The 144,179-nt window shown below is 35.5% G+C and overlaps 9 protein-coding genes across 17 annotated transcripts in view; 8 read left to right on the top strand and 1 right to left on the bottom strand.

The window, feature by feature from the left end:
- Nucleotides 1-7,754, top strand: part of LOC138695060 (zinc finger protein 888-like) — an 8,714-nt gene extending 960 nt beyond the window's left edge. For 2 of the 3 annotated variants that reach the window (XM_069819410.1, XM_069819409.1), the window contains exon 2: nucleotides 4,021-7,754. In XM_069819410.1, the coding sequence (XP_069675511.1) occupies nucleotides 4,173-6,071 (1,899 nt within the window). In that variant the 5' untranslated portion in view covers nucleotides 4,021-4,172 and the 3' untranslated portion in view covers nucleotides 6,072-7,754. The remainder of the gene's footprint in view (nucleotides 1-4,020) is intronic. The other variant, XM_069819411.1, reaches the window with a different exon arrangement.
- A 9,743-nt stretch (nucleotides 7,755-17,497) lies between these two features.
- On the top strand, nucleotides 17,498-28,388 carry LOC138695061 (gastrula zinc finger protein XlCGF57.1-like). Of its 3 annotated transcripts, none has more exons than XM_069819415.1 (4): nucleotides 17,498-17,636; nucleotides 20,601-20,753; nucleotides 21,836-21,960; nucleotides 24,723-28,388. In XM_069819415.1, the coding sequence occupies exons 2-4, from the start codon at nucleotides 20,601-20,603 to the stop codon at nucleotides 25,822-25,824; spliced, it is 1,380 nt and encodes a 459-aa protein (XP_069675516.1). In that variant the 5' UTR covers nucleotides 17,498-17,636; the 3' UTR covers nucleotides 25,825-28,388. The 3 variants fall into 3 exon arrangements, with proteins under 3 accessions (XP_069675516.1, XP_069675515.1, XP_069675513.1); XM_069819414.1 differs by having other exon boundaries at nucleotides 17,593-17,734; XM_069819412.1 differs by having other exon boundaries at nucleotides 17,596-17,872.
- Nucleotides 28,389-28,448: 60 nt separating this feature from the next.
- On the top strand, nucleotides 28,449-38,979 carry LOC138695059 (hemolymph lipopolysaccharide-binding protein-like). 2 transcript variants are annotated; one of them, XM_069819408.1, is made up of 5 exons: nucleotides 28,449-28,808; nucleotides 28,845-32,452; nucleotides 33,844-33,961; nucleotides 35,208-35,477; nucleotides 38,676-38,979. In XM_069819408.1, exons 2-5 carry the CDS (start codon nucleotides 32,312-32,314, stop codon nucleotides 38,828-38,830), a joined length of 684 nt encoding a protein of 227 aa, XP_069675509.1. In that variant the 5' UTR covers nucleotides 28,449-28,808; nucleotides 28,845-32,311; the 3' UTR covers nucleotides 38,831-38,979. The 2 variants fall into 2 exon arrangements, with proteins under 2 accessions (XP_069675509.1, XP_069675508.1); XM_069819407.1 differs by having other exon boundaries at nucleotides 28,449-32,452.
- A 142-nt stretch (nucleotides 38,980-39,121) lies between these two features.
- Nucleotides 39,122-53,011, top strand: LOC138695054 (hemolymph lipopolysaccharide-binding protein-like). The gene is made up of 5 exons (XM_069819398.1): nucleotides 39,122-39,264; nucleotides 40,097-40,259; nucleotides 45,488-45,605; nucleotides 49,168-49,437; nucleotides 50,433-53,011. The coding sequence occupies exons 2-5, from the start codon at nucleotides 40,119-40,121 to the stop codon at nucleotides 50,588-50,590; spliced, it is 687 nt and encodes a 228-aa protein (XP_069675499.1). The 5' UTR covers nucleotides 39,122-39,264; nucleotides 40,097-40,118; the 3' UTR covers nucleotides 50,591-53,011.
- Nucleotides 53,012-56,478: 3,467 nt separating this feature from the next.
- Nucleotides 56,479-68,368, top strand: LOC138695058 (hemolymph lipopolysaccharide-binding protein-like). 3 transcript variants are annotated; one of them, XM_069819406.1, is made up of 4 exons: nucleotides 56,479-56,960; nucleotides 59,589-59,705; nucleotides 61,560-61,829; nucleotides 66,217-68,368. In XM_069819406.1, the coding sequence occupies exons 2-4, from the start codon at nucleotides 59,630-59,632 to the stop codon at nucleotides 66,372-66,374; spliced, it is 504 nt and encodes a 167-aa protein (XP_069675507.1). In that variant the 5' UTR covers nucleotides 56,479-56,960; nucleotides 59,589-59,629; the 3' UTR covers nucleotides 66,375-68,368. The 3 variants fall into 3 exon arrangements, with proteins under 3 accessions (XP_069675507.1, XP_069675506.1, XP_069675504.1); XM_069819405.1 differs by lacking the exon at nucleotides 56,479-56,960 and adding an exon at nucleotides 58,119-59,185; XM_069819403.1 differs by lacking the exon at nucleotides 56,479-56,960 and adding an exon at nucleotides 58,120-59,054.
- A 556-nt stretch (nucleotides 68,369-68,924) lies between these two features.
- Nucleotides 68,925-78,057, top strand: LOC138695055 (hemolymph lipopolysaccharide-binding protein-like). Its single transcript, XM_069819399.1, has 4 exons — nucleotides 68,925-70,487; nucleotides 73,037-73,154; nucleotides 74,389-74,658; nucleotides 76,302-78,057. Exons 1-4 carry the CDS (start codon nucleotides 70,347-70,349, stop codon nucleotides 76,454-76,456), a joined length of 684 nt encoding a protein of 227 aa, XP_069675500.1. The 5' UTR covers nucleotides 68,925-70,346; the 3' UTR covers nucleotides 76,457-78,057.
- Nucleotides 78,058-78,287: 230 nt separating this feature from the next.
- Nucleotides 78,288-90,102, top strand: LOC138695056 (hemolymph lipopolysaccharide-binding protein-like). Its single transcript, XM_069819400.1, has 5 exons — nucleotides 78,288-78,337; nucleotides 82,395-82,565; nucleotides 84,311-84,428; nucleotides 86,356-86,625; nucleotides 89,281-90,102. The coding sequence occupies exons 2-5, from the start codon at nucleotides 82,425-82,427 to the stop codon at nucleotides 89,433-89,435; spliced, it is 684 nt and encodes a 227-aa protein (XP_069675501.1). The 5' UTR covers nucleotides 78,288-78,337; nucleotides 82,395-82,424; the 3' UTR covers nucleotides 89,436-90,102.
- Nucleotides 89,355-97,932, top strand: LOC138695057 (hemolymph lipopolysaccharide-binding protein-like). Of its 2 annotated transcripts, none has more exons than XM_069819402.1 (5): nucleotides 89,355-89,491; nucleotides 91,989-92,145; nucleotides 94,611-94,728; nucleotides 95,137-95,406; nucleotides 96,713-97,932. In XM_069819402.1, exons 2-5 carry the CDS (start codon nucleotides 92,005-92,007, stop codon nucleotides 96,865-96,867), a joined length of 684 nt encoding a protein of 227 aa, XP_069675503.1. In that variant the 5' UTR covers nucleotides 89,355-89,491; nucleotides 91,989-92,004; the 3' UTR covers nucleotides 96,868-97,932. The 2 variants fall into 2 exon arrangements, with proteins under 2 accessions (XP_069675503.1, XP_069675502.1); XM_069819401.1 differs by lacking the exon at nucleotides 89,355-89,491 and adding an exon at nucleotides 90,217-90,374.
- On the bottom strand, nucleotides 97,932-138,726 carry LOC138695053 (juvenile hormone esterase-like). Its single transcript, XM_069819397.1, has 11 exons — nucleotides 138,543-138,726; nucleotides 131,820-132,048; nucleotides 127,639-127,773; nucleotides 124,298-124,448; nucleotides 122,694-122,879; nucleotides 117,506-117,699; nucleotides 112,347-112,485; nucleotides 109,881-110,071; nucleotides 108,141-108,279; nucleotides 107,262-107,403; nucleotides 97,932-102,030 (listed from the first exon to the last, which is right to left on the bottom strand). Exons 2-11 carry the CDS (start codon nucleotides 132,039-132,041, stop codon nucleotides 101,727-101,729), a joined length of 1,803 nt encoding a protein of 600 aa, XP_069675498.1. The 5' UTR covers nucleotides 132,042-132,048; nucleotides 138,543-138,726; the 3' UTR covers nucleotides 97,932-101,726.
- Nucleotides 138,727-144,179: the final 5,453 nt, after the last annotated feature.

Genomic DNA, 144,179 nt, shown 5'->3' with positions numbered 1-144,179 from the left:
TACAGTTCTTTATTTAGCCTAACTACGCACTTCTTTCAATTAGAGATTGTTTTCAAGCAATGAAGCAATGTGGCGATAGGCCTAATGGAGCAGTGGTAAAATGAGAATGTCAGGAGGAACTGAAATACTAGGACGAATTATCTTCTATAGTTCGACCACATCTCATAGGATTTACAGAGGCATAAACCCAGAATTACAGCTCTATATATTTTGGTGAATTGTAAATACTGTGAAATGGGTAAACTTCAGCATTATCTCATTTATGTGGTATAAAAAAAATAAATTGGTTACTACTTACAAATTCATGTTAATGGTTGTTAATTTTGTTGTCTATTGCAGAGACATACTGTGTTACTATTGACATCAACAGAATATTTGCATGCCACATTGCAATCTTGTTTTAAACTGTTTATTCTGAAAGTAGCAAGAAACGACACACTAGCCACAAATGGTACCTGCACTTTATCAATTTGTACAACAGACTGTAATAATCATACATCAATTTATTTACCGGTAGTTCATAAGGAATTAGAAATGAGACGACTTTATCTCGTATCAAAATACATTGTACAAACAAATAGAATAGAGTCTGAAATAAAGTTGATTACCGTAAACTGGGGTTACTTTGAACACAGAGGAAACTTTGAACATTTTTTCAGAAAATCATAATTAGGTTTCTACATGCTTCACTTGTTATAGATGGAGGTAAATTTGGTATGAGAATGATTTTTATGATATTCTACCTCCGTCTATAACAAGTGCAGCATGTAGAAACCTAAATATGATTGTCTGAAAAAATGTTTAAAGTTTCCTCTGTGTTCAAAGTAACCCCAGTTTACGGTACTTGTTGCAAGTAGTGTGGGTGTATTGACATCTTAATATTTCACACTTGCAACATTTTATTACAGTTACTGTACCTCACACTTGTACTGCAGTTTTACAGATAGTTTCAAAAATAACTTTTCATGTAAATGCAAGCTATAAGCCTATAATACGGTTGACCTACTGAATTATTAGTAATACTGAATTAAGAAAATGTTGTAAAATATCTTAATTTTGTTGTCAGAAAAATTGTGGCTTCTGTATTAACTGTTAGGTATGAATTTTGTAAAAAGAAATAATTAAAATAGCCTAAAATTAAAATTGTTAGCCGAGTGGACAGCCCTAGATAGTACTGAGACCAGAAAACTGTAAAAAATTGTTTTATAAGTTAGACCCACATTCACACGTTATACAGGGTGATTCACGAGGATATACCTTCCCTTAAAGAGCTTATTTCCGAAGACATTCTGAGCAAAAAAAGTCATATAAACATTTGTCCTAATCTCAATATTTTCAAAGTTACACTAATTTGAAGTTGTTTGTAAAATACCATTATTCTTGAGTTTTAAGGGTGTGTGAATCGCCCTGAGTGGCGCAGTTGGTATAGCGGTGGCCTTCTGTGCCCGAGGTTGCGGGTTCGATTCCAGCTCAGGTCGGTGGCATTTAAGTGTGCTTAAATGTGACAGGCTCATGTCACTAGCTTTACTGGCATGTAAAAGAACTCCTGCAGGACAAAATTCCGGCACACCAGTGATGCTGATATAACCTTGGCAATTGCGAGCGTCGTTAAATAAACCATAATTAAATATGGCAGTGTGTGAAAGTTCGGTACTTGCTCTCTCAGAGTAAAAATTACACAGTTCTTCAATTTCCGAAAAATAATATTAACTATTAAAATGTTCAATGTTCCATTTTTGCACATACCTTGCTTATAAGAGTTGTTGGAAATGACTTCCCTCCACTGTTAAACATGCATTTACACATAAATGTTTTGTTCCAGGATCCACCCAATTTCTCTTGTGGTACTGTCATTCATTCCTGAATTGTGTGCGAATTATTTTTATAAACTTTATTTTTTAAGTTACGTACCCTATAAATAAAAGTCGCCAGCAAAAAATGGGGAGATCTTGGAGGCCACAACTCTTTACTTATATTCCTATTTTCTAATATTTCCTCTATATAATCCAGTGTCTCATCTGTGGTATGTAGAGTAGCCGAATCCTGTTAGAAATATGTGTATTGACACTTGATGTCATTCAATTGTTCAACAAATGGCTTTAGTACTTATATGTCTGACTTGTATTTCCGGGCATTGTGTCATCAAACAGTATAGGTTCTACTTATTCTTTAAGCACTTGCAACACACCACGTTTCATGTTTGTTCTTTTATTTAATCCCGAACCTGTTTCCCTGAACTTTTTATGAGGTTTAATACAGTAGCGGCTCGCCGTCAAAAAAATAGGTGAAGTGCTGTTCACATAAACAAATGCATGAACAGTTTTACCAATATAATGAGTAGGCCTACTATTCGTAAACTACGTACAATTTTACTAGTTCTAGAACACATGCAAACAGGAAAACTAATTTATTTGAGGACTCACTCAATTTCTTGCAGACCAAGCCAATCCTCCTATTTTTTAAAGCAGCGAACTTCGAGTGAAATTTTCAATATTTTCAAACAGAAAAGCTTCTTTCATCGAAAGAATTTTTAAAGTTATTTTTTACAACTTCTTTATTTTCCTAGCACTTTTGAAAAAAAAAAAACAAACAAATGGAACTGTAAATCATCAAGAATTTAAAACATTTTTTATCCTCATATTTAAGTCTACAAAACGACATTTCTGATAAATTACAACTGTGTCATTTTCGGGATACATGTTTCGCAATCATTTATCAACATTTTCTATGTATTGGTCCTACTCGTATTTGTATAATAGCACTATAATAATTAAACATGTAATATACACTTAGATGTAGGATGAGTACACTATATACACTTATCACTAGTACACTCTAAATACATTAAATAATAAGTTAATATATACGTACACACTATTAAACTACATGTATACATTTACACGCACGTTAAACTTTCAAATACAAGAGCTCGAACAAAACTGGTGAGCTCATGAGAAAAAACAATACACGCCGCGGAAAACAACTTTTAAACTTTGCTAATGTATGTGTGGTGTATTCCTGATAAAATAATATAGAGCCAGCTAATTTACCACTGCAGGGGTGGCTGCTAAGACACAGGGAATGAGAATACTATTCTCGAGTCAGGTAGTACATACTGTAAAATTTCACAGCCCTTAAACAATAGCCCCCAGCCTTGGAGGCCAGTTTCAACCCTTTTCTATTATTAGTACCGTTAGATCTGCAAACTGGTTACTCCACCTACAAGTCTGACAGTTCTCCGTAACTGAAAGACTCAGAAACGCACTTCACTCATACAATCTTTCCTTAGTGCGTGACGTCACGTTACCATGGAAACCAAGTGCTGTATGAGAATGGGAACCCAAATAATTTCACTTCTACAGTATTGTAAGTTCTAATAGACACCGCTCGGCGCTCGTAACAGTTGACATTATTCTATTCAGCGGATGATTACAGGTACTATTTATACAACTAAACACTGTTCATAACGACTGAAAAGAATTTTTTTTATTTTAGAAATATGGTACCGGTAATAACTAGAATTAATTATTAATACGAGATAAAATTGTGTTTTACACATAAATATGTAAAGGAGCACTTCACCTACTTCACCTGAATAACCGCCCCTGGTTTAATATTGCGATTCTATGCAGAACAAGAACACCTGGGGATTTCCTACTAAATTGCCTTCTTTCTTTCCCACAATCACTTTTCGTCACAAAAGTCTCCACCATAAAAATTCTTTGCAGCGTCTTTTTAACTATCTTCTAGTTGGTTCATAGTTAATTGTAAATTGTTAATTGATGTCTGTTGGCAGTAACGTATCATTTTGTTTTCGTGACTAATTAGCCAACTTTAAACTTTTTTTTACAAAAAACTGTTAACTGTTTATTTTTGATCAGTTAACCTCCTTCAGGTTAAATTAATTTAAAAATATGGTTAACCGATAACCTGTTATTTTTTAATAACCTCCCATCCCTATCTGGTATTACACTTAGCCCACTTTGGGTTTAAGAGTTTTCAAACTATTTCTGTTTTCAGATCTCGAGACAGAAGCACAGCAATTCTAACTCTGCCCATATAGCAAAATGAAAGACATTTTCTACAGACTTGAAGAGAATTTTTCTTTTCTTACATAACAAACCAGGTAATGAGATTTTTTTTAATTGGTGAAAGGAAGGTTATACGTAAAAATGGAAGAGACAGGTTTGATGACTCACAATGCTAGCAATATGTATCATAAAAGCTTAGAAATTCCACCACATATTCAGAACAGTTTCTTAAATGAAAGTAATCAGAGAAGTGTTGCCACTAGTACAGACTACATACGCGATATGCAATATGGGGAAGTCGGTGAGTCACTCGGAATGGTACTGGGGTTCGATGATATATCATCATATAAATTACATAAGCTAAAGAACGCGAAGAAAAGTTCCCCAAAATTACCCATAGATTGTACAATATGTAAAGAATCATTTACTAAAAAACTTGAGTTGGACATACATTTAATGTCACATAACGAGGAACTGTATAAATGTCCTATTTGTCAGAAATCATTTCCAGACGTTCATTTAATGCAAAGACATGTGGCGTTCCATACAGGAAGTGAGTTACATCAGTGTCCGGTGTGTATGAAGTGTTTTACTCGGAAAGGTCTCTTGAATCGCCATATGACAATACATACTGTGGAGAGGCCCCATCACTGCATGGTTTGCAAGAAATCCTTCAAGAAGAAGGGCGACTTACACATCCACATCAAGAACTGTCACTCTTCTACAATACGACACGAGTGCTCGGTTTGCCATAAGACTTTCTCTCGACGCGACACCATGCTTCTTCATATGCGTCTTCACTCTAATGATAAACTCTTCCAGTGTCCTGTGTGTTTGAAGTGTTTCCCCCAGAAGTTCCATCTCAATAGACACGTCACTGTGCATTCGCAAGAGAGACCTTATCCGTGCTACGTCTGCAGTAAATCGTTTAAGAGTATATCAGAGCTGAACATCCATACTGAAATCCATTACAGCGACAAGAGACATAAGTGTCCTGTGTGCGATAAATTATTCTCCAGGCAGGATAGCATGCGCCTGCACATGAAATTGCACACTGGGGACAATTTATATAAATGCCCCATCTGTTTTAAATGTTTCACGCAGAAGTTTCATCTGAACAGACATAGTCTCGTGCATTCTGATGAGAAGCCACATCAGTGTTCCGTTTGCAGTAAAATGTTCAAATGCCAACGAAACCTCGAAATACATTCAAAGACTCATGTTAAAGAGAAACAACACGAATGTGTCATGTGCAACAAAACATTTGCTCGAAGAGATACGATGCTTGTGCACATGAGACTTCATACTAGAGATAAGCTGCATAAGTGCTCCATCTGTTTCAAGCACTTCCCTCTAAGAAGTCATTTAGTGAGACATTCAAAGATACATACAGGCATTCAGCGTCATCACTGTCCGATATGTAACAAAGGTTTCAGGAGTAAATATTACCTATCACAACATGCCAGATTACACACGGACAGTCAACCGTTTGAATGTTCTGTTTGTAAGAAAACTTTCAGCATAAAGCAACATCTCCAAGGCCATGAGAAGAGTCATCTCAGAGAAAAGGCATCTACAACGCCTTCGGAAAAGCCCATGGTTACGCATCTCGACAATTTATCAATCCCTCTAATACAGAATTCTCTTATAGATAAATCAGTTGCACCATATATACAGTTACATAAACCACCATTAACTTACATACCAAAATCAGACATATCTTATGCAGACAAGTTGCATGTGCCATATTCTGAGAAACCTATTTCGTACAGTGACAAACTTGATATTCCATATATGGAAAAGGCAGCAGTCCCTCTATTAGAGAAATCTGGCTTGTCTCTCATGCAGAAATCTTCAGAGCAGCTCTCAGAGAAATCAGCAATACCTTTGACAGAGAAATCTGTCATACCTATGATAGAGAATTCTGTTGTAACTTTTATAGGTAAACCAGATATCCCTCTTGTAGAGAACTCTTCTGTATCTATGTTACAGAAGGCTACTGTGCAACATATTACAGATCTCCAACCTCCTGCCATTTGAATGATCTCAGCTTTTTAGAACTAGTGTTCCAAGTGCAATATGCTTCAGTGGCGAGGCTGATGGTTTGGTACTGAGTAAACTGATAAGTCTTGAAGGTTAGTTGGTAACGTTTCGCCTGTCAGATACTATTCATTCATCTTCTTGCATCCTAGTATAAATCTCGCAACTGTTTTTGCGAAGAACTACGTCCTTTTTCGAGTGTGGGTAAGAGAGTACTTAATGAGTTTCAGATGTCCCAAAAATGCAAAATTTGAAACACTCGCTGCACGCAAACTACAAGAGCTATGTTAATTATTTATTTACAGTTAGATAGAGGACAGACGTCACTTCTTCACAATATATAAACCAGTTGGACTAGATGGATGAGGGGCATGGCGAAATGACCATCTTTAGCAACCTCAGTGGGGTAGCGCTGTATGAGTCAGGGCTGATTGCGGCAGTGTGACTTAAGATACGGAAGCGAGCAGTATCTCATTCTGTAGCTTAAATACAACGCTATCAGTGGATGTCAATACAATTTATCTGCGAATTAAATTACGAGACCCAGTTTGTGAGAGCAGTGATAAAGATCTCTAAACATGCCCAAGAAACTCGGAGCAGAATACCATCACGACTTGCACTAAAAGGGTTTGCCGAGGGTACAATGATTCAGAGAGAGCTCTGTGTGTAATCTGCCATGTTGTGTGCTGTTATTAACACTTTTATCTCATATGTTGTACCAAAGAAGTAACAGTAATTTCGGATTTATATTAAGCACGGGACAGGAAGAACTGCATGAGTTATCAGGTGATATATTTATTTCTGCTCATGCGATACTCAGCTACTACTTTTAGCTTTAAGATTTTATTAGGTAATTTTTACTTGTTTCCGAGCATGTTTATGTTAGTCCTCTTTCACACAACATCATAAATTATTATTAAGCTCAATCCAAAGGTCGACCTAGTTGGCGAGTTGGTATAGCGCTGGCCTTCTATGCCCAAGGTTGCGGGTTCGATCCCGGGCCAGGTCGATGGCATTTAAGCATGCTTAAATGCGACAGCTCATGTCAGTAGATTTACTGGCATGTAAAAGAACTCCTGTGGGACAAAATTCCGGCACATCCGGCGACACTGATATAACCTCTGCAGTTGTGAGCGTCGTTAAATAAAACATAACATCAATCCAAAGCCACTCCTGTACACTTTTAACACACAGAGGTCTCTGGTTTCAGTCAGCAATAAACACAGCATGAATAAACTTAGGTACTGGTCCGAAATTTTAATGAAGTGATCCCATTCGTCTCTCTGATTAACTCGATAGAGGTCGCTATACACAGTGTCGTTCGGGTGCTCGCATACTCAGTATTTTGCTGAAGTTAGTGTCACATTGGATTTTATTTGTAAGAATGTTCAGAGCCTGGATGAGATACCGAGTTGAAGTGAAAAACGTGTTTTCTTAAGACTTGGAACTTTCTTTTGTTGTATCATGATATAGCCTATAGTTTCTTTGAAAAGAATATAAATATCAGATTTAACAATTCCCAGTCCTATTTATGTTCAACTGGCTTTTGTATTGTAAAGTACATGTTTTTATTTTATTTTAGAAAGGAATAAATTGTCTGACGAAATACGAGACGCGTCCATAAAGTAACTTTCCCACTCCTCCCACAGCTAGCAAACCATATGTTACGCGAAGCGACTGCTTGTACGTGATAGAGTAATGTCTTGGCATGGCACATGCACTAGCAGAACTTACCGAGTGCTCTCAGTAGCTTCGTTGCATTGGTTGAAGATGACGCTCCTATTCCAGCTCCTGCCACGTGTGAAATGTGATCAGTGATAAAGTTTTTGAATGCACATCACATAGCGCCAATTGAAATTTATCGTCATCTGTGCCAAGTCTATGGGCCTAACGTCATGAGCAAGCAGATGGTGCGTTGCTCAACAAGGTCGTCTGTGATGATGGCTGGCCTCCCACTGTGCTCCTCGTCATGCACATTTTGGTGTCCTACTGAAAATTGTCTACACCAGCAACGAACCATCTGCTTGCTCATGACGTTAGGCCCATAGACCTGGCACAGCTGACGATAAATTTCAATCGACACTATGCTCTGTGCATTCAAAAACTTTATCACTGATCGTACTTCACACGTGGCAGGAACTGGAATAGGAGCGTCCATCTTCAACCAATGCAACGAAGCTACTGAGAGCACTCGGGAAGTTCCGCTAGTGCATGCGCCATGCGAGGACATTACTCTATCATGTATACGCAGTCGCTTCGCTCAACATATAGTTTGTTTTTATTTTATTTTAGTAGGTTATTTTACGACGCTTTATCAACAGCTCAGGTTATTTAGCGTCTGAATGAGATGAAGGTGATAATGCCGGTGAAATGAGTCGGGGGTCAAACACCGAAAGTTACTCAGCATTTGCTCATATTGGGTTGAGGGAAAGCCCCGGAAAAAACCTCAACCAGGTAACTTGCCCTGACCGGGAATCGAACCCGGGCCACCTGGTTTCACGGCTAGACGCGCTAACCGTTACTCCACAGGTGTGGACAACATATGGTTTGTTAGCTGTGGGAGGAATGGGAAAGTTACTTTATGGATGTGCCTCGTACCTATATTCAAGGGAAAGTTTAGTAACTTTTAAAGGGAAATAATAAACCTGTTTTAAGATTAGAAATTTATTGGCTTTACAAAGACATGACAGGAATTATTCCATCATAACTGAGCTACTCTTCTGACAAATATTTTCTGTGCAGAATACTGTGTACTGTTCGAAGAAAATTCTTCTAGCAGATAATAGACAACACTTACAAAGTCGCTAGAGAAGGACAAACTTATATCCTTTCCATTTTGATGTGATTGTCATTTGAATTTGATACTGAGCAAAATGCTCATATAATGACCAATGTTGGGTTAAATACGAGTATTAACACTGAAATGAGACAGTTTGTGAATAAGAAAGGCTTGGATATTAAAATGTGTGGAAAATGAATGATACAAGAAATTGTTACATTTAAATTTGAAATGTATCATTAGGCTATTATTACTGTTTTTTTGGTAGATAGACTTAAACCTGAGTACCTTTCAAGATGCTTCGCCACTGTATGCAGTATTAATGATATTATGTATTTCAATGTTACTACATTCAGTATTTAGATGTTGTTAAGATAATGGATAGAAAAGAAGTCATTCAGAATATTTTAAATCAAAAGTGTTTCCAAATGGTATGAAATTGTTGAGATATTTATGACATTATTTTTGTTGTTATTTAAGATGAATTATTTTGTGAAGCTGAGGTGTGCCATGAAAACACTAGTCAAGATAGCGAATTTAGGGAATCAAATCCTCTATGAGTGATGTTAAAGTAAAAAGAAAAAAAAAAGTACCGATAGCAGTTTTGTCTTTTTCTTTTTTCGTTCTTTTTTTTTTTAAGATACAATTAACGAAGTGGCTCGAAGTCAAAGACTTAGTTTGAGATTATGATCATACTAAGCTTGTATCACTCCTTGTACGATTCTAAAACTTATATAATATGTATATTTTATATTATATCTTATTTCTATATATTATAAAGACAAAATGTAGATAACATATGAAACATATGTGAAATTTCACTTTAATTATTTTATCATTTTTTAGATACTGGTACCTGTACTAATACAATTGTTAAACGAGGTTAAATTTTTAAGAGAAAGAGTAATTACAACTTGTGATAAAATTATGTTTGCGTATTTTGAAAATAACAGAAAGATCACAACCTAAAATTGAAGATAAAAATTCAGCGTGTCTCTAAATTCGAGAAATTGACTCAAGAAATTAACTAATCTTTCAACAAGTAGAAACACGGTACACAATTATTCAAGATAGCCATACCCGTGCGCTCCACTGCACCCCGTTAGAAATAAATATAAAGTAATTATATAATTAAAATAGGACATTTGATTCAGGGAACATTCGTGTTTGATAGAAGGATAAATCGTTTATTATGTTACTTGAATTGTATTAAAAAAAAAATTAAAATGCGATCATTTTGATCCAGAGACGACTCATTTGGTCATAAAAATTATTTTAGGATATACAGGAAACGAATGCCTATCAAATTTTCTGGGCATAAGAAGCTATTTTAATCTTACCTGTCCTCGATTCACTCAGAAGTTACTGTAATAACATTATAACATTATGTCCATCTAGAGAAACTACACTTTCAAATAGTGAAATAATAATTAATTATACAAATCGGTTAATTTAGCTTCCGATATTACTTCATACAAACACAGAAACATTCTCTGTAGGCTATGTTTCATAGCTTTCGATTGTTGTTGTCCAAAGCCCCTTATAGACGAAATCATTTGTTTTTTTATTTCATTACACCGCCTTAGATGGCATTGTTATTGTAATTTTGAAACTCATTTATCTCATTAAATATCAGTCCTATCAAAATTTTGCATGGAATAAAACTTATCGGAAATTATTGTTAAAGAAACTTTTGTTATGTAATATTTTTCATGAAAATTAATAATAAGGGAGATATTTCAATTTATTTAATTCAAGCCCCCTTATAATCTCCCTTTTAAATAAAATACCGGGTATATCCTAAATTCTAAGTTACAACGAACTTAATTTATATTCCAATTTTCATATAAATCGGTTCAGCCATTATCACGTAAAAAGGTAACAAACATCCAGACAGACAGACAGACAGACAGACATACAAACAAAAATTTCAAAAAAGCGATTTGCGGTTTCAGGGCGGTTAAGTATATATGTTAGGACCAATTATTTTTGGAAAATCGAAAATTACCAGAAAAATTTCGGCTACAGATTTATTATTAGTATAGATGTGATGCAGGGCACGATTATTTGGCAGAAACATTTAACACAGTTTGAATGTATTTACCTCACTGCTGGAGCAAAATAAGCATTAGTTCGAGTGGTAAATATAAAATAATCTTAATAACCGTTGCTTTTGCTACCAATAACTCGACAGCCTTTCAGCATTGTATAATTTGAATCCATCTGAATCTGTATCGTCAAAATTGGTAACCGTAAAACCTTATTCTCACCTTGTAAAATAAATAACATGTATTACCCATAGTGAGATGAACAATTGTTTGTATGCATCTGAAGTCTGACTAGTGTAATATGTAGCTAGTGGGCGATTTATGCAATGGAGGGAGAAAAGAACTGGCCACCCTACCCCATTATCTCCTGGTGTAGTTACCTCATAAGTGGTGCCTTCTTGGTATCACTTGTGAGGTTCAAATCTGTCTTCGGACAGTTGTCTAAACAATAATAACAACAACCCATAGTGAAATTAATATTCATAGTATCCATATTTCTAACTATATACAGGACATATCAAAAGTCCGGTAACACTTTCAATATTTTATTACACAAAAAACTACTAATGATAGCACTTTCAAACACACGTCAGTTTAAACTCAAACTCTCAAAGTTCGTTTTACACCTTACAGAGATTCAATGTGTGAACCACGAGTGACTCGGCAGATGTCCAAACGATAATCAAACTCTTCCCATATCCTTTTCAACATATCCTCTGTGACTGTGGTGGCAGCTTCTCGAATTCTGGTTTTTAGTTCCTCTAAATCACGTGGCAAAGGCGGTACAAACACACGGTCCTTTAGGTACCCCCATAGAAAAAAGTCACATGCAGTCATATCGGGTGACCTTGGTGGCCATGTCATGAAACATCTGTCCCTTACTCCAGCACGTCCTATCCAACGATCAGACATCTCCGTATTCACGTAAGCACGAACTGCATTGTGGAAATGTGGAGCCCCATCTTGCTGAAAGATGAAATCGTCATCGAGATCTTGTCTAAGTTGAGGCACCAACCATTGCTCCAACATGTCCAGATATGAATGTCCAGTCACAGTAGCCTCAATGAAGAAGAAAGGTCCGTACAGTTTTCGTTGTGACAATGCGCAGAAAACGTTCACCTTTGGTGAATCACGCTCATGTTCAATGATTCTGTGAGGTTTCTGTGTACCCCAAACACGACAGTTGTGCTTGTTAATTTTCCCACTTGTATGGAATGTCGCTTCGTCACTGAAAATTAAGCAGCTGAATAAGTCATCGTCATCTGCTGCCTGTTGTTGTAGCTGATGATTTCATCTTTCAGCAAGATGGGGCTCCACATTTCCACAATGCAGTTCGTGCTTACGTGAATACGGAGATGTCTGATCGTTGGATAGGACGTGCTGGAGTAAGGGACAGATGTTTCATGACTTGGCCACCAAGGTCACCCGATATGACTGCATGTGACTTTTTTCTATGGCGGTACCTAAAGGACCGTGTGTTTGTACCACCTTTGCCACGTGATTTAGAGGAACTAAAAACCAGAATTCGAGAAGCTGCCGCCACGGTCACAGAGGATATGTTGAAAAGGATATGGGAAGAGTTTGATTATCGTTTGGACATCTGCCGAGTCACTCGTGGTTCACACATTGAATCTCTGTAAGGTGTAAAACGAACTTTGAGAGTTTGACTTTAAACTGACGTGTGTTTGAAAGTGCTATCATTAGTAGTTTTTGTGTAATAAAATATTGAAAGTGTTACCGGACTTTTGATATGCCCTGTATCATGGTATTAATATCAGTTCCATTTTCATTTAAAAATTAAACTTGCATGTTATTACCTAGAACCTTCAAGAAATTTTCTATATAACAGTAGTCATAAAACATGTATGTAAGCAACAGTTTTGATGTTGCAGCAATACATTTAAAATATTCTTTATGACGTCATAGTATTTGAAAGCTAATATTAGCTGATAATAGTACAGTTATTATAAACGTCTGTCCACCTGTCCGAGAGAGTGAGCATTTGAGTAGTATTGTGTTCTGAATGTCGAAAGGTGTAACAATATTATATAAATTATTTGTACAAATTGTAACTAGTTGAATAATAAAATGTGCAGTTATAGTGTTGAGATCTTATTTATGATTTTAGATATGCTCGAAGTTCAAGATGGTGCGAAATTTTCGTGTTCTCTCTCAATATGAGAACTACATGTACAGAATGTCTCAAGAGGAAAGTAAAATACTTCGGGATAATGTAGTTTGGGTTAATCTACATCTACAGTATTTAACCTGATACCGGTATACCTCTGTCCAAAATGTAACGGTTGGGAAATTATTGATGGACGAACTTTTAAATGGAGGTAGGCATTATAGACGTATTTATACGTTTTAGAACATTGTGATATGGTACATTATGGAAATGCTGCATCTTGTGTTGTCCCAATAAGTTTATTCCATAATTGTGTACAAACTTAGCAAGGAAATAAAATAATTACACAAAACAAATTACTAAGGTTGCCCTTCTTATTGATTCCACGAATTGTAAATTCATATCAGGTACTGGTACTGGTTCTCTTTCCAATCTCAATTAAATACTTGGTACCAGTAACTTACTAGTTTCAGATAACATCTGGTAAACTCGGGAAAACATACAGCTAGATGGAACTCTTCGATTGGGAAAACATCGTCTGTATTTCTCAGCAGCTAATGCATTTCCATCACAAAATCCATAAGGAAAAAGCATATCTGCATATTCATTATGCGAATACACGAATTAAATGTCAAGTGAATGTGTATTCTGTTGTGTGTGTTGCACTGGTGTTGTGGAACTCAGATGCTACCATATACAGAAGATCTGGAATAACACATGAAGTTTAGTACATGGAGCCACAAGATGTGCCAGTATTTCTTCTCTTAATTTCTCCCCAACCGTTAGACTTCGGACATAGGTATAGGTTAAATCGATGTAGGTTAACTCAAATTAACCGTATACAGAAGATCTGAAATAACACATGAAGTTTAGTACATGGAGTCATAAGATGTGCCAGTATTTCTCCTCTTAATTTCTCCCCAACCGTTAGACTTCAGACATAGGTAAAGGTTAAATCGATGTAGGTTAACTTAAATTAACCGTATACAGAAGATCTGGAATAACACATGAAGTTTAGTACATGGACTCATAAGATGTGCCAGTATTTCTCCTCTTAATTTCTCCCCAACCGTTAGACTTCGGACATAGGTATAGGTTAAATCGATGTAGGTTAACTCAAATTAACCGTATACAGAAGATCTGGAATAACACATGAAGTTTAATACATGGAGTCATAAGATTTGCCAGTATTACTCCTCTTAATTTCTCCCCAACCGTTAGACTTCGGACATAGGTATAGGTTAAATCGATGTAGGTTAACTTAAATTATATCATCCCGAAGTATTTTACATTCTTCCTCAGACACCCAGTATAAGCACCATCATCATGGAATACAAGGAAGGGATGTGTTAACAAGAGTCGACATTTTTGTTCTTCTCTTAGTTATATACGTGTCCATCTTGAATCTTGCGTACACTACTTTTAACACAATTACAAATGATTGATGAATTGGCAACTTACTTGTGTTAATTATATAAGCACGATTATATATAATTAACACAATTAAGTTGCCAATTCATCAATCATTTATATATGTGTACCTATTTAATTATGGGTATATCTAGTAGTAGAATATGTAACTATATAAAAGCTAGATTCTATGCATTACGTCTTTGCATTTTCCTAAACTTTCTCTTTAATGTAATTATTACCGGTATAAAAATAAAAGTGAATATCACATCTGAGAAGAGTCACCATAGAGATAATTTGCCTAGTTCACTCTTTGATACCATACAATTGCTGTTGAAAAACATTTTCAGTATGTGAATTCGATTCCTGCTTGTTTATTAAAGATGTGATGTAGAATCATGGGTTTACATTCACAATATACAATGAGACAAAGTGGGCGTACCTCCATATATTATTTCACTTACTTTGTGAATGTTGGTACCCCCATGTTTACGTTGGTACCATGCTACCAGGGTAACCGTGCCGTTATAAACAAACATGGCTGACCAGAATCCATTTACGATTCATCTTTTCCAACCGGTGGATTGAAAGAGGATCTGCAGATGATCAAGCTCCTTTTGCCTGGCCTTCAGAAAGTCCCGACCTCACAACAGCTGATAATGTTCTCTGGGACTTCATCAAGGACAAGTCCACACCTGTGGAGTAACGGTTAGCGCGTCTGGCCGCGAAACCAGGTGGCCCGGGTTCGATTCCCAGTCAGGGCAAGTTACCTGGTTGAGGTTTTTTCCGGGGTTTTCCCTCAACCCAATTCGAGCAAATGCTGGGTAACTTTCGGTGTTGGATCCCGGACTCATTTCACCGGCATTATCACCTTCATCTCATTCAGACGCTAAATAACCAGAGATGTTGATAAAGCGTCGTAAAATAACCTACTAAAATAAAAAATAAATCAAGGACAAAGTGCGAAGTCACCGCTATAACACAACGGAATAATTACGAGCAACTGTGGAAGATGTCTTCAATGAAGCGACCCTTGATTGTCTCATCAAAACCTCTGCCAGGACATGGCGCAGAATTCAGTTGTGCTATGAAAATGAAGCTCTTCTTACTGATGTCTTGGATCATTAAACTATCAGATACATGTCCATATCAATCAATCAACCATATCCATCGTAATACATGGGGGGTACGCCCACTTTGTGGCCACATTGTAGAAAATTCGGGAAATCTGTTTTATGACCCTGTAAAGTTTCAGCTTTGCTAGCCAGAATTCTATCAACAGGAGTAAGAGAGAGGTCATCATGGAAACTCCTCACATTCACAGGCTAGGAGATAGCAAGATTTTATAGGAGAAACCCCATAAAGTAATGCGGTACCAGTAACAAACAGCAATAGACTAGATATTTTGTAATTTAATTAGTTAGTACCGGTAAGTAAAAATCGTTGGAAATGCAATAGCGGTCATTAACCAAAATCCTCAATGAGGCCTGATGTTAACTAATTTAAGTACAGTACCTGTTTAATACTTGTTTATTATTCATGGTATTAATAATTATCATTGTTATATTATTCGTATCATTATTACTTTATTATTATTATTATTATTATTATTATTATTATTATTATTATTATTAATGAAAAATAATGTTACTGACGAAATCAATTGCTATGCTGTTTGTTACAGTGACTGTTTGAATGTGGAAGCATTGCATATTATGCTCTACTGAAGAAGCATGTGTTGAAATTCCCCTGGAAATATTTGTCAGATCGTGTGAGTTCCCAGTGAAGCACGGCCAACAGGAAAAATAATTATTTTGCACCACATAACCATTTATGTTGCCAATATCAGGATGCACTGGAAGCTCGCATTTTAAGAGTATCATTCTGAAAAGTTGTCAGTGATGGAATAGGTATCCCTTTATTTAAAATTTCTCTTCTTTCAATATTATTTCTTCCCGACAAAGGATTCTCTAACAATGAATTATATAATCATTATTTCTCGCATCTAGTCCTCTTTCTATTTTCTCAAAACATATAACAACAATACTGGACCACACTGGAGGGGGGGGGGAGGGTTTGTGTGTGTGCGTGTGTGTGTTTTTTTTTTTACAGTATATATTTCAACATGCCCCATTACATAGGTTGTAATATTACATAGCTTAGAACAGCGATGTCAGACAGGGAATAAACGGAGCGGAGCGCTCCACTAGACTGATTGCGGGCTCCGGTGTTTCCACAGACATAAGCAAGTTCAAGCTCTGATCTAGCCCCACAACCGGTATTGGAGCTTACAACTCTGACACTACTGGCTTAGAATCATCAGTCAACCTGGTTGGCGAGTTGGTATAGCGCTGGCCTTCTATGCCCAAGGTTGCGGGTTTGATCCCGGGCTAGGTCGATGGCATTTAAGTGTGCTTAAATGCGAAAGGCTCATGTCAGTAGATTTACTGGCATGTAAAAGAACTCCTGCAGGACAAAATTCCGGCACATCCGGCGACGCTGATATAACCTCTGCAGTTGTGAGCGTCGTTAAATGAAACATAACATTTAGAATCATGAATATGACATTTTTAGAGTGTAAGAATTCAATGCATGTCAATAGGTCATCATATTTTATGTTTTTTTTTTTTTTATGTGCTCCATCCTCAACCCTTGAAAGCAGTTCAATTCTTTCATAGGTTTTCCCCATTTGTTTAGTTATTCTATGCATAATATCGCACATTATTCAGTATTCATATTAATTCTAGCTGAAATGCGAAATGCCGGACATTTCAAATTTGTTTTTTAAATGCCTGCCGGACAGGATAAAATGATTAAAAAAGAGGACATATCCTCCTTTTGTCGGACGGATGGTAACCCTATCCAGAATTGCATTGAGGTCCCATCGTTTTCCAGAGTGGGATTAAAGTGTCCTTCCCGGTGGGAGGAGGAGGGGGATACTGTACACTCTGTCTCCTAATGCCGAGGTTATGAAAGCCTGGAGCTCTACCTCCGTGCTCCAGATGTGCATTCATGACATTTAAAGGGAATATTTTTAAATATATTTAAAACTCAATATCTAGAATATCATCTCTTACAATCACGGCCTGATGAATGTGTATAAATGCAATTGTATGACTTTGCTCTTCATTTAGTGCATTTAAGGACAGTCACTTTACTACGTCTGTTGGGCGCAACATTTTTATGGAGATTTCTTACAGGTTGTGTCTGGTACTTTCAAAACTTGTTTGTTAATAAGCAGAAGATTTTGCACGTTTTGTTTCATGATTATAGTGTTATATGTGAATGTGTTTAAAGAGTGAGTGTCGCTACAATGTCATTGAATTTTGATCTGATTTGTCGACTTTGTATGACGACAGAAAAACCACTGTTACCTCTTTTTGATAAACATAAAACTTTGCCGTCGAAAATAAAATCATTTTCTCCTGATCTTAAGGTTTGTTAATGCTTAATTTATCCCGATGGCATGAAAATAAATGCATTGATTAGAAATAAAGGTGTAAGTTGGGGATTGATTCTATTACTTCGTTTTATACATGTTTATGTAACCAAGATTTGAAACCTTTATCGAAAATTTAACAACTAGGTATTTTCATAGGATGTCAGGTTTCAAAGTATTGGACATTTTAAAAGTTTCATGTTAATAATGAGTTTCCTATTTTAATTTAGTGTAGGCTATATCACAAGTCTAACAGTATTCTTCATATATTTAATTTAGTATTCTTAAATTTAGTTTAGCCTATAGGCCAATTATTCATTCTAAAATGACATATAGTGAGATTAGTAATGTTAAGATTATCTTTAAAATACCGTAACTCAAACTTTAAGTATTAGTTGGTGTAGGCCTACTCAGGGCCCTTTCGGCCCTAGGCAAAAAAAAAAAAAAAAAAAAGAGAAGTTGTCGTTCCCCTCCAAATTCATAAAAGTTACACAAGATTATTTTAATTTTTACTTTTCGCACTTGCCCAAAAATAATTCAGTTGTTTCCTCACAACTAAAATTATAGAGCCTAAACATAAATGAGGTCAGAACGACAGTAGACTAAGTTACTTGAATATTTATACGAGGACTACGTTTCATTCACCCAAGTTTTTGTACGAGCTTCCAGAAATTTGCCGCCGCCCCCCCCCCCCCAAATATGGCCCATGGTATACACCTACCCTTCTTCCGCTAACCACAATTTCCGACTAAAATATAAAGTAATCTACGTTGCATTATGTTTGAATAGATTAGCCTAGAATACGTAAATGTTTATATAGTGCTTAAATACTGGCAAACAGTTGGGATGTTAAGCCTAAAAAATGTTCAGCAGCTTGATTTCCACATAATATTTAGTTGAAGTCTACTCTATAAAAAGAAATCTCGGTAATTATGTAGTAGACATCAGCCAAGCCTCTATCATTCAGCAATAGAGGGCCATACTTTCCCGTTAGAGTATAAAGAGGCTGACAATATGTCATTCATAACCAAATATTGAACAAAAGTAAAATATAGGTCTAACTTATGTATATATTTGGTAATATACAGTTTGTGCCCTGGACCTCTATTACGGGAAAATGGCCTCGCCAATGCTTGAAAACTTGTGAAAATTTCACCTGCCTGTCATGAGTTTCTTTTCCAGGAGACTCCTTCAGTCCTTAAGATACCGATATGTAGTCAGTTTTAAAGAACGTCTTTATCCTGAAAATTTTCTTTTGATTGTGTAAAATTTTCTTTTCTTTTATTATTATACAGTGTATACCTTATCTCTCAGCGGCAATTTTAACTGCTTGCAGTAGCATTTACCAGGTTGTACTAGTTTTGCTGCTTTCTTGAGACTCAAACGAATGCTATTAAATCGGCGGACAGTGTATCTGCTTGCTATGTATTGTATATTTTTTAAGAGTCACCAGTGTAGCTCAGTCAGCAGACTCGCTTACCTGCTGATCCAGAGCTGTACTCAAGCATGGGTTAGATTCCCACTTGGGCTGATTACATGGTTGGATCTTTTTTCGAGATTTCCTTAACCATAAAACAAATGGCAGGTAATCTGTGGCGAATCCTCGGCCTCTCTTCAACTCACCAAAAAATTATATACCGGTAACTCTTAACTTTATTTTGTTTCACATCTTAAACTTTCAATGATAATATAAGATCTATAGCAAACAATAGATGAAATGAAAATGGGAAAAAAAAAAAAAAAAATGTGATCAGTGTAGTTTCATTGAATACAACAATTTAACATTTTTTTTTCTATTTTTCGTTAGTTTGACGTATTTCTGTCCTCTTTGCTTTTTCATTCAAACTGTTAAGCCTGTTGTATTCTCTCTCTTTTGTAAAGTTTCGTTGTTATCCTTTTCTAGATCTTCGCAGTGATCTTTGATTTTTAGGTTGACGTGTATAGCTGTAAAATTCGATATCTGCATGCAAAGTATTTAAAAATATGGCAATGGAGCTTTTGTTCCAAGAGTTTTACATAAATACAGGGTGAGCTGAAAGTCGCTTTCCCCAAACACTTACTTACATTTTAATTACACTCAATTTACATTAGACTACACATTCCTTTACAGATTTTGTTCAAAATGGAGGCCTGTTTCTCGATATACAATTCACAACATAGAACATAATTCACGATTTTCACCGATTTGCACGATCATCTGTCGCAACTAATGCAGATCCTGCGGTTTCTGAGCAAAAACATCAATTTTCAGGATACCCCACAGTGAAAAATCACATGGTGTCAGGTTGCATGATCTGAGCCATTCTGTTGTGACACGATGGCCAATCCATTCATGGAATTGTGATTCATTGCAAGAAACTAGCAGTTATTACATGGAGATGCAACCCAACACAATAAGACATGACATCGGAAAAACAGTTGACGCACGAACATGGTTGCCAACCCACCAGCTATTCGTTTATTCAAGTTATAACATCTGTATATGTGTACAAATATGAAACCTAAGAACGAATATTGGGGAAAGCGACTTTTGACCCACCTTGTACATCTTCCTTTAAAGAGGGTTTATATTACTCCTGTAATGTGTTTAGAACTTCATTTACTGATGAAACTTGGTAGAGTTTTTCATGACACGTATTTTATAAATATTTTTATCATAGTCAGTGATCGCCCTTTGCAAAGTTATAACATTAGTATACTCAAGTTATAAATGGCTTATTTCTAGATGTGTGTTGGTGATAACCTGCCGACTCAGATCTGCGTGCATTGTGCTCAGAAAGTGGAAAGCTTCTACGACTTTAAGCTTCAGTGTGAGAAATCTGATGCCACACTCCGACAGTACCTCAAGGATCAGCAGTCTCAAGTTCAAACTTTGAAGGTGATGTCATACTTTCTCTATTCCTTACCCCTCCATTGGCTGACTGGTCACATCTTCAGCCTGTCATGCAGGTGGTCCGGGTTCGATTCCCAGTTAGGTCTGGGATTTTTCATTGAAAGTTCTATAGTAGCAATCAAACTCTCTGTGTCCCTGTACCCATATCAACTGAATTTTGTTGTCTAATGCCAGTTCGTTCAGAGTTTGAAAATATTCCCAAACAATTCTGAAGTTTATGCAATCCTGTTTTAATGCTGATACTGCTGCATAACTATTCAGAAAATGGTCGAGTGTTTACTGCAGTCCGAAATTCGTGGGTTCAAGTTCAGCCAAGGGTAAAGGATTTTTAAGGATGGATAAAAATGCTTAATCTTGGGAAGGGAAGTAAAATCAGAAGTCCCATTTTGTAGATTTATAACATGCAAAAAAATCTTGGCCATGGAAAAATTAAAGGTGAGTTATTTCTTATCTCAGTCCCATGCCATAACTGCGTGGTTTTAGGCTACGACTACACCGAATGAGGTGATTTGTTTATCATTTGATGGTTGGGTGGTCACCTGGATAAGTAATCCAAGTAAACAAACAGGAACAATTGGGACGTGCCTCATCATGATCTGCAACTTTGTGTGTCGCCTGAGAACTATTTGAGCGAACACGATTTAAGACAGCGCTTATTCCATCGGATCCCGGCCAAGTAGTCGCTCATAACGAGTGCACCTCAGCACATGTGTGGACTTCAGTCCTACGTTCATAGACATCTATGACGTAGTGCAGAGGGTGGCCACTAGAGGGAACCCAAGAGTTGGAACTTAAACTGAGATGATTCTGTCCAGCACCGGGATGGGTATCCGGTGTGGCTTAGTGGATAAAGCATCAGCACGTAGAGCTGAAAACCCGGGTTCAAATCCCGGTGCCGGAGAGAATTTTTTTCCGTTCTATTACTCTTTCATCGTTGGAGAGTTTGTACGCACTTTGAAAAAAAAGACTACTTATTTTTCTTCATTAATTAGTTAGTTATTTGAACATGAAGTCAGGGACAATGTATTTGAGCGTCCTGTATTTATTAAATTGAATTATTTATGCAGGAGGATGAGAAGCCTATCAATAAACCTGATGCAGATATATCAGCAAGCAGCAATGATGATCAGAGCTTATCAGCAGATGTGCAGGACAAGGAGCACACACCCAATGCAAATACTGACAAACAGAGGTCAGTATTTACATCTTGTTCATATCCGAGTAATGTTCTTCTTACATTTAATTAAGTGACAGAAAATAAAAATGAAACGGTGAGACTGAGCGTTGTTGTATACAACATTATATTAAATCACAATTCTTTTCAAATGGATTTTGTGGTAATGAAGCCCGAAATATCGAATCAATAATCAATACTGTCTGACCAAATGGTTATGTTGCATTTCAATTTCTTCCATCCGTTTCTGCTCGCCTCTATAAAGGCTAGTGGCTGGGGTGTTAGGCTCTTTCCTGAAAATATTTTCCATTCGGAATTGGAAGTCTGTGTAATATTATACAACTGTTTAAAATAATTTAAAGAAAAGGACCCTGTAAAGTAAGTGTCATGTGACTTCCCCTGTTACGCCAATCACGCTAACCACTCGATCGGACAGTAGTACCAGCATATTGGATAGTGCATCTGAAATGATAGTAATGCGGCATTATGTGGCGGCATTATTTTTTATACCTCTTTATGGTCTTGCTTTGTTCTCACGACTTGTGTGGGTCCTGTTTCCAAGTTTTTTTTTTTTTTTTTTGTTCGTTTATACTGTTTCTGCATCATTATAATGGCGACTAAATGGAAGAAATTAACTATGAGACAGAAAATGAAAATAATAAGGGATATCGAGGCTAATCCTCAAGTAACACTATTTCATATGGCAAGAAAGCATGGTTTGCCAACTACTTCATTATGAAAAATAATGAAGAAGAACAAATTTCCATTGCCTAGTTTCAGTGTGGTTTGGGTTCAACCAAATGGAAAAACATTCATGCCTTGCCATTTGAAAATATTATAATGAAATGTATTGTAAATAATAATTTTAGATTTAATTAAATTATTATAATGTTTGGTATGTAACATACATGTTAGTACTAGACTAGACGGCATTTTGGAAGGCGGTTAGCTTCTATATGCGCCATAGTATTTCTCATTTCTAGTATGTGACGTCACAAGCTTGTACAGCAGAACCAATCAGAATCAGTCTATAACAAGCACTTCCCGAGTTCGTTTGTTCACATGTGAGTGTTTCAATACATTGAATAAGTAAAACTAACATTTACTGTGTGTATGTAAGGTAAATAAATGGAAGAAGAGACTGTAAAAAGACAAGTATTACACAAGCAGGCGCGGAAAATAGTGTTTAAGGTGTATAATTATTTTAAAAACGTTAACGAGCAGAACGCTGCCGGCCATCTTGATGCTGGCAGCAACATTGCCAACATTCAAGAAACAACTGCAGAAGCATGTGGTGTGGGATTGAGAACTGTGCAAAGAATATTGTTAGTGAAGGAAAGAGGGTTTGTTTAGTGTCATGCTTACAGTAATCAACGGCTAAGGTCATTATTGTCTTTTGATATTTTACATTCTCTCCTGCGCTATTTGTATTGCATGTGCTCGTGATGTACGATGTGGCAATGTTGTACGCTGCCTTGCTCTCTCTATCTGTCTCTCTTGATGCAAACGCTAGCAGACAACAGCCTTCCGAATTGGCGTCGACTCTAGTTATTTTAGACTTTTCTTCCCATTTTAGGTATATTTCCTTTTAAGGAAAACTCCTATTTTAGCAAAAGAAAAATAATCCCTCAGAGATTCGTTAAAAAGGGATTCTGCTGTATATCTTATTTTATAGGCAAAATGTAATTCAGTGATAGGCCTAATTGAGTGTACATAAACTTCATGCTGGGTAGCCATCTCGAACTTCCTTAATTTCAACCACCTCTCAAAAGAAAGGAAAATACAGGGGAATTTTTGTCACCTTTATTAGGAAGTAAATCCTAAATAATTTCACAAAACAATCACTAGTAGATTTCTACATGAGCTCTCTGAGTATCCAAATGATTTTCAAGTCCCTATTCTGTGTAGAATATCTGGTATGATAGTTGCTATTATCTCCTCTAGGTGATTACGTAAGGTGAGATCAGTCACATTCATGGAATACACGCACAATGGTGCTCCATCTTGTCGTAAGATTATGCTGGGCTGTTTTGGTGCAATCTGTGAAAATACATGTTCTTCTGGCATGTCTGGGTAGGATGTGCTTTGGAAGTAGGTTCAATGAATAATAAAAGGTGCAATTATATCCTGCATAAGAGTACACCATACATTTAGTTTAGGGCTGTTTCGAATATGCTCAATATCTGTACAGAGGTTTTGAGAGCCCCATATTTTCCCGGTTAATTGGACAACTATATTTTGGTACACTTATACTGTGATGCCGCCACTTTGCAACTGCTGTTCCCAAACCTACCTAGATCGCTAACTGGCTATCTCGGAAGGAGCTGAGATCGTGAATATGCTGTTCCGCCATTTGTCGAGCAGGCAAGAAAGTGCGTATTATTAAAGTAATAGTATCGTTGTACCCAAAAGCGGCACATAACATTAGCATTTTGTGATAACGTCACACTAGAGTGGATACTGCACATCTATATAGCATGTAACAGAAGTCTGTGAAGCAAACACAATTTCTCATCCACTTTAAAAATGGATGCTTTCGGTCTCACTTCCGGTGATCTAGATGGCTGTTCCTTTGTTCTCTTGTGCAGTGCAGGTGATAGGTTAAGGCACCTCAATAAAAAATGTGGATTTTCTAGAACAATGAAAGTTTCCCTGTGCCTTTGGTCTTTCTTTCATAGACAAAATCAGGGAAGTTCAAGGGGGCTACCCTGTGTTATGAACAATTACTGCAAGAACATAAAATTATAGGTAATATAATATTTGTAATGTTTGTAAAACAGGTGTCCTGATACATCCTCAGTTACACAGTCACCAACAACTTCTTGGCCAACAACTGATGAAAAAATTGAAAAAGATGATAATAAGGAAAGTAATACTACAGTTGAAAGGCGTAACGAAGTTAAGAAGAAAAAAACATTCGACTGTGAAGAATGTGGTGTGACGTACGTTAGAAAGGAGAGCTTGGTGTTACACATGAGAGTGCACACGGGAGTGAAACCATACCATTGTAGCAAGTGCAGTAAAACATTCACACAGAATAGTGCTCTTGTAAGGCATTTCAGGATTCATATGACGGGAGAAAAGCCATTCACATGTAGCGTGTGCGGAAAATATTTGGGTGATAATGCATCTCTCACAAAACACATGAGAATTCATACAGGCGAGAGACCATTTCAGTGCAATTTATGCGAAAAAAATTTTGGAAACTCCAATTGCCTTAAGATCCATTTAAGAACTCATACAGGAGAAAAACCATTTCTTTGTACTTTATGCGGAAAAGCGTTCAGTGGAAATAGTTCCTTCATGGTGCACATGAGAAGTCATGGCGGAGAAAAACCATTTCCTTGCAAAATGTGTGGAAAATCATTTGTTGATCAAAGTACCCGTGCTAGACATATGCGGATTCATACAGGGGAAAAACCGTTTTTATGTACGGTTTGTGGGAAGAGTTTCAGTCAAAATAGTGCTCTTCTGAGCCATATGCGAATGCATACTGGTGAAAAACCTTACCAGTGTACTGTGTGCAATGCCAGATTCGCACATAAATGTGGCCTTACATATCACATGCGAAATCACATGGGTGAGAAACCGTTTCAGTGCACAGAATGCGGTAAAACATTTCGTGATAGCGGGTCATTGGTGATACACTCGAGAACTCATAATGGCGAGCGGCCTTATCAGTGTACGTCATGTGACAAGGCCTTTACCCAGAGATCTCACCTCGAAGCTCATAATAGACATCATACGGGTGAAAAACCTTTTGGTTGTGCTCGGTGTGGTAAGAGGTACTCTTCAAAACGCAATGAGGCCCAACACATCTGTGGAGCTGATCAAGATAGGACACCAACATTTGCAAGCACTCAAATTCTAATGCACCCATAATTTTTATTTTACTTTTATATTACACAAATTATGGAGTAAATATTGTGATGACACAAAAAATCGGTTTCCAGATGTACGTGGAAACACATTTTCAGCACCCTTGTTAGTGGAATAATTGTTTTTCGCATATACAACGACCTACTGTTTCAAAGATTTCATTAAAGTCGGTATTTTGCGATAGTTTCATTTGGAATGATACGTACTTAAATACCATAATTATAACATACACAGATTGTTTCACAATTATAAGTACAAGCTACAACGGTAAGTAGAGGACAACGAAACGAGACAGAAAACTTATTGAGTATAGTCTGGAAACGAGCAATTTCCGAAATCTATGGGATTTTATTATGTCTCGTCAGAGAAGGTGCTCGGATGTAACATAACATCCGACATGCATTTGAGAAAGAGAGCTTTTAATATGTGATCAATATGGCCACCGTTCATGATGATGTAGGCATCAGAACGGTTCCTCCATAATCTTACATGCTCGAATATTATGACATGTTTCTGATGCGTTTATATCCATTGACAGTATGCTCCCACAGTTCGTTAATATTATCAACAGGGCTGAAATTCATATAACGTCAACTATCCCACACCCAAAAAAAAAAAAAATAAATAAATAATGTCCACACCTGTGGAGTAACGGTCTGCGCGTCTGGCTCCGAAACCAGGTGGCCCTGTTTCGAATTCCAGTAGGGGTAAGTTACCTGGTTGAGGTTTTTTCCGGGGTTTTCCCTCAACCCAATAAGAGCAAATGCTGGGTAACTTTCGGTGCTGGATCCCGGACTCATTTCTCCGGCATTATCACCTTCATATCATTCAGATGCTAAATAACCTAGATGATGATACAGCGTCGTAAAATAACCCAATGAAAAAAAAATAATAATAATTCAAAGGATTGAAGTCAGGGGACCTGGGAGGCAATGGTGTTGGTAAGTCATGATGGATACATCTGTTGTGAAAGCTTGTGCGTAAGAACTCTCTAACGTTCAAATGAAAGTGGCCTGTGCTCTGTCATGCATATACCACAGCAACTGCCTTTCGCAAGGTACATCATCCAAAAGGTTGCATAGCTTATGTTGCAAAAAATGAAGGCACGCACGACCATTAAGTCTGCCAGGTAATAATTGAAGTTTAAGATGTACGAGGTGTATTCAGTGGGTGGCTGAAGTTATGACATCGTATCTCAGAAACGGTTTCCGGATATATGTTTATAAGGACTTTTTGCCTTGTTTGATTGTCCTGTAGTGACCACTGTAATTTTATATATAATTGTGAAACACCCGTATAAATAGTAAATTAGTGATTTAAACCTAGTCAGTTCTAACTAGTTTCTTTTTGGTTTTCTCTTACATAAAACAGTGCCAAACGAAACTCTAGACCATATATCTACAAAATTATTTTTTCAGTCTAAAACTTTTTCAGATTGAAATATTGGGAGGTACAGGATTTACAAGAATTAATCTTGAAAAATTAATATGTCTGTAATATTGTTGCTTTACAAGCAAACCACATTAAGTCAAAAATATTACTTCTGAGAAAAAGGTGTTTGAAAGTTGATGATTCCTCAGAATATTATTTTTAGTAAGTTGTTTCTATTTATGTGTATTTGTTTTTTCATTTCTGTATTTATACACATACATTATGAACATTATTTTTTCTCAGAAGTAATATTTTTTACTTGATATGTTTTGCTTGTAAACCGACGATATGTTACAAGGTGTGTTGTAAGTATCAAATCATTTATTTAGCAAGCGTGATAAGAGTGTAAATGTGAGTTCCATAACTCGGAAACACTACCTCAAAATGTGGTACATTCATTCAGTTGTCTGAGAGTTTCTTTCTATAGGTTAGATATGCTGTCAGTCACTTTTGATAGCAGTATGTGAGAGGTAAAAAGGTATCGTCTTTAGATGCCATGAAGACGCATGTGGGGCAGAATATAATGATATAATTTTATTGATATAAATAAAGATACTTTGCAATTAATGACAGTTGAAGGAAGTACTCGTGGTTTGTTAAGATTTAACTGTTAACACCCATTCCTGTCTAAAATCAGCCATTATCATACCAGTAACATAAACATAGAAACTTTTAATAATTTTCTTTCTAGGAACCATTCGCAGTAATATAAGAAAACGTGAAATTATACGATAATAAAAAAAATTAAGACATAACCAATCAAAAGTCACCTCATCAAAACCAGATGAAATCAACATTATTATCAATTGAAAGCTATTCTTTTCACGCCACAGAAGAATAGCCGGTTTTCGTTATTCTTTTCTTTACGGTTTTGTGATTGTTCACTTTATATAATTGTTTTATGCTAATTTCACGTCGTTGCATTTAGGGCTAATTTTCAGTGTGAATGGGACCTAAATCTTTGTCACTTCCAATCCTTACAGTCCATTTTTCAAGCTTAGAGCAATTCCCTTTCCCTTGTACCAGAAGTACTTTTTGACATTATTGTTTGTGAGTATAAACTCTTAGTTTTATTTTTAATACTTTTGATAATGAAAAATGAAAGTAATCAGAAAAAACTGCTGTAATAATACAAGTTTTATATATATATATATATATATATATATATATATATATATATATATATAAATCATAGAAATACCGCTGTAATAAAACAAGTTTTATAATATATTTCTCTTCACCTTTTCTCATTCTATCATTGATATTGTAACTTTTTTTTAAACTAAACAACAATGTAACTTTATTATCTCAACAATAGGATTTGCTCTCCACACCGTAACAGAGTATTCGTTAGTGCACTCCACTGACGACAATGACAATTTACTTGGACTATTACGAACAAGAATGAACTATTAATCTTAACTAATATTTACAAAGCACTATTTACAAATCAGAACTGTTAGTTCTCAGTTCACAGTTCTTCTAGCTCAGTCACTCGAGTTCACAGTATCTCGAACCACAGACCTTCAAAGACAGTCCACTGTACTCGAACTCAGGTCCCTCCAACTGCGGTCCACTGCACTCGAACTCAGGCCTTCGGATGCTGACACAGTTGCGGACGCACACTCAAGTCGAACTCCGGTACACAAGACTGGCTGGCTTGCTCTGTTCACTGGCTTACTCACTGAACTAATCATGAATCACACACACACTGTCTGAGTTCGCTCGCGTTTCTTCTTTTATAACCACAGCGACGTAGCCTGGAAAGTTCGACGCTTGTCCAGAGATAGCACTCCAGAGAAAGTACTCGAACAATCCGGACCTCTCTTCACTCTGCATGCACCAGATGCGCGCGCAGCCCGCCCAAAACACGGACGACTTAGCCTCTCCTCTCCGCCGCGTTGACGTAATACACCCCCTCTGCCCTTCAACATGCAGATGCTCCCAGTACCAGCGTTTCGTCTGCCGTGCGCCCTGTCGGAAGCGTGTTCGAAACCCGTTGCAGCTGTCACAATATATTCTCACTACGTGTGTGTTATAACCAAAAATCCTACCAACTTTTGTGACAAAAGAAAGCTTCAGTTTAGTCATAATACTCGTATCAAATCATTGGCTCGTAGTAGCTCTTGTGATTTGAAATTATCCGTAAATAAAGAAGTATCTTCCTACATTTTCTGTCTATCTTTTTCCACTGTCTTTTTTTTTCCGTAATTTTATCTGTTTTTGTAATGTAGTTACATGTGAACAGTGAAACATTACTTTCCACAGCCCAGCAGCAAGTTCCCAGAGCTTGTCATTGTGATGCAACTTCAAATCTCCCTTTGATTTGTCCTGATTAAGTTATGAATCGTCAAGATTTTGTACAATTAGCTGTAGCTACATGAAAACATCTGCTCGGAGATTATTGGTAAAGTTTTTTTATTATTAAGACTTTTTTCTTTCTGGTTTTTTTTATCTTCCTGTTCTTCTTTTCATTATTTCTTTGTTTCTACTTTCCTTTATTTCTAGGATTTCTAATCTTTATTCACTTTTTACTTCAGTTTTTCTTTCTACATTTCGACGGCTAAGAAGTGATACCTCGTATCTTTGAATTTGCAAGTAGACAAACTTTTTATATATGTTTCTGCTTTGCAAGATCTGCTACTCAAGGACAAAGTACTAGTTAACTGTCCAATTTTGTGAACTTAATAATAACGTAGGTAATGTAAATAATAATGCAGTTAAACCAAATGACCATTTTTGTAGATATCACTTCTTAGCTATCGATTTGTTTCTTTTTCCTTTCATTTCCTTCTTTTTTTGTCATTTCTATCCTCGCTTATTATTGTAATATTTTTATTTAACAATGATTGTAATTGTAATTTTTTTATTTAACGTGTATTTTCAATGACTTATCATAATGTCATTCTTTTTTCTTGTTGTTTCTGTGTTTGTTTATCCTTTTGCTTCTCTCCCTTTTTTTCTTGTTCATTTTTATTGTCATCTTATTCCTTTTTAATTACCTCTGTAGTTGAAAAGGAATATTAAATGCATTGTAATTACAGTTATGTAATCGTCTATGAATTGTCTCAGTGGTTGAAAGTGAATGCTAAATAAAAAAATTGCAATTACTGGCATCTCTCATTTTCTCTTAATAGCCTCTTTAGATAGAAATAGAAAGAAGGCAGAATTTTATTGCAATAATTACAATCGTCATCCCTTAATCTCTAAATGGCCTCTAAAAGAAAAGAGACATTTGCTTAAAGAATTTCAGATACAATTATCATCTCACCGTCTGTGAATACACTCAAAATGTTAAGTGAAAAGATTTCATTTTAACTTGTTTCTGTAGTTGAAAACACTGCAGTTTCAATAATCATCAATATCGTTGCTGAATAGATTCTTCACTTGAAAAAGAATGGCAAATAGAGAATTATAGTCATAATATCTGAATGGCCTCTGCAAATGAACTTCATATAGAGAATTAACTTACTATTATCATCATTTTTGAATGTCCTCTACAAATAAAATGTAATATTAAATAAAGAATTACGATCAACATTTCTGAATAGTCTCTACTTTTGAAAAGAAATATGGAACGTTACAATTTTACAATTTGTGGGTTCGGCACTATAATTAGGCAACTGCAAATCTAAGGTTTTAAGATAATTAGGAAATAGCTTTTGTGCATCCAACCTGTTGTGGACTTTTTTTTTATATATGTATGTATTTAATGCTTAATCAGATTGATTCAACATCATTTGGTTTCTGGCAGGCCAGTACAAAGTCCCCATAGAGGATTTAAAATTTACAAGTTTTTACAAACATTTAAATGTTCCCAATTCATAACAGAATTTTCTCCATTACAAACGACACACTGAGGTGATGGTAAAATACCCAGTTTATATAAATATTCAGCCAGACATTCGTGTTCTGTGGCAATCCTTATGGCAGCTACAGTCTTTTTACGGGGGTGATCAGGAAGTATCTCTGACTTGTCAACAAGACCAGCCCATTTTTTGCCACCACTCTTTATTTGAAGATCTTTTTATACATGTAAATTTAGTTTAAGAGACCATAATCGATTTCTAAGTTTACTACCGGTACTTAAATAATGGTCTGCTAATATATAAAACTGAAAACTGAAAGAAATTTAATTACCTAGATGCAGTACAAGAGGGAATTATCCTCTTTAGTAGGGGAAAAGGAATGTAAAATAAAAATATTACAATTACAGTTATTTCTGAATAGACTCTGGAGTTTGGACAGAATTTTTAAATAGGTAGTGGATTATTACTGTCATTTGGTCTAGTTAATGAGAGTATTTGTTTACAGATTGTATTGGTGGATAGAAGATATTAGATTATGAGAAAGGAGATTTGTCTAAGTAGCTTATGTGTAAGTCACATGGTAAGCAAACATGAGGGTTGGCCTTGTGTTTTGCAGTATATAAGTGTTGCAGTGTTTCTGTGTCGTCTAGATTTCAGCTCACTCACTGTTCCTGCTCCGATTTGGTAAGTGAATTCTGTTCTAGCATGCCTATAATCTCCTCACCATGTATTTCTTATATTTTTGTCTCTTCTTTTCTTTGTATCTTTGTTCATTTCTGGTTGTTTACTTATTTCTATAAATAGCACAGTATAAGAACATGGATTGTGTCCTAACTTCTCGATGATAGCTAACATTGCTGTGTTATTTGGTGCCGCATTGTTAAATCGCTCCAGGTACTGCTCTTTGACATGGTGCAAGTTCGACCCATTCTGACTCCCCATTCTATGACCGGAAATAATGCTCAAATGAGCGATAATTTCAGTGTTTGTTTTGCTGCATATTGTATTTTGATGAAACAGTTGTATTCTTAATATATCTCCCGACAGTGTCTTATAGTTTAATCCAAAGTTCCATTTTTAGAAGTTAATGCAGTTTCGTGTTTTCTTTTTTTCTCTTCATTTACTTTTACTTTCGTCTATTATTTTTTATTACATTATGTAATAAATCATTTATAGCTCACATGAAAGAAAATAGAAAAATAATAATATTAATTTTCTATTCATTGTAGTCAGAAGCCACATACGTCGCCATGTTTGTTCATGCGGTATTGTTGTGTTTGGGGCTCTGTGTCTGCACCTGCGTGGAGTTCCAATGTGCTCCATCTCGAGCTTCAACCTTCCAGTTGTCCATCACAAGTCGACGCAATGAGAGCAGCATCTGGGTGGCGCAGGTATGAACATTGCCTATGAAATACTGAAGCCCCGAACAAGAAACTCACATTCATACCATCTGTTGCAATAGTCGAGAATATGCTGAAAATACACGCATGTTTACTATTTCATTATCAGTAAAGTAACAAGGTAAGATATTTGTAAAAACTCAAAGCTTAGACAATTAATTATGGTCGAACAGAAACTGTTGTATGCATTTTGCCTATAATGGTAATTAAGACGCTTATATGAAAATTATGAAACTCACTCTCATTTCATAAACATACGCATGTCTTAATTACTACCATTATAGATGCTTTACATAATATAGTTTACAGCTCTTGAGGTGTGTTATATCCGTTATAATACAGAGCATTCGCCTACGAGTGAGGCCAAGAAAGCGGCATGTACTGATACGCCGCTTGGTGCGCGCAGTTGTTGAGACACGCTCGACAATCAAGGACATCAAGGTCGACACGTTATCAGTTGTGAGCCAGATGTTGCAGTATTTAACACGTACAGTGCAGTTCTTTGACACAGTTGCTTAAATATTCAGCGTTATGCAAAATTTGTTAACAATGCAAACGCAAAATTCACGCTTGAACAAATAGTTTTTATGTATGATGCATATGTGAAAACAGAGTCATGTAGAGAGGTGCGTAGGCAATTTGAAGTGAAATATCCGGGTGCTCCAATTCAGGGTAGAGAAACTGTTAGACGTCTTGTTAACAAATTAAGGACAACAGGGTCGATAAATGCTACAATTCCTGAGCGAAAACAAAGAGTATTGACGGAAGAAAAAATTGATAAAATCAGTGCATCATTTACACGCTCTCCTAATAAATCTCTAAGACGTGTTTCACAGGAAGTTAGTGTTTCAAAAACATCAGTCTTTACTGCTGCTAAACTTTTAAAATTAAAACCCTACAGAGTATAGTATAGAAAGTGGAAGCTTACCGATAGAAGATTCCCGCAAGCGATACCGCAGGCAGGTCGCTTTCCTGGCCCCACCCGTAGGCGAACGCTCTGTATTATCTTCTCTATACAATAAATAATTAGGAACAGAGAAAATATTTATTTTATATAGTTGATATTTTAAATATTGAAAGTGTTATAAAGTAAATCAAAATCAAGAAAAATGATTTGAACGTCTCATTCTCTCTCTCTTTCACATATTTTCCTGGCCTTTGTCATCTTTCAATATCTAGCAGGCAACAATAAGACTTACCATGACTCAACGTCCACACTGTGTCTTGGAACGAAGCTATAGTGCATTTAATTCACACCACACAAATTTACGAATTTGACCAAATTAATGGAAAATAATGAACAATTTTAGAAATTCACAGCCTTTTTTTTTAACAAATTTACTTTGCAATATCTTCCATTTACAACTATGTAATTATATCAGGTGTCACTGGATCATGGGCCAACAGATGAACACGATGGCATGTGGCATGTTGACCTGGACCACACAACCACCAAGTGCGAAAAATCAGAAACCGTCCATCTAGTGGCCACAGTCACAGGTAATCGTAAAATAGAAAAGAGTGAACGAGGATTTATTTTAGTAAAACTTACTTCATAAGTTCACTAGGTGCTTAGTTACAGTAGGTGCCTATTTGAAAATTCTTGTAAAGTAAAATTTTTACTGTTCGTCCATGACATTGTCAAGAAAAATGTAATTTCTCATTGAATATTTACCTCATAGCCAGTTAATGTACTACAAATTTCAGAGGGTGTATTGAAAATCATACAGAATGCCTATTATAATAGATTCTGTTACTGTATGAATGAGGAAGTAAAATAGATTCTGTAAGTAAATAATATCTCTTTCCAGTGCTTTTGCTTCAGTAAAGTCTCATTTTATAAACCTATGGATCAACAATTGGCTGTCTTCTGACAAAGGAAACATTTTACAGTCTGTACAAAAGAAACCAAATGACCTGGAAATGCACAAAAACTGTCCCATACATGTTCAAACATTTTTAACAAGAGCCAGAACAGGTCACATTGTCACTCAATTGTACCTACACCGATATCATCTTTCTGATAATCCTACTTGTCTGTGGTGTAATAATCATGATGAAGATCTGGAACACATTCTTCTATACTGTCCATCCATAAACCACAAAAGAAGTAAATTAAAATCATCAGTACCAGTTGCAGAAGACACAGCCCTGCAGTATATATTGACTACACCCCAACTCTGGCTACTAGCAACAGGCATCTATAATGAACACCGATCAAAATACCGCTCATTTCTCGTGAAAAACAACAACTTAATAGACTACAATGGACTTTATGTTGTCAGCAAACAGCTGGATACATTAAGAAGATTGATTGAGTTGTAAAATATGAGTAGTTTCTTAAGCCAGAGATACAATACGGCATTGCTACAAAGTGGAGGCAGTGTGCTGAACATTTAGTTCTTTTTTTACTTTAAAAATAAACTTTTCAATGCTTTCTTCTTCTCCTCTTCCTCCTCCTCAATATATCTAGACACATGTAATCTATTTCGTTGCACCAATGAATTAAAATTTTTCACTTTTGGATTTTTTTCTCACTGTATCTTTTTAATTTTACCTATTGTATTTCTTTTTATTATTCTCAAAATTATAATTATTGTTGCTTTTATTCTCCTTATATCTCATTGTGTATTCCATGTTTTTGCTCGCAATAAGTAAATGAAAATTAATTTATAAGTAAATAACATAAAAACAATTAATTTAAGTTACAAGTGGCCAAAACTTAACGCAAATTGTTCTTGTGCAGCACCTCCACTGAAACCTGGACCCAACTATGAGTCGTTACCTGAACTGGGATACTACAAGTTCCACCCTGTCTTAGTGGACTGGTCCATTGCCCGTAATACATGTGTGAAAGAGGGCGCCCACCTCTTGGTACTTAACTCGGAGAAGGAGTACCAGGGTGTCAAGAAGATATGGGACCGCTACCCGAAACTGGCAACTGACTGGAGAAATGACTTCATTCAAGTGGGACTCACTGACCACGACAGCGAGGGACAGTTCTACAGTATCTTTGGTAAGTTAGCAACATCCTCTTAGTAGGCTACAGATATGAACAAATGAGACTGGTTCGGATATTTGATGCATTACGAAAGATGAGTGTCACTGTCCAACTGTTGCAAGGAAATCAAAGCAGACTTTACTAAACCTCTTAACATTTGGCATAATAACTTCTTACGAAATTACATTGTTCTGATAGTAATTATTACTATATTTCATTAGCATACTTTATGATTGAAATTATTCATAAATGTTGTTTTCTAATGCCAGGCATTTGACAATAAAGTCATTTGACCTCTTGCACTCCAATATTTTTCAAAGATATTGTCATGGTTAGCCACTGACGCACAGATTTTGAGATGTTCTGAATCCATTTCTTGATTTGAGTTGCACAGTGGACAGTTAGGAGACTGATATATTCCAATTCTATCAGATGCTTGGCCAAACAGAAAATGGCAAGTTGTAGCCGATTTAAGTGAACACCATATTTTAACGTTTTGGTGGCTACTTCATTCACACACGACCCCCAGAATGTCTGGAGGACCACACCTGCTGTTGGTCGATGGGTCCACTGGACCTAGTTGGGAGATCTTGTTGATCACCAGCTTTCCCTCCTTAAGCCACTGGAGGACGATTTTAGTGCCATAGCAGGTCAGCACTAGGAACAGAAAAGTAGGAAGGGTAGGAAGGAAAGTGAAATGAACCCCTAGGCCTCGAATGCTCTAATACTGTCGGGGTCGAAGAAAGTAAGAGTTCAGTCAGAGGACTGGATAGGAAAGGGTAAAGTGAGAAAGAGGTATTGAATAGAGGAAAATTATACCAAATTCGGTCATTAACTCGTCAAGCTGACCAGTGCTAATTGATGAGTAGCCCCTCCCTGTAGTTCAGCTTGTAAAATCATGCTTACTAACAGCTGCACCACGGGAAGGTAGGGATGGGACATTGGCTATTTGTCCAGGTTGGTTCCGTGAAGCCTTCAATGGGAAATAAAACTATTCCTGTGGTTTGGAAGAAAGTTCATAGCAGTGTATAGAGAGCAGGAACACGTCTGTACTGGGTTGCAAAAGAAATGCCAATACGAAATTATATCGTTTTTCGAGGACTTTGAGGGGACACTATGGTGAAATAATGGTGAAAAATTAAGAAAATCCACTTAAAAATTTATTGTGACTCTCTATTTAGACCGAGCTCAAAAAGCTAATTAATTTATGTTTGCATGACTATTTTGAAGCTATTGAGCTAATATGAACTAAAAATTGTGATGCAAGGAGCCTTTTTAGTGACGTAAATATAAGAACACACCCAAACAGGAAACAACAGGCGCCAAGACCAATAACGACCAGTTCCGAAGATGACCGAAAATAGGTCGAAACATGTTAACAAGGTACGTTAAAAACTTAACACAAGAAAGTTCTTATCGTACGTATTCCGAAGTGTTAAAAGTTGTGTAATCAAGATGTATATATTTTTAAAATATCATTTCAAAACTATTAGCCCTAAAGGCACCAAATTGTGTACAGATGATAGTATTGTAGGCATGTTTATATAGTTTAAAATTCATAAATTTTGGATGAAAATTGTAAAAGATTTGAAACTCATATAAGTGTCCCCTTAAGCAAACATGGCGGGGTGGAAAGCTATTTCCCTGAGATCAGTTTTTTAAAAACATGTAAATACGACTTTTATAACATGTTCACGTTATTATTTAATATGAATTGATTTTAAATTATTCATATACTTTTATTTTACAACATAAATAAGAATACTACACGAAAATAGTGAAATTGCAGTTTATATAGTATTCCACAGCCTTCCTTATTATCCATGGATGCTGTCATTGTTATAATCGATATATATGGCCAGTTACATTTCAAATATAGCTGAACTAAAGGGAGGGGCTACTCATCAATTAGCACTGGTCAGCTTGATGAGTTAATGACTGAATTTGGTATAATTTTCCCCTATTCAATACCTAATTCCCTCTTTACCCCTTTCCTATCCAGTCCTCTGACTGCACTCTTACTTTCTTCGACCCCGACGGCATTAGAGTATTCGAGGCCTAGGGGTTCATTTCCCTTTCCTTCCTCCTCTTTCTACTTCACTGTTCCTAATGCTGACCTGCTGGAGGACGATTTTAGTGCCATACTAAAATCGTCCTCCAGTGACTTAAGGAGGGAAAGATGGTGATCAACAAGATCTCCCAGCTAGGTCCAATGGACCCGTCAGCCAACAGCAGGTGTGGTCCTCCAGACATTCTGGGGGTTGTGTGTGAATGAAGTAGCCACCAAAACGTTAAAATATGGTGTTCACTTAAATCGGCTACAACTTGCATTTTCACTCCAATCAGTTAATTCCCGATTTACCACGAAAATCGTCTGTAGCTGCATTTAGATTGGCAACAGGCCATGATTGTTTGGCCAAGCACCTGCATAGAATTGGAATATATCAGTCCCCTAACTGGCCATTGTGCAACTCAAACCAAGAAATGGATTCGGAACACCTCAAAATCTGTGCTTCAGTGGCTGACCATGACAATATCTTTGAAAAATATTGGAGTGCAAGAGGTCAAATGACTTTATTGTCAAACGCCTGGCATTAGAAAACAACAACAACAACATTTCAAATATTGTATTAACAAAAAAATGTATCAATTTTATATAAATATAAATATAAAATGTTATTATAAATACAGATACAGAACTGAAAATTGAATGCAATGCCTTCTGTGTATCTCCATTTCTATTGTTTCCTAAGCGAAGTCCTCGTAACATGATAATATTTCAAATCGATAGCGACTTCGACTCGGCATTTCTTTTGCAGCCCAATGTATTAAAACCCCTTTTTGATATAATCAGTAAATCATTGTGGCGCATCAAACCTCAAAAGGTTTTTGGCCTCAGTCACAATTTTCCTTCAAGCTTTTCTGTCTTCCATCATGGTACTATTTCCTCCTATTTATTCCAGATCTCTTTGCACCTGGTCGTCCCAAAGGGCTCCTTCCATCTGTTAGTTCTTTCCAAGTAACCTTTCTCAAAGATTGTTCTTCTCTTCTGATTAGATGCCCTAAACAGCCCAATTTCTTTTTTTTAGTCTAAGGGATACCAAAATCTATCTCTGCAAGGAATCCATAAACTGATTCTTCGCAGCATTATAATAGCTTTTTATTTTATATAATTAAATCACTATTTTTCTTAAAATGAGATTCCTTTTTCAGGAGAGCATATCAGCATTACAGGCTACTCGAAATGGAAAGCTAATGAACCCAACAGTGGCAATACTTCCAACTGTGCCAAAGTACATCGCAATGGAGAATTGTGGGATTCTGCTTGCTTTGAGAAGATGGCTTTTGTGTGTGAACAGCAATTTTGATACAGGGAATGTTCCTGTTATTTGATTTACCTTCACTCTTTTTTGTTTCCACTATACATGTAATAGTTTAATCATTTTTCTGGAGTCAGGAAAACATCTCTACTTGTATTTATAATCATGTAATGTCAAGGATTACTTTTGTATTGGAATTATATGTCTTAAGACGTCAAAGAGATTGAGAAGTATTTTCGAAAGAGTGCCTAAGATCCTTTTTCCTTCTTTGATATGCATCTTGTTCTAACATATTTTAATTTACCTCCTCGATGTATTTATAAATTTGTAGACACGACATAATCTTTCTGAGAGGATTAAGTTAGACTGACGTAATAGTTAAGAGGATAATAGTTTATTATCGCTCTGTTTCTCCTGGTATATAAGACAGGATATTAGTAGACAAATCAGAGAGACATCAACAGCGGAAGATCTTGGACCTGGTGAGTTACATTCACAATAACTGTAATATGAAATTGCATGATTGTCATTCTCAATATGTAAGTAGTTTGTACACGATAGTATATGCACATCCTTGAATAGCTGTAGATCGAGTCAGCTGAGTACGAAAAACACTTGACATTCGTTTCACAATAAGATTCTGTATGTACAGTAATGGCAAAAAAAAACCGGACCGACCCTTGTAGCTGATTTCAGAGCCTTGTTCACTCCAGAGCACGATAGACTGGTAACTAAGACTTTCGTGGTCCGAATCCTGCCTGAGAAGGAAACTTTTTTTTGTTCCTTATTCAAATTTATTCCCAATACTTTTCGATTGCTGGTAAAATTCATGTTCTGGGTATAATAAGTTAATTAAGTAGTAAAATATCGCTGCAATCGAAAAGTTTTTTTTTGCCACTACTGTAGATCCTTGAACAGCTGTAGATCAAGTCAGCTGAGTACGAAAAACACTTGATATTCATTTCAAAATAAGACCTGTTTGACCTATAATTTGGAGATGGAATTTTAAAAGAGCAGTTATTTTATGATCTTTCAGAGTCTCAGATTTTTATTGTAATTGTAATTGTAAATTTAATACTAATTGTAATTTTATTTGTAATTTTAATTGTAAATTAATACTAATTGTAATTTAATTCTTCATATTATAGTTGGAATCTCCTTGTAGAGGGGCAGAGAAGGCCTGACGGCCATATCTCTACAGGTTAAATAAATAAATACTAAATACTAGTAGTAGTAGTAATAATAATAATAATAATAATAATAATAATAATAATAATAATAATAATAATGTATTTTTATTCATTCAATATGCAGCCAGAAGCTTCATATTTTCACCATGTTAGTTCGTGCTATATTATTCTGCGTGGGACTGTGTGTTTGCACCTCCAAGAGTCTACAATGCAACATGTCTCGAGCTTCTGCCTACCAGTTATCTATTACGAGTAGACGCAACGAAAGCGGCATCTGGGTGGCTCAGGTATGAGTTAACCGAACTTCCATTCTGTTGGCATGTCTCTGTTTGCATGTTTCATCAAATACAGGGTCTGGCAGTTAAATATTACAAGTTTGACAACATTTTTTTTTATTGAGTTATTTTACGACGCTGTATCAACATCTAGGTTATTTAGCGTCTGAATGATATGAAGGTGATAATGCCGGTGAAATGAGTCCGGGGTCCAACACCGAATGTTACCCAGCATTTGCTCGTATTGGGTTGAGAGAAAACCCCGGAAAAAACCTCAACCAGATAACTTTCCCCAACCGGGATTCTAACCCAGGCCACCTGGTTTCGCGGCCAGACACGCTGACCATTACTCCACAGGTGTGGACTTGGCAACATTGTAACATGGAATGAAGATAGTAGAAATAGAATTATTTCTAAGCAATTTGACTTCCAATATATTAGTTTAGTTAATCACAGATATTTGGTCAGTTAACGTGTGTTTGTGATAACTGCATTTATTCAAATGAAGTCTTTGTTTCATATACAATGTCGATTTTGCCATTAGCTTAACATTAAAATAGAATTCTTTTCAGAAAAAAACAACATTAATTGAATAATTTCAAGGGAAAAATTGTTCCGGGGCCGGATATCGATCCCGGGACCTCTGGTTGAACGTACCAGCGCTCTGCCAACTGAGCTACCCGGGAACTCCACCCGACACCGTCTCAACTTTTCCCTTTATATCCACACAACTCATGTGGGCTGACGAAATGCCAGAGACCCACATCGAGTGCACACAATCTCTGTGTGACTTGGAATTGTGGTTTTCTGTTAACGTATACAGTGACATATATATTATAATATATACGTATATATATATATATATATATATATATATATATATATATATATATTAGAGATTGTGTGCACTCAATGTGGGTCTCTGGTGTTTCGTCAGCCCACGTGAGTTGTGTGGATATAAAGGGAAAAGTTGAGACTGTGTCAGGTGGAGTTCCCGGGTAGCTCAGTTGGCAGAGCGCTGGTACGTTCAACCAGAGGTCCCGGGATCGATACCCAGCCCCGGAACAATTTTTCCCTTGAAATTATTCAAATCTGCTTTACAGGGAGCTTTACCTGAAAGACTAGATTTGCACAACATTAATTGATTTAGGATGTTTGACATTACAGACAGTGTAATTTCATCATTTGCTTGTAGTGGTTGCCTTGTTCATAATCCTAAAAACATCAAAAGAATGAGGCGTGCTGTAGGCTTACACTTATCTGACTGGAACATTCATGAAGATATAGGATTCATTTTGCAAGATAATTCAGTGTCTTCTTCAACAAAAAGTTAATGTATTGAACAATGTGTCAGATAAGGCACATTTTATTTAACGACTTTGTTAGTAAGCAAAATCTTGGTTACTGGTGTGGTGTAAATCGTACGATCCTCCATGAACGACCATTACACAATGAAAAATGATTATTGCATGCTGTTTCTGCTAGAGTTGTTATCGGTTCGTACTTAGCTTTACAGAATCTGTTCTACAGAATAAATACATTTTAGAAAGTGTGAATCCATCAAATTTACAAGCTGTCATACAAGCAATAGCTGGGTCATGAACTTCAAAAAGTGTTAAAATCCAGTAACCTAGAGAAATTATAAATCATTTGATCAATTTAAAAAATATCATCATAATCATTTTACGTATTAGACCTACGGTTTCTATCCAGCGCTTTTTAGGTCTTCCAAGTTCCTTCTGCCTCTTGAAGTATAGCGTAAGATCAGTTTTGACAAGCGGTTGGAAGCAATCCTGGCAACATGTTCTTTCCACTTCAGTTTGTATTGTTCTATGTACTGGGTAATTGAATTTACTTTTTAATTCTTTATGAATGTCCGCATTTATTTTATGGTCAAGGAGGGAGTAACCAACATTTCTTCTCATAATCGTATTTCGGCTGTTGTAAGTCTCTCCCTTAAGGACTTTACTAATAGACGATAATTATACACAGTATGTAAAAGATGTAAATAATATTTTGTTATTGAAGTGTTGTATCAGTGAAGAATTATGTTGTGTTAGTGAAGTGTGTTGTGTCAGTGAAACGTGTTCCTGTCAGGGAAGCTTTATAGTTTATAGTGGCAGTGCAAAGTATTTGAACAGTGAAATGTTTTTGAAGTGTTAGTGAAATCAGGATAGAATCAGTGAAATGTGTCGTAGTTCCAGTGCAGTGAGTGAGTTGACAGCGAAATGAGTGTAATATGGAAAGGTACTTGTGCAGATATGAACATATCATACTCGTGGATTTTAGTTCGAACTTAGATTTAAGATACAAATTAGATTTATTTTAAATGTTATTTTAAGTGATAGTGCTTCATTTAATTTAGGATATTCCCTATTATTATTATTATTATTATTATTATTATTATTATTATTATTATTGTTAGTATTAATTATTGGTATTATTATTAAGTGTATTTTTAATTAACAAGTTTATTATTGCCATTATTGAGTGTAATTAGTTACCACTGCCACCGGGTATATACCCATTGCAGTGTGAATAAATAAATACATACATACATACATACATACATTTCGTCAGCCTTTTTGATGTTCCAGGCTTCGCTTCCATATGTGAGAACTGGTCAAACAAGAATTTCATATACCCTGAGTCTAGTGCGTCGCTGGACTTGAGAAGGCATGAAAACCTGATTGATCACAGAAGAAACAATCACACTTGCGATGTTATTTAATATATTGTGCAGCATAAAAAAATTAGGCAACTTGTGTACTTTTCTTAGTACGCCAATTTAAGACAACCCTCCATTTTTCAAATGCAAAAAGTGGAAAAAATCCGCGACTTATATTCAGGTAAATACGGTATACAATGGATTTTCTCACATTGTAATATACATAGACATGAAATAGTGACAATATTGTAGGAACCAGAATCCATTCTATAAAACATATCATCTACAATAAATTTTATTTAATCTGTAAAAAAAGAGATAGAGGATCAAATTGAGGGCAGATCATGGGAAATAATATTAAGAAGCCCTAAAGAAATTCCCCAAGCACCACGAAAGGTACTGTCACTTTGTTTAGATTAATGGCAGAGCATGATTGTTTATCAAGCCATCTACACAGAATACATTAGGAAGTATTCAATATACTTTCCTGTATACTATGAAACACCAATGAAGAAATGAATATGGAATATCTTAAAAGATGTGCAGCAATAGAGAAAGGAGATACCTTAATGCAAAAGTATTGGATTGCAAGAAGATTAATGGCTTTGTTGTCAGACGTCTAGTGAATGCTGAACTTATTGCAAAGTGTGAGAATGGAATTTGGTTTCAGTATTATGAGGTTACTGCCCATAATGCCCTAGAAACAATGGAGCTAGTGAGAATTCTTCATCCAGGACACTAAACTTTTCTCTCTGGTGATGTCAGTTGGTTAGCTCGAACTCCAGAACATTCAACTGCTTATTTTCTTTGGCCCACCTGCAAGAAAAGTTTTTTTGAACCAGACCACAATCAGAAAACGCAGGATATGTCGAAGAGTTCAAGAAATTAACCAGACTCCACATTTTTCGCTACGTGAAATGAACGATTTCCGGGCAAGGATACAACAAACCGTAAGCAGCTGTGGAGAAAAATTGCTATACTATACGTGATTTTAAAATCTGATTATATAAATGAATTGCATTTTATGTTTTTCCTTATCTTTGTTATAGAATATATATTATTATTTAATGTACCGAAGTACATATGATATTTCCATGCAGATATTCTGCGTCATCATACGATGAAAGAGTAATGGTATCCAGTGTGGCTTAGTGGATAAAGCATCAGCACGTAGAGCTGAAAACCCGGGTTCAAATCCCGGCGCCGGAGAGAATTTTTCTCCGTTCCATTACTCTTTCATTGTATGATGACGCAGAATATCTGCATGGAAATATCATATATACTTCGGTACATTAAATAATATATATGATATGCGTAAATCACTTGTGATTTAAGACGGCGCTTATTCCGTCGGATCCAGGCCAACTAGTCACTCATAACGAGTGCACCTCAGTACATGTGTGGACTTCAGTCCTTCGTTCATAGATATCTATGACGTAGTGCAGAGGGCGGCCACTAGAGGGAACCCAAGAGTTGGAACTTAAAACTGAGACGATTCTGTCCGACGCCGGGGTGGGTATCCGGTGTGGCTTAGTGGATAAAGCATCAGCACGTAGAGCTGAAAACCCGGGTTTAAATCCCGGCGCCGGAGAGAATTTTTCTCCGTTCCATTACTCTTTCATCATATGATGACGCAGAATATCAGCATGGAAATATCATATGTACTTCGGTACATTAAATAATATATATGATATGCGTAAATCACTTGTGATTTAAGACGGCGCTTATTCCGTCGGATCCCGGCCAACTAGTCACTCATAACGAGTGCACCTCAGCACATGTGTGGACTTCAGTCCTTCGTTCATAGATATCTATGACATAGTGCAGAGGGCGGCCACTAGAGGGAACCCAAAAGTTGGAACTTAAAACTGAGACGATTCTGTCCGACGCCGGGGTGGTATCTGGTGTGGCTTAGTGGATAAAGCATCAGCACGTAGAGCTGAAAACCTGGGTTCAAATCCCGGCGCCGGAGAGAATTTTTCTCCGTTCCATTACTCTTTCATCGTATGATGACGCAGAATATCTGCATGGAAATATCATATGTACTTCGGTACATTAAATAATATATATGATATGCGTAAATCACTTGTGATTTAAGACGGTGCTTATTCCGCCGGATCCCGGCCAACTAGTCACTCATAACGAGTGCACCTCAGCACATGTGTGGACTTCAGTCCTTCGTTCATAGATATCTATGACGTAGTGCAGAGGGCGGCCACTAGAGGGAACCCAAGAGTTGGAACTTAAAACTGAGACGATTATGTCCGACGCCAGGGTGGGTATCCAGTGTGGCTTAGTGGATAAAGCATCAGCACGTAGAGCTGAAAACCCGGGTTCAAATCCCAGCGCTGGAGAGAATTTTTCTCCATTCCATTACTCTTTCATCATTTGTTATAGAAACTTTATAACAGCTGGGCCCAATACAACAGTAAGTATAGTTCTTTCTGGCCACACAAATATACTTCATGGAAAACAAATTTATTAACTTATTGCGTAAGGATATTTAATATATTTTCAAAATTGTATTTAGCACAATTGAAACTGTTGCTTTTTTACGCCTCTCTGTTTTTAGGTGTCACTGGATCACGGACCAAGCGACGAATACGATGGCATATGGCATGTGGATGTGGACCACACCACCACCAAATGCGAGAGGTCTGAAACTGTCCATCTAGTGGCAACAGTTACAGGTAAACTCATGGTGAAGAGGTTGTGGCTAGGATTCTCTCAGTCTTGCGTCATCTCTTATTCGCTTTTATTAGTTGGGTAGATGATTGGTTCTTCAGATAGTCTTATTCTTTTGAGCCACTAGAATAACTCAATTGTCTCTGTTCAGTTCTGAATGCATACATATTAAAGTTTCCAGGTTCTGTTTTTGTTGATCTAGTTTTTCTTGTTTAAAAGTACTCCCCCTCCTTCGTCTGCTTTTGTACAGACCTTAGCTATACTTCTGTTAGCAATTGCAACCCTCATGGAAACAGAACAATTTTAGATTGAGAAATGCGTGTTATACGAAAGAATTTTGGATTAAGAAATGCAGGTGTAGAAGAATATTCAAGTGTTTTGTCATCAATTTTTCAACAAAATATAACACTATGTACTGAAAATGCTATTGGATGGTCATTTTAATTAATGTTATTAAAAAATCACTGAGGTTATGAAATCATATAAATAACTTTTTTGCAAGATCGTGCTTTTTGTTGTGCGAGGCGCGTCCATAAAGTAACTTTCCCACTCGTCCCTCAGCTAGCAAACGATGTGTTGCGACTGCGTGTACATGATAGAGTAATGTCCTGCCATGGCGCATGCACTAGCGGAACTTCCCGAGTGCTCTCAGTAGCTTCGTTGCATTGGTTGAAGATGGACGCCCGTATTCCAGCTCCCGCCGAGTGTGAAGTGCGGTCAGTGATAAAGTTTTTGAATGCACAGAATATAGCGCTAATTGAAATTGATCGTCAACTGTGCCAGATCTATGGTGCGTTGCTGCTGTAGACAATTTTCAGCAGGACGCCAAAATGTGCATGACGAGGAGCGCAGTGGGAGGCCAACCATCATCACAGACGACCTTGTGGAGCAACGCCCCATCTGCTGGCTCATGACGTTAGACCCATAGACCTGGCACAGCTGACGATCAATTTCAATCGGTGCTATGCCCTGTGCATTCAAAAACTTTATCACTGACCGCACTTCACACTCGGTGGGAGCTGGAATGAGAGCGTCTATCTGCAACCAATGCAACAAAGCTACTGAGAGCACTTGTTAAGTCCTGCTAGCGCATGCGCCATGCCAGGACATTACTCTATCACGTACACGCAGTCGCTTCGCGCAACATATGGTTTACTAGCTGTGGGACGAGTGGGAAAGTTACTTTATGGACGCGCCTCGTATTTACAGCTATTGTTGTTAGGCCTTTGAAAGTTAAAATTCCCACACAGAAGCTTGTTGCTATGGAAACCATAGAACGTAACATAAAATTATACTGAAATAGATCCATTACAGTGCACTTATTGTTACTTAGTTACCATTACAGTGCAATTTTGCGAAGGCTTTGAAATAATATTGCTCTAAATTTTCAATGCAAAGCATATTGTATTTGCAATTAAAATATGATAAATGCAAAAACTGTACAATGCACGTTTGTGAAGTGCATTACATAATCTCGGAAATTGAAAAAATCGCTCTGTATGTTTTTAAAACTTTTCCTCAATTTTGTGAAAAGCACTTCCCAACCTTGTATCGTAATATATATTACAAATAAAGTCAAAATAACACATTATTTTCGTATTTGTCACCAACGTCATTGAAAACCGTTTTTACTGTTCTTTGTCTTCTCCAAATGAAACTTCTTCCTCTAACTTTCCATTTCCCCTTGCAAATTAATTCACAATTTCTTCTTTTGGCTTCTCTGCATTTTCTTATTCGTTTTATGAGACACGATCTTGTCCTCCAATAGTGTCTCCTGGACGTAAATTCATTTCAAAACCTAATATGGGAATCTTTTTCTTCTTTCTGTTCACATGTTCATAACATTGAAATTAATTTTTAAGTACCACGACAAATTTTACTTTGAGATTTATCGTCACTATATTCTTGTAATTCCTTCCATTCCTCTAAAAAAGTAATTTCATAACTGTAATTGTTGCTCTTGCTTATATGTCTGTGTTTCTGCACGTTAGGAATAGTAGGAAAATTGAAGTAAATACTGTAAATAGCTTAAATTAAGTAACATTAAGTGAAAACAAATAATAAACATTTTCACCATGCTTTTTATAGAAATCGAGAAATATGTAAGTTAAGGGGAGAGGATGGTATTTTTAAAACTATATTCCTATTTGGTGTAAAATATTAATTTTTTGTATTTAGAGAGCTCATAGCTGTGGCAACTCAACCAAATAAAAATATTTTGAAAAGAAAAAATTATTTGGGGGCCCAAATTTGAAAGAAAACATACCCAATGCAGGATTGTATTAAAACCGATATATCTAAACCGTTTTGAAAGAAGATTCAAACAGTTTTTTGCAATGTGTTTGCAAAAGCATGTTCTACAAACTGTCTGTAACAGAATTTTGATATTAGTCCCTACGTTTGTAAAATAAACAATTAAAATTTAATAACAATTTTCTGATTTCCTTTCTTGCAAACAAACGGACGTATTTTTAAAATGAAATCAATTAAAATTCTGTTACAGAGAAAAGTTTCCTAATAGTCTAAAGAATGTGTGTTCTAAATTTCATGCATGTATCTTTAATAGTTCAGAAATTATATCCATTTTTGTCTGGCAATGTAGCTAAAAAAATGAAGTTACTGGAAACCGATAAAAGCAGGTGTGTGATTTAAAAATCCATAGCGCAGCAAGTTTAAAAATGACGTCTCAACATCCGATAAGGGCACAAATACCCACAAAATGTTATGCAATGCATTCCACACATATAAAAGGATATTTAGAAGAAAAAAAAAATTTTTTTTTAATTCAATTTACCGGAAACAACAGTAAAAGTGGGCGAGTGATTTAAAAATCCATAACGCAGGAAGTTTAAAAATGGCGACTCAACATTCGATAAGGGCACAAATACCCACAAAATGTTATGCAATGCATTCCACACATATCCAAGGATATTTTAAAGAAAAAAAAAATTTTTTTTTTTTTTTAATTTAATTTACTGGAAACAACAATAAAAGTGGGTGAGTGATTTAAAAATCCATAACGCAGGAAGTTTAGAAATGACGTCTCAACATCCGATAAAGGCACAAATACCCACAAAATGTTATGCTATGCATTCCACACATATCAAAGGATATTTTAAAGAAAAACAATTTTTTTTTTTAATTTAATTTACCGGAAACAACAATAAAAGTGGGCGAGTAATTTAAAAATCCATAACGTAGGAAGTTTAAAAATGGCGACTCAACATTCGATAAGAGCACAAATACCCACAAAATGTTATGCTACGCATTCCACATATATCACAGAGTATTTTAAAGAATTTTTTTTTTTAATTTACTCATTTTTCACCAAAAAATATCATCCTCTCCCCTTAAGCAATTGAAGAAAATGTAATGTGTAAATAATTCATTAAATTTTTAGAATGTTGGATACATTGAGAATTACGTTCTATATCCATTTCACTTGACAAATGACTAAATGTGTGTACAAACATCTAAGTAAGGAGATAAGCAAATAATTGGACAACATTTTATTTTTTTTAATGCATGAATGGTACCCATAACTGATTGTTTTGCCTTGTTGTGCAGCACCCCTCATGAAGCCTAGTCCCAACTACGAATATTTGCCTGAACTGGGATACTACAAGTTCCACCCCATCACAGTAGACTGGTCTGTTGCGCGAGAAACTTGTATGAAAGAGGGTGCTTACCTCATGGTGCTCAATTCAGAGAAGGAGTTCCAGGCCATCAAGAAGATATGGGACCGGCAACCCAAATTGACAACTGACTGGAGAAATGACTTCATCCACGTGGGACTCACAGACCACGAAACTGAGGGACAGTTCTACAGTATCTTCGGTAAGTGGAGAAATTTCTGTATCACCCTACAGAACAAAGATCAGAACTGAGAACCTGACAACTTAAGTAGAGTAGAGTGTACCTTTAATTGACAGAGATGTTTTCCATTTTGAATCTTGCGTACACTACTTTTAACACTTGAATATAAGTAATTGATTAACTAGCAGACTTACTAGTGTTAATTATGTAAGTTTGTGTGGCTTACAGCTGTTTCGGTGCTTCATCACACCATCCTCAGAGCCTACTAGATCTCGGCGTCATCTCGAACTTCTCTGCCTGTTATGTGGGTGCGTTTGATTGTTGAAAGGTGTTAAAAAGTGGAGTCAAATAGTGTGTGTGTACTGAAATTGATCTGTGTGTTGAGAATTTGATCGGGGTGTGTTTTAGTGTGTTTGTATATTTCGTATTGTTCTAGTGTGTTGAGTTTTTGGTTATCTAGTAGGCTCTGAGGTTGGTGTGATGAAGCACCGAAACAGCTGTAAGCCACACAAACTTACGTAATTAACACTAGTAAGTCCGCTAGTTAATCAATTACTTAGAGATGTTTTCATCATATGTACAGTTTACAAGGAGCACTTCATAGTGCAAAAGAAAAAGTTTTGATTTGGGGGTTATTGTAAGTTTTGAAGCAATTTGGTAAAAGAATTTTTAGTGTAAGACAGAGAAATTGTAGGAATGTGACACAGAAACAAAAGTATCCTAATCCTTCTGTTCTTCCAAGAAATATGCAGTTAAAATTTTATATCCAAAATACGCGCCATACTACTACCATTCTTGCTTAAGGATGCACTCAATGCCGTCTGTGATGCAATTGATATGATTGTTGCTGCAAGATATAATCAAAACCATCCTAGAAACTGTCTAAAATAATTATGAATTTCGCAGTACTGCCATTATTGTCAATTGCGATGCTCTTTGAAGAGTACTTAACATTTTTACCTTGTTTTTATTGAAGAAATACTAAAACGATTCTTTTGTTTTCGTATTTCCTGTAGGAGAACATGTAAACAGTACTGGCTATGCGAAATGGAAAGCTGGTGAACCCAACAGCGGGAATACTGCCAACTGTGCTGGAGTGCAGCGTAGTGGAGATTTTTACGACTCCAATTGCAGCAATAAATTGGGTTTCTTCTGCAAACAGCAACTTCAATAATTTTGTTCATTGATTCTATGTCACTTTCCATTCATGTATCTACAACATACAGTAGCGTGCAAATTAATCCGAACACGACATATTTTTACATTTTCTGTCATTGTTGGCCTCACAGCTGCTCATACCGCTTTAATTGACATCTGTAGTACGTGTAATTCCATTGTTGAAGGTCTGTCATTATTTTTTTTATAATATGTGACATTTTGCCTGTCGTTTTGTACTTATAAGCATTTCAGTTGTGTTGAAGACTTAATACTGCAATCCTGTGTACATTCTGTCGTCTTCACAAATGGATACAACTCCACGAAAACGGTCTAAAATTATAACATTAGCAGAGCATTCTTCTATGACACAGAGGCAAATTGCTGCAGAATGTCGCATCGGTTTGGCTACTGTTAATTCGATCATAAAACGATACAGGGAGACTGGATCCATCACAACCCAGAAAAAAGGAAACTGTGGCCGGAAAAGGAAGACTTCACCTGCAGATGATCGTTTAATTGTCAGGAAAAGTAAATTAAATCCTAGACTAACTGCTGTCGACTTTACCCGCGAGTTAATGGCTACAATTGGGGCGAATATTCACGTCACAACAGTGCAGCATAGGCTTTTGGAAGCTGGACGAAGGGCTCGTAAGCCTATTAAGAAGCAACTGCTAACCCCTGTTATGTGCAAAAAACGCCTAATGTGGGCAAAATTACATCAACACTGAACAGTGAATGACTGGAAGAATGTACTTTTTTCCGATGAGTCTCATTTCGAGGTCCACGGCCACCGTGTTTCTTACGTACGGAAAGGATCCAAAAAAGTAACAGCAGCTCATCTCCAACAAGCACCCAAATACCCTCCTAAAGTAATGTTTTGGGGTTGTTTTACACATGAAGGGCCTGGAGCATTAATACCTATCAAGGGAATGATGAATTCTGACAAATATATTCATTTATTGGAAACCAGAATCGTACCCCAGCTGCAAAAATCATTTCCGGATGGCAGAGGTGTGTTCCAACAAGACCTGGCACCATGCCATACGTCTCGAAAAACTACAGAATTCTTCAACAAGAAGAATATTCAGGTACTCCCCTGGCCAGGCAACTCACCCGACATCAACCCCATTGAGAACTTGTGGTAAATTTGCAAAAGAAGAATGCAAAAAATGGATTGTTCTTCAAAAGAGAAGATGATTTCTGCCCTCATTGGTGTATGGTTTCGCAATGAAGAAATGAAGACTATTTGTGGGAAATTAGTGGAATCCATGCCAAATCGTCTCACAGCTGTTATTAGGAACAAGGGAGGCCACATAGATTACTGAGGTATGTCTTAGATCCTTTTTTTAATCCCGTTTGAGTGTTTTTTCATAAGTAATTACATTGTTCGGATTAATTTGCACGCTACTGTATTTCTTCTTAATTGTAACTCTTTAAATACTTTTAAGATGAAAAATGCATCATGTTTGCACTTTTATAGGAGCTGTAACATTATACATATCAATAAATTTTAGATTAATAAATAAGGAAATTGCGCTTTGAAAATTACATCCTATGCAATCTTTAAGTTCCTCTTTTCTTCTTTATTATGCACCAATGTCCTCAGATATTTTAATTTACTTCTGCGAGGTGATTATTCATCAGAAGACAAGGGATAATCGTTCTGAGAGAATTAAGTTAGGATGATGTAATAGTTAAAGAGGATAACAGTTGATCATTGCTCTGTTTCTCGTGGTATGTAAGATAGAATATCATTATAGGTACGGTGTGTCAACAGGAAATATCTTGCAAATGACGAGTGTTATGTTATCAGTAACTTCATTATTCAATTTTTTAATTGTTACATTCAAGATTTTTCATTAAACCACACATGACATTGCACATAGATCTGTGTGACTTCTTACTAATGGCATCAAGATTCATTTTTGCCCTGGGTGAAGCAATAGCTTATGAAGGACCATTTATATAATTCATAATTATCATCAAGGATTGGTTTCTTCTGGATCTATTCCAACTCCAACTTCAATTATTCATTCATAGACCAGACAGGTAATTTTTCTTGAGACGATTAAGTTAGACTGACGTAATAATTAAGAGGATAATAGTTGACTGTCACTCTGTTTCTCATGGTATATAAGGCAGAACATCAGTACAGAAAGTCAAAGGAGAAGATCTTGAAAGTTGTGAGTGTTACTTTCTCAGGAATTTTAATAGAATATACATTTTTGACTTTGTGCTAAAGGTATTCATTGTAGGGTAAATGAGATTTCTTTCGTAGTTGGAAATTAAAGTTCAAAAGCATCCCTTCTTATTGTCTTTCAGACTTCAGAATAATTGTGTTGCAATAACAATAATATTTAAGCTAATATAACAACAACAATAATAATAATCACCATCATCAGCCTGTGAAGTAATGAAGTAATAGGCTAGTGACCTGTTACTAATCTTCTGCCATTTTCAGAATGGTCGACCGACAGAGCTTCTTCCTCTGGAGGTGTAATATGGCATCTGTTTTGGTATCCTAGAACGTTGCATTTTATTGAAGTGTTGTAACCAATTTTGTCCATAGTCACGGAAATATTCCGGCTGTGCAGCTTATTTTGAGTTCATTAATTATTGCTTCATTTCTTTTGTGATCTAAAAGGCTGTATCCAGCAGTTCTCAAAAATCTCATTTCAGCAGATGTTATGCGTCTTTCTTCTTGAATTTCTATGGTCCATACTTCACTACCATAACAGGGAGCGGGTCTTGTCAAGAGTTTATAAGCCTTCAAACTTGTGTGTTTTTGGACCTTTGTTATTTTAAACACTTGGTTGATTATTTTGAGGGATCTGTTATAATTTTGAATTTTGATATTCTTCAAGGTATGTAAAGGTATCACCTAAATATTTAAATGAGTTAACTTGTTCCAATATTGAATTGTTAAAACAAATTTAGCTTCGAATGGGTAATTTTCCTTGAAATGCCATAACTTTTGTTTTATTTTTGAGATTTCCACATTAAATTCTTGTGTAGTACCGTAATATTAAGATGGTGAATCGAGTTATTATTATTGCTTTTATTATCATTATTATTATTATTATTATTATTATTATTATTATTATTATTATTATTATTATTATTATTTGCCTACTGCTGTTAGTAATTTTAGTAACAAGAATAGCAACGTGCAAATCAAGATTTCAGGTATAACTCCCTGTAAAGTTGATTTGAATAATTTCGAGGGAAAAATTGTTCCGGAGCCGGGTATCGATCCCGGGACCTTTGGTTTAACGTACCAACGCTCTACCACTGAGCTACTCGGGAACTCTAACCGACACCGATCCAATTTCTCCCTCTATATTCACACACCTCAAAGTGGGCTGACAACAGTCAAGCAACCAACTCGAGTGCACACTAACTCCGTGTGACTTAAATTGTGGTTTTCTGTTAACGAACAGTGACGTGTATTATGCAAATCAAGATTTCAGGTATAACTCCCTGTAAAGTTGATTGGATCGGTGTCGGTTACAGTTCCCGAGTAGCTCAATGGTAGACCGTTGGCACGTTAAACCAAAGGTCCCGGGATCGATACCCGGCTCCGGAACAATTTTTCCCTCGAAATTATTCAAATCAACTTTACAGGGAGTTATACCTGAAATCTTGATTTGCATAATACACGTCACTGTTTGTTAACAGAAAACCACAATTTAAGTCACACGGAGTTAGTGTGCACTCGAAGTTGGTTGCTTGACGGTTGTCAGCCCACTTTGAGGTCTGTGGATATAGAGGGAGAAATTGGATCGGTGTCGGTTAGAGTTCCCGAGTAGCTCAGTGGTAGATCGTTGGTACGTTAAACCAAAGGTCCCGGGATCGATACCCGGCTCCGGAGCAATTTTTCCCTCGAAATTATTCAAATCAACTTTACAGGGAGTTATACCTGAAATCTTGATTTGCATAATACACGTCACTGTTCGTTAACAGAAAACCACAATTTAAGTCACACGGAGTTAGTGTGCACTCGAAGTTGGTTGCTTGACGGTTGTCAGCCCACTTTGAGGTCTGTGGATATAGAGGGAGAAATTGGATCGGTGTCGGTTAGAGTTCCCGAGTAACTCAGTGGTAGAGCGTTGGTACGTTAAACCAAAGGTCCCGGGATCGATACCCGGCTCCGGAACAATTTTTCCCTCGAAATTATTCAAGAATAGCAACTTTCATAGTAATAATAATAATAATAATGATAATGATAATAATAATAATAATAATAATAATAATGTGGTGATAATATCAGCAGTGGTAGTAGTAGGTAGTAGTAACAGTAGCAGTAGTAATAGTAGTACTATTGTTTTCCATTGTATAGAGACATTATTATGATGTGAGGTGAGAAAATGGCAGGTGACTCATGGCCCACTGCTAGCGTGGTTTCCAGCGAGCGCGTAACCATTTCTTCGGCCACAATACATAACAGTACTAACAATAAATATTCAACAATTTGTACTTACCCTGCTCACAGTCGTTGCTGAAAATGGCCCCCATTTGCCGCCACACACAACTGACGTCTTCTGATAAGCGAATGAATAACACTGTGAAGTTCTACATCATTGATAGCCTCGATTTCTTCTCGTATATAGTTTTTTCGTTCATCTAGAGAATGAGGATTGTACTCTCCTATAAGGGTCTGTCTGCCTTAATGCTTGCACTTTTGGAATTTTATATGGTTTCAGTTTCAATAATTTTGATGCATTTCCTGCAGAAGACTGATATATTCCAGTTTCTTGTGCTAAATGCTTTAGTATTAGTATTTAGTATTTATTTATTTAACCTGGTAGAGATAAGGCCGTCAGGCCTTCTCTGCCCCTCTACCAGGGGATTGCAACTATAACATGAACAATAAAATTACAATTAATATTAAATTTACAATTACAATTACGATAAAAATTAAAGTACGACAAGAATACCTGATGAATGAAAGCTAGACATTTTATCATAGAAGTTAAGAACAAAGAATATTTTTGTATTTACTGAATTACAAATTAAACCTACAATAACAAAATTCTATAGTGATTAAATTACCGGATATTGAAATATTTTGTGATTAAGAGAACTATTTACAAGAAACCATGTCTGAACGAGTCTCAATTACTGACCAAGTGCCTAGTAAGTTTGCGTTTGAATTGAATTTTATTTCGACAGTCCCTGATGCTAGCAGGTAACGAATTCCAGAGTCTTGGCAGGGCTATTGTGAAAGAGGATGAGTATGAGGAGGTGCGATGGGGTATGTTCTAATCTTTCACCAGTCTCATCTAATTTTTCTTCTGTAAGAACACTACATTTTCTGTTTGATTTTCGATTGTTCACAGAGCCTGTTTCTTTAAATCTTTTAACAAGCCTTCTAATTGTTTCCACAGAAGGCACAGGTCAGTTTGGAAACTTTATTCGAAACTTACGTCTTGTTTTCGCACACGACCTTCTGCCTTTTATGTACGTGTTGTACATTATACACAATTCAATTCAATATATATTCAATTAATATCACTCAATAAAAGAATTGTATTCCAATGGATACCATCCCATTGTAGAATCTGGGAAACGAGAATGTGGATGCACTAGCAAAGAAGGGCAGCACTGCTACTTACAGACTTGTTACTAAATCTACATATTATTCTGTGAAAAGATTTATTAAATCTACATACTTACACTTCAACAAACAAAATTTGATAACATAATCCCAAGGGAAAAAATGGAACTCTCTGCATCAAAATCCACAGTTAATTCCCGATTTACCACGAAAATCGTCTGTGGCTGCATTTAGATTGGCAACAGGCCATGATTGTTTGGCCAAACACCTGCATAGAATTGGAATATACTAGTTGCCCATTGTGCAACTCAAACCAAGAAATGGATTCGGAATACCTCAAAATCTGTGCTTCACTGGCTTGCCATGATAATATCTTTGAAAAATATTGGAATGCAAGAGGTCAAATGACTTTATTGTCAAATGCCTGGCATTAGAAAACAACAACAACATTATACACAATAATCACTAAACTTTATACACTAACTTTGTACACTTGAAGAATCAAGACTTTTGTAACACGACTTGTGACTACAGCAAATGCCATATGGCGACTGAGGATCTACTATGCCGCACCTCTTAACAGCCCGCGCAGGGAGTGGGTCGCCAGTAACTCGCCATTTTCTCGCCTCACATCATAAAAATGTCTTTGTATATGCAGCCAGTGTTTTCAGGAGCTATATACATCGCCATGTTTGTTCATGCTGCATTGCTGTGTTTGGGACTGTATATCTGTGCTTGCCTGGAGCCTCCGTGTACCACATCTCGAGTTTCTGCCTTTCAATTGTCCATCACGAGTCGACGCAACGAGAGCGGCATCTGGGTTGCACAGGTACCTTTTTCTCAATCAGCATGCTGATTTGTGTTGTTTGATTGCGTTACACATCATAATATTAATGTAATTTTCTAGGTAATAATAAATGCACTTCAAGAAATCTAACCAGAGTGAATTAATTAAACATAAATCCAAAGTGTGCCTTTCAGCAAGCCCATACAGTGTTATACTTCTTGTTCGGCTTTATACTAGTATCAGTATAGCCCTGACTTCATGAAAAATAAAAGTGAGATGCATGCACATAAATATGTATATTATCGATTTATTAATTTGTCCTACAGAATAATATCTGTGATATTGACAATTAATATTTGAGGAGAAAAATTCGCTCCGGCGCCGGGGATCGAACCCGGGTCCTTGGTTCTATGTACCAAGCGCTCTGACCACTGAGCTACGCCTAATTCAATCCACAGCACCGGACCGAACCCCTCTCCTTCGTTGTTTCCCTTTTGGCCTGACTCCAAGTTAGGCATACATGTTGACGCATACTGGGTGTTCATTTCAAAGTGTGTCATGACGTCACTGTTGTTGGGTCACCGATTTGAAGCGAGTTTCAGTTTATATGTTAGAGAAGTTGCCTATTATTTAAGGCGTTCTTCAATCTGAACTTGAGAACATGTACGGTATAACTTGAACGTCGTAGCAACAGATAACGGTCTGTATGGTCTGTGTGCTACCATAACCTCTTTCGAACTGTTTTGCGCCGGCAAGTCGTACGCAGGGTATTTGTTATCATCGGTTGCGTACGGTAACATTCCACAACACAAATCAAATGCTCCGTGTCCATGTTGACCGTCGAAGTTAATGTCAACAAATACGTAAGTAATCGTCTTAACCCTCTCCCCATATCCCAACAGTACGTATTTCCAAACAGTTCACATTCCTGCCACTACCGGCGTTACCATACGTATCGGCACGTACTCTTCAGAATGAACGCCGTACTTGCTAGCCAACTTCTCTGCCTCTTAGATTATATACCTGAGCTGCGGAAGTGTAGGAAGATTGAATTCTCTAGGCTCATCAGCTAGCCACATGACGGCATACAGCGAGCCAAGACACATTTTGAACTGAACACCCAGTATATCCAATGTCAACTGCCATTATATTAGGAGCACACTCAGCTGAGTGACTTGTTTGGCCGGGATTCCGCAGTTACGTGCACAGTAATCTGTACATAGCTGCAGTGCATATATTTACTACCTAGTTTTCATTTTAACACCTGAAAATTATAACCAAATTCTTAAATTTAATATAGGCCTACATTGAAATATGTAATATATATCAAAACAAGTAAAGAAAAGTGTAATTTAAATCTTGGAATAAGAACCTTTTTAGTGTGTTTCTCCAACATTTTTATTTTTCTCTTAGCTACATACATAGGAATAGACTATGAAAACCAAGTGAAAAAAACGCTTGATGTCCACTTGTGCTGCAAAAAGAGCTGATGGTGCTATTTAGTGGCTTAACACGAACTCTTTGATATACCTAATGCATGAAACGGAAAAACGATCAGTCGCACGAAAAGCCACTTTGAAAGTTGATCACCGCAGGAAAAAGAGTGCTTCATGTCTATGTAAAACCAGATTATCTCAATACCACAGACTTTTAACATGAAGCGTTCTTCCCACTTCGTCTCCATATGTAATCTATATATATAATTTGAACTGGTAATGGAAATTACGGGAAAACGGCTGAACGGATTTTAATAAATGTCCCCTCATTTTTAAGCTTGAAACCCAAACTTTTTCGGAAAAGTAGTAGTTTTCAGTGAAATGTTAGTTTTCCTACATAATTTTCCTATTTTCCAAAATCAATCTCTCTTCAGTTTTGAGAACTAGCTAATTGCATTCAGGAGAAGCGAAGCGAGCATTAAGTCGCCGTGTTGCATTTCAGTATAAAACAAAACACACACTACAGTAAACAATATTACACGAAGGCCATGATCTGCAAGAATGCTGACATATTTAGAGCTCAAATTAATTTTGTTATTAAAAACTTAACTTACTAAAAATAATTTACAGGTTCGATTCTGTGGTGTGTAATTTTGTGGGTACAGCTGTGTATTGGATATTAAAAACTACAAAACTTGAGGTGGTTTGATGACATTATTACTATTAGAAATGAAATATTATTGTAGTTAATGCCGTGATGTGACTATTTTTTATTAATTATACATATTAATGCTATATTGATGATATGAAAGTGAAAAGTTTTGGGGTTATGTAAGTAGATTTAGAGAATAACTTAAATTAGATTTTGATTTCTATATTTTACTGAGTGGCGGCTATATAGTATATGTTACTGAAAGCTATAAAACTTACGTAAGATAATAATATTATTAAAAATAAAATATTTTTATAGTTATTAATCAAGTGGGGTTGGGTCTTTATCATATATTTAATGGCGGTATGGTGTAGATATTTATATGCATGGTTCTCTTCAGTATTGGCTCGAGAGAGAGTATTTTTCATTATTATGGAAGCAAATACGTTCAGAATGTCTGGTATCCTTCATTGAAAATAAATCTGAAAAATGTTTATTTGAACGTCTAATGAATATTTAGTTTGCAGCATTTGCTGCACAAGCCACTAGTTTATTATATAATATCTGGTCTCTAATTACCAGGTGTCACTGGATCATGGACCAGCCGATGAACACGATGGCATATGGCATGTGGACGTGGACACACCACAACCAAGTGTGAGAAATCAGAAACCGTCCATGTAGTAGCCACAGTCACAGGTAACAGAACTATATCTTTATAGAAGAGGCAAGACGTTTCTTTGTCTTTCTCTCTACCATCTTACTGACATCAGTGGCGGCTCGTGGATATCAGTTATGGAAGGTTCTCAGTTATAACATTCACTAGCAAAATTATAGATCTAGCTCCATTTTATCAATTTAAAAAAATCTAATATACTTTTATAAAAATTCTACCGAGAAAAACCTGAAATGTTCAACACAAAAATATTTCTAAATCTTGTAAGACATATTATATCATTGTAAAAGTGCTACCATTAAGTCATTATATGATGTACAATGAGCGTACAAAATTTCAGCTCTGTAACTAAGCTGAGTGTGAGGTCTGGAATAAAAGCAGGGAAAAGCATTGTTGGACAAATTCATAAATTAATTTTTCCAGGATGTTCCAAACACTCCTGAATAAGTAGAATTTTATTAGAAGTGATATATTTGTGGTATATTTTATCAACTGGGATGGTTTCCCTCTATAATTCCATCAACACGCTCCCTCTCGTTTCATCTATCATCCGCAATAGTAAAAACAGGTTGGGGTGGAGTCGTGGGGTAGTGCAGGTTTCTGATGCTGATATAGGAAGGCCCTGAATTCCTGGGGCTTATCAGTCTACTCTGGGTTTTCCTTCAACCCATTAAAAGCAAACTTTAGTTACCTTTCGGTGTTGGATCCTGGACTCATTTTGCTGGCATTATCACCTTCATTTCTTAGCTTGGCTTTACGAGGGACGGATCAACACACTTACAATGTTTTCGCTGTAAGAAAAATCCTAATGTAAGCAATAGCACGTGACTGAAGTGAGGCTTCATTGGCCACTGTTTGGCGCCATAGATTCTCAGTACGTGTTCCCGCCTACTGTTGTACATTCTGTTTCATGTTAAACATTTCCCGTTACTCGTCAAGTAGGCCTAACCTCACTACTATGCATTCGTTTGCTTAGGAAACATTTAGTTTATAATTACTCTAATTAAATTATTTATAAGTCTTATGCCTTCACAATGGATATTTGAGGATGCAGAAGCCATACTTCAGTACCACGTGCTTACGTGAACAACTACGAGCTCAAGTGACGCCAGCTTGTTACAAGAACAGACTACCTCGGTATTACTGTTGGTATTCATCCGCGTTCATAGTACATAACAAAATTTAAAAGTAGCTTTTCTTTTACATAACGTTTTACATATGGGTGAAGTGAAATGTTTCATCGTATTTAACAACTAGAATTCGATTTTTTATTTTCAAATAATACAAGATTATGGTTTCCAAATACGAACTATATTTTCCTGCGTCATGTGAGTGTTTCGACTGGGAGCCAATGACGGGTATAACAACAACGTACTTATGTTTACATTAGGATTTTTCTTACAGCGAAAACAGTATAGGCATGTGCGCCCTTACATGCGATGATTGGTCACCTGTCAGACTTGGACAATCATTGCATAAATACGCACAAAGGGAAAAACCGTGCCTAAGTATACTGATTTGCCAAGCTGAAAGATGAATTTTATAATGCCAACGAAATGAGTCCAGGGTCCAGCACCGAAAGTTACCCAGCATTTGCTCTTAATGGGTTGAGGAAGATCCCGAAAAAAACCTCAAGCATATAATTTGTCCCTACTAGGATTTGAATCCTGGCTCACTCGTTTTTACAGTCAGACATATATAGACTCTATGAGTACATAATGCAATAAAGAAATTTATAAATAATGAAATAATGGAAAAATCATTCAAATACTGAATTGGATATGTGTGTAAGTTGGTAATAAATAAATAAATAATGATTGGAGAAATTACAATGCCCTGACAGTAACTACAAGTGACTGAAAATGCTTCTTGTGCAGCACCTCCACTGATACCTGGACCTAACTACGAGCTGTTACCTGAACTAGGGTACTACAAGTTCTACCCCGCCAGAGTGAACTGGTTTCTTGCCAGGGAGACGTGTATGAAAGAGGGAGCTTATCTTTTGGTACTTAACTCAGAGAAGGAATTCCAGGCCATCAAAAAGATGTGGGAAACACACCCCAAAGTGACAAATGATTGGAAGGATGATGTCATCCACGTGGGAATCACAGACCACAAAATAGAAGGGCAATTCTACACTATATTCGGTGAGTAGAATAATTCTGTTAGCGGGTTAAAAAAAAAAAACAGAAATCACAATTGCGAGCTTGAGAATTTGAAATGAATTATCCCATTTGCTTGATGTGTACTTTCTTACTTACTTACAAATGGCTTTTAAGGAACCCGGAGGTTCATTGCCGCCCTCACATAAGCCCGCCAGCGGTCCCTATCCTGTGCAAGATTAATCCAGTCTCTATCATCATACCCCACCTCTCTCAAATCCATTTTAATATTATCCTCCCATCTACGTCTCGGCCTCCCTAAAGGTCTTTTTCCCTCCGGTCTCCCAACTAACACTCTATATGCATTTCTGGATTCGCCCATACGTGCTACATGCCCTGCCCATCTCAAACGTCTGGATTTAATGTTCCTAATTATGTCAGGTGAAGAATACAATGCGTGCAGTTCTGTGTTGTGTAACTTTCTCCGTTCTCCTGTAACTTCATCCCACTTAGCCCCAAATATTTTCCTAAGCACCTTATTCTCAAACACCCTGAACCTATGTTCCTCTCTCAGAGTGAGAGTCCAAGTTTCACAACCATACAGATGAACCGGTAATATAACTGTTTTTTATAAATTCTAACTTTCAGATTTTTGGACAGCAGACTGGATGATAAGAGCTTCTCAACCGAATAATAACACGCATTTCCCATATTTATTCTGCGTTTCATTTCCTCCCGAGTGTCATTTATATTTGTTACTGTTGCTCCAAGATATTTGAATTTTTCCACCTCTTCGAAGGATAAACCACCAATTTTTATATTTCCATTTCGTACAATATTCTCGTCACGAGACATAATCATATACTTTGTCTTTTCGGGATTTACTTCCAAACTGATCGCTTTACTTGCTTCAAGTAAAATTTCCGTGTTTTCCCTAATCGTTTGTGTATTTTCTCCTAACATATTGACGTCATCCGCATAGACAAGAAGCTGATGTAACCCATTCAATTCCAAACCCTGCCTGTTATCCTGAACTTTCCTAATGGCATATTCTAGAGCGAAGTTAAAAAGTAAAGGTGATAGTGCATCTCCCTGCTTTAGCCCGCAGTGAATTGGAAAAGCATCAGATAGAAATTGACCTATACGGACTCTGCTGTATGTTTCACTGAGACACATTTTAATTAATCGAACTAGTTTCTTGGGAATACCAAATTCAATAAGAATATCATATAATACTTCCCTCTTCACCGAGTCATATGCCTTTTTGAAATACATGAATAACTGATGTACTGTACCCTTATACTCCCATTTTTTCTCCATTATCTGTCGAATACAAAAAATCTGATCAATAGTCGATCTATTACGCCGAAAACCACACTGATGATCCCCAATAATTTCATCTACATACGGAGTTAATCTTCTCAAAAGAATATTGGACAAAATTTTGTACGACGTCAACAAAAGTGATATTCCTCGAAAGTTACCACAGTTGGTTTTGTCCCCCTTTTTAAAAATAGGTACAATTATGGACTCCTTCCATTGTTCTATTTTACATTAACTAAGATATTTAAAAAAAATCATTTTTAAAATTTTGTCTAACTTTAAACCAATACCAGTACTATATAAAGTGACATACATCTCCATCAAATCTCTGTAATTGCATGACACATTTATGCTGATCATTATTGTTATTGTGAGCTTGGTTGAGATTGTAAGAAAGTTTGGAATCTGAAATAAAATTGTGATTTTTTTTTTCTATTTCTGCCTTTAATACTTCCCACAGAAATAGATAATTTAACATATCGGTAACCTAATTCTAAAGTACTTAATTCTAGTTTAATTTCGAAATAAATCCAATTCTCTGTAATGACACATTATTATTCATTACAATTTCAGACAACTCATTGACGACATATTGATGTGTGAACGTTTCAGCTATCAATTGTATTGTTGTCTGGAGACTAGGCCTCATGGAATGAGGAAGCTATTATGAAGTGAAAAGGCTCCGTCTTGTTAAATTTAAATGCGGAGAGTACAAGACAGAAATAGTTAATTTAACATAGCCTAATTCTAAAATAATTAACTTTATATTAATTTCCAAATTAATCCAGTTCTCTCTAATGACATATCATTATTCATTACACTAGCAAACAACTCACTGGCGTCATATTGAATTGTGAATCCTTTCGACTATCAATTGCATTGTTGTCTGTAGACTAGGCCTCATGGAATGATGAAGTGATAATGAAGGTCCTGCATCCTTAAATTTAAATGCGGGGAGTATAAAGATATAAATAATTAATTTAAAATAGTCTAATTCTAAAATACTGTACTGTGGTGTTAATGTCCAAATGAATCCAGTTCTCTGCAATTACATATTTATTCATTGAAATTATTTCAAATAACTCATTAGCGTCATATTGATGTGTGAATCATTTCGACTATCAATTGCATTGTTGTCTCGAGACTAGGCCTCATGGAATGAGGAAGTGATTATGAAGTAGCGAGAAAGTTCCGCACAGAAAAACAAAATAATAGAAGTCCACAGCGCATAATTACGACAGGGAATCAGAGAATATCTGATGCACTCCTGGTGCCTGTCTGTGAAACTTAACATTTGAACGCGAAATTGATGGTTCTGTTGAACAAATTATAAAGATTGTTAAGATGAATGTTATTATTGTATGTTTATGTTATCTAATTCAGGGGCGTGTTTTGCGGGCTACCGGGGCTACCAGTGGTAGCCCAAGGAAATTACAAAAAAAAAGTTTATAATATAACATAATGTAATAATTTTGTATTATTAGTTTTACCATTGTAATTAAAATTAAAGTAATTGTTAGATATTTTATGTAATAATAGGGTCAGCGGTAGCCCAAACCCTTTAACCAGCATACGCCACTGATCTAATTGAACTAATAAGTAAAAATTTCGTCAGAACAAATATAAATAAAACATGAGATATTCTGACGAAATTTGCATTTATTTTATTAATTAAATTACTTAAACACACAAAACATCGTCATCAGGTTCTCACCTGAAAACAAATATGATGATTATTTTGTACTTTGTAGTTCTCTGTGGTTTTGCACAGTGTTGCCACGACCTACTACGAAAATCAGGAGAAAACCATAGAAAAAAAACAGGAGATTACAGTAGATTAATTAAACATGAATTTTCTCTTTTTCTTATAATATTAATTACAAAACAGGGTATACCGGTACTGTAAGAAAGATGATACTGTTTTATTACTATATAGCACATCCCTAACCAATGAAATGGAACAATTTTGCTATATATTACTACTATCATCTTTACTCAGCGTATGTAAATAAGTCATGCAATTTTGTTTTTACACAGTAATGTCTCATTGACAATGTTTCGCATTAAAATGTATTAATCAGGAGTTTTTTTGTATATTGACAAACGATTTTAGATAGAACGAGATTTATTTTAAAGATGATATTAAAGGCAGTACTGCATTAGCTGCGATTATAACAGACGAAAAACGATCCCTTTTCCTGTTTTTGCATAATACCATTTAAATTGTTCATAATTTTCCCACTCTGATTTATAATTCTGGGAACAAGTATTTATTCTTCTTTCTTGCTGCCACACTTTCAATCATTTTAAAAGATCAATGTGCACGATATGTAACGCAAAAATACCATTACCTACACTTTACTCTCTCACTGTTTCACGTGTTCTTGCTCCTTTAAGCATCTTGTGGCAACGCGTTATGAGCAGGGAGACATAATGAGCTAGGAGAATATTCTTACTTCTAGCTCGTTGGGGAGACGAATGAAAGCATTTTTTGACTTTTGTATAAGATGCAAATGTAAGACATCGTGAATAATATAATATGTAATAAATTGAAAATCCGGGCATAGAACCAGGTGACTGCAGCATGCCAAAAACGAAGGAGAAATTTGGACTTTTGACAAAAAAAGAAGTAGAGCAGTAGATTCAATGGAAAAACAGGACATCTCCTGCTTGATCAGTAGGTATGGCAACACTGCTTTGCATTGCCTACGATATATATCTCATAGACAACGAGCTTTTCCATCAGTATCCAATCAGAAAATTCCATTGAAACGTTTAGCTCTACTGGTGACTGGGCAACAAAACACGGGCCTGATCAATCTTGTTTCCAGAAACTCCTCTCAGTTTTACCCCCATGAGGCTCTGTCTTATTAAATTTAAATGCAGGGAGTATAAAGACAGCTGTGAAAAGAAATATCAAAATTTTATTTTAAGTTCCCAAACATTCTTACAATCTCATCCATGCTCACATTAACAATCACGAACATAAACGTTTCACGCATTTATAGGGATTCGATGAATCCTCTGTCACTTTTTGGTGTAAGAGATGGTGGAAGTTTCTATTTCTGTTTTGCATAATGTAACTATTTTTTATTATTTCTTTTTGCAGAAAAACATGTCGACACTACCGGCTACTCTAAATGGAAACCTGGTGAACCTGACAGTGGCAATACAGTCAACTGTGGTGCAGTACATCGCAATGGACTTTTATATGACTCCCATTGCAGTAATGATAAGTTGTCATTTGTCTGTGAGCAGCAATTGTAGTGTATAACATTGTTTTTAGTTTTCTTTTAATTTTTTTTTCACAAAGTAATATTTTTAAAAATCATTTCTATGCTTCACTTATTTAATCTTGGCGCCGTTGCCTGAACTGTGGTGGTAGGTAGTCAGTGATTACATATGCCAGTCTAATACAGTCTAGTAGGCTAGGAGAGAAGTTGGTTGCACATCCATTGAAATGAAGATCAGAGAACTTAAGAAACAAGTCTGATGAAGATGACAGATCGTACGATGACTGAAATGTGATTAATGTTTCTTCATCGTGCTTATGAGTAATTATTAAATTGTGGTAAATATAAAGTATTCAAATATCTTGGAGCAACAGTAACAAATATACATGACACTCGGGAGGAAATTAAACGCCGAATAAATATGGGAAATGCGTGTTATTATTCGGTTGAGAAGCTTTTATCATCTAGTCTGCTGTCAAAAAATCTGAAAGTTAGAATTTATAAAACAGTTATATTACCGGTTGTTCTGTATGGTTGTGAAACTTGGACTCTCACTTTGAGAGAGGAACATAGGTTAAGGATGTTTGAGAATAAGGTGCTTAGGAAAATATTTGGGGCTAAGCGGGATGAAGTTACAGGAGAATGGAGAAAGTTACACAACGCAGAACTGCACGCATTGTATTCTTCACCTGACATAATTAGGAACATTAAATCCAGACGTTTGAGATGGGCAGGGCATGTAGCACGTATGGGCGAATCCAGAAATGCATATAGAGTGTTAGTTGGGAGACCGGAGGGAAAAAGACCTTTGGGGAGGCCGAGACGTAGATGGGAGGATAATATTAAAATGGATTTGAGGGAGGTGGGATATGATGATAGAGACTGGATTAATCTTACACAGGATAGGGACCGATGGCGGGCTTATGTGAGGGCGGCAATGAACCTTCAGGTTCCTTAAAAGCCATTTGTAAGTAAGTAAGTAAGTAACTATAAAGTAACTAATTTTTATTTCACATTTTCGGTAGACACTCTGAGAACACATCAATGAATATTTTTATAAAATTGTTGTGTCGTGTCTAGTAATATTTTCTTTAATTACTATAACAATAATGCAATGTAGTGCAATATAATATATCTTTTAATAATAAATAATGAGATCCCATGGGATCACTTTCTTAAATGCAACTGCGTTCCTAGATATCTTTAAATTGTTTCCCTTAAGCAACCTGCAATTCTATTGGTCTTATTTGTTTGGTCAGATACTACTAGGGTTGCCAATTTTTTTTGGAGGAAATATGGGAGACTAAGGTATGGACAAAATTTCACATAGAAAATTGGCAAATAATTCCGTTCAGATACTAAAAAAAGAAGGAAATCGTGTTGATCTTTTAGAACCAAACCCACCAAGACTCTGCTCTATTTTATCTTTGTTTTGTTTGTTATTCTGCCTGTTCATAGATCAAGTGTTATAAATAATCTATAACAAAGATATAATCAAGGGGTGAATTATGTGCAAAATAAACATCCTTTCCCTAGTACAGGGCTAGGCACATTACGTGATTCTGATAAATGAGCGCTGTGTGCTTTAAAGAGCGGGTCTCGCGAGCGGTGTGACGTATGCATACTGTACGTCATTCAGTGTCGGTGCAGTGGTGACTCTGCAGTATAAAGACGAACTTTGAAGACGGACCTTCCGCTCATACATTAAAGCGGCCCGCTATCCCAATGATTTTAATGTATCATGGGAGGAGGCGTTCTTTTTGGTAGAGAGCAGTGGATTAGCAAAGTGTTTAATTTATCATAAAACACTACAACTGATTAAGAGGTTCAATATCCAACGATATTATTCTTTACAACATGCTACTGAATATGACAAATATGTTGGTAATGAACGTCATAAATTAATACAACTTAAAGAAAATGTTTCTCAGGTACATTATATTAGAGTATCTATTTGATATTTGCATTGCATTATAAGTTATTATACACTTAGTAATATATAATTTTAAATTATACAAGTATTATGATATATTATATTATATTATATTATATTATATTATATTATATTATATTATATTATATTATATTATATTATATTATATTATATTATATTATATTATATTATATTATATTATATTATATTATATTATATTATATTATATTATATTATATTATATTATATTATATTATATTATATTATATTATATTATATTATATTATATTATATTATATTATATTATATTATATTATATTATATTATATTATATTATATTATATTATATTATATTATATTATATTATATTATATTATATTATATTATATTATATTATATTATATTATATTATATTATATTATATTATATTATATTATATTATATTATATTATATTATATTATATTATATTATATTATATTATATTATATTATATTATATTATATTATATTATATTATATTATATTATATTATATTATATTATATTATATTATATTATATTATATTATATTATATTATGTATTAACAGGATGACAATAATGCACTTAGTGAATCGGCCATGAGAATTAGCTACAAAATTTGCCACGAAATTGCAAAGGAATTGAAGACATTTAACGAAGGTGAATTCATCAAGCGATGTTTAATTATATTGGCAGATGAACTCTGTCCACAGCAAGTAGGGGAAGTGGAAGCCATACGCCTGTCTCGTAGGAGATTGCAGTATGTGCGTATGGGTTATGTAAATAAGCATAATGATTTGTGTGTGTGCATAGAGTGAAGTTTATTTCATTAAATTAATAAGAGTGTTATAAATTCTGTAATGTACAATGGATTGATGTAACATCCTTATAAACTATTATGTGCTGACAGACTGAATGACTAGAACAACCGTGGCTCTTGTTATGTTAATGCAGGGAAGGTAGCTGTAATGCGAGTCCGCCACTGAGTGAGCGTTCTGCTCTGGCTTGGAATTGAAGTGCCTTGCGGAGCGAGAGCAGCTCTGGTCGACTAGACTGAGTCGCTCTCATGCCCGGCCCTGCCCTAGTGGTACAAATTATGCACTGCCCGAAGGTGGATCTACATAGGAGATGGATAATAAGACTGTACAATGAGAGACATAATACCGATAGTTAGTTGAGCAACTCGAGTTTTTTTTCTTGGTCAAAGAATGCCACACTGCTCATGCTCCAAACCGAAAGTTTTCTATCATATGTTAATGTGATATTCGCTTCGCTTTTCTGTATATATATATATATGCCGAGAAAGAATTAAAACTACCTACATCTCTTATGAACCACGCTACAGATCTTGAAATATTTTCACTCACTCAACAAATATGTCCCTCACTGTACATCTGTATAATATATGTTTTTATAATCATGATATTATATCATCAGATATTTTTAATAATGAATCTATAAATTATATTAATAAGACTTCACTTCGTTGGGAATTGCATTCAATGAAATCATTAACATAAACTTTCCTTCATTGATATGCAACTACATACTGAGATATTCTAATGTGATGTACTTATTCATTTGTAAACAAGATATTATCGTTCTGAGAGGATTAAGTTAGACTGACGTAATATTTAAGAAGATAATAGTTGACTCTTGCTCTACTTTTCATGGTATATAAGGCAGAAGAATATCACTAAGGAAATCACATACGTATCAGCAGAGGGAGATCTTGGAACTGGTGAGTGTTACATTTTCAATAACTTTAATATGAAATTGCATGATTATCACATTGATGATTGTAAGTACTACGTAAATAGCGTATCTACATCCCTGTCCAGCTGTAGGTCGATTCAGATGATCACTTTGTACTAAAGAATCTAAGTTTGTTTCCCAGTAGATTCTATTTCATTAGTAGTTGAAATAACGGAAGATGTAAAGCACCGTCAAACTAAACAAGTACAAGTTTATAACTCTTAGGGTTTCGAGAATGATTAAGTTGTGCTAATATGTTTCGTTCTTTGTATGTACAGTTAGAAGCAACATAATTTTGCCATGTTTGTTCATGCTGTGTTGTTGTACGTGGGACTAAGTGTCTGTGCCTGCGTGGGGTTTCAATGCCCTACATCTCGAGCTTCTGCCTTCCAGTTGTCCATCACGAGTCGACGCAACGAGAGCGGCATCTGGGTGGCGCAGGTATGAGTCAAATATTATCTCGACTTGTGTTATTTTATTTTATTTTATTTTATGCTCGACCATGCCGAAATGTAGTAATTATACACCTGGTAGCAGCCCTTTAATGGACCTCATTAAAGTATACCTATTCATTAAAGTTCAGGTGTTCCACCGATCAGAAAATACCATTGTAGCAATATGAAAGCGCAAGTATCGATTATTCTCGGATATGCAATCGAAAGACAACTAGCGAAACGGCACGGAGGCTGGAAATCCAACACTGTCGCAGAAGATTATGTTCTGTTACTATAATAATTAGCGTTAATTGTAAATAATATTCAAATAAATTGAATTTGTCATCTCTTTTTTCAATGTCTAAATCAATTTCAAGGTTATATCAAGATTAATCTTTATTTTACTCTCTAGATTATATCAAGGTCAATGACATTTGTTTCTAGGAAAAAATCAATACTTTCGCGTCTGTGCACATCTCACAATTTACGAGATATTGCACAAGGTCAGTTCCGCTCCCCAGTCAGATAAGAATAACATGAATACTTATGAATAATTTCAAGTTAGAAATATGGTCGAGCATAAAAAGTCGTATGAAACTTGCCTATAATGGTAATTAAGACGCTCATATGAAAATTATGAAACTCGCTTGCACTCGTTTCATAAACATACTCGCGTCTTAATTACTACCATTATAGGCTCGTTACATAATGTACTATTATTTTATTTTATTTTATTTTATTTTATTTCATTTTTATTTATTTTTATTTATTTTTATTTATTTTTGTTTAATTTTATTTTTATTTAATTTTATTTTTATTTTATTTTATTGCGTTACAAATCAGAATTCTCATGTAATTGATTAGGGAACAAAAAAGCACTTCAAGAAAAACAAATAGAGTAACTTAACAAACGATAACTACTTAATGTAGTTATTAAACCCAAAGTCTTCCTTTTAACAAATCTTCACTGTAATTTCCTCTTTCAGTATTAGTAGTGTTTAATTCATCAGCAGTTGGATGCTCTACATTTGCCATCATTCATCCCAGTAATATTTTGCCAGTTTCGAGTTGTTGGACCATTCTATCTTTTCTATATAGGGCAGACAGCAAGATGGTCATTGTCCATGATTATATATTCCTGTTGTTGCATAGTGAGCTACAGCTTCACTCTATGGGGAACTCAGGAATTATGGCTTTTGTCTCTATATTCTGCCATGATTTACCTGCACTGACAAGCTGTAGGGATTCTTGTAAATGGATTTTCATCTTGTTTTTATTCGGTCTCTTAGCTCAGTAGAAGGAAATTTTACTTTCGGCAGAAGGAATTGGAATAAACTTATGGCAATCCTAAAGAAAATTGGTGTGGATTGGAAAGAGAGGAGGCTGTTCAATAACCCTTATCTGAAACAAAGAGCGAAAGTCAGGATAGGAGAAGAAATGTCAGAAGGAGGTGAAATAGGGAGAGGAGTACAACAAGGATGTCATTTATCTCTTAACCTGATCAACATCTACTTGCAGGATTAGTGAAGAACTGTTTTCAGAACGTAGGAGATGTGATAGTAGGAGGAAGAAGAATAAAGTGCGTAAGGTGTGCTGTTGATATGGCGTTGTTAGCAGAAGAGGAGACAGTACTAAGGGATATGCTACTGGAGTTAAATGGCATCTGTAAGCAGTATAAGATGAAGATAAATGCAAATAAGATGAAGTCCATGGTTATTGGAAGAAAACTAAAGAAGGTAAACTTACTGATATTAAATGATGCAGTAGAGCATGTGGACAGCTTCAAATACTTGGGGTGTGCTATAAACAGTAACATGAGCTGCTACCAGGAAGTCAAAAGGAGGATAGCAATGGCAAAGGAAGCTTTGAATAGAAAAAGGAGCATCTTCTGCGGTCATCTGGAAAACGAACTAAGGAAGAGACTAGTGAAGATTTTGTGTGGAGTGTGGCATTGTATGGGGCAGAAACATGCATAATGTGACGAAGTGAAGAGGAACGACTAGAAGCATTTGAAATGTGGATATGGAGAAGAATTGAAAGTGTGAAATGGACAGATAAAAAACAAATCTGTGCTAGGATAAGTGGATGAAGAAAGAATAATGCTGAAACTGATCAGGAAGAGAAAAAAGATTTGGTTGGGTCACGAGCTAACAAGAAACTGCCTACTGAAACATGTACTGGAAGGAATGGTGAATGGGAAAAAGTTCAGGGCAGATATCAGATGATAGACAACATATGCAGAAACTAGAGGAAGGCAGAAAGTAGGAAATACTAGAGAATGCTGGGTTTGCAATGAAAGACCTGCCCTTGGAAAGAATGTATATTTTATTCTTATGCTAGCTGACTGCTGTTTGATAGTTGAATGGTCGACAATGAGTCACACAGAATTACTGCTTCCTTAAAACACTGGGTTCGATATGCTGTTTCAGTGCAGTGTTTACTGCTTCAAGTTCTCCTTCATAATGTATTGAGTTTGTGCCTCATGAAATATGTGATGAGAAGAGATGACGCACCACACTTGCTCCTCCTCTTTCAACAGTAGTTGTGTATTTTCAGGTGTCACTGGATCATGGACCAACCGATGAACACGATGGCATATGGCATGTGGACGTGGACCACACCACAACGAAGTGTGAGAAATCAGAAACCGTCCATGTAGTAGCCACAGTCACAGGTAATGTTGTAGAAACAGCAGAGATGTAACTGAGATCAAGTAATCATTCTTCTTCCTACGGCATGTTATTTATTTAAACTAAATTCCCCTAAAATAGGGGTTGCCCTGAAGGACAAAGTATACCAAATATACAAGTATTAGTAGGGGTCTAAATGCGTACAATTTTATGAAAATTTTTCCGTGAGAAATATAATTATTATTGTTGTGTTATTAATTTACTTTATATATGTGATTTCTCGGAAGTAAGATTGAATATTTTAGAGCTGTCAAAAAAACAGTCTTGACCAAAAAGGATTCAAGATTGAACTCTTTCCAGAAATTAATTTTTTTTTTAATCGTGCCACTAGCACCCACTAACTAACCCACTGGGAGCAACAGTAACAAATATAAATGATACTCGGGAAGAAATTAAACAGAGAATAAATATGGGAAATGCCTGTTATTATTCGGTTGAGAAACTTTTATCATCCAGTCTGCTGTCGAAAAATCTGAAAGTTAGAATTTATAAAACAGTTATATTACCGGTTGTTCTTTATGGTTGTGAAACTTGGACTCTCACTTTGAGAGAGGAACAGAGATTAAGGGTGTTTGAGAATAAGGTGCTTAGGAAAATATTTGGGGCTAAGAGGGATGAAGTCACAGGAAAATGCAGAAAGTTACAAAACACAGAACTGCACGCATTGTATTCTTCACCTGACATAATTAGAAATATTAAATCCAGACGTTTGAGATGGGCAGGGCATGTAGCACGTATGGGCGAATCCAGAAATGCATATAGAGTGTTAGTTGGGAGGCCGGAGGGAAAAAGATCTTTAGGGAGGCCGAGACGTAGATGGGATGATAATATTAAAATGGATTTGAGGGAGGTGGGATATGATGATAGAGAATGGATTAATCTTGCTCAGGATAGGGATCAATGGCGGGCTTATGTGAGGACGGCAATGAACCTCCGGGTTCCTTAAAAGCCAGTAAGTAAGTAAGTAAGTAAGTAAGTAAGTAAGCACCCACCCACTAATAATCCAATAATTTCAATAGTTTGTAACATATACATATTTAAATGATAAAAAACAATTGGACCATAAATTTGATTCTCCGCATTTTTGACATCTTCCAGTTGAGTTGTATTCAATTCAAAGCAGATAGCAGGATTTGTTATATAAGCTGTTGTGTAAACTGTGGAGCTTTGAACTACATTAGCACTGACTAAAATTCTTATAAACCGTTTGTTGTGCAGCACCATTCATGAGACCTGGACCCAACTATGAGTTCGTACCTGAACTGGGTTACTACAAATTCCACCCCATCACAGTGGACTGGAATGTTGCCCGGAGGACATGTGCAAAAGAGGGTGCCTACCTCATGGTGCTCAGCTCTGAAAAAGAGTTCCAAGCCATCAGGAAGATATGGGACCGGCAGCCCAAATTGACAAATGACTGGAGAAATGACTTCATCCACGTGGGGCTCACAGACCACGAAACCGAGGGACAGTTCTACAGTATTTTTGGTGAGTGGGAAGGATTATGTTTCGCTTTTAATTGGTTATTTAACTAAACTATTCCACATCAACTGCCCACTTATCTAGTGTCGGTGGAATCTGTGATAACAAGATGGTATTTGATTGATCACTTCCAGTGAATTCTATCATACATGTAAGATATGAACAAAGATTTTACAACAACTTAGGAATAAATATTGTGAACAGATAGACAGACATGAAAAATACCTAATACAAAACCAATGTTTCTTTATAATTTATATTGAGACCTTTCAGTGGTCTAAAAATGTATCTTTAAAATCTTTTCACAGCACTACAATGCTTTCTATACTCCATGTTGAATTTTTCGTTCACTACTTTTAACACTTGAATATATATAATTGATTAAATGGCGATCTTACTCGTGTTAATTATTTAAGCATGTGCGGCTTACAGCTGTTTCGGTGCTACTTGACACCATCCTCAGAGCCTTCTGTGTCTCGGCACAATCTCAACTTCCCTGCCTGTTGTGTGGGTGCGTTCGTGTGATGAAGAGTTGTGTCAAATAGTGTGTGTTCTGAAATTGATCTGTATGTTGAGAATTTGATTAGGGTGTGTTTTAGTGTGTCTGTATATTTCATATTGTTCTAGTATGTTGAGTTTTTGGTTTTTGGGTTGTATGTGTAGGATTTCCATGTCTGTATTTATGTTATTGTATGTGTGGTTAGCACTAGTTATGTGTTCGGCATATGTAGATGTTTTGTGTCCTCTGGTTATTGCTTTAACAAACACACAACACAAACAAATAAATACAACTACACAGGCGTATACAAACTCACATGCAATAGTTGCGACAGTTTCTATATTGGACAGACAGGCAGATCATTCCAAACTCGACACAAAGAACACATTAAAGCAATAACCAGAGGACACAATACATCTACATATGCCGAACACATAACTAATGCTAACCACACATACAATAACATAAATACAGATATGGAAATCCTACACATACAACCCAAAAACCAAAAACTCAACACACTAGAACAATATGAAATATACAGACACACTAAAGCACACTCTAATCAAATTCTCAACACACAGATCAATTTCAGAACACACACACTATTTGACACAACTCTTCATCACACGAACGCACCCACACAACAGGCAGGGAAGTTGAGATTGTGCCGAGACACAGAAGGCTCTGAGGATGGTGTCAAGTAGCACCGAAACAGCTGTAAGCCGCACATGTTTACATAATTAACACGAGTAAGATCGCCATGTAATCAATTATTTGCTTTCTATACATTGAATAATGCTGCCGTGAAATATTTCTATTTTTTTTTAATGGCGGGTACTTGACAGTTCGTCAACCACCCATACGATACCAGTTGTGTAGACTAATTTACCGACAGAGTCGTTGCCCAAGGTGCGCCATAGGAGGTGGTCTATGCTACACCCACGATTAGATGACATGATGATGATGGAGATTTGTTTGGATGCCACACAGGAACTGGAGTTCCTGCAGAAAATTCCTGTGTTATCCGAACCATAGGTTTGTCCAACACAGGTTATAATTCGGGGGAGATCGCACCGGGTCCAGTGCTCTAGCCACTAGATCACTGCAGTGGCTCACGTTTCTAAAATGAATTTCTTGTTTTTGACAGGAGAACATGTGAACGCTACAGGCTATGCGAAATGGAAAAGTGGCGAACCTAACAGCGGCAATACTGCCAACTGTGCTGGTGTAAATCGTGCTGGAGAATTGTGGGACTCTAATTGCGGCAATTTAGTAGCTTTCTTCTGTGAACAGCAACCTTAATATTGAAACATTTTCTGTTGATTGATATTAATTCACCTTATTTTCATGTCTTCTACATCACAAACTTAATTGTTGTTTATTTTTATAAGATTAGGCTATATATACACATACTTTTATAATCGGGAATATTTTTAATAAAAATATGAATGTATGAGAAAAGTATGGCTAGCCCAAAATCACATTCCTTGGAATCCGTAAGATCCTTTTTCTCCTTTGCTGTACGAAGGTTGATTAATATGCTGTAGCCCTGACCTATTTCTAGTCGAACTAAAATTTCTGTTTTGTGGCACATAAGTGACTGAAATGTGTTACGACTGCATGCCAAGTTGCAAGTCTGTACATGTCTGTGTTGGCTCGTAGCAGGTGTTCGAGTGCCCGGAGGTGCTACATCAATAGAGAAATGGAGCTTGTCGAGCAAAGAACTGTGATTAAATGTCTGCAAAAGAATTGAATATCTCCAACTCAAATTCACCAAGATGTGACAATTATCTTGGGAGAATCTACTCTATCTTATGGTGTAGTAAAAAGGAGGTGTCGAATGTTGTTGTTGTTGCTGTTGCTGTTGTTGTTGTTGTTGTCGTCGTTTTCTAATGCCAGGCGTTTGACAATAAAATCATTTGATCCTTTGCACTCCAATATTTTTCAAAGATATTATCATGGTCAGCCACTGAAGCACAGATTTTGAGGTGTTCCGAATCCATTTCTTGGGTGTCGAATGTTTAAATGTGGGAGAACATCGTGTGTAGGTGAACATAGTGGTGGCCCTTCGAGAACTGTCACTACACCAGAAAATATCAATAAAGTGCATTATTTAGTGGTGTAAGATGGACGAGTCATCATTAGGGATATAGTAAAGGAAACAGACTTCTCATAACATAGTGTGCATAATATTTTGATAAATGAATTGGGCATGAAAAAAATAACTGGAAAGTGAGTACCTGAAATATTAACGCCGATGCATAAATAACAAAGAGCAGTGTACTCTGCAAACAGCATTTAACTAATTTTAGAGCAAAAAAGAAAATTCTTGAACGATATGTGACTATGGATGAGACATGGATTCACCACTATAACCCGAATTCAAATTATGGAGTGGAATCATAAGAGTTCACCAACCCCTACAAAAATTCAAGCTGCAGCTATTAATAGGCAAGGCTTTGCTCTCTGTTTTTTTGAGATGCCTAAGGTGTTATTTTGACAGACTATTTGCAGAAAGGAGCCACAATATCAGGCCTTTATTATGAAAATTTGATTGAAAAATCGCTGGATGCTGTCAAGGAGAAATGTCATGGCAAGTTGAGGCGAAAGGTTCTTTTCCACCAAAACAATGTTCCAAGTCACAAGTCCTAGTTGCAATGGCTGCAATTTCAACAGTAGGATTTGAATTGCTGGACCATTCACCCTACTCGCCAGATCTAGCACTTAGTGACTTCAGGCTATTCCCAAAACTCAAAGAACACCTGCATGGGAAGAAATTTTCATCCAATAATGAAGTCAGACAGTCTGTAAACCAGTGGTTTGTAGAGGTTGGACAACCCTTCTTCCAGGAAGCTGTGGAAATGTTGGGAGTATCACTGGGAGAAGTGCATCAATCTACTAGGGGACTATGTGGAAATATGAGGTAAGATTTTTTTTTCATCTATTAAGTGGATCAAGGCTACAGCATAGGGATCAACCTATGTTCTCAGATATTTTAATTGACTTCTGTGTTGTGATTATCCATTCGTAGACAAGAGATAATCGTTCTGAGATGATTAAGATATGTTGACGTAATAGTTAAGAGGATAATGATTGAGAGCTGGTCTGTTTTTCATGCTATATAAAGCAGAATATCAGTACAGAACTCATAGAGATACATCTACACAGAAGATCTTGGAACAGGTAAGTGTTGCATTCTCAACATATTAGTATGGAATAGTATGACTGTTCTACTCGAGGTGAAGCTACAGGCCTTCGGAAAATATCTCCCAAAAAGCATAAGACGTGATAGAAGGTCTTCAGATAGGTAAGGTCGAGGTAATTTTTGTGTAAGTTACAATTTATTGAATAAAACTTTACTGAATCTTCATAAAATGTCAATTTAATATACTGTATATTGCCTACTTCACAATTGTCTATCATGGAGTGTTAAAAATTTGTTTTCATCATATTGATACTGCCAGGTAATAGTACATTATACAACGAGCCTATAATGAAGGTAATTAAGAAGTGAGTATGGATATTTATGAAACGAGCACAAGCGAGTTTCATAATTTTCATACGAGCTTCTTAATTACCATTATAGGCGAGTTTCATACGACTTTTTAAATGTTAAATGTTATGTTTTATTTAACGACGCTCGCAACTGCAGAGGTTATATCAGCGTCGCCGGATGTGCCGGAATTTTGTCCCGCAGGAGTTCTTTTACATGCCAGTAAATCTACTGACATGAGCCTGTCGCATTTAAGCACACTTAAATGCCATCGACCTGGCCCGGGATCGAACCCGCAACCTTGGGCATAGAAGGCCAGCGCCATACCAACTCGCCAACCAGGTCGACACGACTTTTTATGCTCGACCATATTTCTAACTTGATATTATTAATTTTCTTTGTATCTGACCTTGGCCAATGTCCCGTATGTTGTGAGATGTGCGCAGACGCGAAAGTATTGATTTTTTCCGAGGAACAGATGTTCACATTGACCTTGCTAGGCCATAAGAACCTACAGAGATAACATTGAAATTAAATTAGACATTGAAAAACGAAATGACAAATTGAATTTATTTGAATATTATTTACAATTAACGCTAATTATTATAGTAACAGAACATAACCTTCTGCGACAGTATTGGATTTCCAGCCTCTGTGACTTTTTGCTAATTCTCTTTCGATTGCATATCCGAAAATAATCTATACTTGCGGTTTTATAACGGTAGAAAGCTGACCTGTCATTGGCTGAACAGTTGTAACCTGAGTCATCATTGGCTGAAAGACCTGACCTTTAATGAGTAGGTGTACTTTAATGACATGCATTAAAGTTCTGCTACCAGGTGTATAATTACTACATTTCGGCATGGTCGAGCATAAAATAAAATAAAAAATTATTTACAAGTCTGTGAACAGACACATCACATTCAAAGTAACTTTCTTATGAAACAGCTATGATACAGTAACCAAATTCATCTATGTGTTGAGAACTTATTTTTAATAGATTTAGTAATATGTCAGTAATATTCGAATGTAAGCTTTCACAGTCAGCGTCAATGGGGTAAATGTTTCCTGGACTAAGAGGCCGTGGTCCACTGGCGAAGTTATGTCCAGATGTTAAATCTACTGCAGCTGTAGACGAAACGTCCAGATATAACATTGCCAGTGGACCATGGCTTCTTAAACTGGAAAATACTCACCTCATGTCAATACTTTGTTAATAAATTACAATTTACAAGTGTGGGCTAATTTGGGTAACATAGTTTTTCATTCCAGAGCATGCAATGTACTCAAATTATGGAAAATTTTACAGTACCAGTAGTCCATACTTTATGATGTTTATGTTGTAATCATAATTACATTATTTAATGTAATTTTATTTATTTATTTACTTATTTATTTATTAATATTCATGTCCTGCACAATAGTCAGAGGCCAATTTAAGTTCAGCATAACAAAAGATAAAATATTAAATGAATATAAAATACTGTGGTTATTTAATGATCAACCAATCTTCTTAATGTATCCAGCTGTTTGCTGACAACATACATACCAAATTACCTTTCGTCTCGTTTCTCTTATCTATATTCTAACCACGACGTAAATACCAGATCACTTATCTGTGGCACGCTAATATACCTCTTCATAGAACATCTTGTTATTCATCGTCTTTTACAGTATCCACCTCGCGTCAATGGAATTCCTTGTCACAAAGTATTAGGGGCTGCAAGACAATAAACACCTTTAAGAACAGCTTAAAAGATAACCTTATTAGTATTTCACTCCAATCATACTGATTTAAACTATCACTGACTACATTGTTACTTTTTTCTTTAGACATCAACCTGATTGTGCTGTATTTTAATTGTCTCATAACAATCTCTTTCTATTATCTAATATTATTTAAAATATATTAACATTCTATGTATTTTAGCTTAATTCTGCTACACAGTTTATTTCAGTGTTTAATTAATAGTTCATAGTATTTTGTTGTTTAATTCGTAAATAACTCTTGTATACATGTAACTCTCATCTAAATCAAATATTTTAATTATTTGTAAGTTCATACATATGTATGTATACTTTTTGCTGGTTGAGTGGAAGAGAAGGCCTTACGGCCTTAACTCTGCCAGGTAAAATAAATCATTTTTATTATTATTATTATTATTATTATTATTATTATTAGTATTATTATTATTATTATTATTAACATATTTAATGATAACGAGAATAAATAAATACAATACTAACAAAAGACAAATTAAAATTAATGAGAACAAAATCACATACAATACCAATAAAGTGAATACTATACATACATTAAATTAAATGGATCTAAATTAATTCCATGGAAATTGGCATTTTTTATGCATCTGCAGATGGGAGAAAGAGATTTTGAATTTCTAGTGTAATTTTTTTTTTATTTTAATTTTTTTGTAGGAATATAAAAAGTGATATTACTTAAGAATGATTTACAATCAATTTCACCCTTAATAATCTTACAAAAAAATAAATAATCACGCTCTTGACATCTGGTATATAGACTACAACAATTAAAATATTTTCAGTTACTCTCATAATTATAAACACAGGAATTGGGTAAAAATCGAAAAGTATATAAGAAATAAATTTTCTTTGAATATTTTTCAATTTAACCGACTTGGAAGTAATAATAATAATAATAATAATAATAATAATAATAATAATAAATTTTCTTATTTATTATTAATATTAAGGTGGTAAAAGTAACTTCTGTAAAAAATTACACTGTGGTCTGACCATTCAACTACCACAGGGGTTAAAACAAATACAGGGTGCTCTAAAATTCCCTTTACAAACTTCTAGGACGTACCGTTTCCGTGCTACAGCCGTTTGAAAACAAGCACTGCCTGAACGTACGTCACGTGTCTCAACAAGTAATAGCTTCGCAATTCGTCCACCTGCAGTGTTACATGATGAGGGGTGCTTACGTCAGACCCTCCATGGCCTCCACGATCACCGGATTTGACTCCATTGGACTTTTTCCTCTGGGGTCGTATGAAGAGTTTGGTTTATGAGACTCCTGTAGAGACAGCAGAAGATCTGGTGGCACAAGTTGTGTTCGCTGCAGGAGAGATTGCAGATACACCAGGTGTGATAGAGTGCGTTTACCAAAACATCATTCGTAGGCACAATGCGTGCAACGAAGTTGGTGGTCGCCACATCGAACCGCATTTGTAGTGGATTTGAATGTTAACCATCATTTGAAAAGGACAAAAACAGTTTAAGTTGAACTGTAAACAAAATTGTTTGTGACAAATGATTCAGTTTCCATTTTGTTTCTTTGGTTATTAATGAGTTGAATTGTAAAACAAGTGATGTACTGAGTCACGCCTCATAATAAAATAAATTACTTGTAAAAGTGGTCGCGTTAAAAACATGTTTTCAAACGGCTGTAGCATGGAAACGGTACGTTTTCGGACATGGGTTCCAATTCAAAACATTATCTACTCAGTCCCCTTAACAAGTCCTAGAAGTTTGTAAGGGGAATTTTAGAGCACCCTGTATAGTGATTCGTTAATGTTTTTAAGAAGCTTGTACTGTGATTGTTATCAGTTCAGAAGCTGGCAAATAGAGGCGTGGTTTCAAGAAGCTTTGGAGTGAGTAACAGTTGATGCTTTCCTTTAGCATTCTTCACAGGGCCGGTGAGATTAGTGCCATATAGTAGTAGTAGTAGCATAAATAATGTATTTTTACTTATCTTATCTGCAGTCAGTGTGGTCAAGAACTGTCTAAATCGCCATGTTTGTTCGTGCTATATTATTGTACATGGGGCTCTGCAGCTGTGCCAGCATGGAGCTCCAATGTGCCCCTTCTCGAGCTTCTGCCTTTCAGTTGTCTATCACAAGTCGACGAAACGAGAGTGGCATCTGGGTGGCGCAGGTATGAACTAAGCATAGGATTTCCAGACGTTCGGATTTTGCAGATGTGTTTCCTGCTTCCAGTCAGGCTTTGTAGAATATCTGAAATTGTCCTGCTTTCCTCTCCTGTCTGCTCTCTCTCAGTGACCCAAAGAGAGAAACTGTCTGTGTTTGGAGTACATCAGAGGAATTACGTTTGTAAAATTTAATTTAAAACATCTATGTTGTGTGGATTTCCACAAATATTTAATGCATGGAAAAAAAACATTTCTTGCTCAAACAAATATACCTTAAGGTAAAATAAGGTTTCAACATTTGGATAATGAAAAAGAAAAAGTTGGGTCATCAGAAAAATACGAAGTAGGCAAACAAGATATAAGTGTTCGCGTAGGCTTCCGTGGCTGGTGTACATGGTGTGTGGATAAGCTTCAGGGCTTCTACTGCGTTGTCTTGGTGTTTGTGGCTGACGTTTCGACCGACATGTACGCAGCGCCCCCCTTCATCCGGACATCGGGCACGGTATCAAGGTCACTCTTTCGGACCTTATGAGGGCCAGCATTTAATATGAATACTTCCCCTTCATACAGATCTCAACCGGATTGGACAACGTAGGACCAATCAGATGTCAGAAGGAGAACCTACGACCTATCACCGCAAGTACTCCCCCCATCGAGACTACTATATATACGAGCTCGCAGACTATTTCCTTATCCAACAACTGCTCTGAAGATGACCACAACACAGCGGTCGAAACGTCAGCCACCAACACCAAGACAACGCGGTAGAAGCCCTGAAGCTTATCCACACATCAAACAAGATATAAGCTTATTTATAATTTATGCAGTTAATTTAATTTAATTTGATTATTTACAGTTGTGTATCAATTTTATTGTACACTAAGACTATTTACTTTATTATACAGGGTGTTAAGAAAAGCATTCTTTATTTTGTGAGGTGATAGTATTAATGAAAACAGCAAAAAAAAAAAAATATAATATGCATGGGTGCTAAAATTAATATCTCGCCAGATATGAGTGCTTGCTCACCAACATTATGGGAGATGCTAATTCATTGTAACCCATTCTTCTACCCAACGTCTTAGGTAGTTACCCCTTTGTTTACTGCATTTCTGATATGATACTGTGTACTTAATAAAAAGCAAGCAAAAGAGCTCACATTAGATATGCTGTTCTCATAATACCAATTTCAAAGCCATTATTTCGTACAAATTTTAATTTTAGGATGCCTGTTAGACTTTTTTTTCGTGTTTTGATGCATACTAGTACCACCAATCAGAATATTAGATGTTTTTTAACGGAAATCACATTGAGCATCTCTTATGATTTACTAAAGACTTACTAATATTAATGTTAATCTCCTATGATGTTGGTGAACAAGAACTCATATCTCGGAAGGTTTATATTAGCACCTTTCAAAATATTCAATGCTTCTTTTTTAATACCCTGTCTAAAATACCTATTGAAAATAAGTGTCATGTCATGTGTCACATCATCATTTCCTGCTCTTTTGTGAAAAATCATGCTTTTTCAGATAAAATGTCCTGCTTTTCATTTTTTTATCTGGCAAGCCTAATTAAACAGTATGTTGGCATGTATTATTTATCACAAATTAAAACTGTGATTAATTGATTGCATCATATTAAATGCACTTTAATAAAAACAACTGGGACAAGTTATGAAAAATAACTTACACATTTTCGACAACAGAATTTTTATACTTGCTATTTCTTTCGACAATTGTTATCAGGTGTCACTGGATCATGGACCAAGCGACGAATATAATGGCATATGGCATGTGGACGTGGACCACACCACCACTAAGTGTGAGAGATCTGAAACCGTTCATCTAGTAGCCACAGTCACAGGTAATAGAACTATATTTCTGGCTAATTGTGAATTGACAGTTCTGCATTTTAGTTGATAATGGCATCACAAAAACATAGTCTTTGACTTAACCCCTCAAGAAGAAATCGCACGGTATAATGTCTGGGGACCTTGGGGGCCAAGAGTGTAGTGCTCTTTGGGCCCTGTACAACCTATCCAACGTAAAGGACTTCTGTTGTGGAGTCACAGGTTGGTACACGAGACCTTTACTTTTACTCATTAAAAACGTCCAGTCTCAATTCAGTGAAAATTCCTGTATAACTGCAGTCAGTAAATTTAGTGGCTGTTGTTGCGTTGGGAGAGACATCTAGCATTGGTCATTAGAAACCCTATAACATGCATGTCATTCATGGACGACTCGTGATTGCAGAGCTATAGGGCTTTGAAATTGGGTCCATCTTTTTGATACACGGTGTACATCAAACAGTAAAATGAAATTAAGGATTTCAACAAACTAGAATTCTTGATTTTTTTTTTTATAAATTTGTTGTATAGCTCTCCCAGTGAATCCTACACCCATTCATGAGCTGGTACCCCAACTCCATTCTTACAGGTTCTACCCTATCACAGTAAATTATTATGAACGTTGTTATTATCATGATTAGTAGTAGTAAGTGGTTCGTAAGTAATAAGTAGTAGTAGTAAATTAATCCTTTTGCAATCTGGAAACAAATTGACTGTTGGCATAACAACAGACTTCCGACTGAAAAGTCTGCCTTTAAGTCCAAGGAAAGCTGGAATTTCTCAACTCATTATTTCTGATGTCCTGTCAGAACTCTATAAAATTAAGTGACAGGTTGTACCTAGGGGTAAACGGTAGCCATACTCACCACATTTTCTCCTTTCAATGCCCAAATTAAGGGGGCTCATACAGGAGCGCTGCTGCAGATTGTAAAACTTTCACAAAATTTTAATATCTCAGAGATAATTCAGTGGATCTTTCTCATTTTTTGTACACAAATAAGTGGTATTTTGGCCTCTGATTTGGTATCAACAAATTTTCAATTATCGCAATAGTTCATTATTTTTATTTACAAAATTTAAACGAAATAATTTGCTGCTATTTTTCAAACTAAAAACGTAATATCTCTTGAACTAATTGTCCAAATTGTTTCAAATTTTCGGGATATCTTTAGGCATTCAAACTGTAGAGGGTGAACCACTTTCATGGAAGTATAATCACAATTTCACAAATTTTAAGTAGGCGTAAATAATGTAAAATAAAAATGACTTTTCTTGTTTATGACAAAAAAAATGTAGTTCAAAAACTTTGTAACATAGAAAGTTCACTTCAGTCTATCCTCTAACACTACATTTCTGGAGTCAAAAATAAAGAAGAAACTTTGAATCTGACAAGTGGCTGGAAAGATACCATGTTTATCCTCTTATGTAGTAACAAATTATTTCCTTTAAATTGTGTAAATAAAAAAAATAAATTAATTTGATAATTACAAATTTGTTGATGCCAAATTAGAGGCCCAAATACCACTTACTTGTGTATAAAAAAATGAGAAATATCCACTGAATTATCTCTGGGATATTAAAAATTTTGTGAAAGGTTTACAACCTGAAGCATCGCTACTGTATGAGCACCCTTAAGAAACCATGGAAGTTGTACTTCTCTCCTTCCTGTGCACGTCAATGAATCTGTGTGGATGCCTTTACGTTTTGAGGCTTTATTGAGAATTATATTCATGTTTGGTTTCACCTGCAATTTCAAATAAATCGGCAAAAATGAAATAATGTCTAGTCGTTTAAGTACTGGTAAATATAAAACCAAAAAAAAAAGTTGAATCCGTAAATTTGCAAGTGAATAGAAGCATAAATTAAAAAAAAAACTGGAGAAGTTGCAGTATTTTAATGTGAATTAAAATTGATTCAGTATAATGCGATATCTTTATTGTGTAGCACCTTCACTGAAACCCGGGCCTAACTACGAGTTTTTGCCTGAACTGGGATACTATAAGTTCCACCCCATCACAGTGGACTGGAATGTTGCCCGGGAGACTTGTATGAAAGAGGGCGCCCATCTTTTGGTGCTCAACTCAGAGAAGGAGTTCCAGGCTGTCAAGAAGATATGGGACCGGCAACCCAAGCTGACAAATGACTGGACGAATGACTACCTACAAGTGGGACTCACAGACCATGAAACTGAGGGACAGTTCTACAGTATCTTCGGTAAGTGGAAACATTCTGTTCTTGGCTTACAAAAACGAATATGTGAACTGCAAGCATGACGTTTAATTTAAAATATTCGGTGTCATGAATGTGACACTAACTCTTCTCATTAAACGAGTTACAGTCAGAAAGTAAAGTTAACATGTTCATTTCATCATACAGGGTGCTCTAAAATTCTCCTTACAAACTTCTAGGACTTGTTAAGGGGACTGAGTAGATAATATTTTGAATTGGAACCCATGTCCGGAAACGTACCGTTTCCATACTACAGCCGTTTGAAAACATGTTTTTAACGCGACCACTTTTACATGTAATTTATTTTATTATGAGGCGTGACTCAGTACATCACTTGTTTTACAATTCAACTCATTAATAACCAAAGAAACAAAATGGAAACTGAATCATTTGTCACAAACAATTTTGTTTACAGTTCAACTTAAATTGTTTTTGTCCTTTTCAAATGATGGTTAACATTCAAATCCACTACAAATGCGGTTCGATGTGGCGACCACCAACTTCGTTGCACGCATTGTACCTACGAATGATGTTTTGGTAAACGCGCTCTATCACACCTGGTGTATCTGCAATCTCTCCTGCAGCAACCACAACTTGTGCCACCAGATCTTCTGCTGTCTCTACAGGAGTCTCATAAACCAAACTCTTCATATGACCCCAGAGGAAAAAGTCCAATGGAGTCAAATCCGGTGATCGTGGAGGCCATGCAATTGGACCACCTCGGCCTATCCATCTTTGTTCGAACGGCTGTAGCACAGAAACGGCACGTTTCCGGACATGGATTCCTATTCAAAATATTATCTACTCAGTCCCCTTAACAAGTCCTAGAAGTTTGTAATTGGAATTTTAGAGCACCCTGTATACAGTAATTCACCCATATCTGTGGGGGATACATTCTGCAGAACCGACTGCAGATATGGGGAAGAGTGGATAATAAAGAACCCTGTAAATAAATATTTTTTTTATTACCATACATACCTATGATAAACTTCAATTGACAAATTATAAACAGTAAGACATTAGGAGAGACAAATAATAATACTGTAATGATTAGACATCAGACTTTTATGCATATAATCTAGGTGAAATAAGCATACAAACATACAATGCATATCAAAGAAATATGCACTTAAATATGTCACTAAAGAAGATTATGCACTTAAATATGCCACTGAAGAGAAATATGCATTTAAATGCGCCACTAAAGAAAAATATGCACTTCAGTATGTCACTAAAGAGGAATATGCACTCAAATATGCCATTAAAGAGAAATATGCACTTACATATGGTATTAAAAGTTGTTGTTTAGTCAACTGTCTGAAGACAGGTCTGAACCTTCCAAGTAATACCAAGAAGGCACCACTTATGAGACAACTAGGCCAGGAGATAATGGGATAGGGTGGCCAATCTCCTTCCCCCCTCCATTGCATACATCGGCGACTAACTACATATTACATTAGTCATACTTCAGATGTATACAAACAATTGTTCTTCCTCTGACACATATCGTCAAGTGAGAGGTACTGCTTGTTAATAGATGTACATATCAGCCAGAACCTCTATCAGAAGATGTATTAAAAGTAACAAATATATTAGTTATTTAATATTTTTTTTTATCCAATGCCACCAGGTTGTCTTTTCGACATTTCTGGTCTTCTCTCCTGGCCGTGGCTTAGTTGTAACCCACTTCTGAGTTTGGGGCGCCTAGAAGGCGGAGTTACATTACCCCAATGATGTGATAGGATGATTATGATAATGTGGTGCCAGGAGAGGTCTTAAATCTGAACTTAACCTAAATTCCAGACCATGGACGAACACAGGAATAATCCCCTTTAAGGAAAAATTCCTGTGCTCTCTCCGGGAATCGAACCCGGGACCTCATGAACTATAGCCAGAAGCTCTGACCACTAGACCATGATATAGTTATTTAATATAAATTCAAACTAACAGGCTACAGGCAGTTTTTCGGAACCCTGCACTTTGCAACTGAAATTAGTGACCTGTTTCATGCTTAGACTACACCCACACTGATAGCTCACGTCTAAGCTGATCCAGACAATACATGACAGAATGATGACGGAATAATATCTATTCTATGTTTTTTTTTTTTATTTCACAATCTGAAAATGCATTGTGTTAAAATATGTATGATATTTTATTTACAGATGATACAATACAAATATGATTATCTACGATCTGTAGGTGTAGGCAGATAAGATTACGCGGGATAAATTATTTATTTATTTTATTTTTATTTATTTTTTTTATTGGGTTATTTTACGACTCTTTATCAACATCAAGGTTATTTAACGTCTGAATGAAATGAAGGTGACAATGCTGCTGAAATGAGTCTGGGGTCCAGCACCGAAAGTTACCCAACATTTGCTCGTAGTGGGTTGAGGAAAAACCCCGGAAAAAACCTCAACCAGGTAACTTGCCCTGATCGGGATTCGAACCTGGCCACCTGATTTCGCGCTGACCATTACTCCACAGGTGTGGACTAAATTATTTATGGCAGAGGCTAAATCATTAATATAAACTAGAAACAATAATGATCTACATTAAATGTGACTTAATGTTTAATATTCATAAATTCTGAGTGATAGCATAATCTTGAAATAAGTTGTTTCTTTCTTTCAGGAGAGCATGTCAATACTACAGGCTACGCGATATGGAAGGCTGGTGAACCCAACAGTGGCACTGGTGTCAATTGTGCTGCAGTTAATCGTGGCGGAGAGCTCTATGACTCCTATTGCACCAGAAAGTTGGCCTTTGTATGCGAACAGAAACTTTAATACACAATATTTATCTTTTTGTTCATCCATTTCATCCCATTGCTTCATAAACAGAGGTGTGAAATTATACCATTAATTTTTTGTATTTATAGCAAAAATATTGTTAAAAAATAGCATTTTATAGCATTAATTATTTGAACAAATAGTGTTTATTAGCTGAAACCTGTTTTTCCTCCAACACATATCATCAAGTGAGATGTACTGCCTGATAATAGATGTACATATCAGCCAGAACCTAAGTCAGAAGTTAATATCCATGTATAGCATTCAATTCGTATTAATGAAACTGGCTTCAAAGGGTTGTCATTGTGATGAAATGTGAAAAAAAAAAAAATACACATTTATTAATTTCTGTTACATTTATCTGTTAGTGAAATTTGTGGCACAAGATGGTGTTTTGGCGAGATGAGTCTCAGGTTTCGTCATGGTAATACCTGACATTTGTCTCAATGTTGAGAAAAATCTCAGAAAACGCAAACCAAGTAATCGGTTGAAGTGGATTTCAAACCCACGATTGAATCAGCCTGGGCACGAACCCTGGTCACTACCCCTAGAACATGCCAGTGACTATTTCCTAAAACCAGACTAAATCAACAAATTCTGTTATAAAAGTTATTTGATTGTATCAACGAATTTTTTAATAATAAATGTGAAAATGATGAGAAAATGTATTGCTACATTCAAAATGATATCCGATGGAATCCTTAATATCCATTTCCCTTCTTTGATATGCTGTTACGTTCTAAGATATTTTAATAAACTTCTGTGATGAGATTATCCAGTTGTAAACAAAAGATAATCGTTCTGAGAGGATTAAGTTAGACTGACATAATAGTTAAGAGGATAATAGTTGACTGTCACTCTATTTCGCCTGGTATATAAGACAGAATATTATTAGAGAAATCAAAGAGATATCAACAGGGGAAGATCTTGGAACGGGTGAGTGGTACATTCTCAATAACTTTAATATGAAATTGCATGATTGTCACACTGAAAATAAGTAAGTCTGTATGTGATAGTATATGCAGATCTTTGTCCAGCACTCCAGCTGCAGATGGAGTCAGTTAATAAATATGAAATGAAGGCACCAAGGTTCGTATGTCTGTAGGTCCTGTTTAATTTGTGGTTGGAACATTTTCCAGCATCAGTCCACCATTACCTCTTACTTACCATACTCATTAGCAGTGGCGAAGCTCTTAAAAGTCTTTTGAGGCTTAGCCTACCCAAAAAAATTTGAGTTACACCTAATAACAGTAGGCTTATAAGTTCATAATAACGTTGTGTCATGATACTTGGCTTCACTCCGATCCTTCCATATAATAAGTTCACTGTTCGCAGTCATTCAGGATTGAAAGTTCAGTGTGAGGCTTGTGGCAGAAGCCTCTAAAGACGTGGCTACGACCTTGACTCGCAAACTGAAAAGGGACCAGAGAGGGAGTATCGATTCACTACATCTTGGTTCGAAACACATAACATTTTGCGCTATATTGGTGTTCTGTGAATGTGCTGCATGTTTGTGTGTTACATATTAATTTTGTGTAAAATGCCTCATACAGGTCATTATTTATTGAATTAAAAGAGAAACCATTTTAAAGTTGGACGTATGAAACAAAGTGTGCTCTGTACATCTTGCTTCAATTGTGATCTCACGAAACGTCCAAAGTTTTGTTGCAAGTTTGGCAAATCACAACTTTACCGTCGGTTCTGGAAGAGTAATGAGGAGTGTTTTTGCAAAAGTCGATAGATGCAGAAATCAAGATTTTACAGAAATTACACAAGTGACAGGATCTATCGAGTTTTGAAAAAAACCTGGAAGGTTTGGTAGTCTCTACATACGGTATGAATCAAGTTTTGGTAAATCTGATTTCATAGATCGATTCCGGAGGAAGAAAATATACGATATCCATATGTAACTCACTTTCGAAAAATTCTGCATCTATCGACTTTTGCAAAAACGCTCCTCTTGTTGTTGATTGCAACCCACGATTTTAATTTTTTAGCCAGCAATGGCATGACAGTTGTCATAGCAACGAAAAGAAGAAAAAAAAAAAAAAGAGAACTTGGTATGGTAACTTACTGTCAACTTTCAAGACTAGTATTATAGTATCAGAATTCTTAGAAAACCAACCTAATATTCATTCCTAGTATATTTGAGTGTGGGGCTTGTTCTTCAACCCAAACAGAGTGATTTATTGCACTCTTTTGGAAAAACCTTCAACTACTCGAGCGGATTTTACGTTCTTCCATAGTTCTTTAGCACATTACTTTTGTCTGTAATATCCACCCAAACTGTGTTTAATGATTCAATAAATTTGCAATTAATACATTATATTTTCTGAGAATCTAAATGGCAAGGAATACAAAATTATTTATTATTTACATAGAAATTCTGTCTCTCTTAATATTTCGAATGTGCATTACACATGTTTCGGTGTAAACAAATATAAATACTAGATGATAGAGTAATATTTTTAATCATAAATTACAACATACAGTAAAAAAATTATGCTGAAAATTTAATAACAATAATAATAATTAATAATTTATTTTCAGAGGTCCCTAAATTGCCATGTTTGTTCGTGCTGTATTGTTGTACGTGGGGCTCTCTGGTTGTGCCTGTGTGAATCCTCCATGTTCCTCGTTTCGAGCTTCTGCCTTCCAGTTGTCCATTACAAGTCGACGAAACGAGAGTGGCATCTGGGTGGCGCAGGTATGAGTTAAGTAATCTGTTTACTTACGTTGTTTGAGTCCCAAAAGAGTAAAAATTGAAAGGAACAACTGCATTCAAACTATATTTCAGTTATGGTGCTATTATCCAAAGGTTTATTCATTTTATTTACTTACCTGCTTATTTATTTATTTATTTATTTATTTATTTATTTATTTATTTATTTATTGGAAGATTGAAGAATGCTGGGTTTGCAGTGAAAGACCTGCCATTTGGCAGAACACTATGTATTTATTTATATATTTAATTATTTATTTGGAGATTGAAGAATGTGGGGTTTGCAGTGAAAGACCTACCATTAGGCAGAACACTATGTATTTATTTATCATTGATTATAGTTCACGTTAACACTTTGTTTGTTAAAAACATAAAATTGTTTAGTCACACGTTAAACAGTGTTAAAATTTTTAAAAAAGGTATATACCTTGGACAGACGGCCCGTTTCGACATGATGTTACGTCTTCATCAGTGTCTCCTGAACTAGTAGTGAGTAGTTCAGGAGACACTGATGAAGACGTAAAATCACGTCGAAACGGGCCATCTGTCCAAGGTATATACCTTATTTATTTATTTATTTATTTATTTATTTATTTATTTATTTATTTATTTATTTATTTATTTATTTATTTATTTATTTATTTATTTATTTATTTATTTATTTCATTTTTATATACATTATTTATTTATTTTTTATTTATTTATTTATTGTCCACACCTGTGGAGTAACGGTCAGAGCGTCTGGCTGCGAAACCAGGTGGCCCGGGTTCGAATCCTGGTCGGGGCAAGTTATCTGGTTGAGATTTTTTCCAGGGTTTTCCCTCAACCCAATACGAGCAAATGCTGGGTAACTTTCGGTGCTGACCCCGGACTCATTTCACCGGCATTATCACCTTCATATCATTCAGACGCTAAATAACCTAGATGTTGATACAGCGTCGTAAAATAACCCAATAAAATAAAAATTTATTTATTTATTTATTTGGAGATTGAAGAATGATGGGTTTGCAGTGAAAGACTTGCCATGTGGCAGAATACTATGTATTTGTTTGTTTATTTATTTATTTAATTACTTATTTGGAGATTGACGAATGCTGGGTTTGCAGTGAAAGACCTGGCATGTGGCAGAATACTATGTATTTATTTATTTATTTGTTTGTTTTATTTTATATATTTATTTATTTATTTTTATTTATTTATTTATTTATTTATTTGGAGATTGAAGAATGCTGGGTTTGCAGTGAAAGACTTGCCATGTGGCAGAATACTATGTATTTATTTGTTTATTTATTTATTTAATTATTTATTTGGAGATTGACGAATGCTGGGTTTGCAGTGAAAGACCTGGCATGTGGCAGAATACTATGTATTTATTTATTTATTTATTTATTTATTTGTTTTATTTTATATATATATGTATTTATTTATTTTTATTTATTTATTTATTTATTTATTTATTTGGAGATTGAAGAATGCTGGGTTTGCAGTGAAAGACTTGTCATGTGGCAGAATACTATGTATTTATTTGTTTATTTATTTATTTAATTATTTATTTGGAGATTGACGAATGCTGGGTTTGCAGTGAAAGACCTGGCATGTGGCAGAATACTATGTATTTATTTATTTATTTATTTGTTTTATTTTATATATATTTATTTATTTTTATTTATTTATTTATTTATTTATTTATTTGGAGATTGAAGAATGCTGGGTTTGCAGTGAAAGACTTGCTATGTGGCAGAATAGTATGTATTTATTTGTTTATTTATTTATTTAATTATTTATTTGGAGATTGACGAATGCTGGGTTTGCAGTGAAAGACCTGGCATGTGGCAGAATACTATGTATTTATTTATTTATTTATTTATTTAGTTAGTTATTAAATTATTATTATATTTTTGTTTAATTTTTACTTATTTATTTACCGTCTGTTAATTCCTTGTTTCCAAGAATGTTTAAGCCTGCCCTGTTTCCGTCTTCTTTGTGAATATATACAATAGTCCCCCTTAAGAAGAAGTTCATAGGCTGGGACTGCCCTCACAGGTCGATCCCTCGAGTGGGGTCATTGTGCTTCCATTGGGATGGAATGATGTGCATGCTTTAAGAACTCATTGCGCTACAGATTCCCCTATGGGCCGCCCACGAACTCTCATACAGCCTGTAGAATCCCTTTTACCTTTCCACATAGGCATCATTACAGTACCAAAATGCGGGTCCCACGAGCTGTTATGAGTACAGGGGACATCCCGCAGTACATAGCACTAGGCCTACCACCAGCAACTAATGACCACTTACCGTGGGGTCCAAGTTCGATGGCGGTTTACATCCGACTCCATATTGATTTCAAGTCTAAATTAGGGAATGGAAACTCAAATTTTGCAAAACCATGAGGTGGTATAATGAGGAAGTATATCTCATATTCTTGACGCTGAATATTTTTTCCTCTCCAGATATCTTTGGACCATGGATCAAATAGCAACGTTGATGGTCCTTGGTTCCTGGACGTTAACCACACCACGACCAAGTGCGAGAAGTCTGAAACTGTTCATCTAGTGGCCACAGTAACAGGTACGCAATTTCCAAAGAAAAAAGCAATCCTGTGAATAAATTATGAATTATCTGTCAATTTCGCAAGAGCATGTGTACCCAATCTGTTTGTGTGATTGTACAGAATCCGACAGAGGAATGGACGATTATGAATTTTTTTTTAAATTTTAGTTGGTTATTTAACGACGCTGTATCAACTACTAGATTATTTAGCGTCGATGAGATTGGTTATAGCAAGATGATATTTGGCGAGATGAGGCATTCCAACATATCTCCATCATCATCTCATTGTGGGTGTAGTGGAATTCATAAAGGACAAGTTTTTCTGGCCCCAAATACAGGATATCCCGTACAATAAGGAACACTTGGCAACCCTAACTGGCCCCACTACAGAAATGCTGACAACTTGTGTCTGCTTGGTTGTTTCAGCCCCTGCTTTCATACCAGGCCCCAGCTATGAACTAGTGCCGGGTTTAGGCTACTACAAATTCCACCCGATATTAGTAAACTGGAGCAAGGCTAGGCAGACATGCGCTCTAGAAGGAGCCCACCTGCTTATACTCAACTCCGAGAAGGAATTCGCGGCCATCAAGAGAATGTGGGACCTCTACCCCAAAATCGCGGGCGACTGGAGGAATAACTTCATCCACATTGGGATTACCGATCATGAAATTGAAGGCCAGTTCTTCACACTTTTCGGTGAGTCACCATGCATGTATTCAGGTTGTTTGTTTCTTACGTTTTGTTATCAATCGTGCTATGAGTAATTATTAAGTTGTGGTTTTGAAAAAGTAACTAATTTTTGTTTCACATTTTCTGTAACACCTTGTATTTCGATTGTGTTGAACAGCGACCTCGTACGTCATAATAGTACATTATGCAACGAGCCTATAATGGTAGTAATTAAGACGCGAGTATGTTTATGAAACGAGCGCAAGCGAATTTCATAATTTTCATACGAGCATCTTAATTACCATTATAGGCAAGTTTCATACGACTTTTTATGCTCGACCATATTTTTAACTTGAAATTATTCATAAGTATTCATGTTATTCTTATCTGACTCGGGACCGGAACTGACCTCGTACAATATCCCGTAAATTGTGAGATGTGCGCAGACGCGAAAGTATTTATTTTTTCCGAGAAACAAATGTCATTGACCTTGATATAATCTAGAGAGTAAATTAAAGATTAATATTGATATAACCTTGAAATTAATTTAGACATTGAAAAACGAGATGACAAATTGAATTTATTTGAATATTATTTACAATTAATGCTAATTATTATAGTAACAGAACATAACCTTCTGTGACAGTATTGGATTTCCAGCCTCCGTGATGTTTTGCTAGTTGTCTTTCGATTGCATATCCGAGAATAATCGATACTTGCGCTTTCATAATGCTACAGTGATGTTTTCTGTTTGGTTGAACACCTGAACTTTAATGATTAGGTGTACTTTAATGAGGTCCATTAAAGGGCTGCTACCAGGTGTATAATTACTACATTTCGGCATGGTCGAGCATAAAAGAAATTAAATAAAATGAAGTTTCACAAAAGTATCAAAAAAGTCTTCCCGAATCTTTTGCAAACATTTTATGCCAAGACATGGGTACAGACTTTGCAAGAAGAGATTTGTGTATCCTTTTATGCCAGATATTTGTTTGTTATCAAGATATTAAAATGTTTTTTCACTCTCCTTTAAATTGAATATTTTAACATACGAGTTTGCTGTTCATCACCATTTAATTTTTCATTTTATGTAAGCCAATCAAAAAGAAAATCATTGTTGCCAAAAGAATTAAGTCGCAATATTTTTGTTTTTCATTTTAAACAAAGACAATTTTTTATCAAAACTATTATATGTCATATGCATCCTTGACTCTGGACTTAGAATAGTTACGTGAAATTTCTGTACACAGCCATACCGCATGCCAAAAACCACTGTGTGCTGCAAAAATGTACGAGTATGTTACAATATATTCATTTACTTTGGGCGTTTCAGGCAAACATATTAACTCAACTGGCTACGCCAAATGGGCCCCCAGTGAACCCAACAGTGGCAGTGGTGCCAACTGTGGTGGGGTGACACGCACAGGCTTATATCAAGATTCAAATTGCGAGAATCAGTTAGCATTCTTCTGTGAGCAAGAACTGTGAAACGTTTCTGTGTAAAAAGAGTCCAGCAGAGTTTATCACTGATGTACTGTATGTCGATGGCATGATAGTAAAACATGTGCAGGTCTTAAAGAAACAAACTTGCCACCTCCTTTTGTTTCCGTTTCCATGGTAACCCTATCCTGCTGCCAAATTTAATTCCTTAATCTTTCCAGCATTTCAATTTGAATTTTTTTTTCTGCCCTTCAGTGTGAGCTGGTTTCAAAAAGAGGTGATACCGCATTAGTTGTGTATGATGTAATTAATATTTATCTTGTTCTGTATTATCTTTTGAAGGAAATAATTTGTGTTTTGTATATTTTTAATTGTTTATTTAAATTATTGCTAATAAAATGAAGTTGTAATTTTATTTGGCTGTGTTGCCTTTATTTTGTTGGGTTGCCAACTCTGGTAAATCAAATTACCGGCCATTTTACACATGGAAAATTGAATAAACACATATTCGCAGCGCTTTTTTTCAACCGGAATGGTCCGGAACGCATTCTGGTAAACTTTTTGTCATTACACATTCCAACGAGATATATTTTATAAGCGAAATTGAAAAATTAAAATTGTCACCACTGCCGAGTCCAAGAGTTTACATTTTCTCATTATTATTGTTGGTGGAAAAGTAACTCATGCAATCTAGTGCTGCCATCTTCCTTTATTGATCCTGAAACTATAGCTCGAAATCTCAAAATTTTCGTTATGCTTAAAATCGATGAGCTCCGTTTGGAACTTATAAGGTATGTAGGCCTAATATTTTTAAACCTACATTTTTGTTGTATAATGTGATCGAGTGATAGAGTTCCGGTAAACTTTTTTTTTCCAGAAAAAAAGCACTGTATATACGTATATACTAGATAAAGAATCTGTTAAGGAAACAATTTCTGTTATTCAACTTTATACATATGGGCGACAACTGATATAAGCAATAAAAATTTGACGAACGAAAATTGCTTCAGTATTCCAAACACATTTTTAAATTTGTGTTTGAAGCTTGATACCACAGCAAAAGCACAAAAAGCAACATCTCACACTGTTGTAGATGCTCCAATTCTCATTTTCGGTCCTGAGTTCCTCGGTGTTATTTGGTTGTAGTGGTGTAGCCCTATATTAAAGAACACGCCATAAGTCTGTACACATTGAAAAGCACAGGAGTTGATAAGTAAATGTTGCTGCAGTACATGCTGTGCCGGGAAGATCTCAGGACAACCGTTGTAGGCATTGCCACAACGAGGTTGAAACTCTTGCACACGTCCTGGGATCCTGTCCGCACGGCGAAGCTCTGCGAAACGCTAGACACCACCAAGTATGATCAATTATAGCCACTGCCCTTAAAGATGCCGATTACAACACCTTTGAAGAAGTACATGGTCTCTCCATCACTGGCAGTACACGGCACATAGATATAATAGCTTTCAAGGAATCTACAAGATCTGGATTCATAATTGATCCCACTGTGCGTTTCGAAACGGATGAGGAACACCCAGCAGAAGTGGATAACGAAAAAAAAGAATATCTACAGTCCTACCATTCCCTATTACCTCCAAAAATACCAGTTAAAAGAGCTTGAAGTAATCGGACTTCTGGTTGGAGCAAGAGGTACCGCTACTCTTTTCATGAAAGATGTGTTTGTACATCTATTATTCCGATTATAACCTTAGCTGCATTGAAAGGATCAATTGCTCTCCTGAAGAATCATCTATATTCGAAATCAAACTAAGTTCAGTAGCATTCTTTACTTTTTTGTAACACTTACCTCTCTAAAAATAGGTATATTTCGACTAATCTCAAAAAAAAAAATTATTTGCAGCTATGTACTTGTAGGAATTTAATTGTTAAAACAAAATCAATGGTTCAATGAACTTGTAAAAATTTCTGTGGTTAAGTACTCTTTGTCCCTTGTGGCAGCTCACGAATGGTGAGGAGATTTATAAATTTAAAAATTTGTCTCTACACTCACTACATTGACATTGTTTGAAAGAATACTTGTTGCTTGCTTTGCTTTTGTTTAATAGTTCTTTGTTTGTTGAAATATAGTCAAAAAATTCTCTACACGACATATTAAAGTTCGTCTTTACTAAGAGTTCTGATTTTACAAGTTCTGGGCTCATCCGGTTCCTCTCGTTAGTTCAGAGATTCTTCATTTTCGGAAAAAAAACTCGTTCCACATGAGTATTGCTAATTGGAAGAGCATGTATGTGTTCAGCAATTTTCTTTAAGTTTGGCACACTGCGTGTCTTCAAAACAGTGTCCCAGCGTTCTTGAGCAGTTGATAGATTTCTCAGTATCGGCATCATCTCTTTCAATAAGTACAATGCATCACCATTTTCGAAGTCCAGTTCTAAAGAGTGCGGCAAAACATCTTACCCAATTTAAAGTTTAAATAAAAAACAGATGGATCAAAATAAGGACACTGTATTAATATGAATGGTATCTAAACAGTGGGAAATTCAGGTTTACATGCGTTGCCATAGCGATATCAAATGACATGCGCAAAACAACAAGAATTGAATAGGACATAGAATACACGGAATTGACATTCAGTTAGTGCAAATTGTAATCTGTAACGGATTCCAACTATGCCGTGGACAGGTGAAGAACGTGCTTATGCTGTGGTATCGTTTCTGGTAAGTGGTAATTCCGTTGTCGTTGTCCAGCATGCTTTTTGGAGACGCTTCCAGATTCCCCTCGTGGGGCAGTTCCAGATCGGAAAAGCATTAACTTGTGGCTATCAAACTTTAGAGCAAGTGATGACATGATTAAAAAGGGAGGAGGAAGGCCACGCAGAGTTCGAACTTCAGAAAACACTAATGCAGTAAGGCGTTCATTTCAGCAGTCGCCAAAGAGATCTGCTCGAAAACACGCTAGAGCTCTTCACTTATCTGATTGGAGAGAGCGTTGAATTTTGCACCATGACTTGCGATTTCATCCCTACAAGATGGTCTTTGCTCAAGAATTGTTTGAACGTGATTATTAAAATCGTGTGAGGTCATGTGCAAACAATTTTTTGGCACCAAGACTCAATGCGCTGCAGATTGACCAGGTATGGTTTCAGCAGGACGGAGCCACCTCTCACACAACTCAGATTTCTCTCTAAGTCCTGAGACAGATGTTTCCCGGACGCTTAATTTCTTCACGTGGCGACGTCCCTTGGCCAGCACGATCACCAGACCTTGCACCCTGCGATTTTTTTCTATGGGGGCTGCTGAAGGCTGAGGTGTTCACACATCGGCCGAGGACTTTGCCACACCTAAGAAATGCAGTATAGGATGAAATTGGTCTTAGTCCTCAAGAAATGCTAGTTAGAGTGATGCAGAATTTCCGAAGTCGCATTCAACAATGCATTGATAGTGAAAGACACCACTTCAGAGACACGTTATTAAAAAAATGAAAAATTCCCACTGTTAAGATACCATTCATATTAATAAAGTTTTCTTATTTTGATCCATCTATTTCTTATTTAAACTTTAAATTAGGGAGGATGTTTTGCCGCACCCTTTATATTAACTTGCGATATATGTTCACAATTTCAGTAAGGACACTGAATGTGAAAGTATCATTAAGGCCTAGAAAAATGATTTTCTTAGAAAGTGAAGAATCTTAATCAAACCAATTTTCAAATACTCAATGGCCCTCTGACACACATTCAGTGCTTCCATCTTAAAGAGATGCACATCATAATCACTCAGAGTTATTCAAATGCTGATTTACTACCAAGCCATGTCACGAATGGGCGCCACGAACTCGTTTCTGTGTTCTATCCAAAGAGCTTATAATACTTACAAATACTTTGCCTCTATTCATCAAACAGTATATCGTATAATTATGAAATGTCTTTGGTAGCCATTGCAAACTACGTCGGATCTCTAATAATGAAATATCAATACAAAATTTCAGAATATAATATTGCAGTGAACAAAATTCCGGACATTAGGCGTCCTGAAAACAGTTTAATTTTTTTCCTGCATAGAGGACTGATTTCCTGACAATCCGGAAAAATTCCGGACGGTTGGCAACCCTATCTATTCCTCCTTTCAATCTGCAGGGTTTATCACTTCCACCTATTATATTCATGACGTAAGAGTTTAATAATACTGGCTGTTAATTTCAAAGTGTGTCATGACGTCACTGTTGTGAGTCAGCGATTTGAAGCGAGTTTCAGCTTTTATGTCAGAGACGTTGCCTATTAATCAAGGCGTTCAATCTGAACTTGAGAACGTGTACGGTATAACTTGAACGTCGTAGCAACAGATGGTGACCTGTACGGTCTGTGTGCTACCATAACCTCTTTCGAACTGTGTTTTGCGCGTCCAAGTCGTACGCAGGGTATTTGTTATCATCAGTTATCATCAGTTGTATCCACAATACAAATCAAATGCTCCGTGTCCATGTTGACCGTCGAAGTTAATGTCAACCCCCTCCCCTTATCCCGACAGTAAGAAAAAACCCACCTCAGTACATGTTTCCAAACAGTTCACATTCCTGCCACTACCGGCGTTACCGTACATATCAGTAAGTACTCTTCAGAATGAACGCCGTACTTGCTATACAACTTCTCTGACACATAGGTAATACACCTCTGCGGAAGTGTAGGAAGATTGATTTCTCTAGGCTCATCGACTAGCCACATGACGGCATACAGCGAGCCATGACACACTTTGAACTGAACACCCAGTAGTACCACTTCTTCATTATTTTGTTCGTTGTTGTCTATGAGGTTTTGTTCATTGTTGATTGGTCTCTAACGCTCTACATGTTGAATCCTTCCCGTTATTACATAGCCAATCTGTGATTTCTAAGTCCTCGTAACTTTAAATTTCATGATCAGAAGTTCCTTTAAGGAAACAGAAGAGAGTTTAACAGAATAATACTACAACTGCTGATAATACAATCGCAATGACCGTCGATCTTAGCGCAGGTCCATACGAGGAACTCATTTTGGCGGTTACGCTCAGATATGGGTTGTCTTCTAGGGGAAGAGCTTTCCAGAAGTCCATGCGTTCCTTGAAGAGGTCCTCTCGTATTCTGAGGTCCACAAGCTTCCCACTAGATGGCACCGCTCTGGTAATTTGCAAATATTGTATATGGAAGTTCGTTTGCGTGAAGGGTTGTACAGGTTCCCAAACGACATCGTGAATTTGTACGTGAGGAGTGGGGTTTCTGCAAGAAATTCAGAAAATAATATTCATAATATTAATAATAATAATTATTATAATAACAATAATAATAACAATACCTGCATCCTGTGTCAAAATAAAAAAATAAAGTGAACTAAAAATATGTTTTCAAGCTCGCAAAACAATTAAAAATAACAGGAGTAGTAATAATAGTACAAATAATAATAATAATAATAATAATAATAATAATAATAATAATAATAATACTTACTTACTGGCTTTTAAGGAACCCGGAGTTTCATTGCCGCCCTCACATAAGCCCACCATTGGTCCCTATCCTGAGCAAGATTAATCCAGTCTCTACCATCATATCCCACCTCCCTCAAATCCATTTTAATATTATCTTCCCACCTACGTCTCGGCCTCCCCAAAGGTCTTTTTCCCTCCGGCCTCCCAACTAACACTCTATATGCATTTCTGGAATCGCCCATACGTGCTACATGCCCTGCCCATCTCAAGCGTCTGGATTTTATGTTCCTAATTATGTCAGGTGAAGAATACAATGCGTGCAGCTCTGTGTTGTGTAACTTTCTCCATTCTCCTGTAACTTCATCCCTCTTAGCCCCAAATATTTTCCTAAGAACCTTATTCTAAAACACCCTTAATCTATGTTCCTCTCTCAAAGTGAGAGTCCAAGTTTCACAACCATACAGGACAACCGGTAATATAACTGTTTTATAAATTCTAACTTTCAGATTTTTTGACAGAAGACTAGATGACAAAAGCTTCTAAACCGAATAATAACACGCATTTCCCATATTTATTCTGCGTTTAATTTCTTCCCGAGTGTCATTTATATTTGTTACTGTTGCTCCGAGATATTTGAATTTTTCCACCTCTTCGAAGGATAAATCTCCAATTTTTATAGTTCCATTTCGTACAATATTCTGGTCACGAGACATAATCATATACTTAGTCTTTTAGGGATTTACTTCCAACCCTATCGCTTTACTTGCTTCAACTAGAATTTCCGCGTTTTCCCTAATCGTTTGTGGATTTTCTCCTAACATATTCACGTTATCCGCATAGACAAGAAGCTGATGTAACCCGTTCAATTTCAAACCCTCTGTGTTATACTGAACTTTTCTAATGGCATATTCTAGAGCGAAGTTAAAAAGTAAACGTGGTAATATTATTATTATTATTATTATTATTATTATTATTATTACTATTGTTATTATTATCATCATCACCATCACAACCATTATCGATAAATTACGTTAAACTATACTTTGATTACAATTATTTTATTAAAAAAAACATTAAAGACAGTATTGTCAAACCGCACAGATCATGACATTAACATATAGTTTTGTGAATAATAATGTAGATGTGACTATGGACGACACCAGGGGCGTACACAAGGAGAGGGGTTACCGGCTTTGAACCTCTCCCTTGAACTTAAAAAAAATTACATATTTAGATTCGAGTATTTCTTTTATCCATAATCGTTTTTCCTTCTCTAATTTTTCACTGTCAGAGTAACAAAATCTACATCGACATAAGGCATAGTCCTCCTACCTCTCCTTCAATATAATCCCTGTGCTTGGTGCCGTGGCACGTTCGAATTATAACAATGCTATCTTTATTATAGAGAGATCTACTGCCTAGTACCGACCTTGTAATAAAATGAAGCTGACACAGTATGAAATTTAACTTTTGTTTGTTAAAAATTGGATGGCTGTGAAAAAATTACTTTTCAAATATTTTATAAGGATATTCACGAATATGTTCTATTAGAACTAGTATAATATTAGTAAATATACCGTAATATAATAATAATAATAATAATAATAATAATAATAGTAATAATAATAACAATAATAATCTACAGAATTTAAAATACCGATAATGTAAATTGTAAACAATTTTAATAATGATCCCTCCCATTCCTTGACAAAATTCTGCGTACACCACTGAACAACACAAATGACACTATCAACATTTCCACATTGCAGTGAATTAGGCCAAATGTAATTATGATGATGATGATGATGATGATGATGATGATGATGATGATGATGATGATGATGATGATTCTGTAAGTCTCTTATATTAAATTATTCGTAAAATTTATTAACTGTGGTAATAAACAGATGATCTGAAATTAGAAGTAAGATTTCTGTAACGCCTAAGTGGCTGCAATCAGCATAACAAACGCGACGGAGAAGTTGTCGCTTTGGCAAGGCGAATTCTGTACTGGATTAAGAGAAAAATAAACTGACAATTAAAATCAAGGTTTTATTCTTAGCTAAATTTTATATTTGTGTAACAAAACACGTAACAGGATGGAAATTATAAAGAAAAAGTAAAACATTTATGCTGTTCGCGATTGTTATTGTGAGCATGGTTGGGATCGTAACAATGTTTGGGATTTGAAATAAAAGTCTGAAATGTATTTTCATTACTGTTTTGATAATCCATGCATTTAAATTGAACAAGGCAGAGCCTTCTCGCTTCCTCATTCCATGAGGCCTAGTCTCCAGACAACAATGCAAGAGGCTTGGAATACCTACATCTTTTATTCCGATTGTAACCTTAGCTGCATTGAAAGGATCAATTGCTCTCCTGAAGAATCACCTATATTCGAAATCAAACTAAGTTCAGTAGCATTCTTTACTTTTTTGTAACACTTACCTTTCTAAAAATAGGCATATTTCCACTAATCTCAAAAAAAATTATTTGCAGCTATGTACTGTACTTGTAAGAATTTCATTGTTAAAACAAAATTAATGGTTTTTCATTAACTTGTAAAAATTTCTATGGTTAAGTACTCTTTGTCCCTTGTGGCAGCTCACGAATGGTGAGAAGATATATAAATTTTAATTTTAGTCGAAACGATTCACACATCAATATGACTCCAATGAGTTTTTTTTTTTTTTTTAGTGGTCAACATATGTGGTCATAATATTTCTTTATGACCTGTGTGTATATCAGTAGGCCGTTGTTACTATTATTGAGTTTTTGTTTATATTCCGTGTTGTAGATGGCTTGTTAACTGATTAGATCTATAGATGCCAATTTGTTTAATTAATATGTCATAACAGAGAATAGGATTCATTGGAAACTACCACAGTTAAGTACTTTGGAATTAGACTACGTTAACTATTTTTGTCTTTAGTTTTCCTACATCTATTAATAACACTTGTTTATGTAGAAATAGTAATGAATTCATTACGTCACATTCAGTTGTTTCGTGGCTAACGAGAAAGACAGGTTATGGGGCGATTCTTAGTCATGGCATGACCTACATTGAACACGTTTATATATATTGAACGTTTGACATGAGTTTAAAATAGCAATTCCTTTGTTTTTTTAGAACTTTGAACATGTAGGCGATTGTCACGAAGGCCATGACTATACCGAGATAATGATGTGACTCCGATTCTTTTAACGCATTTATTTTCCTTTATGTTTTATCACACCTGGCTGAATTCTAAGGTACTTTGTTTTAAACATCCAAGACCTACTTTAGTTAATGACGTCACCTTATTGACAAAAACTGTGACCAGATTTTTCGAATGTCAAGAGCATGAACATATCACTTTAAAAACTTCTACCTAAATAACAAAAATTCGTTTATGGGCTATTCCATCTCAAATCGACCGAAATATAGAGAAAATTGACCTTGAAATTTTTAAATACAATGAAACTTTTTCTCTCCGTTGACAATTGTGATACAATCCTTTGTGCAAAGTTTGAGGCATCAGAACTTCATAGTGTTTAAATTTAAAATATTTAAATTTATCGTATTTTCATAAAATTAGCAAATTTAAACTGTTGTAGCTCCGAAACCCTTTCACCCAATGATCAAAATCATGGTTTATTTTGATGCTGAGAAGTTAAAGTTTATATTGACATATAAACAGATTTTCTTACTTTTTATGGAAATAGAGAAATTTAGATTTTTCTTCATTAAGACGCCTTTGACCATATATTTTTAAAATATATGGTTAGATTCCGCATTGAAAATACAAGTAAACACACATTTTTTACTGGTGCACCGTTGATAAGAAAGTATTGAAAATATCAAATAAAGAAAATAAATAGTACACGCGTGAACTAACCAGCTGACTGTAGGTAGTCGAGACAAGCAAGGCCAGGAGACAAATACGTGATGTGTCGTCTAGCAGTCATGGCTGGGCTAGCTTTATCACAAGTTTTCATAAACACAGGAGTAATATGACGCCCAATGCTCGCTTATCTTTAGCTCTCGGCCAGTGCTTGGGGTACTGCGCCGTTCAAGTCTAGGCGTGTGAAAATAATTTATTTAATACCCTCGAACTCATTGTCGAGTCACTAAGCAAACAATGTCGAATCCCTCTTAATAATGCAAGGTTTTTTCTCAATATTTTTTACATTTTTACAAATGGGCAAAAAGCCTAAAAGTAAGTAAAATCAGATTATCTGTCTCTGTGTATACAATAAAAATAAGGATTACTTCTTATCATAACCTACTAAATGTCAGCTTCAAAATGAGCTCTCGTTCAATGTTCTGCAGTAAATGGTTCCAGAGTTCTGAGCGCTGAAAGAGGCTTGTTTTTATAAAATACGCTAAATTTGTCGCTCAATAGTACGAAAACGGTTTGACTTTCGATAGTATATTTTTGAAAATGCACTGTCCTCACCACCTTGTATAAATAGGGAAAAAATTAGAGTATTAAAAAAATTCGAGGTCTTTTACTGATCGATTTCATATGGAATAGCCCTTATAGAGTAAAGGACATGTGAAGCAAAGATTTGTTAGGAACCAGGAACTCTTGAACTAACACATGCTTCTCTACGACGAGGGACTGAACACTGTTTTTGACTCTATGTTCTTTTTTATTTTTGTAATAATTATCTGTCAAAATCTGTCACTATTTACTGAAAACACTATATAACAAACCCCGTTGTCCAAGAACCGTTGGTAGGATCATTCGTTTTTAATCGGTTACCGGTATTTAACGATCGGTTGCGATGTGTCGGTAGAATTAGTGATAGTGAGATGGCATTTGGCGAGAATTTGCCATGGAATTACCTCACATACGCCTTACAGTTGGAGAAAATCTCGGAATAAAATTAATCAGTTAATTATTAGCCCCATAGGGATTTCAATCCACGCCCATGGCTGTACTAAAAACGCTGTCTCAATCATAGCCGTCGAATATGACCGCATTCCTGGAGAAGTAAGCTATCTTCATTGCTGTATTCTGTATTTGATGACATGCTCACCCTTCCTTAGCGAAACTGGCCCACAGCGTTGTGAACGTGCTGATCGCCATATCTTCCAGGGACGTGACATCGGATCTGGGAGGGTGCGTGTAATTGAAGAAGTATAATTTATCGTCGCCATGACTCACTCCTATGTAAGGACCTGCAGAAGAAACACGGAAAATAAAATAAATCAAATAGTCACTACTCATATGGTTTTCAAGATAAATAATATAAGTTAGTATAAGTTTCACTACACAGAGTGATTCGCTGTTATCGTCATTTCCAGCTTCATGCAGTCTTCGAAGTTTTTGTAGCTAGGAGATTTCAATGCAAGTTAAGTGTGGAATTTCTGTACCAATCAGCCCTGGGCACTAATATGTCAAATTATTTACTGTCGAGTACTACTTAACTCCCGATTCTACCTTCCCTAGCTAAGACTAATGTTTTGATCCGGTAAAAGTAGACAGAGTAAGACAAGAACATACGCAAGAGGGCGGTACCGGGTTTGAACCCCTTCTTGAACTTAAAAAAAAAAATTATTTCAATATATTTTATTGTTTCCATTGATTTTCCTGTTATGTAAAGTAAAGTGTCTTACCTAGCATATATATGTATATATATATATATATATATATATATATATATATATATATATATATAATTATTGTGGAAGTGTAATAATGACACAAGAATTTTTTATTATATAAAATTAAACAGAAGTAAAAATTTGTTTAAAAAAATACTTTTCAAAGATTTTATAAGGGTATTCATTAATATGTTCTTTTAGAACATAGTATAATATTAGTAAATTTACCGCAACATAATAATAATAATAATAATAATAGTAATAATAATAATAATATATTCCTTCTAAGTATCGGTATATCTTTTACTCACCAAATTCAGTGGAGAAGTTGTACATATGGTCAGATGAAGAATAGTCGAAGTTGTAAACGAAAATTGGCTGTAGACCGGAGATTGACAACATTGTTGTGGCTACATGAACAGGATAGTAGACCTTGCGATCGCCGTACATCTAAAAATAATAAAATAACAGAGAATGTGAACTCTGAAATTACACATAACACATATTATATTATATTATATTATATTATATTATATTATATTATATTATATTATATTATATTATATTATATTGTATTGTATTATATTATATTATATTATATTATATTATATTATATTATATTATATTATATTATATTATATCATATTATATTATATTATATTATATTATATTGTATTATATTATATTGTATTGTGTTGTGTTGTGTTGTATTACGTTATATGTATGTATTATAATGTCATATCACATACCATATTACATTACATCACATATCACATCACCTCACACATCACATCACATATCACATGGCACATCACAATACATATCACATTACATCACACATCACATTACACATCACATATCATATCACATCACACATCACGTTGTACATCACATATCACAACACATATCATATCACATCATATATCATTTCACATCACACATCACATTACACATCACATCACATATCACATTACATCACATATCATATCACACATCACATTACACATCACATCACATATCACAACACATATCATATCACATCACACATCACGGTATACATCACATATCACAACACATATATCACATCACATATCATATCACATTACACATCACGTTATACATCACATATCACAACACATATCATATCACATCACACATCACGTTATACATCACATATCACATCACATATCACATCACATCACATATCACAACACATCACATATCATATCACGTATCATATCACATCACACATCACGTTATACATCACATATCACAACACATATATCATATCACATCACATATCATATCACATCACACATCACGTTATACATCACATATCACAACACATATATCACATTATATATCATATCACATCACATATCATATCACATCACACATTACGTTATACATCACATATCACAACACATATCATATCACATCACACATCACGTTACACATCACATATCACAACACATATCACATCACATATCATATCACATCACACATCACGTTATACATCACATATCACAACACATATCATATCACATCACATCACATATCACATTACACATCACGTATCATATCACATCACATATCATATCACATATCACATTACACATCACGTATCATATCACATCACATATCATATCACATCACACATCACGTTATACATCACATATCACAACACATATCGTATCACATCACACATCACGTTATACATCACATATCACAACACATATCATATCACATCACATATCACATTACACATCACATATCATATCACATCACATATCATATTACATCACACATCACGTTATACATCACATATCACAACACATATCGTATCACATCACATATCACATTACACATCACGTATCACATTACATCACATATAACACCACAACAAATATTATTCACATCATACATTACATATCACATCATATCACATTATACATCACACATCGCAATACATAATCATATCACAACACATATCACACCACGTAGGCCTATCATATCATATCACATATCATTATCATATATCCTGTCATTACCTTCGACAGAGCTTCAGACTTGCTGATGTCAAACGTGTGGTTGCTCGCCCCAAAGTAATAGTTCAATATTGGCTCCCACAGATCGCGGCCGCAATGTTTTTCATTAAACAACTGGAAGGATGAAGGCGCGTCAGTGAAATCGTCCACGTGGTCGTTCCATTTCTGAATCTCTTCGGGATTTTGCAATGTCTCTGGAAATGGAAACAAATCAAATATGAACTAGAACAAAATGGGCATTGCACTAAAAATGTACCGTACTCCTTCACTTTGAGAGTCTAGGAAAGACCGGTAATCCCTATGCATGAGAGAGATAATAGTTCAAGCTAAATATCCATCCACAAGGTCTTTCTGTGTATCGTATTTACAGTGTCACAAAACATGCCATGAAGTCAATGGCAGATCCTTTCATACCATACGAAGAGTTAGTCACAGTAAGTATCGTACGATGGAGCAGTACCTTCCTAAGGGTGGAGCCGGGTGAAAGTTTGGTCATTTTTTTAGGAAATCCCCACGTTCGTTCTTTTTTTTTTTTTTTTTTTTGCAAAAAAAATAATCACTTATAATTAATGTATTTGTTGGCATTTTACAATTAAAAACAAGTTTTCTTGACGGTAAATTGACATTTTAAAGTCGTTTTTCTAAACTTTTATTTTTGCTGCATTTTCTCACATTCAAATGCTATACGCTGCAACAAATGTCATGCTGAAATTTTTACTAAATTTATATATGTATTTTTTTATCTGACTGGATTACTTTTTTTCAAGACAATCAAACAGTACAAATTTGATCTTACGGGAATGAATATTTAAGAATTAATTCATTCTAAAAAGTGAATCTGATGTAACATGTCCTGGGAGCCTGCCCTTACGGCGAAACATTGCGTATACATAGGCACCATGCAATTAGAACTAAATTGGCCGATGCCCTTAGAAAACTAAAATACACCGTCTATGAAGAAGTCCACGGAATCGCCGACAATGGCAGTAACAGACGAATTTACGTAATCGCCATTAGCGAATTCCTGTCTCAGGGTATGATAATCGACCCCACCATCAGGTTTGAAACGTATAAAGGACAGACCGAAGACGTACATGAGGAGAAACGAGCAATCTACGTACCAACCATCCCGTATTATAAAGATAAATACCAACTTCACGATATCAGTGTTACGGGATTGATGTTTGGAGCAAGAGGAACGATACCTAACTTCTCTTCTCAATTCTGTAAGACCCTAGGACTGCACAAATCTTTTCTGAATGAACTGGCCCTCCTCATAATTAGAGAGTCAGTCAAACTTTTACGGAACCACGTGTATGGACTCTAATTCAGTGTATGGAAAAAATTGACTCACCATTATCATTTTTCTTTTTCATTCTTAGCTTTCATTGATTCTTTACTTGAATTTTTTTTTTCTGTATACTGCCATTGTTTGTTTGTGTATTTGTTTGCCTTTTTTCTTACTCTTTTAGCTCTCATCTTCCATTTGTTCTTGTATTGTTTTGTATGCTTTGTCTAATGGCAGCCTCTAATTTGAGGAAGCTCTGATAAATAAATAAACAAATTCATTTTATTTCCTAGAATATATCTATAGAACACAATAATAAATAAATAAGTAAAACAAATAAATAATTAAGTAAGTAAATATTACCTTACACTCTCCAGCAATACCCTTAATATTTGCGCCGTTTTCTAAGAGCTGAATAATATTTACTTTGTCAGAAATACTCAGACGTGAAAGTGTTTGTGACATGATGTCTTACCGGTATGCGGGGGCTTGGATTCTCGTCACAACAACAGACCACGTTGTACTGTTTTCTGCTTTTTTTTAGACTCTGATGCATTCTACTAAACAGTGAGAACTGTGTATAGGGTAAAGTTTAGTAATATTCTGATACTAATAATATTATGATAGTTCTTTTTGAGAATTTTTTAAAATTTTACTGAGCGAGAGAAGGACCGGTTTTGTACAGAAACTTGTCCGCGATCATTCCCTTAATACGTTGACGCAAAAAACCGATCTTCCTCTCGCTCAGTAAAATTGTAAAAAATTCTCAAAAAGAACTATCATAATATTACCAATCTTTACCCCATAGGTCCACGCGATAGCGGGCTTTTGCTATAAGACAAGTACACTGCTGAATGAATCTGTGATTCTGTGAGAAATGTTCGAGTAAAGAAATTATGAGATTGCTTGGCAATATAAGAAGATCAGAAAATGTGAAATGAAAGATCGATGAAGAAATTGGTGGGGGACTAGACAGAAGCCTGTATCTAGTAGTGCAGAAGAGGCACAAAGAAGACGAAGAAAACCAAGGAGGAGAAAGAATAATGGAGAAGAAGAAGAGAATAAGAGATAAAGAGTAAGAAGGAGATAGAGAGGAGGATGTAGACATAGAGGGCCACAAAGAATAGGAAGAAGTTATGAAAATCAATAGCCCGATTTTCCTCGGCCTTTTGCAAACGTACTAGCAGCCCAGTAGCTGCCTTCGTTGCCGACCGTGCCTAGGAGGACGGGGACGCCGTTAACTCGACCGTCCTTCATAAGATGGAAAGGATGATCAGGAAGGAAGACCTCTTCTTCAGCGTCATCTTCCACGACAGGCGTCTGAAATCAGTTCATAAATCAAGAATCATTTAACATTAGAATGAAAGAAATAATTTACGCCGGGCGTTTTCTGTGTGCCTGTACACAAACTGGGAATACATTATTAATGATAACTTACTTACTTACTTATTGGCTTTTAAGGAACCCGGAGGTTCATTGCCGCTCTCACATAAGCCCGCCATTGATCCCTATCCTGAGCAAGATTAATCCAGTCTCTACCATCATATCCCATCTCTCTCAAATTCATTTTAATATTATCTTCCCATCTACGTCTCGGCCTCCCCAAAGGTCTTTTTCCCTCCGGCCTCCCAACTAACACTCTATATACATTTCTGGATTCGCCCATACGTGCTACATGCCCTGCCCATCTCAAACGTCTGGATTTAATGTTCCTAGTTATGTCAGGTGAAGAATGCAATGCGTGCAGCTCTGCGTTGTGTAACTTTCTCCATTCTCCTGTAACTTCATTCCTCTTAGCCCCAAATATTTTCCTAAGCACCTTATTCTCAAACACCCTTAATCTATGTTCCTCTCTGAAAGTGAGAATCCAAGTTTCACAACTATACAGAACAACCGGTAATATAACTGTTAATTAGTGATAACACAAATAAAAATGCCCAAATACTAATATGATGGAAACAACCTAGTTTTCAAAAATAAAAGACAATACCTTAATGTTATCTATCATCTGATATATTCTTCTGCCCCTAACATTTCTCCCGTTCACCATTCGTTCCAGTGCATCCTTTCTTAGTAGGCAGTTTCTTCTCAGCCAGTAACCCAACCAATTCCTTTTTCTCTTCCTGATCAGTTTCAACATCATTCTTTCTTCATCAACTCTTTCCAACACAGCTTTTCTTCTTATTCTGTCTGTCCATTTCACACGCTCCTTCCTTCTCCATATCCACATTTCAAATACTTCTAGTCGTTTCTCTTCACTTCGTTGTAATATCCATGTTTCTGCCCCATACAATGCCACACTCCATACAAAGCACTTCACTAATCTCTTCTTTACTTCTTTTTCCAGTGGTACGCAGAAGATGTTCCTTTTTTCTATTAAAAGCTTATTTTGCCATTAGTATTCTCCTTTTGACTTCCTGGCAGCAGCCCATGTTACTGCTTATAGTACACCCCAAGTATTTGAAGCTGTCCACCTGTTCTACTGCCTCATTTAGAATTCGCACATTTACCTTCTTCATTTTTCTTCCGATAACCAAGGTCTTCGTCTTGTTTGCATTTATCTTCATCCCATACTGCTCACAGCTGTCATTTAGCTCCAGTAGCATATCCCTTAGTATCATCTCCTCTTTCATGTTCTGAAAATAGTTCTTTACTAAATCTTCAAAGTAGATGCTGAACAGGATAGGTGATAAAGGGCATCCTTGTCGTACTCCTCTTCCTGTTTCACTTCCTCCTGACATTTCTTCTCGCATTCTAACTTTCATTCGTTTCATATAAAGATTACTGAACAACCTCCTTTTTTTTCCAATCCACACCAATTTATTACGAAATATATTTTTTTAGTAATGGCGTGTACTTGATTGTTCATCATTCAGCCATATGAAGCCAGTTATGTAGACTAATTTACCGACATAGTCATTGCCCAGGGTGCGCCATAGGAGGCTGGTCTACGCTACACCCGCGATGAGATGAGATGAGATGAGATGAGATGAGATGAGATGAGATGAGATGAGATGAGATGAGATGAGATGAGATGAGATGAGATGAGATGAGATGAGATGAGATGAGGTGAGGTGAGGTGAGGTGAGGTGAGGTGAGGTGAGGTGAGGTGAGGTGAGGTGAGGTGAGGTGAGGTGAGGTGAGGTGAGATGAGATGAGATGAGATGAGATGAGATGAGATGAGATGAGATGAGATGAGATGAGATGAGATGAGATGAGATGAGATGAGATGAGATGAGATGAGATGAGATGAGATGATGGAGATTTGTTGGGATGACACAAGGGAACCAGAGTTCCTGGAGAAAAACATCTGTGTTACCTGGACCACTGGTTTGCCAACACAAATTATAAATCAAGGTTACGCCGGGAATCGAATCCAGATCCACAGATTATTATGCAATATAAATTCATCTCAAATTCCCTTTTTTTAAGGGGAGGCAGAGGTGAATGTTTCAAAATCCACAAAATTTACCCGATTTGTTTGAAATTGATCATGGATACTAAGTATGTTATTAGTAATGGACATACTAAGTTTCAACTTTCTAAGTACAATAGTTCTGTAAATATTAATAATTTTATAAAACTTTATATCGTTTGATATAAAATGCTCCATGCACCATATTGTAAGAAATTTTCAATATTTCTTTTAATTTATATGTTCAGAGAAGGTATATAAATAATGATAAGTATTAGTTCATTATGGGAATAATATAGTAATACAGTTATCTTGGTTTTAATTTCATACTTTTAAGGGCACAGAATCAAAAACTAACATCGGAATATCAAAATAAAGATAATAAAAATGGAAAAAACCAAATTTTCATTTTTTCTTCAGTTTTGTTCGAAAATTTCACCTCTGCTTCTCCTTAAATGCTATCATAATATCGACAATTTATTGATTGACGTTATTCGTATGTATTGCGCTCTTTATCTTAGGAAAGAAGAATTCTAGAATTTTAACACGTTATCCTTTTAAACGTAATACATTTTTACCTAATCTCAATTCTCACAGTATGATCAGTGTTCCTCATGTAAGCCGGAGAACATTGTTGACTAAATTTGTGGAGTAGGCTATCCATTAGCTGTGCTGATTGTGCGTGAATACATCTAGCACATCAGCTTTAAGAAGCCAGAGGGGTGGTGATTTGTTATTGATAGGCAGTTACTAATTCGCTTTTCATTCAAAATAAAAAAAATAATGAACGCAAATTGAAGTGCAGAACATAAAATTGTACAGAAATGTTTGTTCCCTAGGAGAAGAGAACTTAATATCTAAAAGCAACTTGGTTCACAGCCGCGTTTGTGGCTCAACGCTAACGCATTGGTCTTCCATCCTGGTGTACAGAGTTCGATCCCTGGCCAGGTCGTGATTGAATTTGTGGTGGACAAAGCAGATTTTGCAGAGAGTTTTTCTCGAGCTACTCCCGTTTTCCTCTATCATTCCACCAACACTCTCCACCTTACCCTAATTTCATATGCATTCCTAGATTCACCCATACGTGCTACATGCCCTGCCCATCTCAAACGTCTGGATTTAATGTTCCTAATTATGTCAGGTGAAGAATACAATGCGTGCAGTTCTGTGTTGTGTAACTTTCTCCATTCTCCTGTGATTTTATCCCTCTTAGCCCCAAATATTTTCCTAAGAACCTTATTCTCGAACACCCGTAACCTCTGTTCCTCTCTCAAAGTGAGAATCCAAGTTTCACAACCATACTATTTATTATGCATGAATATATAAAATACTATATTCATTAGCTTCGTCTGGCTTGGCCTTTCGAGGGCTGAAACCTGGACATATTCTAATTACAAAATTAGGCTTGCTTTTGTCCTTTATGCGCCCTATACAGAGTGGAGGTAATATAACTGTGAAGATTGAATGGAGAAATAAAATACAATAAAAAAAAAATATATATATATACCCATATATAAATGCCTAATATGCGTTTTGTAATTAAGTGCATGGTTAATTGAAGGGTTCAGAACCATAGTGGGCCAAGCGCCATTTACTAAAACCGTAGAAAACAAGGGTTAAAATGAAGTTATTACCATAATTCAATGGAAACATATAGCAAGTAATATAAAGTATACACATTAAAACTAAATTATATGTCTATCTTCATTAAACTATGGTATTCACTTAACTTTAACTCTTGCTTTCTCCGTCTTTAATAAATGGCACTTGACCCACTATGGCTCTGAACCCTTCAATTAGAAAATTAGGCTGAAAGTCCGCGTATAGTTGGACCATCGGATCTGTGCCCCCGTAAGATATGCGAACTGAACCTTAATTCCTTTTCAGCCTCGGCAATTCATTTCTCTCCCTGTATTCCTATTTCTCTCTTTTGTATCCCTCTCTTTCTCTCCCCCACTACTCACAATTTTGAGCCTTCTTGCGGGGACAGTGTATTTGCACTTGCAGTCCAGTGTTGTCAACTCAACATGAATACTGTAGCACGGAGTGGTGAAAGAAATATTATTAAGCAAGTAATAGCATTTTGCATAAGTCAATCAATGTCATTAGACTACTTAAATTAAATTATGTATAAGTAATAATTAACCTTACAGTATTATAAGCAATATTCAAGAGACATGACACTGTTTGATGGAAATTTGGCAACATCCCTATTCGGCAAGGTTCGTGGCCTGCTGTTTGACGTAGTGGGAGAGAAACGGGTGGAATGGGGTGAGTAGAGGCGTTAACTTTTCCAAGAACGACGACAGCGCTGAAGGGGCAAAGATCCGATGGTCCGACAATAGTTTGGCAACAGCGCATAGCCGACTCATCTACTGCAGCAGGGTTGCCAGACTTCCTAATGCCAGCAAATAACGATACGTGTTAATATTTTTATTTAATTTGCAAGAAATTCGTTCATTTTATATAAAAAACTGCAAAGAGATAATCATTCCTTATCATTTTCTCTAATCAAAGAGTAAAAATCAGAACCGTATGGATAGTATTTTTCGAATAAAGCAGTATTAACACATAGGGATTTTTTTTTCTGAGAACAGTATTCATTTGGGACTTATATTGTATTAGAATTTTTTGTTGCGCTCTATCCAAGGAATAAGCTGTTAAAATCTGTAGATTTATATTACTTTCATCCTGTATAATCGATGATTATTATTAAAGTCCGACAGGTGGCCCGGTTGGTATCCGTGAACCCAACGCTGACAGGTGGGCCATTCTGCCTCAGTCCCTGGTACAGCCAGGTCCCACCCTCATACGAGTAACCTGATAAGCCCCAGGGGCCTGGAACCCCAAGCCCTTCCTCAATCAGCGTTGTGAAATCGACGCTGATTTTTTTCTTAGAAATGTATGATAGTAAAAGCTCCTTACGTGGTACGAAGCTCCCAGCTTCAGCAGTTTTTTCGCGTCCGCAACCCTCATACAAGCAATGAGTTGTGTGGTGTTTTCAGTGGAGCATCCCACCAGGCGCGCCAGTCTTCTGGTCCAAGCGGCTGCATCCGTAGACGGTCGGAAATCCGGACTAACAGCAGTTCCACTTTGCATTATTGCTCGATGAAACAATCCTAGAAAAATAACTCGAAATATTTTAATGCTTTTATGGTATTATGAATCGTAAAGATTGTTTAACACAGGTGCATCTATGTAAGTGACAGTGGCGTAGCATGAAATTTTGAGCAGGGGAAGCTAACTCAAGTTGTCTTTCATGCAATATGAGAAAACGTATTACAAAAATACAGTCTTAAAATAAATAGTAGTCAATGTCAAGTCAGCAGTCGAAGATTGGTTGGAACATCATAAGTAACACCAATAAGGCATGACCTCAAATGATACGTAGTAAAATATGATTTCACGGTTTACACATATCTCTAACAAATAGACACGTATACGTATAACATTAGCTCAATCCGTGTCATACTTAGAGAAATCACAATATTAGTATCATTACGTAAGTATGCGTCTGTCTTTTGGTTGTGTCCTTCATTGACAGCAAGGGAGTCGGTCATTTATTTTTTAAATCACACTTTTGTTTTAAGTCAGTCTTAATAATACAATTGTCCTAAAAAATTCAAGTAAATTAGTGTCAGGAACTGTTATTTCGCTCATTACTTATTATATCAGCCACAATGCACACTAACACTTCAACTGAACACAACTGACGAAAAGGGATAACTCGGAAACTACTTATTTTAAATGTTAAAGCTAGCTTTTTGCGAGCCTTGCGACTAGGGTACTTTAGTTAGAAAGGGATGGAAAATCTGCGGGGTGGATTACACAGAAGAAACCAGTCTGCTTGGAAGCTGGTGTGTGAGGGCTTCTTGTTTACTGCTGCATCACAAATCATCCTGAGCTGCCGCATCACAATATTTAACGCGTAAATATAAATTGTATTCAAATTAATAAATATTTTTGTCCATAAACTGCAGGTTTATTATGAAATTATTATTAACTGGGGAAGCTAAGCTTTTTAGCTTACATTGACGCTACGCCACTGGTAAGTAAAGCAGTGGCGGCTGATTGACTGAGGCAAGTGAGGCCGGACCTCAGTCACTTGGCTTAACTGAAATCAAATTTTGTGTTTTTATATAATGTATTAGTTATTTGAATGAAGCACATATAGCTGTAGAGGTATTTGAAAACTTTGTAGTGTATATAGACCTGTTTTGCACTAAAATTTGTTCCTGAGGCCAGGATCGCTCGTGCAGGGTCTGGCTTCTGGATTTCGTATATTTCGCGAGTTTTGAGGTTGGGCTTAAAAAGCTGTAGCTGAGGCACAATTCGTCTGGCCTCGTGGCCTGGTCAGCTTTCACTCCTCCCATCCATGAATCGGTCTTAAGAGTAGAAGGGTGGGAATAGCGGCTGTGACTTGTCTTCCTAGATAGGCCATAGATAACAAAAATTCCCGCTCTTTGGCAGGCAGAGACCCACACTGTTCTCTCTCCTTATGTCTCAGTTTATGACTTAAGCGAGGGTGTTGTACTATTGTACTTCGTAGTACAGTAGTGAGTGTGGTTCAGTGTTGTTATGTGTTTCGGAAAAATATAAACAGAAATAGATGCGAGAAATAATGATGATGTAGTTAATTCATTGTTAGAGGTCCTCTTTCGAGAAGAAATAATATTGAAAGAAAGGAAGTTTTAAATAAAGAGAGAGCCTACCGAGATACCTACGACTCGCTGACAATTTTTCTGACAGATAATCTTAAACGCGTGTTTCTATTGCATCTTGGTATGGATAACATAAATGATTAAGTGGCAATGTGGTGCAAAATAAACTTTTCTGTTAGCCTTGTTTGTTGCTGTCAAAGGAAAAAATAAATAAAAAAAGAAGAAAGGGGAATTTCAACACATACTTCTTCAGCTGAGCATAACATGTGTTGCTTCATCACACTCAAACAATCACTGAAACAAACTCACAGCATAACATGTGGTGAGTGACATTATTATTATTTTTCATTAATAATAATAATAATAATAATAATAATAATAATAATAATAATAATAATAATACAGCAATAATGCTATCTAATCTAATAATAAATCTGTAGCCGAAATTTTTCTGGTAATTTTCGATTTTCCAAAAATAATTGGTCCTAACATATAAAATTAATCACCCTGAAACCGAAAATCGCTTTTTTTTAATTTTTGTTTGTATGTCTGTCTGTATGTTTGTTACCTTTTCACGCGATAATGGCTGAACGGATTTAGCTGAAAATTGGAATATAAATTAAGTTCGTTGTAACTTAGATTTTAGGCTATGTGACACTCAAAATACATTATTTAAAAGGGAGGTTATAAGGGGGCCTGAATTAAATAAATCGAAATATCTCGCTTATTATTCATTTTTGTGAAAAATGTTACATAACAAAAGTTTCTTTAAAAATAATGTCCGCTAAGTTTTATTCCTTGAAAAATTTTGATAGGACTGATATTTAATGAGATAAATGAGTTTTAAAATTAAAATAACTGCCATCTAAGGCCGTGTAATGATTTAAAAAACAAATGACTTCGTCTATAAGGGGCCTTGGACAGCAACAATCGAAAGCTATGAAAGCTAGCCTACAGATAATGTTTCTGTGTTTGTATGAAGTGATATCGGAAGCTAAATTAACCGATTTGTATAATTAATTATTAATTCACAATTGGAAAGTGTAGTTTCTCTAGATGGACATAATTCTGTAATGTTATTACAGTAACTTCTGAGTGAATCGAGGACAGGTAAGATTAAAATAGCTTTTTATGCACAGAAAACTTGATAGGCTATTCTGTACATTCGTTTCCTGTATTTCATAAAATAATTTTTATGACCAAATGAGCGGTCTCTGGATCAAAATGATCGCATTTTAATTATGCAAATACAATTTACATTAAGTAACATATTAAACGATTTATCCTTATATTAAACACGAATGTTCCCTGGATCAAATGTCCTATTTTAATTATGTAATTACTTTATATTTATTTCTAACGGGTGCAGCGGAGCGCACAGGTACGGCTAGTTAATAATATAACAATAATAATTAATACCATGAATAAACATTTCCTATCGGAGGCACTTAAAGTATGTAGTTGCCTAGACAACCTTTTCATTTAACATCTCACTCACCGCCTTCTTTTTTCGTCATTCATTAAATAGTGACAGCTCCTTATAATATCGATCTCGCGATTTTCCCGGTATAGCTCTTTGGCTTCATCATCATATACTACGAAGCAATTATTTTTTGAACACTGTCAATTTATCCCGATTGTTGTTATCTCCGTAATCTACCCGATAAGTCTTTCTCCTGAAGAGGGACTAATGCTCGTAACACTACATTTATAAACATAACGGCTGAAGACGCCACAAAAATAAATCCCCAATACAGCCACCGAACAGACTATACAGGGTGGACGGTAACCTCTGCACCAAAATTAAACTGGTAATAGATCATGAGGAGAGATTTGAAAAATCTAAATAAGTTTTTCTCTAACATTCACCGTTTTAGAGGAAATCGTTATGCTTCTACGAAACATTTGGCAACACCAAAGCTACTGGAATAACTCTACAGATGATTACGGAGACTTATGTGATGAAACAATAGGTTCGTTCCAACAAGCGGTTCATGGATCAGTTCATGTACGGTTCCTGTACCATCTTATGCGCATGCGCTAGTCGAGCATCTGCTATGGATTGAAACTGGACTGGACGTTGTTGGAACGCTTTCGCGGATCGTTATGTACTAAATCCAGAGATGCTATAACTGTGATCATCTTTGCTAAGAACGGGATGCTTAATTATTATCGTTTCGCAGCTAATTCTAATTGCGGAAAATAGAATTTCGATCATTTTCTATAAAAAGATGACAAAAATTATGGAAGGCAAGAATTCCGATAATTCAACGTCGTGTACTGGGGGACTCTCATCTAAAAATAGTTCTTTTTTAATTATTATTAATGTTTGTACGTTATTTATTATACTTTTAATCAAAGCTGCATGTTGAAATTGTAATTAACTGTTTCAATACCCAAATAATTCCCATTCCCTTTCTTTTTGGCGAAAATTTAAATTAAATCTCTAGTTTTATTATTCGTCTGCACTGTCACTTTTCATTTTTAACCTCAATGATGTGAACAGTCGATCATGTCTTTCTTCAGTATCCAGGAGACGTTGGTGAGCTTATGCGCATGCGCGTCTCGCGTACTCTTCCGTACATGCCTCAATCCACGGACTATTTTTGACCGTTCCGAACCCGTGTCAAAGCTTGTTGGAACGCCCGACTGCAGTACATGTTTCCGGTTTAGGACTGGTTCGGATTGTGTTGGAACGCTTTTTCTGTACTGCGCATGCTCACGATGGTTACGGACGGTTCCTGACTGTTGTTGGAACGAACCTAATCTTACGCAGCATAGTTCAGCACTGAGAAACCTCAACTGTTTGTGAAGCTAGAGTCGACGGCAATTCAGAAGGCGGTTGTCTGCTAGCGTTTGCGTCGAGAGAGACAGCTAGAGAGAGCAAGGCAGCGTACAACATTGCCACATCGTACTTCACGAGCACGTGCAATACAAATAGCGCAGGAGAGAATTTAAATTATCAAAAGACAATAATGACCTTAGCCGTTGATTACTGTAAGCATGACACCAAAAAAAACCTCTTTCCTTCACTAACAATATTCTTTACACGTTCTCAATCCTATACCACATGCTTCTGCAGTCGTTTCTTGCACGTTCGTAACGTTGTAGCCAGCATCAAGATGGCCGGCAGAGTTCTGCTCGTCAACGTTTTTAAAATAATTATACACCTTAAACACTATTTCCCGCGCCTACCTGTGCAATACTTGTCTTTTTACAGTCTTTTCTTCCATTTACTTATCTTACACACACAGTGAATGTTAGTTTTACTTATTCAATGTATTGAAACACTCACACGTGAACAAACGAACTCGGGAAGTACTTGTTATAGACTGATTTTGATTTGTTTCACTGTACAAGTTTGTGACGTCACATACCAGAAATGCTACGGCGCATGTAGCAGTTGACCGCCTTCCGAAATGCCGTCTAATCTAGTAATAATTCGAACTCACCTGTACTCATAGGGGACAGGATATGGTAATGGACGCTCGCAGCACCTGAACTATGACCAAAAATGGTGACTTTGTTGGGGTCCCCTCCGAAAGCATTAATGTTGTCTCGAACCCAGCGTAACGCTTGAACCTGGTCCTTCAGTCCGAAGTTACCAGGGGCTGTCCCGTCTCCAGTACTCAAGAATCCTGCGAGAAAGAAAGAGACAGCACTCGCAAAAATAACATAGCTTGAATTGTATGTATTTTTGTTTGTGTTGCTACTTAATAAAGTTTCATTTTAACTTCACACGATTTGTCTTATGACTTTGAATACATTTTAATAATGTTCCACAATCCTCAAAGTCAGCTGCGGGATACGGGGAACATTGTAACACTCCTTTTTAATTGCCATGTTTGCGCTAAATCATATAGTAATACAATTTTAAAAAATTTAAAAAAACGATTCTCAAGATATCTGTATTTTAGAAAATATCATTATTCGGCCCTTCATAACAAAATTTCGTACAACAATCTACTTGCTGAATTTAATTTAATGTCTCTTAGAAGTCGTAGATTACTTGCTGAGCAACTTTTATTGTATAAAATATTCAACGGTCTACTGGATAATAGCGAAATATTATCACAAATCCAGATTAACGCCAGAACATCACATTTAAGAAATCGTCAATTGTTATATTATAAAAAAAACAAAACACTTCAGCACATACAAATTCACCAGTGTTAAAAATGTGTTCAAATTTCAATGAAATATATAAAACATGAGATCTAGATTTCAGCATTTCTTACATGAAATATAAACATTTTCTTATTAATATACTGAAGATAGTTGTTTTAAAATAATATTGCTATCTATTTGTTACTCTGTAATTTGCAAATTATAGCTACATTTTATATTTTTGGCTATGCTATCTATACTTATCTATTATTCATTTATTTTTATTTTGTATTTTTCATTTATATCTATATCTGTGTCTTTTATTTAGGTAAGCTAGTATCTATTTGTCTGTTTTTTTTTCACTTTTCATTTTTAATTTGTATTTACACTTGTATCTTGGATTTGTATGTGTTGTATCTCTTTTTTCATGTTATCTGCAATTCTCTGTTCTAAACAAATATCTGTACTGTCTATTGTAATTAGGATTTTTCCCTGTTATAGACATAAATAAATAAATAAATAAATAAATAAATAAATAAATAAATAAATAAATAAGTAAATAAATAAATAAATAAATAAATGTGACAGTGAAGATCGCTGCTTCTTTACATCACTGATTTCAAGGTTACGGAACTCGTACCGATAAGACAATAAACTCGCACAGCCCAGGCAAATACAGAGCCGAAATGTTCTATCTTTAATTAATTGCAACCTTATCTTTTTTTTACAGGAATTTTTTCGACATTTGAAAACAATTTCAGGTCACTCAATATCTGTCACTAACACTGAAAGACCTACTTGCTAGAAGACAAAGTTAGATTTATAAAAAAAAAAAGTTGAATACAACCAATGTAGACCAAGAAATAACTCTGACTGCTTCATTCGCTCACTCGATTGTACATGCGCAGAAGCGTTGCCTTAGTATTTGACGGTTACTATAGTTACTTGCCTAAAGATCCTAAGCGGTAGTTGATAATGACAAGTACGACATCACGATCCATGAGATATTCCGGTCCGTAGTTCGTAGTTGCACTCGAAACCCAGTCTTCTCCAGGGATGTACACCATTACAGGAAATGGATCGTCATTTTGTGTGGCCAACTGTTGAATGAAATTTAAATTACGTTTGACTGTAGTTTACTACATGGAAACATTACCAAAGAAATATATATAACGAAAACGACACATACTTTCTCATACCAGCCACCAGGTTTCTTTATTATATTCTCGTTTATATTTGTAGCTTTATTTTTTTTACCGCGAAGTGTTTATGCGTTTAATATTAAAGAAATCTGGTTACAATTTCTATTAATAGGGTGACGTAATTAATTACAGTAGGACTTGGTGATTAAAATTATGATTTATTTTTAAAAAAGTAATTTGGAATCCAGCCAGTCGTGATAAAACGTAATTCTTATTATTCACACATAAATGGGGTAATTACTCGTAATAAATGCGGGTAGTACAAAGACAAAAATAGTTAATTTAACGTAGTCTAATTTCAAAGTTCTTAACTTTTTAAATATAAATTTTAATTTATTGGAATTATAAATTACATATACATATTATCTGAAATATAATTTTCACACAAAAGAACAAAAATGTTCATGTTTCAGTCATCTCCAGTAACATAACATAATACTGGAAGTTAAGTGATGTAATAAAAATTTTAAATAGGAGTTGAGAAAAAAAACTAGTTAAAAAAATAGGAAATGTCTATACGAAAAAAAAAAGTTAAATAATAGACAGTTTCAATTTAAAGAAAAAACGTGTAATATTTAATAAAATTCTCTTAGATATTAAAAATGTTAGTATCAAGGTTAATTAATTCTGGATTTATTTTAATAATTTTGAGTCTATAATCTTGGTTCATAATATGAAGAATTAATTTGCCTAGATTTTATATTATATTCAAAAAATAACATAATATTTCGTTTAGTACTTTTTCCCATTTAAATTTAACAAGGCGGAGCCTTCTCGTTAACTACTTCCTCATTCCATGAGGCCTAGTCTCCAGACAACAATGCAATTCATAGACGAAACGCTTCACACATCAATATGACGTCAACGAGTTATTCGAAATTCTACTGAATAATACTCATATGCCATTATACAGAATTGGATTCATTTGGAAATTAAAAACTAGTTAAGTATTTAAGAAATATTATACTAAAGTTAACTATTTCTGTCATACTCTTAGCATTTATTAATCAACCTAATTTCTGTACTACTAATAATTTCTGATTAAATTAAAATTAAGTTTAATATTTCGTTACGTTTTTACACGCTAAACAAACGTTTGACGTGAATCTTTTCCAAGTCCATCTGATAGCGAAATCACAGATCTGCAGCAACTGTTTTTAACACGGCCTCCTTGTATAAAGATATAAATCACTGAAATAAAGAAGCATCAAAACACATTATTCATTTATTTATTAGCACGTCATGTTTATTGTTGTAATTATTTATACAAAGAGACATCCTGGATAGCTGGGTGGTTTCTTTCAGGAAATATTGCAATGCACATAACCTCTTAAAATACAAAAGCAAATGAGAATAGATCCGCCAACATAGACCTAGTAAGTAATGGTTGTACAGTCCATTTTATCAATGTTGTGGTTTCAGGAAATGCTGCGATACACAAGACATAACCTTTTAAAATATAAAAACAAATGAGGATAGATCCGCCAACATAGACCTAGTAAGTAATGGTTGTGCAGTCCATTTTATCAATGTTGTGGTTTCAGGAAATGCTGCGATACACAAGACATAACCTTTTAAAATATAAAAACAAATGAGGATAGATCCGCCAACATAATAGCCTATTAATAAGTATAGGTTGCGCATTCCATTTGATCAATGGTGTAGTAGAAGTACAATCCGGGCCATGAATGAAAAAATTAAACTCTTTAACCCTTAAATTGACAAAGTATTCTATAGGACGCAACAGATTAATAGGCTATATGCTGTAATAAACGTTACAAGAGCGGTATGTGGACGTTTTCATGGTCGAGGAAAAGATTGAAAAAGCGAAACGTAGTTGAGCTTTTTTAATTTCCGAGAACATGAAAACAAACATACCGCTCGTGTATCGTACATTATTTTGTGAGAAGATCGTTTATTACATACCTGAAAGACGAATTTCTAATTAGTTGCAATGAAATCTCCATGTTGGTTTCTGTTTAATGACGGCAACTTCGAAAAACTTAATATCTTTCTTCAACATTGTTGCTATAAAATGTTTTCTGTGTTTACTATACTCCAGCAGGCCGTGATATACGTCTGTCTTTTTTTTCCCCCAGTCTATAAATGCGAACTTAAAACAAACGGTAAGGTTATGTAATTATTTATTTTTCATTTTAATATTTTAACAATATTATTTATGTAACATATTGCAGTAATAACATCCGCATCTGGAATTTTGTTGATTTTTTCACGGCTTCCTTAATGTTACTTGTATCAGGAATGCAATAAGTTTCGTGGAGTAGTAGACTTTACTTAATTTTTGCAAATATTTAAAAACAAAAATTAACATTGCAATTTAGGTGAAATTGCAGTGGTAAGTTTCCAATTTATAATTATTACTATGTTAAGCGTCTCTAAAAATAATATGTTAAGAGCCTAAAGCAGTAAAATGAATGTCGCGCTTAAGAGGTAAGAAGAGGGAAATTGTTATGTGTGTTACGTTGGGAATACTGAATGTGGTATTTCACACTTACCGCGTATTGGTTCTGTGCGGAAAACAAGCAAATACGCACGATCTCGCACAAAAAAATTGGTAGGAAAATTAAAATTTTACAATACTATAAAATTGTACAACATATAAAATATGGACATTGCGATAGTAGTTTTCTTTACAGTCCGACAACGTTTAATAAACTAGTGTAAGAAATGAAGTTTTGCCAATTTAAGGGTTAACCAAGGAATGCATTGAGGGTGGTATCAACACAACTCCCATAAGGGAAACTGTTGTAACTTTTGTATATTTTTCTCGAGTGGTGCGCAGAAAAACGTTCCACGTTAAAACCACTTTTTTGGTATCTGGAATGTTGAAAACATTCAACCTATACTTGTTAAAATCTTGAAACTTTTTTCCCTCTGTATTCACAGTATTGATTCTTTATACTTCACATAATAAAAAACAGTTGAAGGTAAGATGTAGAGAAAAAGTCCAACAACTTCCTCTTGGAATGTTTCCATAGCAATTATGTTCACAGCCTTTTAGATGTGAAGTACTTTCTTTAGTTATTGCAGAAACAGCCTGTGACGGACGAGATAGTGAATCCGTTACCTGTGGCGTGTACACGCTGAGGTAGAGACAGTCTTCCTTTCCGATGGTCTCTAGTTCGCTGTTGAACTGCAAACAAGGAGGTGGCTCTGTGGTCGCGTTTAATGTGCCGGACCACTGCAGGGGCTGTCTTGGTGCCTGTAAAATTTTCAAAAGAGCATCAGCGTCTGTTTATGTCTGCTAATTAGAAAGTTGTGGACTATAGTTCTTATAAAACTCTCTAATATGCATGGTTTAAAACTGAAATGCAGGACTTTTGAGTTGTTTCTCTTATGAATTGTGCAGTCCTGCCTTTTTCTTAGCTAAGCGTTTTCCATTGATAGTGATTAATAATGTTATTAATATATAATATAAATTTAACTTCCCTTATGAAAAGGTTGCCAGATTTGACAAAGTGTATTACATATAATTTGGAAACATACCTAAAAGGTAAAATGATATACATTTGAAACGGTTAGGGAATCGAATATACAAAATGTCCCCAATGTGCCCATTTACAGTTAAGAAAGGGGGGAAAAAATATCATCAGATAGGTTAGAATGATTTGAATGCCATATACCGCGAGAAAAATAATAGTACGGATATATTGGCATTGATATCTAAACCAATCAACAGCCATCGGTTAAGATAATTTGAAATTTCCATTATCACTCCCATACAAATGATTTCTCAATATCTGAACCGACCCTTTGAGGGCACTAATGGCTATTTCCTTCACAATGATGTGTGTTAGGCCCAGGTTTTTACATTTGTTGGCAAAGAAGGAGGGTATGGTACCTCATGCCCCCACCATCAGACCTATTACATCAATGTGGGACAGGCTATATTTATCTTTATAGAACGGGATTGTTGGTTCGTAGATCCGTTTCTTTTCACTGTCCACCTCATGCGGTTGATCTGCATGTGTCTCAAATCCTTACATATCAGATTATTTTGCATAGTTAAAAAAAAAAACACAAAGAAAATCTTGTGTTAATATTCGACTTAGGCATTATTTTGTGTTTTTGGTTTAAAATAAAGATTCATTAAATTTTTACTGTGAATCATTCCCGGATAAATTGACTTATAGACACTAAATATGACAAAATACAACCAATAATTTAGGACAAATCGTTGTACACTGAATGGCAGTCAGACAGGACACAGACGATGGACCTAAAAAAAGTAAAAGGACTCTCATCCACTTAAGGGCCAGCAAAAATTTAGTAAAATTCATTTTTTATAGCTCAGCTACTATAAAAACGAACAAAGCTTTTCATGCTTAATATACATACATTACACTTTATAAAACACTATTCAGAATTTTAAAATAGCTAGTAATTACCTGTAAAAATGATATCAAATTTGTATAATTTGTTTTACAACTGTAAAGCATTTACATAATAAAATATACAATTAATTAAATATCTGCACGATTCTTTTACTGGAATGTTTTAAAGACCTGCATCAACAACATAGCCTAGGATCTTTTACCTATTCCTTCAGAAAATATTTTTTTTTTCTTAATAAAAATTTTTAGAAAATTAGATATTGAAGGTAACGATTAAGGAAAAACCATAGCTTGTAATAGCTTAGAACAAGGTTGGGTAGAATTATGCACTCTGTGTTTGCACGGTGTACTACGAGAGAAGTGCACGAAAACCGGTTTTTTTCAAGTTGCGGTACGTACTGTATGTTTCAAAAGAAAATGTTATTCTACCAAACTAAGTAAGAACACAAAGTAATGAAACACTTTCTTAAACACAAAACAAAACAAGTCTGTTGCACATTAATTCATATTACTCAATTTCTCAAGATTTGGAGAAACTGTATTAGCACAAGCTATGCGTAGAACTGCAGTTTAAAAGCCCATCATTTCTTGTTTGAGATTTGTTTATTTTCGTAATAGAAAATAACTGCTCACATCTATAAGTGGAACCAAATAAACACAAAACTTTCTCACACAGCTTATGCAGATCGGGAAAGCGTCCTCTTGGGAATCCGTCATAAAACTGCATAAGACTCGACCTTGAATCATATTTCGCTTGCATCTCTCGATCACATCGCAGGTCAATCAATTCACACTATAATGAAGGGGGGACGTTATCAATAATCAGTTGGAATCGGAACATGTAGCAAAAATACGCAAATCCATTTCCAGGCAGTCTAAATCGTGGAACCTTGATGTAAATTCCTCTAATAGACCGGATAGAATACATGCGTACATTTCGAAATTTTCATTGTTCAAAATTCTATGCGCTTAGATAAGGATGGGAAATGATATATTTCGCCCTTTTGCATTTGACGTATCCATAACAGCAATTTCTCCTTAAAAGCTGCAATTCTATCTGCAAATTGTGTATTAAGAATTTCTTTTCCCTGAAGTCCTAAATTTAGCTCATTTAAAAGATGTAAGATCTGTTATAGCTGCTGGCATACTACAGCGCTCGCACTTGCAATTCCCCGTGGGCACGGAGGGCAAATGCACTCAAACGCCCATCGCTGGCTTAGAAGATATATAACTTTCTGTACGGACTACAGCAAAAAATTTAAGTTACGAGGTATTGCAATCAAAATTTTGGTGTCATTAAAAAACCCTGTGCCCCAGAGCTTTAAAAATGAAGTAAAAGCAGCCTACCAGGCCACAAATGCGCGTTAAATTCCATGTAATATGTACTTTTTCCACTCTCACTTCCGTAAGTACGCTGTTATTAGCTTGTTTTTAGGGAAGTAAATGAATTTTACCGTGATAGTGTTGGTTGCTATTGACAACGGGACGTAAGTCACATTGCCTCTCTAGGGAAGTGAGTGAAAATATGTTTCATTCAACAGTAACATAGCAACAAACAAAAGAATACTCAAAAAGTCGACGACCGTCCCAACAGTTCTGATATTAAGGGGAGAGGATGGTATTTTTTGGTGAAAAATGAGTAAATTTTAAAAAAAATCTTTAAAATACCCTGTGATATGTGTGGAATGCATAGCATAACATTTTGTGGGTATTTGTACCCTTATCGGATGTTGAGTCCTGCGTTATGGATTTTTAAATCACTCGCCCACTTTTATTGTTGTTTCCGGTAAATTAAATTTTCAATTTTTTTTTCTTTTAAAATACCCTTTGATATGTGTGGAATGCACTGCATAACATTTTGTGGGTATTTGTGCCCTTATCGGATGTTGATACGTCATTTTTAAACTTCCTGCGCTATGGATTTTTAAATCACACGTCCGCTTTTATCGGTTTCCAGTAACTTCATTGTTTTTTTTTGCTACATTGCCAGACAAAAATGGATATAATTTCTGAACTATTAAAGATACATGCATGAAATTTAGAACACACATTCTTTAGACTATTAGGAAACTTTTCTCTGTAACAGAATTTTGTTAATTGATTTCATTTTAGAAATACGTCCGTTTGTTTGCAAGAAAGGAAATCAGAAAATTGTTATTAATTGTTTGTTTTACAAACGTAGGGACTAATATCAAAATTCTGTTACAGACAGTTTGTAGAACATGCTTTTGCAAATACATTGCAAAAAACTGTTTGAATCTATCTTTAAAACGGTTTAGATATATCGGTTTTAATACAATCCTGCATTGGGTATATATGTTTTTCAAAGTTGTGCCCCCAAATATATATATTTTTTATATTTTTATTTTGTGAGTTGCCACAGCTATGAGCTCTCTACATACAAAAAAATTAATATTTTACACGAAATAGGAAAAAAAAAGTTTTAAAAAATACCATCCTCTCCCCTTAAATCATGTAAAATGAAGAAATATATTTTTATTACGTAAAATGTGAGGGTATAAAAAAACATTATATGCAATTCGTGAATTAGATAAAATTTGCTAGTCTTGGAGTACTTAATTGTAAACTTGTCCACGACGTGTAAAAACTCCCTTATCTCCCTTAATATGTAAATAACTATTATGGACATACTGAGGAGTATTTTAAATGAAAAAAAAAATAAAATTACTTGATTTTCACAGCATTTAACCACTGTCTCTCTTTAATATGAGTGGTCGGTAAATCTCAATTTTCATGACAGAAATCGTATCTGAACCCACAATACGTCATACGGTGGACTCCACACTCATGCGAACCAATGGACGTCAGAAAAGTGTCTCGTTAAGTGAGTTATGTTCCCAAGTTGGCACGGCTTGTTTTATCACTTCCTGCTATGTCAGTATTTTCCACTTACCTTGAAACGACACTCTCCTAGTGGAGGTTGGGAGTAGGGAATTCCTTTGAAAGCGCAGAAAGTTCTGCCGTACAGGGAAGTCTTGCTGACGCCTTGTAGCGTCCCTTGAAAAATATTCACCACAACTGGCGAGGTCACATTACAATAGCTTGCACTTCCTTGTAATGACAGGGAGAAGACAAGCGACAGATATAAGTTCCACAGATTGTTAAAAATATCCATAAGTTTACTGCAACAAGAACAAATACAAGGATTAACACTATAGGCCAATTATCATACGATAATCGATCATAAATTAACAAGTTTTCGAATAAATATTAAATATTATGTTTTATTTAACGACGCTCGCAACTGCAGAGGTTATATCAGCGTTGCCGGATGTGCCGGAATTTTGTCCCGCAGGAGTTCTTTTACATGCCAGTAAATCTACTGACATAAGCCTGTCGCATTTAAGCACACTTAAATGCCATCGACCTGGCCCGGGATCGAACCCAAAACCTTGGGCATAGAAGGCCAGCGCTATACCAACTCGCCAACCAGGTCGACTCACACAAGTTTTCGATCTTGAAAATATAAAGACAAATATAATTTTAATTGAATACACAATATCTCATATTTCGATGTAGTCTCCATGGAGATTAATGAAACCGTATATTAAAACGTAACGAAAGTTTTTTTTTTTTTTTTTTTTTTTTTTCATAAAATAAGATTCATTAAATCAGAACGGTTTTATATATGGACTATATACTGTATGTCCTGAAATTTGTAAATGTCTCTGGTTCCCTTTAAAGGGCGCAGGTATACCTTCGGCCTGCAAAAATTCAGTGAAATTCATTTATTTATAGCTCAGCTACTATGAAAGCTAAATGAACAAAACTTCTCATGCTTAATATACACACATTACACTAATCAGACTTCAAGATTAGCCATTAGAAGTTTCGTCATCATCATCATCATCATCAACTTCAAGAATTTGGACCATGTTTGTCCGTTCTGATTCCATTTAAATGATCCAACCAATTCCTTTCTCTGTTCCTGATCAGTTTCAGCATTATTCTTTTTTCCCCACTCTTTCCAACACAGCTTCATTTCTTATTCTGTCTGTCTGCTTTATTCGTTTCATTCTTCTCCATAGATTACTTAATATAACATCGCAGTAGTCGATGTGTGACATCACGTGTGTTTGAACAAGCACTATTAATTTTAGTTTATGATAAAGAAATAATAATAATAATAATAATAATAATAATAATAATAGTCATAATAATAATAATAAAATAATAATATCATCTAATAACAATAATTCTTTATTTGTACTGGCAGAGTTAAGGCCATAGGGCCTTCCCTTACACTCTACCAGGTCACAAAGTATACAAGCAGTTAAAATTTAACAAAAAGTTAAGAACGAAATACTAACATATTACAAAAAAAATAAATAAATAATAATAATAATAATAATAGCATAATAAAATCGACACTAACCAACATGAAAATAATACCATAATAGAAAAAAGAAAGTAAAATACATTTGAATATAGTAAAAGCAACTCATTTAGTACAAATGGTTAATATGGAAAACGTACGGAAGAGTATAACAAAATGGAATGTAATAAAATAATAATAAAAAAGAAAATAAATACGAATATTAAATAAAATTCACAATAAAAAGGCTATGATAATAAATTCATCAGCTGATAAAGAGAACAAAAAGGGGAAAGGAAGGAAAGAAATATATAGCCTATATTTTTACAAAACTATCGCAGAGAAAAGGGCTTATATCTGAAAGGAATCTGAATTGAAAAAGTGCAATTTTAATTTTTAATAATAATAGTACTAGTCATAATAATAATAATAATAATAATAATAATAATAATATAATAGTAATAGTAGTAGTAATAATAATAATAATAATAATAATAATAATAATAATAATAATAATAATGTCACAATTGACATAAACTCAGTATAACAACCGAACCACAGATACCACCGTATTATCTCTATGCCAGATACTTCGCTTGTAAGGTTCAAGGGAGGCCAAAAGTGAAAGTAGGTTTCTATGACAACAATTTGACTATCTGTGCCACATAAGTAGTAACACTGAAATTCTTTGAACAACGAATTCTCTGTGACTCCACACATTCTCGTTTTTTGATTAAATATGCTGGTACACGAAGAAATTTACTCCATAGAATTACAGTTTATTTTGTTTTATTATTATTTTATAACTTTCCCTTTCTTGCGATATGAAATATAAAGAGAAGATACTGTTATGCTCTAAATAGTAATATGCGTTACAAGAGCGGTATGTTGAAGTTTTCATGTTCGAGGAAAAGTTTGAAAATGCGAAACGTAGTTGAGCTTTTTTAATTTCCGAGAATTGAAAGAAAACATACCGCTCGTGTATCGTACATTATTTTGTGCGAAGATCCTTTATTACATATCTGAAAGACGAATTTCTAATTAGTTGCAATGAAATCTCCATCTTGGTTTCTGTTCAATGACGGCAAATTTGCAAAACAAAAATATCTATCTTCAACATTGTTGCTTTAAAATGTTTTCTGTGTTTACTATACTCCAGCAGGCCGTGATATACGTCTATAAATGCGAACTTAAAACAAACGGTAAGGTTATGTAATGATTTATTTTTCATTATTATGTATATAACATATTGCAGTAATAATATCGGCATCTGGAATCTTGTTGATTTTTTCACGGCTCCCTTAATGTTACTTGCATCACGAATGCAGTAACTTAATGGAGTTGTAGAGTTTACTTAATTTTTGCAAATATTTAAAAACAATAATTAACAGTGCAATTTAGGTGAAATTGCAGTGGTAAGTTTCCAATTTATAATTATTACTATATTGAACGTCTCTAAAAATAATATGTTAAAAGCCTAAAGCAGTAAAATTAATATGGCGCTTAAGCGGTAAGAAGAGGGAAATTGTTATGTGTGTTAGGTTGGGAATACTGAATGTGGAATTTTACATTTTCCGCGGATTGGTTTTGTGCGGAAACCAAGGAAATACGCACGATCTCGCACAAAATGTATTTACATATGTTCGTTGAAATGCAAGGTTTTAGCATGTCTTGATAGATTTGGCAGGATGAAGAGGAAACTTAGAGGAACATTCTCTATTTAATGTATCTCGAAGTTTTCACAACTTCCTGCTTACTGTATGACTCTAGTCGGGAATACATCAAATCGGCTCTTATGAATAATTTCTTACTTTATTGATTTTGATCTGAGAACGAAACTAAAACCGTCTTTGAAATGCTTGGAATTTTTTTTAACGTACAACGTTTAAGGGGAACTCTACACCGACAAAATTGTTCCATTTTCTTGTAATGCTCCGACGTTACTCAAGGTACTATATAAATAGAAGTGTAACTGGTTTTCTTGGCGGTCCGCCTCGCTCTATTCTCTGTTTAATGTGTGTAGATGTTTTCCACGTAGTAGTCATTGAAATATTGAGTATATGGGTTAAATGAATATCAAATAAAATACTCTACAGTGTTAAAGAAAGTATACAGGGTGTTAAAATTGTCCAATATTTTAGGAGGTGATAGTATGCATCAAAACACCACAGACATCATCACAAAACAAAACTACTTCACATACAATAACAAATATTACACACAAACCGAAGGCCTACCCATGGATCACCCATTTCCAGCATACTAGCAGAAATATTCTTACACCACATAGAACAGACATACATACTAAACAAAGACAACAACAAACACGCAGACAACATCATATATTGGCACAGATACGTAGATGACATACTAATACTATACAAAGGAAACAAAAGACAGATCCAAAACCTGTATCAACACATAAACAAAATACACCCAAAGTACACTACACATTAGAAATTGAAAACAAAAAATCCATAAATTTTCTAGACATCACAATAACAAAAGTCGACAACAAACACACATTCAAAGTATACAGAAAACCCACAACAACAACAACACACATACACAACACATCCAACCACCCCACACAACACAAACAAGCTGCATTCCGAAACAACGGTACACAGACTACTCAACATACCAATGAACCAACAGAATTACAAAGAAGAGCTAAACACAATCAAATACATAGCACAAGAAAACGGATACAACCCTAACATAATAGACAACATAATACGTAACACAAAACAAAACCACAAAAAACAAAAGAATACAACACAAACACAAGAACACAAAAAATACATCACACTAACATACGAAAACAAAAACACACCTGAAATTGCAACCTCATTCAAGAAATTAAATTACAACATCGCATACAGAACAAATAACACTCTACAAAAACATCTCAACACACAAACAACACAAACAAACAAATACAACCACACAGGCGTATACAAACTCAAATGTAACACCTGCAACAACTTCTACATAGGACAGACAGGCAGATCGTTTCAAACACGTTACAAAGAACACATCACAACCATAAAAAAATTACAAAACACCTCCACATATGCAGAACACATCACAAATGCCAACCACATCTACAGAGACATCAACACAGACATGGAAATACTGCACATCCAACCAAAAAGCCAGAAACTCAACACACTAAAACAATATGAAATATACAGACACACGAAAACACACCCCAAAGATATTCTCAACACACAACTCAACTTCAAAACACATATTCTATTTGACTCTACACTACGAACGCACCCACACAGGAAACAAGAGGCGCCAAGACCAACAACGACCAGTTCTGAAGATGACCGAAAATAGGTCGAAACATGTTAACAAGGTACGTTAAAATTTAACACAGAACGTTCTTATCACACATATTCCGAAGAAAAAAGTGTCTAATAAACATGGGTCCCACAACACATACTTTCTGAGATCTGAACACTTGTTCATAAGAGGTGCTCAATGTGACGTCCATTCATGGCAATGCATTTTTCTGCCCTACAATACAGCAGGCTACCAGATAATCATACCGTAATTGACACCCCTGGCATAGAATACTGATACGTCACAAGAAACACTGAAAAGAAAAATTTCGTTGCGGATATGAGCAGCAGAGAAGGTGTAGTGAATTTTCATAATCAGCATGTGTGGGGTGATGAAAATCCCCATGCAGTTGAAGAAACAAGGCATCAGCACCGATTCTCAATCAACGTATGGGCAGGCATTCTTGGCGATAGATTAAGGGCCATACGTGCTACCACAGAGATTAACTGGGGTTCGTTATCAGGACTTTCTTATTAACGTATTGCCTACCTTGCTGGAGTATGTGCCATATCAGCAGACTACAGATGTGGTTCATGCACGATGGAACATCAGAACATTTTTTCCGCAATGAGCGTGAACACCTGATGCTGACATTTCAGGACCGCTGGATTGATTGGGGAGGCCCCACACCTTGGCCTGCTCGTTCCCCAAACCTAAATCCCCTAGACTTTTGGTTATCAAGAACAACCAGGTCAATTTCGAAGAGTGCGTGATTCCTTACGCAGAAGGGCAGAGGAATGCATTGCCATGAATGGACGTCACATTGAGCACCTCCTATGAACAAGTGTTCAGATCTCAGAAAGTATGTGTTATAGGACCCATGTTTATTAGACATTTTTTCTTGTTTTATGCATACTAGCACCTCTTAAAATATTGGATATTTTTCTTAACACCCTGTATATTGTATTTATTATTTAAATTCGAGTACCTATTGATATTTCACGCAATCTTTGCGATTTCCTTAAATACCCTGTTACATTTTTTTGCTTTTTTCACCAGCAGTAAAACAATTTCAATCCAAATCTCTTCTAAAATGGCTCCTTCGTTTGTCAAGATCTCCATTGTAGGTCATATTTTCAACTTTATTACTTTAGATGTTATAGAAATAATCTTGAGTTATTTTTAATAATCTATGTACTGCGATAGGTTTCCAAGTAAATCCCGAAAAGACAAAGTATATGATTATGTCTCGTGACCAGAATATTGTACGAAATGGAAATATAAAAATTTGAAATTTATCTTTTGAAGAGGTGGAGAAGTTCAAATATCTTGAAGCAACAGTAACAAACATAAATGATACTCGGGAGGAAATTAAACACAGAATAAATATGGGAAATGCCTGTTATTATTCGGTTGAGAAGCTTTTATCATCCAGTCTGCTGTCAAAAAATCTGAAAGTTAGAATTTATAAAACAGTTATATTACCGGTTCTTCTGTATGGTTGTGAAACTTGGACTCTCACTCTGAGAGAGGAACATAGGTTAATGGTGTTTGAGAATAAGGTACTTAGGAAAATATTTGGGGCTAAGAGGGATGAAGTTACAGGAGAATGGAGAAAGTTACACAACACAGAACTGCACTCATTGTATTCTTCACCTGACATAATTAGGAACATTAAATCCAGACGTTTGAGATGGGCAGGGCATGTAGCACGTATGGGCGAATCCAGAAATGCATATAGAGTGTTAGTTGTGAGGCCGGAGGGAAAAAGACCTTTAGGGAGGCCGAGACGTAGATGGGAGGATAATATTAAACTGTATTTGAGGGAGGTGGGTTATGATGATAGAGAATGGATTAATCTTGCTCAGGATAGGGACCAATGGCGGACTTATGTGAGGGCGGCAATGAATCTCCGGGTTCCTTAAAAGCCAGTAAGTAAGGAAGTAATCTTTTGTACTGCGACTTGCAGTTTATTTTCAAATTTAAACAAAATAATTAATTTCTTACCTTAAATCGAAGTGTTCTCCGCTGTAATTATGTGTGTTGCACTTACAAAACTGATTGCACAAGTTCTTGCTGGCCGGATCTTGAGAACCATATAGTTCAGTTCACAGAAAACATATGATTGGCGTTCCGAGTCATGTTGTTATCGTAACATAGATACCGGTACGACCTCAGACGGCTTTGAACTAGTTAGGTGAAATATTTTAGCCTTTATCTGCACCTTGCATTGCGTATAAGCATGACTCATGCAGTCTTACGATACGTCAACAAGTTAGTTTAATTTTGGAGCATAGAAAAGCATTGGGAAACGACAAAATTATAAGAAATAAGAAGTAATTTAATTATTCAGGACTAAGCTAGGTAATTTATTAGTTTCTGTATAATAAATAAATTAATTAATTAAGCTTCCCTTATGAAAAGGTTGCCAGATTTGACAAAGCGTATCTATATATATATATAATTTGAACTGATCATGAAAATTACGGGAAAACGGCTGAACGGGTTGTAATGAATCACTCATCATTTTGAAGCTTGGCATCCAAGGATTTTCAGAAAAACAGTAACTTTCAGTGAAGCGTTAGTTTTCCTACATAATTTTCCGAAATCCATCTTTCGTCAGTTTTGAGAACTAATTGCATTTCAGAATAAAACAAAACATATACTACAATAAACAATAGGCTATTACAGGAAGGCCGTGACCTGCAGGTTTGCTGATATATTTAGAGTTCAAATTCAGTTGGTTATTAAAAACTTCAAGACTTACTAAAAATAATTTACAGGTCTGATTCTGCGGTGTGTAATTTTCTGAGTACAGCTGTGTATTGGATATTAAAATCTACAAAACTTGAGGTGGTTTGATGACATTATTATCTTTAGAAATTAAATATTATAATAGTTAATGCCATGATGTGACTATTTTTCATTAATTATACATATTAATACTATATTGATGATATGAAAGTGAAACGTTTTGGGGTTATAAAAGTAGATGTAGAGAATATCTTAAATTAGATCTTCATTTCTATAATTTACTGAGTGGCGGCTATTATATATATATATATAAATGTACAAAACTTACGTAAGTTAAAATTATTGTTATTAAAAATGATATATTTGTATAGTTATTAATCAAGTGGTGTGGGTCTTTTTCATATATTTAATGGCGGTGTGGTGTGGATATTTTTATGCGTGATTCTCTCCAGTATTGTCTGGAGAGAGCGCAAAGATTACAGTTCCTAAGAAAAGATCAAAAGGTATTACTTAATAGTCTATTTTTTTAATTGTTTTATTTAACGACGCTCGCTCCTACCGAGGTATATCAGTGTCGTCGGTGTGCCGAAATTTTGTCCCGCAGGAATTCTTTTACATGCCAGTAAATCTACTGACATGAGCCTATCACGTTTAAGCACGCTTAAATTCCATCGACCTGGGACGGGATCGAACCCGCAACCTCGAGCACAGAAGGCCAGCACATACCGACTGCGTAGTTTTATTCTCTTAATGAACAATAGCTGCAATACAGGTTGCCAAGCGACGATAGAAAACATAATATGTGGGAACAATTGAATGAGAAGTATAAACAATTGAATACTCTTTAATATTTAAGTGTTGTAATAGAGGGATGCCATTTTAAATTTCAAAGTGAGTGGGGATGAAACTTAAATGCTATTAAAACTGATTTTAATCTTCCCTCTCTATATCTAAATTGACGTGGTTTTTTGTTCAAATTAAATTTAATTGAAATAAATAGTTATTTAAACTGGGAAGTTTTAAATAAAATCCCTGTAGGGTCTATATTTATGTACAGGCCTATATTTTCGAAAATAAATACATTTGAATTGAAATTGAATTGGAAAACGTTTACAACTCTTATTTAGATGAGATATGGAATTTTAAGTTCCCTCGTATTCTGATTCTTGAGCCTTTTCAGCTAATATGTGTCTCCCAATACACTAGGTACTTTAAATTAAGTATGTAGGTATGTTTCGAGAACGCCAAAGAAGACTCTACTATTGCCCAACATTTCACCGTCGGCGATGATGCGGGTGGCCAGTGTACGGAAGTCCAGGCGTTATTGCTGTGAATTGAAGTGTGCCTATATTGGTCATAGACCCCCATCGAAGGGACGGAAGCTTTTTCTCGAGTTGTGATGGTGTGGGTAAGGGCGACCCCTCCTCATGACTGCTACCTTGACGTGGTTGGAGGGCTTGCGTGTCTCTTCGATCTTGAATGGATCAAAGAGGCCAGACTAAAGGCAGTCAGATAGGAACGGTAATCGGGGACAGTTGGAAGTCAATGTCAGAAAGGATTTCAAGAAGACGGAGCACAAATGTAAGGTAATATAAAGTTAATCAGTAACACTGGTCTACAGTGATTTTGCTACTGAACAAAAACCAGTGTACCAACCCTAATTTGAGTGTGCTGATTACAGATCTGAAGTCCATTTTTTTCTATCACGTCACAATTTTAAAATAATAACATTTTAATTTTTAATACATTTAGATTCATTTTATTTATTTTATTGTGATTTTGATACTGAACAAAAACAAGTGTACCAACCCTAATTTGAGTATGCTGATTACAGATCTGAAGTCCGTTTTTTTCTATCACGTCACAATTTTAAAATAATGACATTTTAATTTTTAATACATTTAGATTCATTTTATTTATTTTATTATGATTTTGCTACTGAACAAAAAACAAGTGCTGATTACAGATCTTAAGTCCGTTTCTTTTCTATCACGTCACAATTTCAAAATAATTAATTTTTAATTTTTACATTTTTAATACATTTAATACATTTTATTTATTTTATTATGATTTTGTTACTGAACAAAAACAAGTGTACCAACCCTAATTTGAGAGTGCTGATTACAGATCTGAAGTCCGTTTCTTTTCTATCACGTCACAATTTCAAAATAATTAATTTTTAATTTTTACATTTTTAATACATTTAGATCCATTTTATTTATTTTATTATGCATCTGTTACTGAACAAAAACAAGTGTACCAACCCTAATTTGAGTGTCCTGATTACAGATCTGAAGACCATTTTCTTCTATCACGTTACAATTTCAAAATAATAAATTTTTAATTTTTACATTTTTAATACATTTAGATCCATTTTATTTATTTTATTTTGATTTTGCTACTGAACAAAAACAAGTGTACCAACCCTAATTTGAGTGTGCTGATTACAGATCTGAAGTCCGTTTTTTATCATTTTAATGGTGACCTTCACATCTGTTTGAGGTTCTAGTTGATATGTACATCTGTTATCAGTCAGTACATCTTACTTGACGATATGTGTCAGAGGAAGTACAAATTGTTTGTATTCATCTGAAGTCTGATTGGTGTAATGTGTTGCTAGTCAGCGATGTATGCAATGGAAGGGAAAAGGCACTAGCCACTCTACTCTATTATCTCCTGGCTTAGGTTCCTCATGACTGATGCTCATCTGTAAGAGTAAACTCTTTTCATTAAACACAAATGGTTCTTCAATTATTATAAAAATTCGGATCCTAATAAAATCATACTCTGTCGCCGTGAATGTTCGGCAACTTCTCCGTCTCTGCTGTATTGCGTGCAGAGGAGATAAATTATAGCAGGCGTCACGACGTTCAGTGGGAAGATTGACACAGATGGGATTAGGAATACAAGGCAAACGTTGAAGGGTAAAGAAGCTCTGTTATAAAACCAACATAGACCTAATCTTGTCTTACAATGCATCAAATAACATGGAAGTACATATTGTTATCTAAGAAAAGGCAATTTTTTTAGCAATGGTAGGGCCTTTAACTTAACATTTGCCCCGACTTCTTATATGTAGATGTCGCTAGTGTGTAGGTCGACCCTCGACTACTTCATCAGAGACTATCCAAAGTACGCCACAGGCGGTAATCACACCCGTAATTACTGATGATAATGATGATTAAGATGATAATGATGATTATAATGACGAAGATTATGATGATTATGATGTTAATAATCATGATCATTATGATGATATTTACGATTATGATTATAATGATTATGATTATGCCGGTGATAATGATGGTTATGATGATAATGATGATAATGATTGTAATGATAATGATGATTATGATGCCTGTGATACAGATGATTGTTATACAGATGATTATGATGATGGTTATGATGATTATGATGATGATAGTGATGATTATGATGATTGTGATAATTATGATTATGATGATAGTTATTATTACGATGAAAATTATGGTTATTTTGATCATGATGATCATTATGATGATTGTGATAATTAGGATTATGATGATAATGATTATTATAATGATGATTGTGATAACGATGATTATGATGATAATGATGATTATGATTATGCCGGTGATAATGATGGTTATGATAATAATGATGATCATGATTGTAATGATAATGATGATTATGATGATTGTGATACAGATGATTATGATGATGGTACTGATGATTATGATGATGATAGTGATGATTATGATGATTGTGATAATTATAATTATGATGATAATTATTATTACGATGATAATTATGGTTATTTTGATCATGATGGTCATGATGATTGTGATAATTAGGATTATGATGATAATTATGATTATAATGATGATTGTGATAACGATGATTATCATGATAATGATGATTTTGCTGATAATTATGATTATAATGATGATGATTGTGATAAGATGATAAAGATGATTATAATGATTGTGAAGATGATGATTATGATGATAATGGTGATTATGATTGTAATGATAATGATGATTGTGATACTGATGATCACGATGATGGTAATGATGATTATGATGATGATAATTATGGTGATGATAACGATGATTATGACGATAATGATAATTATGATAATGATTGTGATAATGATGATTATGATGTTGATAATGATTATAATGCCGATAATGATGATGATAATGATTATGATGACTATGATGACAATGGTGATTATAATGATAATGATTTTTGTGGTAATGGTTATGATGGTGGCGTCGGTACAAGAGACTCTTGAGTACCCGGAGAAAACCTTTCTGTTGCCTGGACCACGGGTTTAACCAAAACAAGTTTTAAGTTAAGGGCGGCTCAAACGGTTTTGAACTCAGGCCCCTGTACAGTAGACTTGTGAAGATAACATTTAACACCATAAATAAATTTGAAAACACTGCTTCTTTGTCTCTCGCTTATTTTCCTTCCTTCATTTTCACGGCGAACTGTCACAGCAAGGGTGGCTAGCCTGCGCATCCTTCAATATTGATAAGTAGAGATCCTCGAAATTCGCGAAACGAAATAATGCGAATTATTCTCATTTTGCCAATTTTTTGCATCATTTCTTTATACTTCTTGTCATAACTCCCCAAAAAATGCAGTTTTTAATAGCAAGGCAAAACAACAGGCTAATTCAAATTGTTAAACGAATTCCAACAATGTTTGTTGTTTTATTCGCGAAATCTTAAATATAAAGTAAGGTACGTACTGTACATGTTTCACAAGTCTAGGCTTTATTACTTTTTTCGATGGCTCATTTCGTCCTGCCATTTTGTCAACAAATGAAAGTTGCCGTATATTAAATCTATATAAAATTTTAAGAACTGAATATTGATCTGAAAATGCTGCATATTCCGTACC

The sequence above is a fragment of the Periplaneta americana genome, chromosome 2, assembly GCF_040183065.1.
Source record: "Periplaneta americana isolate PAMFEO1 chromosome 2, P.americana_PAMFEO1_priV1, whole genome shotgun sequence".
Classification (NCBI taxonomy): domain Eukaryota; kingdom Metazoa; phylum Arthropoda; class Insecta; order Blattodea; family Blattidae; genus Periplaneta; species Periplaneta americana.
Note: the sequence above shows the minus strand (reverse complement) of the source record. Positions and strands in the feature narration are given on the sequence as shown.

Bases quoted from the DNA above. Each gene is read 5' to 3' on its own strand.
- LOC138695061 (XM_069819412.1), top strand. From the start codon at position 17,750: ATGTCATTGAATTTTGATCTGATTTGTCGACTTTGTATGACGACAGAA. The intron at 20,754-21,835 runs GTGATGTCATAC...TTATTTATGCAG, and splicing joins CTCAAGTTCAAACTTTGAAG to GAGGATGAGAAGCCTATCAA. The intron at 21,961-24,722 runs GTCAGTATTTAC...TTTGTAAAACAG, and splicing joins GCAAATACTGACAAACAGAG to GTGTCCTGATACATCCTCAG.
- LOC138695059 (XM_069819408.1), top strand. From the start codon at position 32,312: ATGTTTGTTCATGCGGTATTGTTGTGTTTGGGGCTCTGTGTCTGCACC. The intron at 33,962-35,207 runs GTAATCGTAAAA...GTTCTTGTGCAG, and splicing joins TCTAGTGGCCACAGTCACAG to CACCTCCACTGAAACCTGGA. The intron at 35,478-38,675 runs GTAAGTTAGCAA...TTCCTTTTTCAG, and splicing joins ACAGTTCTACAGTATCTTTG to GAGAGCATATCAGCATTACA.
- LOC138695054 (XM_069819398.1), top strand. From the start codon at position 40,119: ATGTTAGTTCGTGCTATATTATTCTGCGTGGGACTGTGTGTTTGCACC. The intron at 40,260-45,487 runs GTATGAGTTAAC...CTCTGTTTTTAG, and splicing joins GCGGCATCTGGGTGGCTCAG to GTGTCACTGGATCACGGACC. The intron at 49,438-50,432 runs GTAAGTGGAGAA...TATTTCCTGTAG, and splicing joins ACAGTTCTACAGTATCTTCG to GAGAACATGTAAACAGTACT.
- LOC138695058 (XM_069819406.1), top strand. From the start codon at position 59,630: ATGGCATGTGGACGTGGACACACCACAACCAAGTGTGAGAAATCAGAA. The intron at 59,706-61,559 runs GTAACAGAACTA...CTTCTTGTGCAG, and splicing joins TGTAGTAGCCACAGTCACAG to CACCTCCACTGATACCTGGA. The intron at 61,830-66,216 runs GTGAGTAGAATA...TTCTTTTTGCAG, and splicing joins GCAATTCTACACTATATTCG to AAAAACATGTCGACACTACC.
- LOC138695055 (XM_069819399.1), top strand. From the start codon at position 70,347: ATGTTTGTTCATGCTGTGTTGTTGTACGTGGGACTAAGTGTCTGTGCC. The intron at 70,488-73,036 runs GTATGAGTCAAA...GTGTATTTTCAG, and splicing joins GCGGCATCTGGGTGGCGCAG to GTGTCACTGGATCATGGACC. The intron at 73,155-74,388 runs GTAATGTTGTAG...TTTGTTGTGCAG, and splicing joins TGTAGTAGCCACAGTCACAG to CACCATTCATGAGACCTGGA.
- LOC138695056 (XM_069819400.1), top strand. From the start codon at position 82,425: ATGTTTGTTCGTGCTATATTATTGTACATGGGGCTCTGCAGCTGTGCC. The intron at 82,566-84,310 runs GTATGAACTAAG...AATTGTTATCAG, and splicing joins GTGGCATCTGGGTGGCGCAG to GTGTCACTGGATCATGGACC. The intron at 84,429-86,355 runs GTAATAGAACTA...TTTATTGTGTAG, and splicing joins TCTAGTAGCCACAGTCACAG to CACCTTCACTGAAACCCGGG.
- LOC138695057 (XM_069819402.1), top strand. From the start codon at position 92,005: ATGTTTGTTCGTGCTGTATTGTTGTACGTGGGGCTCTCTGGTTGTGCC. The intron at 92,146-94,610 runs GTATGAGTTAAG...TTTCCTCTCCAG, and splicing joins GTGGCATCTGGGTGGCGCAG to ATATCTTTGGACCATGGATC. The intron at 94,729-95,136 runs GTACGCAATTTC...TGGTTGTTTCAG, and splicing joins TCTAGTGGCCACAGTAACAG to CCCCTGCTTTCATACCAGGC.
- LOC138695053 (XM_069819397.1), bottom strand. From the start codon at position 132,041: ATGGATATTTTTAACAATCTGTGGAACTTATATCTGTCGCTTGTCTTC. The intron at 124,449-127,638 runs GTAACGGATTCA...TTCATTCAACAG, and splicing joins TCAGCGTGTACACGCCACAG to TTGGCCACACAAAATGACGA. The intron at 108,280-109,880 runs GTAATGACAGGA...TATTATTTTTAG, and splicing joins AGTCTGAAGCTCTGTCGAAG to ATGTACGGCGATCGCAAGGT.